Source organism: Artemia sp. Qi Xiang Cuo, chromosome 3 (assembly GCF_049724085.1).
Source record: "Artemia sp. Qi Xiang Cuo chromosome 3, ASM4972408v1, whole genome shotgun sequence".
In the NCBI taxonomy this organism is placed as follows: Eukaryota; Metazoa; Arthropoda; class Branchiopoda; order Anostraca; family Artemiidae; genus Artemia; species Artemia sp. Qi Xiang Cuo.
In genome coordinates, this window is record NC_142796.1 from 80,629,230 (window position 1) to 80,773,408 (window position 144,179).

The 144,179-nt window shown below is 35.7% G+C and overlaps 2 protein-coding genes across 2 annotated transcripts in view; both read right to left on the reverse strand.

Moving 5' to 3' along the window:
• Window positions 1-4,361: 4,361 nt before the first annotated feature.
• Window positions 4,362-102,101, reverse strand: LOC148954604 (uncharacterized). Its single transcript, XM_089086642.1, has 18 exons — window positions 102,003-102,101; window positions 89,427-89,530; window positions 85,015-85,048; window positions 76,362-76,531; window positions 63,908-64,069; window positions 57,350-57,532; window positions 37,026-37,199; window positions 36,310-36,475; window positions 32,264-32,399; window positions 29,608-29,905; window positions 28,384-28,637; window positions 26,747-26,968; window positions 25,447-25,696; window positions 16,239-17,408; window positions 15,429-15,580; window positions 10,495-10,682; window positions 6,776-7,016; window positions 4,362-4,746 (listed from the first exon to the last, which is right to left on the reverse strand). The coding sequence occupies exons 2-18, from the start codon at window positions 89,511-89,513 to the stop codon at window positions 4,626-4,628; spliced, it is 4,008 nt and encodes a 1,335-aa protein (XP_088942768.1). The 5' UTR covers window positions 89,514-89,530; window positions 102,003-102,101; the 3' UTR covers window positions 4,362-4,625.
• Window positions 102,102-109,919: 7,818 nt separating this feature from the next.
• The window catches only part of Pex12 (peroxisomal biogenesis factor 12), a 47,164-nt gene continuing 12,904 nt past the window's right edge, over window positions 109,920-144,179 (reverse strand). The window contains exons 3-6 of the mRNA XM_089086644.1: window positions 131,401-131,600; window positions 124,020-124,228; window positions 113,166-113,402; window positions 109,920-110,089 (exon numbers count right to left, since the gene is read on the reverse strand). Of these exons, the coding sequence (XP_088942770.1) occupies window positions 109,975-110,089; window positions 113,166-113,402; window positions 124,020-124,228; window positions 131,401-131,600 (761 nt within the window). The 3' untranslated portion in view covers window positions 109,920-109,974. The remainder of the gene's footprint in view (window positions 110,090-113,165; window positions 113,403-124,019; window positions 124,229-131,400; window positions 131,601-144,179) is intronic.

Genomic DNA, 144,179 nt, shown 5'->3' on the forward strand with positions numbered 1-144,179 from the left:
AACATTTTCCAGTTAGGCTTTTTTTTTTTTTAAGCAAAAGTTCAAAAAACTACTTGAGTCTTTCACAGTAAGTTTGGTGTGCGAACTTGAGAAAATATTCCTTATGGGGAACATTCTTTCAGAAAATTATCTGTCATATAATAGAGTCCCAGAAAAAGAACAACTTCAATATTTTTTCAAAAATCGCAAGCAAGAAATGGTGCAAAAACGCAGCAACAAAATTTGACCAATAGTAACAAAAACTGATCAATATAACAAAACACAATTATTTTTTTTTGTCAAGGAAAAAAATAATAATAAAACGATTTTGGACATTGATTTTTAAGCAGAGAATACACTTTTGTTAAGAAAATCATTATCGTATGAATACAAAATTATTCACTTAGAACTATTCCGGAGATACGGCAGTTTTAATATTTTGCTGAAAATCATAATTGATAGGTGAGTTCTGAAGAGTAATTTTTGCAGCCCATATTTGAGAGCAGGATTTTTATTTTTACAACAAAAAAAATCTAAATTTAGTAGGATCTGAGACCAGACAGGCTTGATTTTTTTTTTCCTGAATGTTTAGTATATTATTTTATTCAAAAACGCACGAGCAATATTATTGTATGTGACGTCGTCCTATAAAAATAATCTATTTGGGATAAGAAATAAACAAGCTCACTCAAAGGGTCCTTACTCTGGCACAATCTAGTATCCTCATAAAAATTCGATTCTAAATTAAGGATGGACCTCGCCCGATCTCGAAGGTACAATTATACAGTCAGAGTACTTCTATTTCCTATACTTTCTGAGATGCGACCTTATCTTTAGAGGGGGTAAGACAGATTTCACCAATTTCGCATAGCAGAAACCCAGTAGACATATTATTATATGAAATCCAATACCCATTTTCTATACCCAGCACAGAATGGTTGGCAAAGACGGGAAGAAAACGGAAATCAAACAGTTCGTGGTAACGGACTGTAAGGAGTGACACGGCTCAATATTAATTGAAACTCTAAAAAATGGAATTGTGATATCAACAGATATATCAAAAGAATCGGCTTATTATACTGATTCCAAATATATAATATTCATTAAATTTGTTGTTACCCTTCAAACGCTACGAGCTTGAGAAAATTAAGAATCGTAATGAAAATCTCACCGTCAGATTCAGTATATCAGAGATCCTATCTTCAACGGTTGCAAGCTCCTATTATTTATGAAATGGTCTGTCTTCATCTATTTCTCCTGTTCCAATATGTCTTCATCTCCTTCATCTCCTGTTCCATCTATTTCTCCTGTTCCAATATGTCTTCATCTCCTTCTTCTCCTGTTCCATCTATTTCTACTGTTCCAATATGTCTTCATCTCCTTCATCTCCTGTTCCATCTATTTCTACTGTTCCAATATGTCTTCATCTCCTTCATCTCCTGTTCCATCTATTTCTACTGTTCCAATATGTCTTCATCTCCATCATCTCCTGTTCCATCTATTTCTCCTGTTCCAATAAGGAAAAAAGCCACTATTTTGCAATTTTCTTGAAAACTCACAAAATACTGATATTAGGTTTTAGAAGGACATTCGAATACATTGCCTGTCCAAAATCACAATACATATTGCAAATTTTTCAGGATTTGAAGCGTAGGATAATAGTAGAGTGGTATAAATTTACCCCATTCCACTTTTGCGATGCCATACAGGGAAATGCCTATTTGCTCATCCACTTTACCTCTCAATCACGACTCTTGCATAACTTTCGTTGCTGATTCAGGTAACCGAGCAACAATCTTATGCTTAAAGCTTTTAAAATCCATTTTTTGTTTATGATAAATTAACTCTTTCTTCATTTTTATCTTAAAAGTAAGATTTTGTTTTAAGGTGCTACATTTTTTTTCTTTCTTTTGTGATGAAGAAGATTTAGGGGAGCTGCAAGTGCCGCTCATCTTGTCTTTGATCAATTCAAATATTCTGTGCATATAACAACGCATCATCTATTTCACTTCCAAGATTAAAAAGCGGTAGTTCTTGAAAAGCGAGAATTACTGCCATTTAATTCATTTTTGCTAGACGAAGTACTCCGGGTATGTAATTCAATTTGATGTCAATATGGAATTTCGGTGCTTAAAATTTCTTATGAGAAACTTTTATTTCAGAAAGTTTTTAATTGTAATTTTCCTACCCTAAGTCGGAAGATTACAGACTTGTAACATATTAATTTATGATTGTTTTTACCACGTCAAAAAAAAAAAAATAAATTATCCAGGAATAATCAAGGTATAACCCTTTCAGAAGCTAAGCTGACCAACTCCCCTCTTTTATATTTATTACGGTTTTACTGCACTAACTGGCTCTGAACTTTGTAGATTCACAATGATGGTCCCATAACAAATAAGGACTATTTTAACAAATTGCAATCATTTCTTTGATTTTTAAAACCAAACAATACTCTTAGCCATTTGACCAATCGTATTTTAAAGACAATAAAATTCTTCACAAAGTAAATGCAAAAAAAAAATCTTGGACATTTTCTCCATTCGAGGATTAAAGCATTAAGATCAGACCAGTAATGTCCTTCTTTTATGAATGAATTCGACCCCAGATTTGTATATTCAGGTCTCAAATTTAGATCTAAATAGTTGATGGATAATACTGCAAAAACCTGATGTATGCTATCACATACAAGATTCTACAATATCCTTATGATAATATTGGCAGAAAACCACCTTGAAAGGGTAAGACTTGAGAGAAGTTAGTTAGCCTTAGAAAGTGGTAATTCGATTTGCTCCAGATCGAAGTTTTGAACTGATCAGAAGATACTCGAATCGACATAACAATCAACCTTCCGTTCTTCTAAATAGTTTTTTTTGAGGGGGGGGGGAGTCTTTTTTAGTTGCAAATACGATTACTACATTGGTGTTCAGATTCGTAATCAGAGCCATACTTATGTACATTTTTTGCTTTATTTTTGTGTTTCCTCTGAAAAAGCGAGTGATTAACTGTAAATTGCACTGAAAGGAAAGACATTTTATTAATTAGTTTCGGATCTATCCATTCACTGAGCCAGAATTGTGATATCACTAAGACCTTTCAGAGAATGATATAAATTTGCTTCAAAAATAGTAAATTTTTCGCATGTTTGTCACACCTTTTAACGCATTTTTTAATGTAAAAAAAAACTACTTTAGAAACTGCATTTTCTGAAAGTTTTTTCTTTCGGCACCATCAGAATCATCAAGTTTTTAAGGCAGTATCACGTTTCGTGAGTCAACTTGGCAACGGTTTACGTCCATAGAAATTCCTGCCGATTTCCAAAGAAAGCTACACCTCCTTTCGCTGCTTTGAGCCATGTCTTTTTAGCTTAACATATTTACTGATTTTAACCCGTTTTTCTTTTTTTTTTTTTTATTTGGTGCTACTTCTAAAAGCTGCATAAGTGTGTTTCATTAAAAATTAAACTTCCAGGTTTTCCTAAAAAAAAAATTTAGATCTGTTTGGTTGTATAAGATTCCACTTACTAGTTCAAATTCTCAGGTTTTATTACCTTTTCCTCTGTTCTTTAATAATTTGTGATAGTTTTAGTACAGTGATCACCCCTGGGGAAAAATAAATAAATAAACACGCGTCCGTGATCTTTCTTCTGGCAAAAAATACCAAATTCAACGTTTTTGCAGATAGGAGGTCGAAACCTCTACATTTCGGTTACTTTTGAGACGAGTCGCTCTTACTATACAGCTCGTTACCACGAACTGTTTGATAGTTTTGCGCAGCTGCCCCCCCCCCTTGCTCGGGCCTAGAACCGCCACTGCTAACGACTGCACTTACAGTTAGAACAATATCTTATTTCCTAGCCTTTCCTTGATCGTGAAGATATTTCTATACTCCAGCAACATAATAATCTCAAAATTTAACAGAACATTCCTTAAGTGGAAAATATCTTAAAAAAGATGTGATCGGCGTTAACGGAAAGTTACAAGTCACCGTCCGAATTAGGCAGCATAAAAATGAATGTAAGTTCCTCAGATTCGGTTCACCCTTCTGAAAATTTGCTTACTGGAGATTCATGTATAGACATTTTAAATTTCATAAAAAAAACTTATTTCATTTAATGCTCTTTTTCTTTCTGATTTGCTGATTTTAACCTCGTTTTTTTTCTATAGCCTTTTCTAAGGCTGAGTAAGTATATAAGCTAGAACACTTAATTGAACGTCAAACTTGCTACAGAATTTTGTAACGCTAATATTGACAACATACGGTTTAAGCTTATTTTCATATTGTATAAAATTTTCAGCTTCTGTTAGTAAAAAAAAAAGAAAAAATAGTAAGAAATATAATTCAAAAAATTTTTACCCTGTAGAATTACGAGGATTTATATCTAAATTTTATATTTATATAATTGCATAATTTTATATTCATAAAAATTGAGTAGATCTAAAAAGCCGAAAATTGAAGTTTAAAACACAAGGCAACAAAGACTACACCAATCATCAGTGGAATTAAAATGGCCTTGATAGCACTCACTAAATGCCCCCTGGGATTAACCTTCGGAGCCGGGTTCAACTGCAAGTCATATAAGTTTTGTATTAGTCTCTGAAACTTTCATTACTCTTATTACTGGCACTATTTTTAGCTGCATTACATCAATAACGTCTTCCGTCACCACTACGCAGCTGAATTATTACACCACCGGATTCTCTTGGTCGAACTTCGACGTAGCTATAATCGTTCCCATGGGATCTCTTTCCGTCTCTCTCTTTGTAGCTAAAAATAAAAAATGAATGAACATGCCCAAACAGTATAACAAGAATTAACAGATTTTTTTGTCCTTCTTAGCTTACATTTTGAGAAGAGATAAAACTAGGCTCTTTGAACCTTGGTTTTTATTTTGGGTTTTAAATTTAGTTTTATTGGCTTCCTTGGTTTAGTTTTTCCTATAGCCGAATATTCGCTAAGATGTTATTTTAGTCACTGTCATAATAGAAAGTTCTCATTCCTTATAAATTCTGGTTTTTCGCAAAAATTAGAAATCTTTCAGCAGTTAAGCCAGGTAACATTCATTGTAATTTTTGTATGAATAAAAATCATACACCTGATTTATAAATATTGAGTACTTGTCAATTAGCTGGAACCCAAACAATATATTGTATACGGAAGATGCTTAAGAAACTAGTCAAACGGGTTTCTTACAAAAGAGAATTGTTTTTTTGGGGAGGGGGGGTGTGGATTAGGTTACGTATTTAATATATGCTATGCTTTAGCCCCTAGTATGCAAATATATAGCCCAAATTTTTTTTTAAACTATTATGTTTTCATCATATTTTTTTTTATTTCATTAACATTAACCAAACTTGGCTTCTTGCGTGGGTTCCAGCTAATTGACAACTACCAAATACTAATAATAAAATTGTATTTGCGGAAGGATTTTCAAAAAAATAAAAGCTAAAAAAATAGACCAGTTGAACGAAAAATAGAATAATAACCAATTTAAGACCACGGTAGTTCTAATGCAAATTATTTCCGGGTAAACAAACAAAAGAACCCCGAAACGATTCAGCACCTGTGCTAGTCTTTTGTGGTTTCTCTAGAGCTTAAGTTTGAAGCTGATCAACCGCTCGTTCAAACTAAAGTCCATTTTTTTTTATTAAAAATCCCTTGGTGTTCTAAAAATGTGCAAGTTTCTTTTGTAAACAGTCAACAAAATCCATTTGGCTTTGTTTTGGTTTATTGTCCTCAGCTTTTAAACTTGCACATTGTTCTCCGTCCAATACGTGAGATACAAATTAAACCTGTTCTCACAAAAGCTGAAAATCTGGTTTTGCTCTGATTTACACTTAAAGCTTTAATTGACGAAAAATAGGGGGGAGGAGTGAATTTTTTCAGAACATAAGGCGGGGGGCAGTTTTGCTGTTTTTCTTTATTTCTTTTTTAATAAGAATACCGAAAAGAGAAATCGTTCAGTCAAAAATTTTCAGCTAAGGGGAAGAGGAGGTCAAAAATTCAGGGTGGGGGGGGGGCACTGCCCCCCTGAAATCGACACAACTGTGTAAATATTTTAAAATGTGATGCATGTTTTTCAGCTTTGGAAACGACGCTACAATGCACGTAACATACTGTGGAACTTGACGTTTACTTATAGCCACATAATGAAATCAGGCCCCCATCCTCCCCATATTTTCTATATTTACCCATATCAACAAATTTACACTTACAGAATGAACAAAAAAAATGGGCAACAGCTTAGCAAAAATACCAAAAATCATAAAAGCATAAGCTATCATAAAAGGTATAATTTTAGAAGCAGATTAGATGATACAAAAGAAAGTTCCGAAAATAGTATAAATTATCATATAAATGATTTATTCAGGGAGTGTTTGGGAGCCCATTGGACCTATAATTTCGGCATAATTACAATTGGACCTAAAATTAAAATTTACCTCATGCTGGATGCACATTTTTACCCTTCGGTTCATAAGGCTTGGCCAAAAGCCCTTCCGATACGCCCTTTCTTCCAAAATGGTATAGGGTTGAAATATTGGTATCTCTCTTGTTGAAATACTGATATTACCCAAGCCCTTAAGCCGTTCTGTGCCCAAGGATTGGCTCCAGCCTATCCCTGATGTCTTCCTCTTTTTGAGATACCGATATTATTTATGCCTTAAAATTATTATGTGCTGAGCCCTTAGCCCCAGGCTTCCTTTGTCCAAAAAAAAGCAAAAAATTCCTTTTTATGAAAATAATCAAATTATTTTAAACTAGAGAGAATAAAAGAAGTTAGGAGTAGCGTAAATACCTAGATCGACTATGAGTAGTATTCTCAGAGCTTTCAACGACCTCCATTGTGTATCCATCCTTTGTTGGTACTGTCTTTTTAGAATAGCGTTGGACATAGTCGGTTTCAGCATCGCCAAAAGTCTGAGGTTTGTTTGACTTCACACGGATAGTTTCACTAAAATTTTCAGGTGGAGGAGAGCGAAGAGGTGCTATCAGATCACGCCGGGAGTTGAAGGAGCTGGCAGGAACTGGTGTACTTCCTATTAAACAATAACATAAACTTAGAAAAAATATATATACTGCATTTTTTATTGAAACACTGAAGATTTGTATCATTATTTATGATGCCTGGCCACAAGGTCGTATCCAGGGGGAGGTTATTGGGTTAGAACCCCTTCCGCTTAAAATGTCTGTCCAACTCGTAAAAACATGACAAAAATGCATACAATTTTTTGTGTGCCCTTTTTAAAGTTCTTTTTGCGCCCCCCGCCCGAAAAGCTTTTTATTGCTTAAAAAAAAATAGAGTTGTGAGAAAGAGTCAAACTTTAGCGTAAAGAGCGAGGCGTTGAGGAGGGGACAGCCCCTTTCATATACGGAATAATTTCTGTTCGTTTTAACTTTAATGTCGCTCCTTACTTTCAGTTAAAAAAAACTTGTTTTTTTTTTAATTTAATTTTTGATCGTTTTTTAATGTATGCAGGTTTTGATTTTGGTTCACCGTATATGAATAATTAAAGCAAAATTTGTATATTAATTGTACTTTAATTTGGTTGAATGGCTTTCTCGAAAGTTGTTTAATTTTATTTATGAAGGTTTTTATTAGTAACAAATAAGCGTAACCTACGAAATAACTTACGTTACGAACTTCTGTATTCATATATTTTTAATACGTATATCAGGGGGTTCGCCTCCTAGTCAGATACCTCGGTCTTTACGCTATAATTCGAATTGTGTTCCAATTCTTTAAAAATGACCCCTTAATCACAGCCGTTAATTAGAATTTCAGATCGTTTTTTTAAATAATGCTGGGAAACCCAGTGCCCCCTTCATAGCAATGTCCCTTCCCCCATGGAAAGATCCTCCTATGTAATCCCCGACACCCCCCCCCCCACACACACACACTACCAGAAAAAATCCTCCCTGAAAACGTCTGTATACTTCCCAATAACCAATACTATATGTAAACATTGGGTAAAGTTCATGACTTTCAGCCGTTCCCCCGGGGACTTTGGGGGATTAAGTCATTCTAAAAGATATAGTTACTATATTTTCGACCATGCTGAAGAAAATGGATATCTCAAAATTTTGATCGGGTGAATTAGGGGGAAAAAACGAGCGTGGGAGGGGGACTATCTGCCCTCAATTTTTTGGTCACTTAAAAAGGGCACTAGAACTTAAAATTTCAGTTCGAATGAGCCCTGTCATGATATTCTAGGATCACTGGATCGATACGATCACCCCTGGGAAAAAAAAATAAACACGCATCCCTGATCTTTCTTCTGGCAAAAAATACAAAATTCCGCATTTTTGCAGGTAGAAGCTTGAAACCACAAAAATAGAGTTCTCTAATACGCTGAACAGATTCAGCGTATCTGATGGTGTGGTTTTCATCAAGACTCTATAGTTTTTAGTGAGTGTTTCCCCTTTTTTCGAAAACCAGGATAATATTCTAAGACGCGTAGTTTTTGATGGGTACGACTAAACTTGATGAAACTTATATCTTTGAAATCAGCATAAAAATCTGATTTTTTTTATGTGTCTATTGGTATCAAAATTCCGTTACTATTGAGCCGGGTCGCTCTTTACTTACAGTTTGTTACCACGAGCTGTTTTATAAGTGAGGTCGAACGAACAATAATTTGAAAACATTTTATCCCTAATACTTCAATACTTCACAAGCAATTGAACTTCTCTTAGTTTTTCACAGTGTGAATATTTTTCATTGAAAATAATGCTACGACTCGACTAAGAATCATAGCTATCTCGTTGGTTTCTTCTTTATCCTTTGGCCAATTCTCTCTATCGTTTTCTATTCTGTTGGTTCCTTCTTTATCTTTTGGCTTATCTTATTTATCGTTTTTTATATCTTTGGTTTCCTCTATATCCCGTTTATTCTTTGCCGTATCCTCTTTTTCCTTTTCTATCACGCTGGTTCCCTCTTTATCCTCTTTATTCTTTGGCTTATCGTCTTTATTATTTTCTATCTCTTTGGTTTTTTCTTTATCCTTTGGCTCATCCTATGTATCCTTTTCTGTGTCATCGGTTCCCTCTGTACTGTTTATCCTTTGGCTTATCCTTTCAGTTGGTTTCCTCTTTTTCTTTCCACCTATCCTCTTTATCGTTTTCTATCTTGTTGGTTTTTTCTTTTTAGTAGTTGGGTATTGATGTTAATAAAACTCTAAGATCCATCCCGACTTTATTGATTGCAATAATTTATTCTTAAACTGTTGCAAATTCAGCCAGATATAATAGAAAGTCTTTCGCTGTATTTTGCTCGGTTTCGCAGATTATTCGGCTTGGTTTCTTTCTGGAATTCATCCTCTTCTTCATAATAAAGATATCCGTTCTAGCCGATCGTATTATTTCCAGCTTTTCAATCTTTTATCGCTTATGCCGCTACGCTATAAACGTCAGAACTTTATATTTGTATATGGACTCTCAGCTATCGTAGATATCGGTTTGAAACTTACTGGGCTTGATGATAAACTAATCCAGTGCAAATCCAAGAATTTGGTACCCAATGTGCCCTTACGTCTCTGATTTAGCTTTTAGGGTTCGTTCTCTTTTGAAGCGTTTATTCCTTTCTTTTTACTGCTACGTTGCTACTGCGTTGTTTTACTGCTTTGTTGTTGTTGGGGATTGAAAGTAAATAAATATTATTATATTCAAATAACGTTCGGTCCTTTTTCACATTACGAAAGATTATCAATAATAGCCACGTATTATGTTATGAACTTATATTTGTCACGAAATGTGGTTTATAATAAATAAAAGTTGATCGTGGTTGCAGCGCTAGCTGGAACCTAGTAAAGAAAGAATCTCGGCAAATATTAACACAATATTAATCATTTTGAAACTAAATGGGATCGAGATAAAAAGTACACCAATGGAAACGCCATAGCAGAAAACTCTGTACATGGAACTTACTTTCCCCTGGCTTGAACAACAAGAAGAATCACTTTTTTGCATAGGAAGCACTTGTGTAATCTCTTTTTTCCTTTTTTTCCTTCGATGCTAGCGGGGCACTGGAACATCATAGAGAGCTGTTTAAAGGCTGATAAGATTCAAGCTCAAACTATCCTACCACAAACCAATGAGAATTTGGTTTATTACTTAATTCTATTCATGTTTGTTTAATGGTTTACGTTAAGTTCTTCCCAATAAACTCCTACCAATTCTTTCTTATCCACAAGTCCTTTATTCCAAATAATTGTAGTTCTTTTTTTAAGAATTTCCGGGCTCATCTTACTTCGTTTCAATAACTTTTTTTTTAATAATTCTTGTACGTTAAACCCCTTTATTGTCTGCTTCTTTATAGTTTTTAATTTAGTTCTTTCTTTTTGGTTTGCTTCATTGACTTACAGAGACATTAATAAAGATCGGATTTTCCTCTAAAAATTTCTTTACATAAAGTTTAAGATCTCCTTCCTCTGCCTCACTCTCGCACATTCACTCTCATTCACTTCTTTTCTCTCTTTAGAATAAACTATTATTATTTCAGACAATCTAGTAACTTACCAGAGCTGTAAGGGGATTTCGCTCTTTCAAGCGTTTTCGAAGAGACAGGTGAATACAGATTATTACGTGAGCCAGTACCATATCCAGAACTTTGATTTGGACCAAGAGACTGATACGATTTTGCATTTGTTGAGTAGCTAAGTGCTGTCACTGGTGCATAGTATTGACCTCGAGTGCCCTCAGGTGTCCTAAAAGAAACGCTGGTAAAAAAAATATGCCAGAAGAGAAATTGTGGAGAAAAAAAACCTGGAAAACTGTAAATCTTGGGGACAGAAAAAGTTTCTGGTCCTACTAATATTAAAACCTGCTTTGCAATCAAGACAACTTTTAATTTAGGAAGTAGAAATATAAACTAACAAAAACGAAATTAAACACTAAAAAATAAACAGTGTAAAACGATAAAGCACATAAGGCATAGACTTGCCCAAAGGTGTTGTAATAAATACTTTCAAATCTTTGCTTAAATATTAAGCCAACAATATCATCTCGATTCCAACAACCTACCTAAACGGGTTACTTTTTTTTCACCCAAAACATAGAATTAAAATCCATAGATAACTAAGAGTATGCACATGCTGTAAAAATAAATTCATTTTTGCCCACTTTCAAATTCGTACAGAAGGATGCGGAGCATAAAAGATCTGAAAAAATGTGAACCCTTTATATTTAACGATTTAACAATTTGAACGCTTATTTTCAGATGCTTTAGCGGGTATAAAACATTATTCAGTCATACCCACGTAAAATCCGAATAGAGTAGGGGGAGTATATCAATGTCAATCATCAGGTACGTCGACAAAATATACAGATCACATACTAAACTTGATGACGCACATAATTGATCACTGGCGGTTCTAATATTATTCAGATGGGCTTTAAAATGAAGTTATTTGGTATACCTTTCCAAATGGGAATAAGATTTCTCTATTCAAAACCTTGATATCGAAAAAATTTTTGATGGAATGGTATCAATTTTAAATTGACTTACTTATGACTTATGTCCCATCCGTCCTTGAAGGTCGTTTTGGGGCCTCTTCTTTAACCAGTTCACTGATGTGCCTCCTGTAGGTGCTTCTGTTGTCGGCCAGCCGGCAGAGTTGTGGCAGGTTGTAAGGTGAGAAGTTTTTTTTCCATCTCTTCGGAGGCCGACCTCTGAGTCGAGAACCGTGTACTCGTCCATCGAAGGTTATCTTCGGGAGACGAGTGCTAGCCATGCGTAGGGTATGTCCAAGCCATTTGAGTTGTTGTAGTTTTATTTTGTCCAGTATTGTAAATTCAGAATTTCAGATTATGGAGAAGCTTGGAGTTGGAGATTCTGTCGTGGAAGATGATACCAGCGATGCGTCATTGGGATTTGGTTTCAAATGCAGCTAGGCGGCGTTGATCGTCTGTTTAAGTGTCCAGCATTCACAGGTATAGATGGCGATCGGACTAATGATGGAGTAGAAAAGTCTCATTTTGAGAATTGTTTTTAAGTTTTTATTCCTCCGGATGGGCATCGGAGCTTTAAAACTAGGGTTCGCAAGTGTCAGACGTCTCTTGACGTCTTTGAGTTGGTTGTTATCAGAAGTAAGTGAGCTCCCAAGGTAGGCGAAGCCTTCCACCCACTCAATGGTACCTTCACCAAGCTGGTTGCTGAGATTTACCTGTGAATTAAATTTGCATGAACAGCGCATGGCTTTCGTTTTTGAGGTATTGATTGCCATCCCGAAGAGGTTGGTGGACGAGTGAACGCTGCTAGCCTGAGATTGTAGATCTTGAAGGGACTCGGCTATTAGGACTATGTCATCAGCATATGCTAGTTTGTCTATCACCGCTCCTCCGACAAGGGCGCCGGGTGGGTTGTCTGTGAGTGAAAGGGCTGCAGTTAGGAAGAGATTGAACAGCTCCGGTGATTTAGGCAACCTTGAAGTACTCCGCTAGAGGTTTCGAAGCTCTTGGTAAGTCCTTTCCCAGTCATGACGCGGCTACTGAACTTCTTATACATGTCTTTGATCAGCGAGGTCAGGTTGGATGGGATGTCAAAGTGAAGAAGGATGTGCCATAGACCTTTTTTCCATATCCGATCGAAAGCTTGTTTAAAGTTTAGGAAAAGGTGATAGATGCTGCGGCCAAGTTCGCTCTACTTTTCCATGATCTGCCAAACAGTGAATATCTGATCAATTGTTGATCTATTAGGTCGGAAGTCGGCTTGGTATTCTGGAATGACCATTGAGGAAATGGATCGCATACGCCCGAGCATGACTCTTGTGAGGATTTTTGCTGCGTGGCTGGTAAGACTTATTGTGCGGTAGTTGTCGCAGACAGCTTTAGAGCCTTTCTTATGAAGGAGGATTATCGTGGCTTCGCACGAAGGTGAGGGGAAGTGACATTTTACCCAAACAGCTGCGGCAATTTTGTGGTAAAGGTCAAGGAGTGGTTTGCAGTTTACTTTCAGTAGTTCGGGCTGGATTCCATCGGGGCCGGCAGCTTTGTTTGTTCTCAAGTCTCTGATAGCTCCTTCTATTTCAGAGTGAAGAGGGGGAGGACTTGGATCTGTAGGGGTTATAGGGAAAGTGTCGATAATTGTTGGGTCTGGGTGGAAGTCCAGATTCAGTTTATTTTTAAAATGGTTTTTCCATCCAGAGCGGATTCCGTCTGTGGATTGTATTTGGTTTCCATGTTCGCCGAGAAGGGAGAACGCTTTGATGTACTTCTTTTTAGCCAATTCCCGCACTCTTCTATACATGTAGTGGGGGTCTCCTTTCTTGAAGGCCGATTCACATTGATCACCGTTTCTTTAATAAAAGCACGATGAGCACGTCTGATGGTTTTCTCAACAGCTCGTTTGAGTTGCTTGTATCGGTCCCTGCTTTCTTTATCTTGCTTGTTCGTGAGTTGGCGCTTTTCGTCGCAGAGTGAGATGATCTCGTCTGTTATCCAAGGTTTCTGAATGTTTTTTCGGGTACCCAGTGTGGAATGAGCGACATCACATGATTTTTGTGCTGCTGGCCACCAGGTTGTCGATGTCTTCCTTAGACAGGGTAAGTGGGGATTTGGACGTGAGTTCCGAATTTTTTTCAAATAGACTGGTGATAGATGTCAAATGGGTGTGTTCGTCGTTCAGTAGATCTGCTCGATAGTGGGAGGTTTTCTGAGATAACTTTGATACTGTTTCAAGTCTTGTTTTGAACCTAGACAGGACAAGCGACTGGTTGCTGTCAAAATCGCCACCAGCTAGCTTGACTGTGTCTAGGACGGACGTTTTCCAACGTCTAGACACGAGGATGTAGTCTATTAGGTTTTCCATCCGGTGAGGTCCAGGATGTTTTACGACGAGGTATGTGCTTGAACAGTGTGTTTGTAATGACTAAATCGCTGTCTCTGCAGAATTCGATAAGGCGTTCTCCTCTTCTGTTCATTCTTCCATGGCCAAATTTGCCCATTACATCTTCGTGTCCTGTGTGGTTTTTTCCGATGATGGCATTGAAGTCACCAATGACAAAGATTATGTCCTTTTTAGGAACAGAATCGACCAGACTTTGAAGCTGGAGATAGAAGTTTTCAGACTCTTCGTCGTCTCTGCTGGAATCCGGAGCGTCTACTTGGATAATTGTGAGGTTGGTGGGTGGACCTTTCAGGCGGATCATGATGATCCGTTCCGTGAGGGGGATTACGGAGATGAAGGATTTTCTGGTTTTATTAGACAGTACGAAACCTACACCTTGTCGATGTTTCTCATCATTACGTCTTGAAAGCCGAAGGGTGACATCTTCGAGTTTCTCTTCACCAATGACTGGAACATAGGTGTTGGCAAGACCAAGAACATGCCAGTTGTACCGTGGTATCTTTCATAGGAGTTGGTCTATTTTCCCTTGTTTAGCAAGGATTCTAGTGTTGAAGGTACCTATTGACATAGTTATTTTTGGAGAAACAGTAGCCTCCAGGGTTGGAGTTGTCAACGTAGATATATTCGCGCGATTCACGATTGTCGAGTCGTCGGCTGCCCCGGACGCGGTATCTCTTAACGCAATATCGTCGGTTACCCCGGACGCGGTAGCACTGGTTCTCATATTTGAGAACCAGATACATATAAGAACTAGATACACTATAAGAATCTAATTGACGCCTATGATGCACCTATCTAATTGATGCACCTATGTTAATGAAAAGATAACTGTGTCTATAGTATTTGCCAAACTTAAAAAAAAACGCTGTCACGCTTTAAAGTGAAGTCAAATGTTTTTTTTTTGTAAATAGCTACATAAATCTTTTTTAATAAATAAAAGAAGCGTAAACTAATCAAACCTTGTAGTCAATACTTCATTCACTTCCAAAGGTCCTAGTGAGCTGAATTGCAAGCTCACTGACGTCAAATAAAATATACTTAACAGATCCAGAACCCTTATAATGACCCCCCCCCCAACCCAGCTAAATTAATGTCCGAAGCTCTTATACAAAAAAAGCGATTTAAAGTCGAAAACTTATTCTTGTCGGAGCTTATACACAGCTAATCTGTTTTGAAGGAGAGAAGGGGTGGTCAGTTCAAGAAGCATTAGCTTTATAGCAAGCAATAGCTTTTTAGTCTGGAAAAAGCTTTATAGCTTCTTGGTTCGTAAAGATTTACTACAGAAAAAGAAAGTATTCTAAAATAGAAACAAAAGGATTTTATATCAAAACTGAAAACTGTCTGAATTACTTTTTTTTCATAATTTTTCATAATATAGCTTTCACTCAAATTTTCAACGATTAACAACTATTTAAAGATAACTTGCATCTCTTGACCGAGCAACATTTTCTTTTATAGTTTCAAAATTTTCCTGTTAGCAGGAATTTTTTTGTAAATTTGGAGATAAACACTTAAACTTACCGTTGTGCTTCCCGTAAGCCATTCCCGTAAGTTGATGAAAATATGAGAAGTTGAAATTTTATTTTTCTATCACAGTATCTCTTACCTATTCAATGCTGGAGTACTTGTATATACATGATCGAAACGATCTTTTCGAGCGTAGTCTCGTTTAGCATCTGGAGAAGAAGGAGGACTCTCAGCCTTAACTAAAGGAGGAGGTGGAGAGTCAGGTACTTTATTCATTCTAGTAGAATCAACCTAAAAAAAACGCGTTTTAACTCAATGTTTTACCATCTCTACTAGAAGCCCCAAGAAGGAGCCTCTCAGATGGAGAATAAAAGGGAAGAAGAAGGGCTCTTAGCTTTAGCTAATGGAGAAACTGGAGAATCGGGTGCTTTATTCTTTCTGGTAGAATCAATCTGAAAACGATGATTATTTAATTCAATGTACATAAAAAGGGAATTACAGATTAGGTATCGAATAAGACCCAGCAGACCCTCAATATATTTCGTAAAGTATTTTTTAATAAGATGAAACTGACATCACTGGCTTTGCTTAACATAATGAAAATCATCCAATACCCTGATTTTTAGGTAAAAATGAAAAGCAGGCAAGGCTTAAAATGACGAAAGAAAAATAAAACCTGTTATAAAGAAGTTTGCAACAATCGTTTCTATTACTAAACTACCGGCACAACCAGTCGGAAGATAAAAAAAATATAGCGTACTCTATTGTGAGAGTACAATAGATATACAATAGAATAATAGCGGACGGCACTATTTAGTCTTACCACATGTAGCAAGATACATTTAAGACTGCTTGAAATCAGACTAAGCAGCCTGGTTAAGACTGTTTAATCTTACCACCTGTAGCAAGATACGTTTTACCCATTTTCTCTTCAAGCCTAAATTCTTACCTGATTTCCAGATTCTTCATTTCCATGAAGCGTCATGTATAGTTCTGGAGCAGTTCTTAGCAAGCTCTGTAAATACTTCTGTCTTTTTTCGTCAGTAGAAGAGGTTGGCGACAATGTCTGCTTTCTTGATAGCGGATGAGACTGTTTAATCTTACCGCCAATCACGCGTGGCAAAGTCGAAGAATCTTTTGGAAGAGATTGTTCAAAAAGCTGCTTTTTCTGTTGGACTCCTGCGCTTAAGCGAATTTCCCCAACTGTTTTCTCCCTTCTTAAAGGGGGCTGGGGGCTATTTTCCTTTCTTTCTGTTTGGGAGCGGTAAGAATTTTCTGGATTTAGGGAGAGCCTTTTAAAACTGTTGTCGCGTTCTAGTGTTCTAAAGGGTTGCGAAAGGTTAACAGTGCTTTTGCTTATAGTCTTAGCTGGGTTATTTGTTGGTCCATTCAGATCAATTTGCTTTTCAGTATGATAATATACATTTTTTATTTCTTTATTTTCGGCACGTTTCCTTGGGAGTGTATAAAGTGCGGCATTCTCATATTTTCTCTCTAGTTCGTTATCACCTTTCGTCAGGTCAACTTGACTCTTGCTTATACTAGAAATTATTCCCGGACTTTTAAGAAGTTCATCATTTGAATTGAACGTAACTTTAAACGGTTCAAATCGGGGTAGTGGACGAACTTTATGCTGCTTCTGCTGAAAGCTCTGACTTCGAGAAACTCTTGGAGGAGGTTTCATTTCTCTTGTTTCAAATTTTAAATCATTCTTCCTTTCACCATATACAAATTTCTCTTTTGGGCTTTCTGGTGGCGTAAAGTGCTTTTTCGGTGATCTTGGAAGAGTCTGTGACCTCAAGACATAATCACTATCAACAGCAGCATTAACCTTATTATTATATTCTTCAATTCTTCTTTGAGCTGTGGCGGAAGATTTGACCTTGTTATTGTCCTCTACTTTTATCTTTCTGTTGTCGTTGACTTCATTTCTAAAGTCGTTTCCGAGCTCTCCAAGGTAATAACTTTTCGAAGGGCGTTTCCTATCCAAAGTTTGGGTTTCAAATGAGTTGGTCTGCGTTCCAGAGTCAGCTTTCTGCTTGTGCTTTCTTCGCATTGGCCGGACAGGAGGTGACTTCTCTTCTTCAATGGAATGTTTTATCGTTGTCTCTGGTAGTGGCTGAAAAAAAAAGTATTTAGAAAAATGTACTAACAGCTGATAGAGATAATAAATTTTAGTGAATATGTTTCAGGAAAATAGTGCTTGTGTGTCGAGTTATTATTCTCAAACTCTTAAGAAGTTAAAAGAACCAAAAAAACAAAATTATTCCCTTTGGAGGAAAAGCCCTTTCCAACTCAACTCCTTCTCCTCAACAGTTCTAAAAATAAGCTATTAAGCAGCCTCCCTGTCAACATTGGTGTTAACCAATCTTGGTCAACATCATGCAGGGTTTAGTCCAATGCTGTGGAATAAACCCTGTGAGTATCTCTTGTGTTTGCACCTGCCTGTTGCATCTACGTTAAAGGGCAGATGATCAGCTCTAATTCCTCGCGTTTGCTCCCGTCTTCGGAAGTCTTACGGATTATTCGTTTCTAACATGAGCCATTTTAAGCCTTTCTTGCTTATTCGGCTATGTAACTGTTCTATAGCCCCTCATTCAATCAGACTGGGCTCCCTTTGTAAAATACTCACGACAGTCTATACGTAGTTCATTCCACCGATATGTCAAATTGTTTTTGGGTCACCTGAGCAATGTTTCCACTTCATATTTTTGAAATCCCTAAATCAATGGTGAAAAATCCCTAGAAGTCCCCTATTTTCAACACCAAAATCCTTACAGATTTCCCCATTTTCTGGCATCTTTCAGAATCCTAATAAAGCCTTGTTATGTCGACTCTTCATAGCATTTGCTCAAGGCGACTTATTTTGCAACTCAAGAACATTTAATTGTGCCAAATTTCTTCTTTAGATGTTTAAGACAATTATTTTAGTATTGCTAAGTCTGATTTTGATTGATGGATTCCTGAGCCAAATTCCGGGTCCTGGAGACTTTTTTTTCTTTGCCATTATTTTTTTTCTTCTCTATTACTTTTTTTGCAAGATACTCGTTTTTATTTGAATCGGTAAAATGGATTGGCATGAATGATATCCAACCGGTCGCTTTTCTAAGCATAAAGAAATGTTATCAATATGTCTTTTCCAGGCAAAGTCCCTCATGTTTTTAACTTCATCAAGAAGTCCTAATCTTCATTGATACTTTTTGAAGACTCAAAAAGCCAGATCAGGTGCATTGGAATTTTCTTTTTAAGAAAAGTCTGTTTTTTGATGAACAAAAAGCTGTTTTTACTCGGCCGACTTTGTCTGCAAAAAAACTATAATAAAGACAGGGTTTTATTTTTAATTTGACTTATTTTCATATTGAGCGTATGTTAATAAAAATATTAAAACAAAGAAAAATTTGTGTGTCGACAGATCTGTAAAAATTTTACTTAAAATATAAACTTTAAGGAAAGAAAGTTGCCTAAGGTGTTTTTTGAGTAATGTAGTAGTATGCAATTTTTCATATAGGATGTAGTAAGACGACTAAGAGAGATAGATTTCAATTATGTTTTCTGTTACGCATCAGGATAAACGAATGCTCGTTCAGGTGCTCAATTGGTTGTGTCATCACGTCAGAGGATATGGTTGTCAAAATAAAATAATATTTATTTTTTATGGTAATTTTTGGCAATTTTGCTTATAAGGTCACACTACTTATTACACCAATATGAACAATCCATTAGTTGCCTCAGAATCCAGCTATATTGATAAAATGAATTAATTGTAGTCAGAATCAGATTTGACACTTTCATTCTTTTTTCTGATGATAGCTAAAGCCTGACTATTCTCATGACTATTTATATGGCCTGTATATATAGCCTGACTATAGCCTGACTATTTTCATGTGGAGCTTGTCCCACAAATTAGCTGCTTGTCCCACAAATTCATTTGGCCCTTTCTTGGGCCCGCAACAGACCATATTTTTTTTTCAGAGTTCCAATAAACGTTTCTGTTTTTAGCTTGTACTCAGTGGACCGAGAAGCTCTTTGGCGGATTCTAGAATCGGCAGGCCTCCCTGAGAAATACTGCAGACTCTTCAAAGCTCTATACCATGGGACGGAGAGCTATGTTCAATTGAACGGCCGGCGCAGCCCGTTCTTCCAAATCACGACAGGAACGCGGCGAGGATGTGCAGTGGCGCCAGAGCTCTTCTACTTCATCATAGACTGCGTTATGACAAGGACTACTTCACGTCTCAGCTTTGGACTCAAGTTTAGAGATCGTGTCATTACAGATGCTGATTTTGCCGATGACTTGGCCATTCTGGCGGACTCCATGGAGCAGTTGTTGGAAGGGCTTCGAATCCTACAAGAAGAGGCTGCAAAAGTAGGACTGCAGATAAACTGGACTAAAACAAAAATTATGGCCATAGACCCCTCCTTCCCAGCTGCCAATCCTTCAGTTAGCCTAGATAGCACAACAAGCATTGGACCACAATCTGTCCAAAGTTTCACTTACTTGGGCTACATAACTTCTTCCGATGACTCGCTTCTTTCTGAACTACAAACGAGAATGTCCAAAGCGTTTTCTGCCAAGAGCAGACTGAAACGTTACCTCTGGCGAAAAGCAAATATCAGTCGCACAACAAAGCTGCGGATTTTCAACACCCTCATTGGCTCTGGGTTGCTTTATGGAGCTGAAATATAGCAAGCTTTAGCCCCTACCCTCAAGGCAATTGATGTCTTTCAGTCGAAGAGCCTGAGGAGGATCGAAGGTCTACGATGGCTCGACTTCGTCAGCAATGAGAAGCTGCTGCAGCTCACCAAGCAGTCTCGGTTTTCGACCATAGCGGCCGAGCGATCACTACGATGGTTCGGACACCTACTTCGAATGCCTCCACACATACCTGCGAAAACAATCCACGACTTCGACCCTGTCAAAGCCGGTTGGAAGCGACCTCGCGGCCGACCGAAAAAACGATGGTCTGACAGCCTGTCCGAGTTCCTGACGATGGCAAATATCAGGTTGAGCAATGTGCAAACGCTTGCCATGGACTGAAGTGGATGGAGGAGGCAAACGTCACTCTCTACGCCGAGCAGCGCCCGGCAGGAGACATAAGTCAAAGTAAGTCAAGTCAAGTCTGTCCGTCTTTGTGATTTTTACTGCACTAAAAACCTTTTGATGACAAGGATGAAGAAAGGAAGAGCAAGCACAAATATTACTGCAAATTTTAGATTTGTGTATAGCTCAGTTCTGGCGGAATGAAGAAATGAAAATCGTCATAAATAGAACACATGTTTATGTTTCTGCAGCAGATAATTGAAATGAGTTTCTAACATCATAATATTAAAATGTGTTTCCAATATAATGGTAATCATGCAGATCATTTTATGTGAATAAATTATTTCTGATATAAACATAATTTTTTTTTCTATTTATGGTTACTTATGATTATTGGCCATCCTCTTAAATTAAGCTAAGTCTATTTTCAATAACAAATAAACTATGATCATGTCAACACTGCATAGTATCTCAGCCTTTTGCTTGACAGGCAGGCAGATTAAACAAGCAAGGCTGTCTCATTATAAAAACAGGTAAATACAACGAAACATGACTGTATCTCTTCGGTGTTATAGAAACATCTATAAGAAAAGAACTTCTGAGGAACAAAAGAGACCGAAATTTTCGGTAGCTGCTTACATATAGTAGCTGTTTTTGTCTTCTTTTCTGGAATTCATTTTTTTTTTTAGCAAAGTAACGTAACCTAGTTTAATTTGGCAATTTAACAGGTATATAGTACAGCAGGCAGTGGGCTATCAATGAGTATTGACTGGCTTTCAATCACCTTAAACTAATCATCTTGAAAATGAGAATATTCGGTACTGGTGCGTTATATGGACACTTTTATATGTACAAGGAAACCAGTCATGAAAAACCAGTCAAATAGGCTACTCTCAAGAGACCGCTAAACCCGCCAGACTGGTTATTTTCAAGAGACTGCTATTGAGAAATGGAATGTAAAGAGTAGTTTTCATTGCGTTTACGATATTTAAACTGTTGTTTTTTGGGGTTCAAGGGGGAAAAAGATACTAAGGTTAGGTTAGGTTACGTATTTAATATATGCTCTGCTTTACCCCCCTATTCCCCCCCCCCCTAATGTGCAAATATATAGCCCAAATTTGTTTATAAACTATTATATATTCATCATATTTTATTTCATTAGCATTAACCAAACTTGACTTTTTATAAGTGTCCATATAATGCACCAGTAGCGAATATTCTTTATTGACAAGAAACTCATGATCCTTTGAAAAGAATGACCCTTAAAAGGTCAATGATCACATGCTATTCCAATTTTTTTTGCAATTTTTGGTGTCATTAGTGGGTAGCTACTGATTGCCAAAAATCAGAAACAGGGACAGGGAGGCTGTGGAAACAAGAGAGGGCAAAGAAGTTTTAATGAGAACAATACAATAATCGTTCTTATCTGAATAACTAACCAAGTTTTTGGTAAAGATGTAGATAAGGGGAGGAAAAGGGATTCCTGATAAAAACATTTTATTGCTTACTATATATTATTCAGACTATTGGGTTCTAAAGATGTAGATAGAAATAATTAGAAATAGCATTAGTAGCAGTATGCATATATCACCTTTGCTTTTATACAACATCCCTTTCCCCTGAATATATAACTCATCTTTTCCCCTGAAAATTTTGTGAATATAGCTTGCCTTTTGGGAGTGTTTATCCCCTTTTTTTAATTCGATGAGTTTGCTCGGGCTCGTAACTTTCGAAGATGAAAGTTAAAGAAATCGAAATTTTTGGAATCAGCATAACCAAACAATTATTTTATTGGTAATTTTTTTTAATGCCCCTTGTAATGTTCTTAAGGCATCTGTCACAACCCCCTCCTGCTTGAACATTGCCTGACTGCCTCCAGCTTCTTCGTAACGGTGGATCTGAAAATAGCTAGTTACAAAGAAACCGTTTGATATTTATTTTCTTAATTTTTTATCTACCAAAAAAATAACATTACTTTCTACGCTTAGTGAAACCAAAAGACGTAAACTAGCCTACAATAAGAATATGCATCTTGCTAATATGTTACACTTGCTTTGTTGTATATGTCCTGTGTTATTGGTGCTAAAACTATGATATGAGCTATGAATGAAACTCTTCTCAACGAGTAAATTGTTATTTAGTTTCAAGAATAGTTGGAAACAAATGAGTGTTCCAATCTTGTCTGACAAGTTTCTTGCCATCTTAGGTTTCTGTTTCTGAAATACGAGTTTGACACTAAAAAAAAAATCAAGAAAAAACACATATCATTCGCAAGGGCGTGTCCAGAATTGTTTTTTGGGGCGGGAGTTTTTTTTTTGGGGGGGGGGGGGGTACAAGAAAACTTAAAAAACGAGTTTATTACATTTTTGTTGCGTTTTTACGATTAAGACGAAAATTTCGGGGAGGGGGAGGGGTCAAACCCGGCAACTCCTCCCACTTCGATACGCTTTAGTCATTCATAAAGTTTGTTTTTTTGTCGACAAGCGTGACTTTTATGCGACTCTGGCATAAAATGTCGCAATATCGTCTATGCTTGGCTCCTTACGAAGTAAACCAGTTTTTACGGTAAGAAGGTGATTTTGCCTTTTCAAAATGATTTGAAATTTGAAAAAAAAAAATATGCCTCTGAAGTGCCTACAGTCAACCTCTCTTTACCACATTGTTTGAGGCCTGTACTTCTAAATCTGTATATTTTTTAAAAGAAATGTTCAGGCTCTGGCGGTCTGGTACGAATGTATATGAAATTTTTTATTTTACAACAAATGTTTTTTTTGTAAAATTACAAACTTAACCGACAGGGAAAACAACATAGAGATTATTGACTTTAAAACTAGCATTTAAAATTTAAAATCCTTTTGTTATGGTACAAATATGAATCACGTCTTTCACGTTACAAAAGAAAACAATTTTCGAATTGCAGAAAAATACTTTCTTTTGTAAAAAATTAAAGAGAGAAAAACGGGTTTAATTTAAATAAAGCAGTGGAAGAAGCTTAATTCAAATAAAACCCGACTTTTCTCTCTTTATTTTTTTTGTAAATGGAAAAGCAATGTGAAATTATAGAAATTATTTTCTTTTGCAACGTTTTTCGATCACCTTAAAGATGGCTAGCCAAGAACCCGAGTCAACTATATTGTGCAAGCATCCTTGAAGGAGAAAGCCTGGTAATTTGACTATAAAACAAGCCTTTCAGATTTACAGCTAAACCTGAAAAAAATACTAGGTGCCAAAAACTCCTCAACCGTTATTTCTTTCTTTTTTCAATCTCACTTCAATATTTTGAAATTAATATTTTGAAGATAATATTTTATCAGAAAGCCGTCGGCTCAATACATCGCAGTAAAATCTCCATATACCGTAGTTGTCAAAACTACATGCTAAACAAGAATGAATTATAACGGCTGGCTTTGGTCCGCCCTATAGTTTACTTTTGACCAATAAACCACTCCGATTGAAACCTATAGTGAAATGATAAAGTTGCAAAAAGCGCCACAATAGCGGAATAATTTGGATGGAGCCGATCGAAATGAATCTCAACGTAAACGTTAATTAACCATAATGAAATTAAGCACATCTAAACATAAATGATTATGTTTAAACATTAAACATAGTAAAATGTTTTTTTTTATTCATACTGTGCTTCAATTAATGAGATCAGACTTGGTCAAAATAATTTTTGACCAAGTATGAAAATGGAATTATTCGAAAATGGAAAAATGCAGTTGAATCCATGTTCATTTTTCAGAATTTTGTTTAAAAAAAATTGAATAACAGTGGAAGTTAAGATAAAAGTTCTTCCCCTGCAAAATATTGTTTTTTAAAAATAAACAAAAGTTTCCAGTTAGAAGCAGGATATAAACAATTAATTCTTTACTAAAAGTCCTGGTTGAATTGAGCAGTACCTCTGTACATCTCCTAGAAGGTTCTACACAGCATAGGCAAACATTCATAAAAAACAAACGCGCTTCAGAATCGAATGTGCAAAAGATCCTTAAGAGCCTTTCAGACCAAAATTTGGCTTACATTTCCCCTTCAGGCTGGCCATCTTACGGATTACTAATGAGCTTATGGTCAAACTTAAGAAAATTACGTGCTCCGTATTAGTTCCCTTTATAGCAGATCCAGACTATCCAATTTCTGAAGAATGAGGCAGGAAACTACTTCTGTCCTTTTTTCCTTTTGGATCGGAAGAGGATGTTCTAGGGCCGACACCCTAGAAATTCCTTACAAAATTCAGAAGACTTCTAAAAATCCCTAAATCCTGAGCTAGAGGGATTTTACAGTATTTTCCGAAATTTGAATTCATTTTTTTTTTAACATACTTTGTCTACGATACTTTGTCTCATATGTCTTTTTAATTTGACAAGAAACAAATCGAAAATCAGAAAAAAAATGCTCAAAAATAAAAATGACAGAATGAAAGAACTCTTGGAACTTGTCTAAATGTTCCAAATGTTCTAAATGTTATATTGGCACAATTATGACTAGGAATACTTTTTGCTTAGATATTTTGTCTCATAATTGGGCCAAGCTTTTTGGTTTTCAATTCAAAATCTCCGCCAGAATTTTTCATTTTCTTTCGAGATTTTACAAGGGCACGTCACAGAGGTTGATGACTTTTACATGTTATAGCTAAATAAGATATACAAAAAACAAATCTAGGTCAGAAAATAAACTAAATTGAACGGGTTAACAGTGTAAAACATTAAAGGACAAGCAAAAAAATAAAGCCACTTCAAGCAAGGCCGGAGGGGGAAACAGCTAATTAAGGAATGGGACTAAGCTCAGCAGATTGGAAATCTATTAGTGATATGAAAGAAAGTATTATATCGTTGATAGGAAAATTTTCAAATTAAGTTTTGCTTTTTATGTTTTGTATTTTTCCTTTTTTCCACGGCTTCAATTTATCCCTGGGTAAAAATGATTTTTCTTAATTAAGAAAATACTTTTTCTAAAGGATTTCTAATTAGGGAATATTCTCCCTGTCCAGAGTGAGTTCACCGCAGAAGGGTTCAAACTTACGGTTCAATATTAAGAAAACTATTCAAACAGTTTCACTAGAGAATTTACTGATATTTTTTTTCTCGTTCCTATCCTTAAGATCAGAAATACATACTGTAACTTTAGCTATAATCCTTGGTGGAGCTGGGCGAGGTGGCACTTGCATGGTTTGGTTAGATGGCGTTCTTCGTTCATCTTTTTGCTTGTAAGTTGGTGGAGAGCGGCGTCTCGGTGTTAACTGTGGCTCCTCCATTGGCTTGACAGCATCTGGATCAGTGTATGCATATTTTGGTTTTATCTCTCTCATTCCACTTGGCGATTTATAAACCTGTTCGTACTCAAAGTCTGGACTAATCCGACGTATCCTAGAAAATACTGGGCACTTTGTTGAAAAAAAAAAATCAAGCGACTTTACGATGCTTTTGTCCTGACCCTTTGGCTTTTAAAACCAATAAAATTTGCTGCAAAAGGCTGGGCTAATTCAAAGCGTGTTGTTTGAATAAAAAAATTGCTTGGACTTTAATCGGATGAAAAAGTGTGTAAAACACTATATGTGTATAAAACTCCATTTCGGAGAAAGGACAAATCCACTTCACCAGTTGGTTTGGTATGAAAACTTTACCCTGCAAATAACCATGAATAAATTTGATGTTTTTGGCCATTTGTGTTACTAGAAAATGATAGAAAAAAGAGGGCTCCACCGAGGAAGTGGTGGAATTTAAAGTAAAGAGATCACGGAGCCCTGAGTAAAATGGACTTTGTATGATTGTTTTCAAGTAGCTGTACGTGTCTCGTGAAATTGTATTACTTTAAAAAAATAATTGTTCAAATGAACACAACTTTTATGTTATCAATTTCTTAGCTCGATTTCTTATTTTGAAATCAAAATCTAATCAGAATTTTTCCATCAATCATAGTTTTGTCACCATTCAGTTTTCGATCAGTTCAGTAAGCAGAGAACACACGTGAACAACTGGAACGTCATTTATGGACCTTTTGTGCAACTGCATTAACCTATTGTATCAACTAAGTATTTGAAGAGCTGCATCCATCATTTATGTTTTGCATTACCAAGAGTTTGGTGCGACTAAAGACCTAATTCTATACATTTAGTTCACCCTCACACGCACAAAAACCTGAATTACAAAGAATAATATTATTTTATTTAACTAGTTCCATAATTTTAACTATTTAAAACTATTAACAAAATTAATTTTAACTAGTTCCATAATAAAACTAACAAAAGTACAATGTTAATAACAATAATCTACTTTTTATATAAATATGTTAAAATAGTAAAAAAGGAAAAAAAGATATGAAAAGAAAACAATTGAACAAAAGCGTTAATCATTCAAATACTAATAACAATAATGATAGTTACAATAAGATTTATAATAATGGCGAAAGCCTTATACCTTTGTTGACTAGGGGTAGAGTCACCATCAGATTTAAGTGGCTCACGACCTGTAGATGAAGAGTTAATCCTTGTGGCTTTCGTCCTCTGGGTTTTAACAGGTGTTGCATAAAGATCCGTTTCAGTTTTGCTTCTCTCCATAAAACTGTCTGACGAGTTTAGTTGCTGCTCACTAGGGAATCGGATGCTTGTTTTGGCCTGTCTTTCAGGACTGAACTTATCCCTAGAAATGATAGGAGTTCATTTAAAAACGGAGATGAATATAAACCAGCGCTTCCGACACGTTCCACTTTATCATTTCACAAAAGCCACATCTTCACACCATATCCCTCTCTTAACCAAAATCATCTCAATGCAAAACTGATATGTTATTCAATGAGGAAGTTTCCGTATTACAACAATTAGTTTTAGTACGCATAGGGATCTCCCAGTCATCTTAGTGCCTTCTCCCCAAGCCTCCATATTTTTATGATTTCCTACATTTTTCTTTTTTTTCCGTGTAATGCATATATTTTTTAGGATTTTATCAAAACTCCCCCCCCCCCCAAGAAAAAAGATTTTCTTACGTTCCAGCCAACAGCTGAGAGTTGAATGCTAGAACTTAATAAAAACTTATCGTAAGAAAAACTATATATAAAAATGTATAGAGGTTGTGGTTCGATTATTTTATACCTTAATTTTCACTTCGATTGAAAAAAATATTCATTTTTAAAATGACTTTGATTATTATTATTTTTTTTAGAGTCAGAGAAATTTATTATAAAAGACAAACAACAACTATAGAATTTTATTCCTTTTTTTTCTAGAAGCGAACAATCAGCCTATGTTTTGTACAGCGTAAATTACATGAGTACAGTCACATAGAATGGAAAAATTGGCAACCAGAAAATCATGAATAAAATTTCTAGAAAAGTTGAACATACAAAACGATTCTTCTCTAAAAAATATTAGTCTTGAAAAAATCGAATAAGAACTATTCCGCTAGAAAATGACAAATATCTTGTACCTAGAAGTGAGTTCTTTCTTCTTCGGACTTCTAGTTACATTTGTAACATTTGATATTTGACATCTTGCAAACTTTTGCAAAACCGTCTTGGAATTTATACCAGATTTGATCAACTAACACAATTGAAGCAAAGTTTGCATTTTTTTTTACATTTCTATTACGACGGAGAGTGTTTAAGGAAGAATTAATCCCCTTCAAGCATATGCTTATGGAGGAGGGTCTTCAGGCCCGTGGCCAGTTCTTTCTCCAAAGTCTACAATGTGCAAATTCTCCCACATTTTTTTCATTGTTGTATAATTCACACATTAATTTTGAATTTCAGCTATATCCCTTTCCCCCTTTCCTATCCCAAAAAAGAAACTCCTAAAACGCACCTAATCTGCCTACATTTTGAGTGCCATAGCGTTAACAGTAACATAAATAACTCCTAATTTCTACCCAGTTTGCCTAAGATATGCAGTTTATATGACATAGCAAGTTTATCACCTCAATTGCCTTGTATAAATAGCTCAAAACATGCTTTTAGTGACGTTTCCAAAATATTTATTTTATATTCATTATACAATTGGTTTTAAATAATCACATGAATGGCATTATTATTATTACTAAAACAAATAAACAGAACATAATACCTTAAATGAGTCATGCTTTGATACCGTTCTGCTGGTCTTGAGTCAAATTTGAACGAATTTCGGCTCCTATAAGATTTTGACGGAACCGGGGGCGGAGACTTTATAAGATCTTCCTTCTTCCATTGGCTGTTTTGACCACGAGGCATAACATTGAATGAATGCGAGCGTTTGACTGTACTCCCACTGAACGGAGCTGAAATTTGAGTGCTTGGTGTTGGAGGGATGACATTTACAACAGGATTTTTTGGGGGAGTCTGGAACAGAAGTAAGTTTTGAATATATGAATATACAGAATACTAGCAAAAACTGGCTTTAACGATTCGAGGCTAAAAGAACTCTCAGCTTCTGGGATACTTAAACACTTTTTCTGGTGAATAACAATTCTAGCAGGAAATAGCCCTACTTAGCACGATAAATCTACAAAATTTCAAGCGCACCTGTCTATTCAATGTAAGCACAAACAAACAATTTTTTTATATACAACTGGGGAGTAAATTTGAAGCTGTATTAGATCAGTGGAATTAACACAAATAGCTTGGGTACCAGAAGAATTAAGGACTGTACTTGTTATTATATTTATGTTGAACATTATACGCATATTCTATGACTTCAACGTCCTTGATCTACATGTATAATTGCCCATACCAAAGGTCGAATAGAAAAACAGTAACATTGTTTTAAAGTTTGTGAATGAACGACAAATTTTTCGACAAATTTTAAAAATAATAATCATGTTTTTGGAATACGACAAAGTAGTGCCCCGTACCAAAAAAAAAATCCTCAAAATCAAGATTGAAACTTAGTTTTGACGTAATATCCACCTATAGCTGGCCAGTTGTCTGTTATGAGAAAAAATCCTAGCTACGCTCATGGCTACAATGTATACGCAGATATGAGAGAAGTATATATAAGTTTTTTTAGTTAAACTATTTTTGTATAATATGCAAAAATTCCCTATTTTCAGTTTTAATAATGAAAGTAAACCCTAATCTTCATCTGAAAAAATTTAATTTAATTTTTCTCTTTTTTTTCTGAAAATAGTTGAAACAGCAACAGACGTTTTGAAACAAATACTGTTTCTTCCCGTCTCTGAAGAAAATGGGATTTCTGAGGTGTCGTTATAAAGAGAAAAAAAGAGAAGTTCAAGGTCTCAAGAGACCAGGAAAAAAAAAATTAAGATCAAAATTAGTAAAACCTACCTTTATGAAATTGTAAAATATGTACCTTATTCTTTCTTGGACTTTTTCTGGAGGGAGATAACTCCCTTGGAAAAAATTTATTTCCTGGACCAACGGGTAAAACCTGAATTCTATCCCCAATTTTCCATGGGCTCATTAGCCTTGGAACATCATCATTTCCATCCTTACTTGTTGTATGCACTGTGGATGGTATCTTCTGGCCATATAGTGGAGTAGGGGGAGGAGATGGTATACGTGGTGGCTCAGGCGCCTCCTCCTCTTTCTTTGACTTCATTGTGATATTAATACCTGGACTGTCAGAGTCTCTTCTCTCGGCAGGTTCACTAGAAGCAAAGCATATTTACAAGGGGTATCCTCGCCACTCCCATGTAGACTAATTTTTTTAATCACATTTAGATCACTATTATTACTGCTTAACAGGACTAACAATTTTGAAACAAAGGCTATTTTCTAGTCAATTTTGAAAACAAAGGCTATATATATATATATATATATATATATATATCATATAGCACCTCTCGCCACTGGTAAAGTATTATATAAGAGTTTAAGGTTATAATCTCAGAGATATAGTGCGTAAAACTACTAACTACTACTTACTACTTAACTGCTACTAGCAATTTACTGCACCACCAAGCAGCCTGGGGCTAAAAGAGCTACGTACACTCCGTCTCCATCCCAATTTATTCAAAGCACCCCTCTTTACACTCTCCCAAGAAGTTTCCATTTTCTTGAAATTTTTCCTAAAGACATCCTCTCACCCCATTCGGGGACGACCTGTTTTTCATACTGGTAAATACTAAACATTTACTAAGGTTTTTAGATAAATATTTGTTTGTAAAAAATAGGCATAAAATGACATAAGGGACGAAATTTTGTAACAAGAATCGCTGATGATTTTAAGGAAAAGTGGAGGTAACTTATTTTCATCCACATGGTAAAGCTAGACTAGAAACGCAATGCGGAGACATGAAAAAAATGAAATAAGATACTCACTAAACATAAAAAAGATCAATTATTAAAGCCAGCTTTGATTTTGATAGCTGTAGCATAATTAATCTAAAGAAAATTTATATAGAAGATGGATAATTTTCAAAGTAAAATTCGAGAAAGCTATCTAAAGACTAACAGATCCTTTTCTTAGTATTACAATTGAGCAATTCAGAAATGAGCTAATTCTATTCTATATTCTTTTCATGATAAGGATCGAAGCCCAAGATAAAGGGTAAATTCAGGTACGATGGAAATTTGCCCCATAACCTGTAAAAACAGCGGCCTGGCCTCAAGGCCGTATCCGAGGGGGGGTTGAACCCTCCCGTCCAAAAGGTTTGTCCAAATCGTAAAAACGTAACAAAAAATGCATATAAACAAATTTTTCATACTTTTTTAAAGCTCTTTTAGTAAATCCCTCCCCCGAAAAAAAATAACCCTCCCCGAACAAAAATCCTGGATATTGCCCTGCCTGGCCTACAAAGAGATTTGAAAATTTTTTGTTAGCCTTTGTTGACCATTCAATGTTGACCATTGACAATGCTGTGCACTATTTCAAATCAAAAAGGAGCCAACCAGCTTGGTTTTCTTTTCTACATTTGAATTCTTTTAAACCATTATTTGAGTGTTACAAATCCTTTATAAAATGCAGAATACACCTGTCTCTGTTACAATTGACATTGCCATCCACATTTAGAATATCCAAACGTAAATATGATACAAAATAAACATATTTTCTCTCTATTTGATTGCTACTTTATAAGAGAAATATAATTTAATGGTTTAATTTAACTTTATTAGAAAATGGGGATTTTTTTTTGAAGATCAACAGCGGTACTCCATTAAAAGAATATATACATGAATGTTAATTTTGAGATATAAAGCTGTGCACGCTTCTCCTCCAAGCCAATCTGTTCAAGGTTTCACTATTCACTCCCTCTAATAAAGTTCCGATTCTCTTTAAATCCTTTCTTATGACCTAGGCCTATAACATTCGAGAACGTCCTCTTTTTTTTGGCCCCAGATGGATAGTCAAAAGCATAGTTTTTAGCACCCATTCATCAAACTTAAAAAAAAAAAACATACAGTCAAATACATGCTAGATGGGGTTGAGACAATAAATTAGGTCAATTTCAGATATTACCACTGGATAAAGCCAAGCAAAAACACCGTAACCTATAACTTAGCAACGCCGTAACTTATCTTCAAAAAAAGCGTCATGTAGGCCCTACATTTTGCGTAGGGCACAACAATAAACGCATCATTAAGTTATGTATTAAACAATAAAAGGGAAAATATTAAGATTCATCCAGATCCCCCCCACCCCCACCCCCGGAATTTTTACCCGACTCGCAAAAACGTAATAAAAATGTATATAAACAAATATTTGATGCGTTTTTAAAGTTGTTTTTTGGAAATTCTCCCGAGAAAGAAATACACCCCCCCCCCCAAAAAAAAAAAAATCTGGATAAGCATTGCTGAAAATATTACCTCTCAATATACAATATAAAAGCGGCGATGACACGGAGCACTATATTTTAATATATTATAAGCTTTAACAAATTGTGAAAAAAACGAAAAAAAAAAACAAACGCAAGTCTTTGGATAGACGGGTAATTAATTATGATATAGAAATCCTCTTGATGGGAATAATGAAAATGTTTCTTGTTAAATAGGGAAAGGAAACTTACTGTGAAGATTCGCTTCCAAAGTGACTTTCAAGCCACTTAGATGTCTCTAGTTTCCTCGTTTCTTCTTCCTCGTCCAAATCAAGCGGTTTTTGGGTTAGAGCATCTTTCCTCTCAGGAGTTGGCTCCCTCTGTCCACCTATAATCATTCAAATATCTATTAGGTTGTTTTATTATTGCTTATTATGTTTAGTTCTTACTATGTATATTATTAAAACTATCCCTATTATTTATACTATACATTTATATTTATGCATTATTTTCAAGATTTACACATTGTTTATTATTTATGTTGTTTCTATATTATATGTTTGTATATTAGTATTTTTATTATACAATCTATTATATATATTATACATTTCTCATTACTATGTTTATTATATTTTTTTACTGTTATGTTTTTTATTGCTTAATTAATCGGGAAAAGAAGTTAAACAGCACCGACATAAATTCAATCGGGTTTATTTAACACAGTTGAAATGTTGAATAACCTACATCCAAAATAATCCAATCATAAAAATGGGAATAATGCAAAATAAAATTTCTCATTGCTGCTGAGTTGAAAAAAAATAAAGGAGAATATTTTATTTTAAATAACTCAAAATTTACACAGTATGAGGTAAAAAAAAAACAATATTGCCTTGAAATATTTCTTTAATGACAAAGCGACTGGTTCTCAAAAGATTCTCAAAATTTTAATATGGGATAAAAAATTAACCAAAAATACTTTTTTATTCCCTATTGAAGCAGCCAAAATTGAAAAAAAGGGAGTAAAATCCCATTTCCGAAACTGACACCGCACTCAAAATGTACTTTTCTTGGGAGTACATTCTCACATAGTTAAAGTAAGAAAAAAATGCTGTAGGGTTTTTAAGAGAATAGCTAAGTGTAGATAAAACTCAAATTTATACAATACACCAGCAAACCTAGTTTTTTATTTTCATTTAATAAAAATTGAATAAAAATAATTTGGAAACAAAATAAATCCTCAAATATAATTAAAATAGTTTTATTAAAGAGATTCCAACAACGTAGGTGGATATCATTTCACGTCATATTTTGTCTTCTTCTTCTTCTTTGGTTAATGTCTGATTACAGGTACAAAAAAATCAAGCAATAGAGATCAATAGGATTAAATGGTAAACTGTTTAAATATTAAATAATTTCTGAGACCACAATGGCTAATCATGATAAACAAAAAATCGCGAAGAAAGGAAACGAGGACAATTAACTAGGATTCACCGTTACTAGGAAAGGGTCGTCCAATTTTAGTTTGGTGTTTTTATTTTAAGGTTTGGTTTTTATATTTTTATCAGTTTTATTCTGCACTGAGGACGGTCAAGCGGAGGTCTTGACCGAAATATTTGCATAATTTTTCAATCTTTTCACTGGCTGTTAATTGTCCTCGTTTCCTTTCTTCGCGATTTTTTGTTTATTGTTTAAATATTTGTCTCTTTTATATTCAAACTAATGAATATCACCTTTCTTATTTTTAAAATGAATATAACAACATAAGAATGAACTGAATGTGTATGCATTCGCAACACAAGAATGCAGTGAATGTGTTTGAGCGAAATTTTCTGAAAAACAAAATATATTAGAATAAACTTGCATTGACTATAAATCTCACCTGTAAATACAGCAAATGTGCAGTATTAAGAGGAGCTTCACTATCACAGTCGAGGAAGAGCAGCTGGTGTTGCCGGGTAATGTTTTAAGGAAGCAACTTGAGCACCTATTGCGCCACATCCATCTAGTTAAGCCTCTCACTATTAGCAGAGACGCGAATTAAGACTAAATAAAAATGGCTGAGCCTAGTGAAATGAGAACTCAAGCCTATTGGGGGTTCTCGAAAATCGATCTATTTGCCCTATAGGGGGCAAATGTTCAACCCAGTGGGCTCATTAATGGAGTGACTGTTAGATAGCATGAATCAAACAAATTTCAGCTATTTTCAATCCTGAGCGAGTGCAAACGCCCAATTCCCGTCAAAAATACAAAAGCAGGTTGGAGCTCGTTGAGTGTACAGGGAGCCAAACTGACCTTTAAGAATATTTCACAGTTAAAGCTATTAAACAGCGTGCAAGGAGAAAGTTAAAATCAGAATACTCTAGATCCGGCTAGAATGTGATTATGAGAAATGGCCAATATTTTTTGGGGCACAGGGTTTGCTAAGAAAATTGTGATCAATATTGGGAAAATATTATCCTGCCCTGTCCTGGCAAATCACGAATTCAGCCCTACCTACATTGCTTTATTTTCATTTTTTACTAACAAAAACAAATTAGTAAACTCCTCAGCTTATCTCCGTACAGATAAAATAATAGATACGGTGTTGTCTATAAAAAAAAGTTCTCATCTTACCTACGCGACAAACACAAGTACTTCACCTACTCAAAGAAATGAGCTTTGTAAGATTCCGAGAGCGGAGTTTAAATACTAGTTATGGTATAAAGAAGGATAATAGAAGATCAAGGAGGCACACTTGTGCCTCTATAAAGTGGCGACCCACCGCAATGTTAGGCGATTTCCGGTCCTAGCGGTCGCAGAGAGACAACGGTGATCGCATTTTGTAGCCCAAGCTCCAACTAAGAAACGTGCAAAATTTTACCCCCCTCCGACTTTATCTTCATGGGTAAAAGTGGGTCGGAAGTTTCGATCCTCCGACCACAGCGTCCCTTTAACGTTGTCCGATTGGGCTGAAATTTAGAGGTTAAGCTTTCCTAGGGCCCAGGAGCTTATCCTCGAAATTTCAGCTCAATCCGATCACTCCGTCCCTGTTTTCCAAAAAACAAACATAGCCACTTAAAGTTCATTTCTCTTTTTTTTTTATCAGCCACACCTACAGGCCACAGTTGGCAACGGATCCGGGTGAATGAGGACTCATTTGAAGCGGAATTCGACCTGTTAGGGCCTTTTGATATTTTCAGACCGAAAAAATTATCCCCCGAATTTATATTTACGAAAAACCTAGTTTTCCTATAAGAGCCCATGTTAATTTCTCCCCCCCCAGCCCCCCGTTAACGTTGTCCAATCGGACTGGAATTTCGAGGATAAGCTTTACTGGGGGCGGGGAGCTTATCCTCAAAATTTCAGCTAATCCGATCACTCCTTCCCTGTTTTACGAAAACCAAATATCAACTTTTGTGGGTATTTGCTTGCGTCAAAAATAGATTCCAGAGACTAAAACTAAAGTAAAGAGTGTCTCTGTGGTACAGTGGTGGCTCTTCCTGACTGTCAGGCGGAAGATCCAGGTTCGATTCCCTATCAGATAAGAATTTTTATATATTGAATTTAAAGTTTAAAAAAGAAACTCAGTTTCTTTTTTGAATCTAATCTATTAAATCCTTCGGCTCAAGGAGCGTCTCCATAAGAATATCAGAGTTGGCCCTCAGGTTACAGGTAAGTCTCCACTGCTTTGATAGAATGTCGTAAAACTGCATGCTTGAAGAAAAGTTGAAAAAAGAAAATCTTGCTGTGTATTTGATTTGATTATTCAGGAATTAAAACCCTTAACACAAGTATCTTCAAGAGCGGGGGGTTTGGGGACGGCAGCCCCCCAACTTTAACTCCTGAAACGATCAGCTAACAGTTAGTCAAGCAATAATAAGTAATAAACTGTATAAAAAACGTGCAGAAATTATTTGAAAAAAACTACTTTTTCTAAAGAGTTAAAGAGGCTGAGTCACAAGTTCGAACCTTAAAACGTACAGGGATTATGAGCTACAGTTGGGGGGATGCCGCCCCCCCCCCAAACCCCACTTCCGTATATAAAAGGGGCTGTGCCTTCCTCAACGCCTCGCTCTTTAGGCTAAAGTTTGACTTTCTCACAACTCTTTTTTTTTAACAATAAAAACTTAGCGTAAAGAGCAAGGCGTTGAGGAGGGCACAACCCCTTTTATATACGGAAGCGGGGGTTTGGGGGGCGACAGCCCCACAACTGTACCTCCTAATCCCTGTACGTTTTAAGGTTCGAACTTGTGACTCAGCCTCTTTAACTCTTTAGAAAACGTAGTTTTTTCAAATAATTCATAGATAATAAAATTTACCTCCAATTGGACTTTTTGCTTTGTCTTGAATTTGCCTATTTCGACGAATTCTGTCGGACAGAGATTCCCATTGACCATCGTCTGCAACTTTATCACGATTATTCAACAGGACATTGTTATGAACATGAGCACCATCTACTTTGGCTGCTTTTGCCACATAATCAATCTAAAAAACAAAACCTTAAAGCTATTTTAAAATAGACATAACACAATAATTGTTATATATTCATCAAATATTTTAATTTTTAGATACTTTTTTTTACCTTTTAACACCACGTTTAGGTACCCTATAAATTAGCATGATTTATAAGTTAAAGAACAGGTTAGATTGAAATAAAACAAATTAAAAATTATTGTTTATAAGAAAAACATAAATTTCCTGAAAACCAGATAGCTAGTGCATTATTTAATTAAGTGATGGGGAAGTATACGAGTGGTGGAGTATTTTGAATGAAGAGTTGTGTGGACAGCGAGTTATGTGAGTAGTGAAATGTGTAGTGGTTTCTTGCGAGGTGACAAGTTGTGTTGTGGGGGAGTGGGTGGTTACCACATGACCTATGATCGAGATTTGAAAACGTGAAAAAACAAAAACAAACTGTACTATGGACTACCTAAAGAGAAAATATTAAACCTGACCACAACCTTCCAAGAATCTCTTCCCTCTTCTCACAAGATATTACACACTTTATTGCATTGGAATAAGGTAAAATGATCACCTGTTCATCTTGCTTCCTATTGCTGTAATTATTTTTGGTTTCCTTTGTAACTTCATGAACCGAGGAATGACTCCGATCACTACCATTAGGCACCTCTTCCGTGTCCACCTCTTCATGGTGTTCATTCTTTGTGATTTCAGTAACGACCTTTCCATCCTTTTCCTCCGAATGCTCCTGCAATTTAATTTAGCTTACAGAACATGCCTTAAAGGACAAAAACTAGAGAAAAAGGAGTAAACTTGCTTCTGGGAAGAAACAAAATAATCTTAGTTATATACTGGACATCTTTGCCGGATCCAGGGTTGGGGTGCCATGTTTTGAATCCCCCCCCCACCCCACCCCACCCGAAATCATTGTCCGACTCGTAAAATCGTAACAAAATGCATATAAACAAATTTTTGCTGCTTTTTCAAGTTTTTGGTAACCCCATCCCCTCGCTAGACATGCACACGTTAAGCACAAAGATTGAAATTGAATCGCTCAAACACCTTTAACAAGTTGCTGTGTAAGAGAAAATAAAGACCCCAAATTAGCCTTGAATGAAAGCATTGCCATTGACCAACAATTCTTGGAGATTTCGAGGAGAGCAGCTAAATTGTAAGCTTTAGGTAAGATAAGAGGGAGAAAGAGGGAGTCTATTTAAGTTTTTCCATCTTAGACGACTTAAAGTTAGACACGATGTCCTTAGATTATATGAGGGTTTAGACAAAGATGTTTGTCTAAATCTATAAGTATTTTTGACTGAAATATTTCCATTATAAAACATTCCTCATCAGTGTTTTATGCTCTTAAACCAAAATTGGGGTTAAACAGTAAACTCAACGTTCTCTTCAAGAGGAATTTAATGATGAAAAGAAAACTTCATTAACTTGGATTCTGAACAGCCTATATAATACTACGCATCTGTCTAGTTGACAGTTGCTGAATACAAATAAAATAAAATAAAATAAGAAAGTAAATTAAACTCAGAAAGATTATAGCATACCTTAAACAATTTTTACGGCTCGTTTACTATTTCAGGATTTCAGATAACCCTTTAGATATCTGAAACATGATACTTTTGAAAAATGATAGCTTATTTAAACACGTTAAAAACTAGTTTTTAAAATACTCGACAAAAACAAGGGAAACGAAGCGAAGAACCTCATAACGTTAAAAATAGATTATTTTCGTAAGGGTTAATAAATCACATCATGGTCATAGCAAATCCCAATAATCCATAAATAATTATCTTATTATAATAAATAACTATAATCTATAATTTATTGCTTTTTTTTATGTATTGTACTGAACCTATCACGTTATTTCTTATGCGTATTTTAGAAAGGGAAGCCAAACGACCCATCTTTTTTTTCTCTTTTTTTTTTAACTCGTTCTTGTTTTCACAATGAGTATTTATATACATAATTTTGAGTTAGCAAAACAAAAACATGATTGGTTCTTTTGTGGAATATATTCATCCATTGAAAAGAACAAAAAGCTTTGAAGTTATAACTTCTTTTTACAGTTAAATTCTCCCTTTCGTTATGGCTAAACTTATCCAATTGCAACACCTATAGCACTAAAACAAGTTTATAAGTTTCTATCTTAAAAGTTGAATAGCACTAATGATATTATATAAAAATCAAAAACACGATAAACGAAAGGGAATTATTTTAGTAAGACAGTGGAAATTTTTGAATGAATATTTCGGCCCTATATCCAAGGGCCGTCCTCAGCAAAACATAAATATATAAAAGAAGAAGAATCTACAACAACATACGACATATAAACTAAAATAATATTTTTTTTTTTAAACAGTCCCAGCATCCTTACTTCAGCGAAGTTCAACCAGGACTCTTTAATCTAGCAACCTGACTAAAATCAACAGAGGACAGATTTTCAAATAAGAATTTTTTTTTTAAGATTTTCTTTCAAAGGAAATAATCTGTTTTTGTTTTTTGTCTTTAATAATATGTATTAATGTTTTTAATTGTAATGTATGAGCAAATTGCTCTTCTTTCCGGGTATTTAAGTGTAATTTCAATCTTAAAGACTTAGGAAATGAGATTTTCAAATTTGTAAGATTCCAAGAATTTTTGTTGGTTAATAATATTAGCGTGTTTTTTGCCAAAACTAACAAAAAAAAATGTCATTGGTCAACTGCTCCCCATAAGCAAGACGTAAATAAGGACGAAGACATTTATATTTCGACGACTAAGTCGCTATTTATATCATACAAATGGAAGAAAATGTGGAATGTGATTAATGGAGAGATAAAAAAAGAAAAAAGGATAGTGATTATGATATATGAATCATATCCACATAAAAAAGGACCTCCAATTTATTTCCATTTTCAGAACCGGTTCACTGATTACAAAAGAAACTTTTGCATGAATCCAAGGTCTTTTTTTTGCTACAATCTGCAATTTAGTTCTTGGGTAGAGGACTCGAGAAAAAAAGTTAAATGATATTGTTCCTTCTGAAACGTATTAAAAATGAAAGAAAAATTGACATTTTTTGTTTTAAGGTGAAGTATCCCTTTTCGAACAGATAGGTAATGACGTCTATAATGTCAAATAATAGGACCTTCATACAAATACCGTTACGAAATATGAATACCAAATGCTTTTATCCTTCAACTATCTAGTAAAAAGGACTTTGTCTTCTCATAATTCTATTTCACGCAAATATTTCATTCATAAGCTTCCTTACTACTACTACTACTAACAATTCACTGCAGCACCAAGCCGGCTGAGCCCAACACAGCTACGCACGCTCCTCCTCCATCCAAATCTATTCAAAGTCTCCCTCTTTACACACCCCCAAGAAATTCCCATTTCCCTTAAATCTTTCCTTACAACATCCTCTCACCCCATTGGAAGACGACCTGCTTTTCCTTTAGTTTGGCCAACAGGGTCTATGTTTGGCAATCTGTCATCCTTCATCCGCAGGACGTGACCTAGCTATCTCGTCAGTTTTCTCATTATAGCCCTAGAAAGTGGAAATTACCCCATTTCCAGGGTGAACCGCACTTCCCTCCTAGTATTTAACAGCAACACCAGAACTAAAACAATTTTCTGAGCAGATGCTAAGACGAGGTGCCCATGGCAGACACAAATGACTAATATCCTGGAAAATGAATCTATTATGGCACAGAAAGTAGAAAGCAAAAGAAAAATTATCATGTATATTTTATCATCAAAAGATTATCATGTGTATTTTTACAGATAAGCAAGCAGGGTCTTTGAAGCCATGCTCAAACCCGAAAATCTACAATTGTTTCTATAATTTCTTACATTTTCTATATAATTTATCTATTTTCTGTTAGGCGAAAAGTTAATAATTCTGAGTCGATTAAAAGTGATGTACCAAGTAGTGATTGTCTTCCTGCATCTGCTTGGTATGGCCATTACTCGTCGATTTTTTCTAATGTTAATTACCGTGTGCATTCTTTGCATTCTCATTCTCTTTCTATTATTTTTAGTACCCCCCTATCTCAGCGTCTTTGTATCCCCATTTCTCTTTCATCCGTAGATGAAGCAATTAAGAAACTTAAATCAGATACTGTTGAAAATGATGGTATATCTAGATTTCACCTTTTATTAGATTGCTCCCCCCTTATTAACCATCTGCAAATACTTTTCCAGATGTGTATTTGTACTTCTAGTGTATCTGAAAGTTTTTGTGTGGTGCTGTTTCTTCAATTTTAAAGAGGGGAAATTCTCCTTTAATTTGCTCTTCTTACCGACCTATTACTGTCTCTTGCACTTTTAGTAAAGTTCTTGAGCATGTATTACTACCTTTTGTGACTAATAATATGCTTGAGAGAGATAACCAGTTTGGATTTAAGCCCGGAGTAGGTTGTCAGCATGCACATCGTGTATTATCTTCTTTGCTCCTTGAGAATTCTTTTAAGGGAAAGATTATATATCTTTGTGCTTTAGATCTATCAAAAGCTTTCGATAGTGTATGTCATAGTCAGCTTTTGTCTGCTCTTCATGGTTGCGGTGTCAATCTATCGGTTATAATGCTTCTTCTTTACTAGTACTCTAATTCTTTTCTTCGGCTGAAATTGGCACCAGCTTCTATTATTAAAGTGAAAAGAGGTTTGAGAGAACGTTGAGTTTTGTCTCCAACTCTGTTTAATGAATGAATCTTATGGGTTCTGGCAAAGATGTCAGTTCTCTATCTCTCTGGTTTTTCTGATATTTCATATCTTGCCTATGGTGATGACCTGCTTCTTATAAGCCGTACTAAAACTCGTCTATCTAACATGGTTTCTCGTGTTGCTACTTCTATTTCAGATATAGGCTTTTCTCTTAATGTAGATAAATTTGAATTTCTTTCTTTTAATACAAATTCTAGTACTCCCCTTCGTTGTAGTGGCTTTACTATCCCTCTCGTAGATTCTCTTCAATGGCTCGTTATTTCTATTACTAATAGTCTTCCAAGCTAGCGCCAGCACAAAGCCTCCGATATTAATATAAAAATTCAATTAGGATATGCTAATATTGTTGCCAATAGAGATAAATATAATAAACTCGCGTTGGCCAAGCTCTACTCAACTTTTTGTGACAATTCACGCCTACTTGCTTCTAGAACTTTCCCCCTTCTTAAGAAAAAAGAGTTAAAAACAAAGGAGATCAATTATTTCATATTTTGCAGATCATTATTATTTCTTCCGCCTTGGACTAAAAACCCAATATATATTAACACATCTCCTATTTCTGACATCAATTTAAAACTGGAAATACTACACAGAAAACTTTTAAATACCGCTTGTATCCGTTTTTCTCCGCACTATCACCTTATCAGGTTTATTCAGTCGTAAGTTATTTTTCCTTAATTTGTTTGTTTGTTTTACTCTATTTGGTCACATCAAATAATGATAACAATAATGACAGCTTGCGTCCATATTTATGTATATTACTGCTTATTAGATTCTGCAAGTTGTGAGTTTTTTTTTCTTTTCTTCTTTCTCCCCTCCCTCCATATTACCAATTTCCCTTCCGTTGTAGTTTTTTTTTAATTCTTTGGGTTACTCTGTAACGGGTATTCTTCGGTTTCTATATTTATTTTCTGTGCATTTTTATGTGTTTTTCTTTATAATACTTCACGCATTATGCCTTTGTTTTGTCTGGGTTGGAAATAAATAATAATAATATTGTAAACATATTATTCAAACTTATGCAACTGACTTTCTGACATTTAAAAAATGTATCAAAGAAGAAAATGAAAAATAATCCATTTAAATTCTGATAAGAACAAAACTTCTGAAGTATCGGTTTAGCAATTCCACTCTCCAGAAGTAAAGACTATGAAATTCTGGATATTACTTTAAAGCAGTAAAGTATTTAATTATATCATTCCGAAATGTGGACTCCTTTGCTTCACCCAATATCCCCCCTCCCCTAATTGAAAAATATAAAGCCCAAATTATGTATATATATATATATATATATATATATATATATATATATATATATATATATATATATATATATATATATATATAATCATGGCATCGGCAAACGGTAAACAAGCAGCGGAAAGAAGAGTCGCCCCATTGAAAATCAATGTAAAAATGCAATTTTCCTTGTTGTTCAAGATGGGGGACTTTAAATTCAAGCCACTGCAATATCAATGGTGTGCCTTTTTTTTCGATACGGCAGCGTTTCTAGGGGGTTTCAGGCTATTTTTCGAGTTCTCATAAATATTTTTTTTTCGAAATAGCATTTCACTATTAAAAATAATCAAACTAATAGTTAACAGTAATAGTTAATAGTTAACACAACTGAATCACCTACAAAAGACAATTTTTTCCCACTAGCCAGTTTTGTTTAACGTTTAGTTTTTAATTTTGATAACTCTGGGCCGTGGCTCGTTCTTTACTATGTTGCAGTTACTGCTGCAACCGATACAAAGAGAATATATAACTTGAGCTATGCATTCCTCCATTAGAGGGGGAGGGGGAGGTGGAGGCGGTAAAACAGTGCAGATTTAAGAATGGTATAAGTAAATATTTAGGGATGTTTTAAAATAGGTCCCAAAACTTTATGGTGTTTCCTTCTGAGGAAATATGCAGACAGCCTGTTGTTGATGATTACAATTTTTTTAATTTTTTTAGTGATAGTTACGCTTAAAATACCAAGGATAATGAAGATTAAATCTAGTTGTTTGAATTCGTTACATAGAAAACTTACACAACCTTCTACATTTTAATAAAGTAGGAAAAATCGGGAATTCCATTTACAGTAAAAAAGACCTCTGTATAAAGTTCTGGAGTTGATGCTGGTAAGCATTGGCGGATCCAGGGGAGGGGCGAGGGGGCGCGCGCCCCCCAACATAGTCTAAAGTAGTGTAATTTAATTAATTAACGCAAGTTTGCTTTAATTAAACTTGCTCCTAACGCAAGTTCATCGGATAAACTATTTTGCCCCCCCCCTAAAAAATCCTGGATCCGCCACTGCTGGTAAGCGTCAGATTGGTACTGGTACCAATCTGAAATTAGATTGGTGCTGGTTTCCAGAGCTTTGGTACATGTGTCAGCTAAAAACATGTAGCTTTCCTTTGAAGATATAGTTGTCTTTGGGAACCAATAGGTTGTTAATACTTGAATTTTTATGCAGGAAAAGTGTTGTCAAATTTAACTAATTAGTTTTGGGTATTTATTTTTGCGTCTCAACGTGGCAACACTGAAGAATATGTGGCACTACTCTAAAAAATTTGTAGTTTTGAAACAACCGAAAGAAAATTCTTAAAAAATTATTTGGTGATTGAAAGTTTCAATCTCCAAAGAATCAGTTTTAAAGAATCAACGTAGGAAGTGTTGTCAAATTCATCTAATTAGTTTTGCTGATTCATTTTTGCGTCTCAACGTGGCAACACTGAAGAATGTGACACTACGCTAAAAATTTTGTAGTTTTAAATACAACCGAAAGAAAAGTCTTAAAGAATCATGGTTTCCAGAAATGAATAGATTTAAGATGGATTCAGGGGAATGTACAATCTATGTGTCTTTTTTTCTTTTTCTTATGCGTCCAGAAAAATTTCCAGACTAAAGCCCAAAACGGATGGAGGAACATAAAGAATCCATTCACGTAAAAAGAATTTTGTCAAGAGAAGCTCGAAGACACCTTAAAAAAAATAAATCTTATTAACGAACAAAGGCTTTTTTTCAATTTCCAGTGTAATTTTAATGCCACAGGATTTAAGAACTTCCATGGCTACGCAAAGGCGAAAAAACATGACATACCCTATAATGGTATATTCTAATTTTTAGCACAAACACTTGAACTTTCATATCATCGGAAGACTGGTGCACACTGATTTATTTACGAGTATATAAATGCAAAGGCGAAAACATTAAAAATAACCTTAGGACCTGCCAAGCTATTCCGGAAGTTTAGTGTATGATAAGTGGAATTAACCAAAAGTTTTCACTCATACCCGCAAAACATTTAATTTTGAAGTAACTGGAAGATACGAATGTCAACCAAAGATCAATAAATGAATCAAAGAGAAAATCAAACAACTCTTACAAGTGTTTTGTCTTTGGGCTATCAAAAAAAAGAAAGTGAAAAGCACAATTATAAATTAAAAGGAGTAGGAATTGACTTCTTATAATAAAAGAGAATGCCATCCTTTTCAATGTCTGCGGTACAAATTACCGTGAAATTCTGACAATTGAAGACAAATACCGATTTTATTATTATTGCACGCCCTTCAACAACAGTCAAATAAAAAAAAAAAAAAAAGTAGTTTCGATTAACATTCTTTCTTAGCTGCTGTTTATTATTTTTCTTTCTCTTTTTTTACCTATTGAGCGAAGGAGTCCTAAACTCCTTCGTCAAAATTGTCTTTCTTCTTTACTATCCTTTTTATTATTACTATTACCGTGATTTATTATGCGTCATAAAAAAAAAATATGAAACCCAGAGTAGATATATTAAAAATGTGAAAAAAATAATAGAATATAATTCAGCAAGTCACATAAAATAGTATTGTTTTATGAGTTTATACTTTAATGACATTAACTCTGAATATTTCAATTTCTCCTTCAAGAGCAGGGTAAGGATCCATGATTTTGTACCTCCTGGTACATCACTGTTTTTGTACCACAAGGGGAGGCACAAAAGACACTTGGGGTATCTATAGAAGGAACTTCGCCTGACATTTTCGGTACTGTTGCATTATGCGGGCACCGCTATATATTGTATCAAGGAAACGAGAGACGAAACCCGCCAAATGGGTTATTTGCAAGGGACCGCTATAGAGAAATGGAATGCAAAGCGTGGTTTTCATTGCGTTTACGATATTTAAACTGTTGTTTTTTGGGGATTTAGGGGGGGGGCGTAAAGGTACTTAGGTTAGGTTACGTATTTAATATATGCTATGCCTTACCCCCACACCCCTAATGTGCAAATATATAGCCCGAATTTGTTTCTAAACTTATATTTTCATCGTATTTTGTTTTATTTCATTAGCATTACCCAACCTTCACTTCTCGCGTGGTGTTCCAGCTAACCGATAAGTACATAAGCTCCTTCTCCGTCCCACTCTTTTCAGCGCTTCACTCCTTATCCCCCCTTATAAAGTTCCTACCTCCAATAGATCTTTTCTTATGGCCTCTATTTATTCTATTCGAAAATGTTCAAGGAAAACATATCGAGAAAAACACCCAAAATCCAAGACAATGTCAACAGATTACCAAATAATGAATAGCCCGTCCATATATATATATATATGAATAGCCCGTCTGAATAGCCCTATATGAATAGCCCGTTCGGCCTGCCAGAGGCAAGCCAGGGTGTGATTCAAAAGTGTAAATATCAATTAAAACAAAATCAAGTAATATAAACAATAGACGAGAAAATGTTCCATTGAATCAATATAAATAGATGAAATAAGGCTAGACTCTAAAAGAAAATTGTAAATCCTCCCCTTAGCTAGTCAACTGCCCCCCCCCCCCCCAAAAAAAAGAACCCAAAACTGTACCTATACAAAAAGTTGGGACAAACAGTCAAATTTTAGCGTAGAGAGCAAGATATTGAGGAGGGGGCAACCCCTTCATATACGGAATAATTTCTGTTCATTTTGAATTTTAATGTTGCTCTTTACTGTCAGTAAAAAAACTCATTTTTTATATTTAATTTCTGATCGTTTTTCAAAGAATGATGGTAAATATGGTTCACGCTCCATGAAACACCCCTCCCCCCTCTCATGGGAAACTCCTCTGTGGAAAATTTCTCCCACGTAAAATACACCCTCCCCCCCCCCGTAAAATTTCTCCGGACAGTTCCATCCTCGCTAAAAATCCTCCTATAAAATCTCTTGCGGACGAATTAGCCTGAAAAATTTTCCTTGGCATACTTTTATTTGAAAAAGGCTTTAATCTCTAATCGGTTTGTCGATCACCCCAGAAATGCCCCCTTCCGTAGAACTTTTTTCCCGGAAATCCGAACATATTGAAAATAACCCTGGATAATTCATGAAGAACATCTCCACATGCAAACTTGAGTTGGCAAACATACATATAAAAGGAATGTCGTATAATATAAACAATAGACGAGACAATGTTCCATTGAATCAATATAATTAGATGAAAAAGAAATAAAAAATAGGTAGGCAAATGCTATCCATTAAAGCTTAGCAAAAGGACATTATTATCCGACAAAGGTTTCAGTACTTTCCATTTCAGCCAACAGATTTGTTGAATTTAAAGTTTGCTTTGACTTTCAATTACGTTTAGTTTTTTCTGTAGATTCCAAACTGATAGATGAATTGATATGCGTGAGAAAACCATCTCTGTTTTTTGCTTTGTCAGTCTAAATGCAGCAAAGATAAATACAATTCTTGTTTATACTGAAATATGTTCATACATTTTGTTTTAAAAAGAATGACGCAAAATGTACAATTTCACATGCATGTGCATGGTTATGAGGAGGACAAGTGTAAAGCTCTTTTCCTTAGGGGAATCATTATGCAACTAGAAAACCCGTGAAGAGTAAGTATAAGGCTAGACTCTAAAAGAAAATGGTAAATCCTTCCTTTAGCTAGTCAACTGCCCCCCCCCCCAAAAAAAAATAAAAGAACCCAAAACTGTACCTAAGCAACAATACTGGCCATAAGAGACCTTCCTTTATAAATTAAATATAAAAAAACAAGTTTTTTTTATCTTAAAGTAAGAAGCAACATTAAAACTCAAAACGAACAGAAATTATTCCATAAAAAAGGTTCCTATTCTAATTAAACGGCCCTCCTGTTTTAGGATCCGTTCTTAAAAAGTTGGGACAAACAGTCAAATTTTAGCGTAGAGAGCAAGATATTGAGGAGGGGGCAACCCCTTCATATACGGAATAATTTCTGTTCATTTTGAATTTTAATGTTGCTCTTTACTGTCAGTAAAAAAACTCATTTTTTATATTTAATTTCTGATCGTTTTTCAAAGAATGATGGTAAATATGGTTCAAGCTCCATGAAACACCCCTCCCCCCTCTCATGGGAAACTCCTCTGTGGAAACTTTCTCCCACGTAAAATAAACCCTCCCCCCGTAAAATTTCTCCGGACAGTTCCATCCTCGCTAAAATCCTCCTGTAAAATTTCTTGCGGACGAATCAGCCTGAAAAATTTTCCTTGGCATACTTTTATTTGAAAAATGCTTTAATTTCTAATTGGTTTCTCAATCACTCCGGAAATCCCCCCTTCCGTAGAAGTGTTTTCCCGGAAATCCGAACATATTGAAAATAATCCTGGATAATTCACGAAGAACATCTCCACATGCTAACTTGAGTTGGCAAACATATAAAAGGAATTTCGTATAGGAATTCTGTCAAATCCCGCCAGTGTAGAATTTCCTCTGGAAAGCTCACCCCCTGGAAATTTCCCTCCAAGGGAGAATTATCCCTATGGAAATCCACCCCAAACCCTCCCCCCCCCCAAAAAAAGTGTCTATATACGTCTCCTATAACAAGTACTATGCGACAACAATGGGCAAATTTCACAACTTAAAAACCTCTTCCCACGGACCGTGGGGGTCATGTTACCGCTAAAGACATAGTTGTTGGTTTTTTCGACTATGCTGAACAAAACGACTATCTCAAATAGTGATTGGACCACTTTGGGCGGAAAGGGGCGTGGGAGGGGCCTAGTTGTCCTCCAGTCTTTTAGGTCACTTAGAAAGGGCCTTAGAACTTTAAATTTCCGTTAAAATACACCCTCTCCCGATCTTCTAGGACCACTTATTCGATACCATCACACATGGAAAAAAAAAAAAAACACACATCCGTGATCTTTAGTGTCCATTGATACGCCGAAACTGATGGTATGCTTTTCATTAAGATTCATTGACTTTTAGAGGGTGTTTCCCCCTTTTTCAAAAATTAGATAAAATTTCTCAGGCTCGTAACGTTTGATGGGTAACATTAAACTTGATAAATCTTATGTATTTGGAATCGGCATAATAAGTTGATGCTTTTGATGTATTTTCTCGTTTTTAGAGTTTCGGTTACTATTGAGCCGAGTCGCTCCTTACTTACAGCTCGTTACCACGAATTGTTTGACTATAGTCCACACTGTTTCAGAGCATTTAAGAAAACAGAAGAAACCACTCCAGAGCAATATCTGAAAAACTAAGCAAAGGCCTTGGGGTAATTGAGAAAATAAGGAATATAGCCGCTAAAAAAAAGTTTTAATGATTTTGTTATATAATTTTCTAAATATTAGCCTGGGAAGCTCATTTTCAGCAAGTAATTTTATAATGTTTTTTTTTATTAAATTTTATAGTATAATATGACTTAAAAGAGCATAAAACTTTAGAGTAAGGGTGTGAAATCATCATTTGTGTTTGATGAAATCCCTGTTTGTGAGCATTAAAAAAAAAAATAACTTGATGGATGTATCCCGAACTCACGACTACCAAATTGCAAGTTTCTCACATAAATATTTGGATCAAGTAATACCCCTCCCCTGCTTTTGAAAATCTTTGTACTTAGCCTAAGACAGAGACTGTGACGATCTTAATAAAATTGTTTTAGATAATTTAACTAGTGTTATTAGAAGCACTGCTCCAACACCTCTTATTATTTGCTATTATACGTTCAATATTTACCTACACGTTTCAAATATACAGCCTATTAACGTGAAAGATGCTCATAGCCTTCCTACTTTCATCACTAAAGAATTCTGACATGAATTCAATTCCTCATTCCTATTTATCCTTAACAGGTACTAAAATAACACGTTCCTTATTCCATCTTATGTTCCCAAATTATTATCTAAATTACCTAAAAGAATAATTATTGTGTTATTCTTTATGTTTAAGCCATATTTTCGTTCGTAAATCAAATTTATTTTTGCTGTTTCTTGTATTCTGCCTTTTTCTTCAGCTGCTTGGAGTCATTTGTCCTCTTGTGTAACTTAGCACAAAAAGGGGTAACCAAATTTGACCTACTTTATAGAGAGGAATATAATGCAACACTGCCATGTGAAACAGAACCTCTAATATCTACTTAGCCAGTAAAGCTGAGGGGTTGGGAAAATTTGTCACATAGAGTTCGTTAAGTTATATGCATTCCAATTGCCTATAAGTAATTTTCTCTCCGAATACAGTTAGAAACGTGTTATGGAAACTATTCTTAACAGAATAATTATTAATTTTCTCATAAATCTTGATGGATTAAGTTAAATGAAATAAATTAAAGATATTCAAAATTGGCATTAAAAGACAATTCGTTTGATATGTATATTGAAAAAATTACAGCACCCCAATCAAACATAAGAAACAATGATATGGAAATAAATATAGGCTGTTCATATTGACAAAATTGATATCCTATGTCGGGGAAAAAAACTAATGATAATTTAGCATGAAAATATATATAATTAAAAATTAATTATATTTCAACCTTCTTTATAAGCTTTATCCTGTAATATCTTAATAACATACTACTACTACTACTACTAACAACTCATCGCAGCACCAAGCCGCCTGAGGCCAACACAGCTACGCACGCTCCTCCTCCACCCCAATCTATTCAATGCCTCCCATTTTACACCCGCCCACGAAGTTCCCATTTACTTTAAATCTTTCTTTATGAAGTCCTCCCCCCCCAAACGGGGACGACCTGCTTTCCGTTTAGCCCTAGATGGTTGGCCGAAAAGAACAATCTTCGGCAATCTGTTATCCTTCATCCGCACAACATGCCCTAACCACCTCAACCTTTCTTTCATTATAGACCTAGAAAGCGGTATTGAACCTCATTTTTCGTAAAGCCTATTGTTTGAATTACGGTCAGTCCGCCGGGTACCCAGAACAATCCTTAAGTAATTTTTCTGGAAAACCCATAGCAAATATTCATCTGCTTTTTGGAGTGCCTATGCTACACTGTCAGATCTAACCACTGCCGTTATCGTAGCTTCTAAGGTTCTAATATTGGTTTACAGATTTTTATTCCGGACTTTTCAAACTTTTTTTAGCTGCGTACGAAACACCCTGAACCTTGGACATTATACTTTTAACTGCTTCGATTTCCCCATATCTGCCAACAATATTACCGATCCACTCGGGGAGACAAGCCACGTCATTCCTCTCATTGCTCAGCGTCACGTTTTCTACTTTACTTACTTTTAGTTACAATGACGTATTATTCCTAACATTAATTTTCAAACCAATACTAGTACCCTGAACTATCAAAACCTCTTAAACCTCATTCATTTTGCTCACACTTTCATCTAGGATGATTAAATCATCAGCATAATCCAAGTCCAGGAGACTTTTTCCTCCCTATTTGATTCCGTGGTCTCCCATTGCCTTTCCTGTGCTCCATAAAACACAGTCCATCAAAATAATCCATATAAAGGGGGATAGAGCACAACCCTGCTTAATTCCAGATTTAATGTAAAATCAGCTACTAACCTCATTTCCTACCTTAATAGCAGCAGTATTATTCTCGTAAATAGCACTAATCACTTTAATGTATTTGTCTGGTATACCATACAAGGATAAAACCTTTACTAAAGCTCCTCTATCAACAGAATCGAACGCTTGCTCATAATCTATAACCAAAGGTGTTTGAAAACTTAGGCACTTCTCAATTATTAGCCTAAGAGTGAAAATTTGGTCAACACATCCTCTACCTTTTCTAAAACCGCACTGCTCTTCTCTTAAAACTTTGTCTACGGCATCTCTCCGTCTAAAAAGTATCATATTACTAAACCATTTGCTACCTACAGAGACCAGACTAATGCCTCGATAATTACCACACTCACTTTTATCCCCTTTCTTATAAAGTGGCTTAATTAAAGTTTTCCTAAAATCGTTAGGTACTTCCCCTTTTTCAAAAATCATATTCATAATCTTCAGTAACTTATTTCTAACCTCAGAGCCACCATATTTAAGAAACTCATTTACCACCCTATCAGCACCTGGAGCCTTATTATTCTTTAATCCTTTTAGTACTGTTGCTAATTCCTCCTCACAAAACAAATCTTCCTTCACATCCAAGGTATTACAAACTTTTTCATTTTCCTCTATATTTTTTCCTGCAACTCTATCTCGGTTAAGCAAGTTCTCAAAATGTTCGGCCCATCTCGCTTTAGCTTTAGCTTCTTAAAACACTAAAATAAAATTAATAAAGTCGAATATGTTTTTAAGCAATGTTATGGGGGTACGATAAGGGATATGATACAAGTCACAGACTTTTTTTTACTTCTTCAGAAGTGTATAACTGATTCAAAAGTGCTTAACTGGTTTATTTTGAATCCTGAAAAGTTACAGTAGATAAAGGTCTTAGTTCAAGGATACCGTTTGACAGATGAAGATAAATTTTTCTGAAAACTGAAATAAGCTTCTTAAGACTTTCTAATGAAATTAATCAAGTCGAATAAATTTTAAGCAATGTTACGGTGCTATTATGAGGGAAATGATACAAGTTCCAAACATTTTTTTAACTGTTTCAGAAGTGCATAACTGATTCAAAAGTGCTTAACTGGCGTATTTTGAACTCTGAGAAACTACTGTAAATATAGGTTTTAGCTCTAGGATACCGTTTGAAATATGAACATACATTTTTCTGAAAACTGAAATAAGCTTCTTAAAACATTGCTGCCCTTATTGGTCTAGTATCACAAAATTACAAACAGGAAAAGCCTATGGCTTTTTCTTAAATTGTTTTTAAGATACGGCCTGGCTACAACCTACGATTATGACATCATTGATCAATCTTGTGCGTAAGAAATACAGTTTTTCGCGAAAAACTGATTTCTATTTAAAAATTAATTTTGTTAATTACAGAAGATTTTTAACCACATTAATTTCCTTTAAAATGAGCCATTAAACAGCTCTCTACGATGCTCTAGTGTCAAGCTATCCGATGAGGAAAAGAGATGTATGTAAAATATCGTAGTTAAAGCAACTTATCTTGTTTTTCAAACCAATTGATTTTCCTCGTTATTGAATCCAAGGGACGGTAAATTTCCTATATAGGGGTTTCAGAAAAGTCGATTCTAATAGTGTACTTCTTGTTTGATCCGACACTATTTTCAGGAGTTATGGGCTATTACATTTCTTAGTATTGGACGTGATCGCTTCTTAATAGGTTACAGCTAGCTACCGCTGCAACCTGGATATCCGATAAAATGATAAAACTACGATCCAACAGGAAAAAACCTATGGCTTTTTCTTAGTTGGAATAGTAAGAGACGATCCTCAGTATGGCACCATATTCCAGAAAAGCAACTTTTCAAAAGATGCTTGTATTATCTTAACTTTTAGTTACCATGTGCCGTGGTTTGTCCTTTACTAAGTATCAGCTGTTTCCGATGAAACTTACTTAGTCCTCATTTATAATGAACTATTTTGATCCTTTATGCAAATCTTTTAATTACAAAAGGCACTAGATGTAGCAATTTTCTTTAAAATAAGCCATTAAACAGCTTTCTATGATTTCCCAGTGCCCAGCAAGCCGAGGAGGAAAAAAAAATACCGTCGATGCAGAATATCGTAGATCAAGCCACTTTTCTTGTTTTTCAAGCCAACATATTTTCTTCGTTGTTCAAGATAAGAGACTGTAAGTTTCCTATGTAGAGACTGTGAGTTTTGAACAAGGTGGTTTTAATGGTGTACTTTACGTTTCGATCTGACACTAGTTTTTAGGAGTTACGGGTTATTGTATTTCTCAGTATGTGACGTGATCGTCTCTTACTAGGATGCTGGCTACCGCTACAACCACGATTACTAGGTTGCTAACTACCGCTGCAACCCGGATTACAAACAGAAAAAACACTATGGCTTTTTCTTAGTTGGAATAGTAAGAGACGATCCTGAGTATAGCACCATACCCCAGATAACTTAGATACAAGCACCTTCAAAAGATGCTTGTATTATCTTAACTTTAGTTACTATGTGCCGTGGTTTGTTCTTTACTAGGTTTGAGCTATATCCAATGAAACTTACACAGTCCCCAATTATAATGAATTATATCGATCCATTATGTATTTCTTATATTATCTTGTCGAAAGATAAACGTATATAAATATTGTATTTACTTATTAAGTCATATATGGTTAGTCTGGTTACAATCTACGATTATGACGTCATTCCTCAAGCTTGTACATAAAAATGCTAGTTTTTTGTAAAAATAATTTATTTTAAAACTATTTTCTTTTTAATTACAAAAGGCACTAGATGTAACAATTTCCTTTAAAATGAGCCATTTAACAGCTATCTATGGTTTTCCAGTGCCCAACCAGCTAAGGACAAAAAAAAACAGAAAAAAAGATGCCGTCGATGCAGAATGTTGTAGTTCAAGCCAATTTTGTTGCTTTTCAATCCAACATATTTTCTTTGTTGTTTAAGCCAAGAGACTGTACGTTTCCTATATAAGAGTTTCAGACAAGGTGGTTCTAATAGTGTACTTTGTGTTTCGTTCAGACACTTTTTTTTTAGGAGTTATAGGTTATTGTATTCCTTAGTAAGGGACGTGGTCGTCTCTTACTAAGTTGCTAGCTACCGCTGCAACCCGGATATTTAATACCTCCATCTTTACCTCCTCCCAAGAAGCTCCAACTTCCTTTAAATACTTCCTTACAACCTCCACCCACCCATCTTGGACAATCTTTGGTATTCTGTCATCCGTCATCCACAAAACATGTCCTACAGAAAACACCACTACATTAAAAAAGACAAAGGATTCAAGAAAATGTGAAAAATATAATCAAAAGAGATAAAAAGGCCGCTGAAAGCAACAGTGCTCGAGTATACATAAGGATGGTTATTGGGTTGTTTTATGCTCTAGATCTTAAAAAAATGAAATAAGGCCGAAAAAAGTAAAGGTATTCAACATACCAGGGCTAATGAAAAGCAAAAATTGAGAGGGTTGAGCAAAAGATCAAGGAGCGTTATCATGATGATGATAATTACTAAATCAGAGATAGGCAAAATATCAAAGAGCGTTTTTATAATGATGATGACTATTCAAACAGATATAGGCAAATAGTCGCTAGCAAAACAATGAGTAAACACTGGAGTGATGAAAGCTATAAAAAAAAACTTATGGCATCAGCGATGCTGCATTAAAGAACCCATTGATATAAAATTAAAAAATAGATCGAGGAGTTAAAAAAGATGGCAAAATTGCATCCTGATCTTGATAGACTGAAGAATATTTTACGAATTTATTATCGGGAGCATAGAAAGTATACAAAATTACAGATTAAAATTCTCTTCGATAGAGGTAATGCTGGTGTAAAGTTGGCTAGAAATGCTCTGGCAAAACTCATTGTAATATTCAAAAGAAATGTTGCACGTTTAATGGAAAGCTTCCAAGTTCTTGACTGGCGACTGTGGAATACTTTACAGATGCAATGCTTAGACAGCACTGCGAAAACACGGAGGTATAATTTTTAGAAATGACATACGTGAATTTTGGGAGGAACAATTGTAGTTACCCTAGGAGTAATAGCAATATACATATGCAACCATACAAATGAATAACGAAGGAAAAGTTATGTTTTTTATCAGCAAAAAAAAAACGTTGGTGTTATTGCCAAATACTTTTGTAAGACAGATGGTGTTTTTGATATCATTGTTGCAGCAGTAGCTGTAACCTAGAAAAGAATTAACACGGCCCATAGAAACCGAAAGAAAGGTCTGAAAGCCCTAAGAGAGGCATCGGATCAAAACAAAAAGTACACCATTGGAAACTTACAGTCACTTTACTTGAACAACAAGGAAAACACATTGGCTTGAAAACAAGAAAAACTACTTTTTTGGCATGGAAAACTTTCTTTCCTTTTTTTCTTCTCCACAGCTAGCGGGACATTTTAACATCATACGGAGCTGTATGACGAAGCTACCTCTTTCATAGAAAATGACCAAAGAAAAAAAAGTATATTAAGATGTTGAAGGACTATGGCTCTCTACTTGGGCAGCAGTACTACACTGCCTCTGACTTATAAAATTCTTGTGCACAAAATTTAAGAAGCTACTACACCAAATGTAGATCCAGCCCTGATGTCAAAAAGCCGATTTTAGTATTACCGTATTTATATTGTGTTAATCGTTTTTTTTTGTACAAAATAGTTTGAAAATTATTTATGTGGTTCGTTCATATTTTGTTGTGCAAATTCAAATATATTAGGTCTATCTACGAGAACAAACTGATTTTCGTTCAGATTAAATATATGTCCACTGGGAAGCTATGGTTAGGAAATAGATAACAGCGCACCCTCTCGCTTGCAAATGAATTTTCAAATAAAAAAATGAGTTAAAAAATAACAACCAACGGGAGATATCAAATATTATCATAGCATGATGACATTATAAGAAAAAAAACATCCTTAATGACGTTGATGAAGGTTTGGGAGAAGAAATTTTCAACTTTTGTCCAAAGTAATTTCAACAGTTAACAATGGTTGTGTTATAACTTCAAAATAGCAAAATTTTCTCTTCTAAGAAAGAACGATGGCAAATTTAGAATTTTCCTAAAGGGCTAATAATTTCTGTTTTGTCCCGAAAATGATTATCAATGAAACTTTCAAGCCACAACCTTGTTGAGAAAGTTCATAATGAGAATAATTAGTTATGTTTGGTTTTAAGGTTAAAAGTGAAATGCTAGTTCTTCTTATTTCCTTCGTAGGACTGGACTTAGTACTTATGAATAGCAGTGGATTTTTAAATGGTTTAGTATTTGTTATTCTTATGGCTCAGTATAGCTATCTTTACATGGTGCAGGCAACAATGAGGACTGAAGAAACCTTAGCTTGTTCTATGATCGACATTAAAGATTTTTTTACAAAACTCAGTCAGGAAATGAAGAGTAACAGAAAAACTGCTATCAAATTGATATTCGACAAAGTCAAAGACGTTGCTCACAAGGTTAGAATTTCTGTGTTTACTTTTGAAGAGAACCTGCATATCAAATCGTTATATACACATTTTGTAGTCTGGAGTTGCGCACTGCTTTCCTCGAATTGGTGCATAAAACTTGTTGCGTTTGCATGTTTAAGTTCCTTGTACATGATAACGTTCTATCCCTATCTAGGCACTGTCTCAGTCGAAGGTGAAAATCAGCCCAAGGTAACGGAAGAATTGATCAAAGAAGCATCAGGTCTAAAATTGAACCACGAAAATACGATTCAGGCAGCTGAACAAAAGGAATGAAGAGAAGAAGCGAAAATGTTCTAGGGACTGATTAAGCAGGGGCTGTACTAGATATTTTGAGATTTAATGGTTGGAGGGATAATCGGAAGCTGCTGCGAGCATAAACATCAACAAAATACGGATAATACGATACGGATAATAGAAATGTTGTGCCTAATTCACGAAGTAGCGTAAACTTAGTAAAGAGAAACCTCATACTTTTCTTCGGGATTTACCCTTATATAACAGAAAGTTTGTAAAATTAGGATGACTCTTTTCAATCACAAATTATAAAACTGCAAAAACTATTTTCTAGCCACGATTTCAATCAGAATAATCAGTTCCTCTTGATATTTATGAAGCTAAATTCATCAACTGACCATTTTCTTAGCAGTAAATAATGCTCAATGTTAACACCATCTAGAGCATTCCCGTTCACCTTCATTTTTAACATTTCTCTTCAGAGACTATGGATGCAGCTGTAGCTGCAACCAAATAAAGAGAGAACCACGACCAACAGTAAACGGTAGTTGGAAAAGGACTGTTGAAAAAAAAATTTCAAGTGAAGAAAAATTATTATTTGAAGCTTTTTCAGAAATGGTAGCAGTTATTTTGGTTAATCTTTATTTTATTAAGATTAATCTTAATCTTGATAGTAAATTTTATTAAGATTACAATAAAGAAGTTTGAAAGAAAAGCAACCTTAATATCCTCTTCATCGATTACTCTTCTGTGTTTCTTAGACTGATGGAGAATTCGACGATGACCAGAGGGCACAAGTGCAGAGTCTGTTTCATCAATTGTGTTCAAAGTGTTGCACGATCCATGTCTCCTTGTAACAGCTGTTTTCAGATCTGTATTTTCTCTTAAAGCACGAACAATATCCTGTAACACACATTAAGTTTAACGTTGCTAGAGATATCAAACAACATTCAAAACTGCATTTTTCATTCTAGAATCGGTATTTGTATGATATCCTCCGTATCTAATTATTTTTATAATATGTTTCTCTGAGGCTCAATCCTAATGAAATATAACAAAGTAAGAAAATAATATAATACTTTACAAATAAATTTTGAGGTATATATTTGCATATTAGGGGGGGGGGGGTAAAGTATCGTGGGTCTGCACGCCTAATGTGTTGGGTACGATTATTCTGCAAATTATGTTGTAAGAATTATTTTTAACCCTACACTGTCAAAATAATTTACCCTCCCCCCCCCCTAATATGCAAATATAGTCCAAATTATATATTTTCCATCTATTCTGTCACTTCTCTTTGTCTTGTCTCACTCTAAGCTCAAAGAAACTAACGAAAAACAAACAAACGGTTCTATAATGCGTCAATGAATTAACAACTTGAGCGGTAGGGGGTTTATCATACAAGTACCCTAGAATCATAAATCAAGCTAATCATTGATTTGAACACTAAAATAAAATAATTACAATAAAGGAGAATAGAAAAAATTAAAAATAATGTCAAGAACCAATGAAAGAGGAGAACCAATGAATGAACCAGGCCAAAAATGCTATGTGTATTTTGCCTTTGGTGACTGAACTGCCTGCGGCGGAAATCCAAACACATTAGAACAAATTTTTCAAAGGAATGAAAGAAAAAACAGAAGCAGCTCACAAACCACGATTATGTAGTTTATTATGAGTTAACAAGTATATAGCTCTAATCCTCCATTTAATTGCCTCAATTTGTCCTTGTGCCTGGTTATCATTAAGTGGAGACAAGTTCAAAATATTTATTTTTTTGCGTTCAATATGGCTGGCATACATGGACACATTTGGGTCTTTATTCTATTATTATTATGTATATAGTTCTTACCCGCCATCTATGTGTCTGTCCTAATTCATCTTATGCTTAATTTAGAAATATAACATCAACTTCATTTGTTATCTGTATGGATTAAATAAAAAAAACAGTTAGTTTTCTAACTGAAAAGTAAGGAGCAACATCAAAACCTAAAACGAACAGAAACTATTACGTATACGAGGGGAGTTATCCCCTCCTCAATACCTCGCTTTTACGCTTACTTTTTGTCCCAATTTTTTAAGAACAACCCCTGAAACACAAGGGCCGTTTAATTAGAATAATAAGCCTTTTTAAAAGTTATAAAAGAAACTTTAGCTTAAAGATCGATATATTGAGGAGGGGGCAACACCCCTCATATACCTAATAATTTATGTTCGTTTTAAGTTTTGATGTTGCTCCTTGCTTTCGGTTAAAGAAACTTATTTTTTTATTTAATTTCTGATCGTTTTCAAATAATGCCGGGATATCTACCCCCCCCCCCACAAAATTCCTTCCCCTAACGGCAAATACATCCACATGAATTTTCTTCCCACGTAAAATACCCCCCCCCCTCCCACCACCAGAAAAATTCCCCCCATACAATTTTATTCCCCCGGAAAAAATTTTGGTGACTGAAGTTCCTGCTGAAAAATGTTTCTTAGCACACTTTCATTAGAAAAATCCCCTCCCCACCGTGAAAAATTTCTGCCGAAAATACTCCCCCTTGTAAAGTTCAGTCTGAAGAATTTATCCCGTGGAAAAACTTCCCCAAGGAGAATTTCTCATGTGGACCCCCCCCCACCCTACGGAAAGACACTCTAGAAAATTCCAGCCCGGTAAAAATTTCCCCCTGACAATTCCCCTTAACATCTCTACATGTAAAATTCTGTCGACAATTAGAAAGTAAGACAAATAAAAATAATTTCGTAAAAGAATTCGGGTAAATTCCCCAGTGTAAGATCTCCCTTGGAAAGTTCACCCCCCGGAAACTCACCTCCTCACAGAAAATAATCCGAGTGGAAAATTCTCTCTAGGAGTAAATTCACCTCCCCCGCCTCCGGGAAAATATCTGTATACTTCCCAATAACAAATACTGTACATAAACAACGAGCGAATTTCACGACTTTACAAACCTTTCCTCAGGGCTATGAGGGATGAAGTTACTCCCAAAGGCCTAGTTACTGGGCTTTTCAATTATGCTAAATAAAATGACAATCTCAAATTTTTTCAGACGACTGAGGAAAAAGGGGAATGGGAAGGGGGCTAATTGCCATCCAATCTTTTTAAGTCGCTTAAAAAGAGCGCTAGAATTTAAAATTTCTTTTAGAATAAGTCCTTTCCCAATATTCTAGGACTTGATTCGATGCGATCACCCCTGGGGTAAACATGCAAGAAAAAAAACACGCATCCGTGATCTTTCTTCAGGCAAAAAAATACAAAATTCCACACTTTTTCAGATCGGAATTTGAAACTTCAACAATAAAGTTTCTTGATGCGCTGAACCTGATGGTGTGATTTTCATGAAGATTCCTTGACTTTTAGGAAGTGTTTCCCCCCCTTTTTTGAAAATCAGGCATATTTTATCAAGTTCCTAGCTTTTGATGGGTAACAGTAAACTTAATGAATCTTTCATATTTGGAATCAGCATAATAAAATGATTCTTTTGATATATCTATTGATATCAAAATTTTGTTTTTTATAATTTCGGTTACTATTGATCCGCGTCACTCCTTACTTACAGTTTATTACCACGAGCTGTTTGAATATCAAGTTGACAATAGCATCCGAGTAGTTTGGCATCCTTCAAGGCTGTAGCGAGGTTATTTTTTATTCCAAAAAAAAGAAGAATGATGTTTTCGATGCTGCTTATGTTTCAGTTTTGTTTAAGAATTTTATATAATGTCTTTTCTGCAACTGGAATGTTTAGCGACGTCATTTCACGAGAGCTTAGAGGGGACAAAATATACTTTTCAAAATATAAGGAGGGGGAAAAATGGGCTTTTCAAAATCTAAGGAGGGGGCACATTTGTTGTTTTCCAACTTTCCCAAAGAAAATATCGAAAAAGGTATTTTTAAATGAAAATAACCCAAAATAAGTATTTTGAAAATCTAAGGAGAGAAAAAATATTCAGGGGGCACATTCCCTCCCCTGTACCCCCACCCCCTCCAATTAACGCTACTAGAAATGTTTGTTTTTTGGGGTGAATCGAGGAGGAATGGCAAGTAAGATAACCTAACAGTTTTATTAGCGGTATATGTAGAGCAAAGAAGACTGGGACCTGGTGCCAACTTAGTAGATGCTACATAATGCTTTGTATATTTGTGTAAAATAGACTTATCTAATAATTATCGTTCAATGAAGAGATATCCAAAGTCTTTGCTTGTATTTTCCTTTGCGTTTAATATGGCGTATCTTTAAACACCCGAAATTTGTTTTGCAAGTCGATTGCGATGAAATTTGAAAAAAAAATCAACTTTGATTGCATGAGGAAATTCCCAGCACCGTAATAAAATTTGGCTGATTTTCGTGGCTCTTTCGAGCCACTTTCGTGGCTCATTTTGAAAATTGTTGGCACAAAAGCTAGCATAAGCATGTCAGAACAATTACAATAATAAAACAGATGTTAGTTGATGAACATAAACAAAAAATTAAATCAATGATTAAAGTAGGAATCAAAATGCGCTAAAATAGCACAAAAGCTACCATAAGCACGTCAGAACAAATACAATAATAAAACAGATGTTAGGGGATAAACATAAACAAAAAATTAAATCAATTATTAAAATGGGAATCAAAATGTGCTAAAATAGCACAAAAGCTACCATAAGCACGTCAGAACAAATACAATAATAGAACAGATGTTAGGGGATAAACATAAACAAAAAATTAAATCAATTATTAAAATGGGAATCAAAATGTGCTAAAATAGCACAAAAGCTACCATAAGCACGTCAGAACAAATACAATAATAGAACAGATGTTGGGGGATAGACATAAACAAAAAATTAAATCAATGATTACAATATGAATCAAAATGCGCTAAAAAAGCACACAAACGACCACAAGTATATTAGAATAATTACAATAGTAGAAAAATGTTAGGGGATAAACATAAAACAAAAAATCAAATCGATTATTAAAATGGGAAACAAAATAGGGGACACGAGAGTTTTTGCACCTCATGGTCAACATTTGGGGACACAGGTCCAGTTGGGTATTTGGAGCTCTACGAGCATTGAGTCTTGTAGTAGGAGATATTTGGGGATTTTCTTTAAAGGGAGGGAGAAAAGGTCGATGATAGTCAGAACTAAGGCACTTGTGACCAAATTTCATGGTAAGAATGTGACGTCGTGATTCCAATGTAGTAAGTTCAAATCTAGCCAAACCTTCATCGTATGAAGTATAGGACGTCCCCAGTAAATTTTTACTGCTCTTTTTGAATACTTTCAATTTTAGAGCATTTTTTTTTGGTCAACCCATGGTGCCAGACAGGGCAAGCAAATTCCAGACAGGGTCTTATGCAAGAACAATAAATTATTTAAAGTTCTGGATTGATATGGAGAACTGTTTGAGAAGGGAAAAAGGCTTAAGGAGAAAACTACCAGATTTAGATAAGTGGGAAATGTGGGAGTTCCATTTAAGGTTGTTGTCCAACTGCACACCAAGCAGTTTAACCGTGTTTAAATTTGGTATGCAAAGGTAATTATTGATAGGGGGTAAATTTTTAAAAAAAGAGAATAGCATGAAACTGCTTTAGGATATGCTTAAGTTGAGTTTGATATTGTCGAGATCATTCTTTAAGTTGTTAATGAGTGAATCGAGTGTAACGTCCAAAGTATTAGATTTTGACAAAGGTTCGGCAATGTCAAATCATCAGCAAATTTAAAAGAGTTTGCCAAAACTTGGTAAAACATTATTAAAAACAATAAAAAATGCTACAGGACCTAATTTAGTCTCTTGAGGTGCTCCACAAGAAATCGAGGAAATACCTGATGAATCCCAGTTAGGGAGGCCTACAAATTGTTCACGACCAGACAAAAAACTAGCAACCATGCGTAAAAAAAATCTCTTGCACCTAAAGCTCTTGCATTATCAATAACTGTCTGATGATCCAAGTTGTCGAAGGCTTTGCTTATATCAGCAAAAACAGCCTCAACGTAGGAACTATTCAACTCAAGATGTTTGAAAATGGTTTCAAGTATATACAATAAGCAATGCATGGTGCTATGATTCAGCCTAAAGCCAAACTGATTTGGGTTGATTGTATCATGATTATCGTCAAAAAGGAAATTGTAAATAAAACTTTCAAAGATTTTAGAGAAAATGGAGGTTTTTGATATTGGTCTTAAGTCAGAGGGATCTTTTAAGGTCTTAGTTTTAGGTATAGGAGATATAATAGCTCGCTTAAAACACACTGGAAAAATACTATCTACAAAACATTGGTTAAAAATAGCAGTTAGAGGTACACTTGAATACTGGGCAGATTCCACAATCAATTTGGTAGGGATATCACCTGGGTATACTGACTTATTTGAGTCAAGAGTTTCGAGTTTAAGTTGGGTCTGATGAATTTCAATCAAAGGAATGTCACTCAATGCACCGTTGGCCGGAATATGTTGGAGTGGCGGGTAAATTTTACGAATTGAAGCAAAATGATCATTTATGACATCCGCACCCACTGGGTCTTATTACTGTCCAGTAAGAAACATTTCTCCTGTCTTTGTAAATGGGGCTCGGACAGTGAACTTGTCACCAGCACAAAAATGTTTTTCGCGCCAACACGACTTTAATTACATCTTATTAAATTCACAAGGATGTGAAATAATCACTTTCAGTTTTTAAATTCAATATGACATGCTTTGAAAAGAAAGGAAAACTCTTAATTTTATAGGCCAATTCCAACTTACGTGTTTGGTGACTGTATTTCACAAGTATGCTTAAATATACCAAGTTTATCTAAAAAATTCTATTTACAGTCCGTACTTTAGGAAAGACAAGCAAAATCAACTATTCTAACTAAATTAAATCAGAATTAAGTTCATTTTACGGTCCATGATCACTCTCTCGTAAGAAATTCTAACAAATCTGAAATATCATGAATTTTCAGCCTTTGGACCAACTTAAATGACTGCATGATTTTTACTACCCCGTGATGGATGTCTCAGGGCCCAGTTGTAGATGTATGTTGCTAGGGTTGTGTTTTTTCTTTAGGTTGTGAGTGATGAACATCGATTCTTCATTTTTTAATGATTGTGGGAGCCACGGAGTCTTGCGGGGTTACATGATGACGCGTATGTCTTTTGTTTGTTTAAATTTATTATGTAGATAATCATTAAATAGATCTATCTATCCATCTATCGAATTTTTTCTGAAAATTCCCCCTGTGCTTCAATAGGAAGACAGAACATGTAAACGAATCTACTCACTTTCACTCCTACCCCAATAATATGAAACTTACGTCATTTGTAAAGTTTTTCAGATGCTTTGTTTCCTCGGTTTCAAGTCGTTCTTCTTTTTCATCATGAATATTTTTATTATTCTCGGTCTTGTCTCTTACTACAACTGAACCAGGGACTGCAACCCAATTTTCAGGGAGAGGATCATCTCCTCGAGTTGTATGCTGAAAAGAAAGATGCAATAATCAGAGAAGATCAGCAGAAATGTTTATAATTACTACTTTATCAGTATGATGCTTTATTTAACACCTAAACTTCGTTTACAGGTTCAATTAGCATCATTGCTGCTGCTGTGTCTTTTGTTCCTTTTGCTGTGCCATTTTCCAAGTGATTAAAGCCGATCTCCGCTTGGTATTTTATGCAACTTTGCAAAAATACATTTCCTGGAAATAATCAATCATCATTATTCCATTTTATATAATGTTGCAGAATTAGCGAATCTGGTAAATTTTTACCAAATCATATTATTGACTTACAAATAAAGTGAATATACCACTCGATGCCTTTTTTTATGCTATTTCCAAATATAATAGCCTAATAATTTTTGTCGGAAATGAATATTACCCCCCCCCCCCCCTATATATACCAATTTAGGATATATATTTGCACATTAGGGGGGGGGGACAAATTTTATTTCTGATGTAAATGGGAGGTAAGTTTAAAATTTACCCCCCCCCCCCTATTGTGCAAATATATAACCTGAATTGGTATATATAGAGGTGGGGGTAAAATTCATTTCCGACAAAAAAGATTATTACATTTGGAAAGAGCATAAAAAAGGCATCGAGTGGTATATTCACTTTATTCGTAAGTTAATAATATGATTTGGTAAAAATTTACCGCAAATCTTTGGTTGCTTTTTATGGCAGTCCAAAAAATTAAAGGGCTTATACGTGTATTGGTCTCTATCATGGTTGCAGCAGTAGCTGCAAAAGTATTTAAACATAGTTATAATAACTGAAGTATTCTATTTGTTGACTCTTTTTATATACCATTTAGTGTAACTTTAAAATTGATGTAAAAATATTTTACTCACTTCTCGGGGCTGACAACTTAAAAAGTAACTACTTTCTAATTATCTTAGAAACAGTTGAAAAAAGGGGCCAAACTTAAGCAAACGGCTATAAAAATGATTCTTTCCCAAACCGACCAGAAAATATGTGCCAATTCCGAATCCGAGAGGTTTGTCACTTTAGCTCTTTCAAAAAAATTGAGGTTTTTTTTAGGTTGAGGTAGAAAAATGTTGATTGAATAAATACCAGCACATGTGATCAGGTGTGCCATTTCTAAGCTTTTGGCTGATGAACACGAAACTAAATATTATAAGTCAATAGAATTTTTGGGGCTTAATCTCACAAAAGAATAGGCATTTTCTGTTCCGTATTGCAATGGTGCAAAAATAGCGGCAGAGAGCAAGAATGAGTGTGTAAGAGAGAGAGAGAGCGAGAGCGAGAGCGAGAGAGCGAGAGAGAGAGAGAGAGAGAGAGAGAGAGAGAGAGAGAGAGAGAGAGAGAGAGAGAGAGAGAGAGGGAGAGAGAGATTATTCCAAAGTAGTTCACTTTTTTAATTTATTGATTTAATTTATTAGCTTAATTTATTTATAATTAATTATTTATTATTCATATTTTTATTTATATTATATTTTTAATTATTATTTACATTTATTATTCATTTATTTATTATTACATTAATTTAATTTATTCACTTTTTTAGTTTAGCCGTTTATTTAATGCATGGAAAGACAGAAGTAGCATAATTTATAGTTTCTAATTTCATCAATTAGCCAGCCTAAATTGACAACCTTCATGTGGAGCTGTTCCAAACTGATTCAAGAGAAAGTAACAATCCAATCATTTTATGTACTCTATCATGCACCTTCATCAGCCTTAAACATGATAGACATTAGAGGAGAATTTTTTTGGTGATGATTGATGCGTACCACCTGAAATTACTACATTGTATAATACATTTTACACCTACAGCAACGTTACTATGTAACACTACCACGTTAAGCAAGGTCCTTTCAAGAGCTTCTCCATCTTGAAATACTTCAAGTGAAGTTGAATTGTCATGTCATTAAGCAGTGGCCTGTCCTATGGGTATTAAATAGACAAAACCCCCGCGCCTACTGAACTCAATTTTAAAACGGAGTAAAATGCCTATAATAAAGGCAGAGTGGCAACATATGCTATATATTTATGGGAAGAACCTTGAACACAAAATCCATCTAAAAAAATGATGCTCCCCTTCCACATAATCAAAGAAAACGCTAAAATATGACAATGAGACTAGTGATGACTTCGTAAATTGTCCATTGATAAATTTTCGATTTGGAAAGAAACAAGTAAGAAATCAGTAAGTCTCAAAAGTACGCTACGTCTTCTCGAAAAAGACGGCCTTTTCTGGATTATCTGAGGAAATAGTTAAATTCATTATTTGAAAAAAAAAATCTTTGTTTTACCGTTTCACGTTGCATTTATTCTTTTTTCTAAGCTTGAATCCAGTATCAAATTATTTTTAATATTTAAAAGTTCCATTACCTTCCAATTAGGAGGTAAGTATAAGAAAAGAGTAACAGTAACAATTCGGACAACAGACCTTCAATGAAAAAAAAGTTTTGCTAATAACTATTTAAAAAGTTTACAATTTAGTAATGCTTCAATTTCATTTCTTACTCAAAAAATATGATTATATTATCGTTTTTTCTTTTTAAAAGTGTATTGATTGATTATTTTTTCTAGTTGGTTATATATAAAAGATAATGGTTTAAAAATGTCTGATGTCTGATTTTCATTAGCTTAATTTTAATCTGTAATTTGTTTAATGTACATCCTTTATACCTATACATATGCATATGCATATACATATATATATATATATATATATATATATATATATATATATATATATATATATATATATATATATATATATATATATATATATATATATGTTTCGTCTGTTCTTCGAAGTCCAGCATCACTTATTTTCAGTTGTAGGTTTTCTCGTATTTAAATGAGCTCTCTTTCCTTGTGTCTCTTCTTTTTTTTTCCTTTTTTCTCTACTTTTATGAGTAAACGTTTTAAATATTATGTTTTAAATGATTAATAGTTTAATATTTAAAAGTTTTGCTCCATGATCCCCCTTCTTTGCAGGCTATTGAGCCTTTGTGAGGATATTTGATTAAAATATTGACTGATTTTTGTAATTTTTTGCTTGAAAATATATCTTATCTTATCACAAATAATTGTTTAAAACAATAAATAAGAAATCTAACCACCCTCAACCAAATTATTCTTTCACATTTACTCATACTTTTAGCAATATAACACACGAAATCTTTTCAGTTTGAATTATCTAGATCAGGGGGTGGCCAACCCAAATTATCTTGCGGGCCACTTTGGAAATGCATCATATCTCCGCGGGCCGCATATAAAATTATATATACTCATATTAGATTTGAACCTATTATAGGTATTTTTTGGAGTGACAAACTGAAAAATAATGAATTTTTATTAATTATGTTTACTGTTATTTTTACATATAAACACAGAGATTATAATAATAATAATGATACCAAATACACATTGTAAAAAATATATAATAGTAAAAAAAAAAATAAAAAAAATAAAAGCATAAAAAATATTTATTTCAATAGTGCAATATTTGTTTCTCCCCTTTTCACTTAGTTTTTGCAAGTCGATCTCAGTTTAACCATCTGACTCGACTGAAGTACACAACGTCACCGTATTCAGAATCTAATTCTTTCAGAAAATCCTTAAATTGTCGATGCGCAAGTGCATGTGATCATGGGCGTAGGTAGCATATTGTCTAGGGGGGGGGGGGCAGTCGATAGTGTGATGGAGGGCCTTTTATCAACTGCTTTGCCAACCATCTGCTTTTTCAGCCATATCTAATGTAAATTTGAAGGTCTAGGGGGGGGGGCTGCTGCCCCCTGCCCCCCTCAATACGCCCATGCATGTGATCAAACGTAATTCAATGTTTTAATAACTCTACTTGCATAATATGAAACATCGATAATACTTGAGCTAGATAACATAATGATATAATACTTGGGCTATATACATCGATAAACAACATTGTTAAGAGAGAAACATCTAATCTGTGATGTTCCAAGAAGTGCGCGCATCATGAGGGCGCAGAATATAAAAGTGTGATAAACCTCGCGGGCCGCAAAAATGTTTACGGCGGGCCGCATGCGACCCACGGGTTGGCCACCCCTGATCTAGATCATCTACATCTAGGTAACTTTTAGGCATTGCTTATACGGCCGGCTTAAGTCTAAACTTTGACCGGCTGCTAATAAAATGGGAAACTGTTTCCGAAAGCCTATTTTCAAGGATTAGTGCTAAAGATGAATGTTGAAATAGGACAGCCACAAACGTTGTTGTCCAAATATAATTCGTTTAAATACATGGAGGGTTCTATATAAATAATCCACAGATTCCATTCAGTATGTATTAACCTTTGTCTTTATGCTAAAAAGGCTGAAAGAGTATGTCATAACCTATAAATATGACGTTAATAACATGGTAAAACTGGTCCAGTAAGACTTTTTTCAAGGATTAATGCTGAAGATGCAGTTCGTAGCTTCGTAGTCATAGTAATGGACGTCCAAGAAGCCTATATTAGAGCTCTCAAAATAGTGCATACAAAAACAAAGGCTTAGGCATTTTTAATTAGAAAATTCGTCACGGATCCGTGTTTATTTGTGTATTAATATAAAAAAAACTTTTCTGATGGAAGTAAAGAGCAAAGTTGAAACAATGAAAATATTGTTTAGCAATTTCGCAACATATATTTGCAAAACTAGCGAAAATAGACTCGTGATATTTCCCTGTATTAACAGAATTCTAAAAACTACCACTTCATTGCAAAAACAAAACCGACACAAAACCAGGATGTTCTCTAAGGAGCAGTAAAGTCCTTAAGTAGCCTACAAAAATAAATGACTAATTTTATAGGGTTCTCGATAGTCTTTCAAATGCCATGATATCGATAACTTTAGTGACCCAAGCTATTCTGCTTTAAAAGCATGGGCTAGAAGCATAGAACCAAAAAGCAAAAAAGACTAGCTTCCCCAAATACAAGAGGGAGCTCTAATATTAAAAAGGTATTTGTTTTCTGAGATTACATAATTTATGGTATTTAAGCGTGTTTTGAAACCAGAATGTCTGAAAAAAAGTAAAGAGAGGCATTAGCCCTATCCTCCTTCTGTGTATGTTTAAACTACACATATACTTTTATATTTATTCCTTTTTGACGGTTCAACGTACGGTACTTGTTTATTATCCCGACCACACTCAATAAGTGAAGTTAGATAAATCCTAATTAAATATACCAATCTCTTATGAAAATATAATACTTTAGTAACAAAATTATGAAGTTACAACAAAAAATTATGGAAAGCCGACTGCCCAGATCGCGTTATATGAAAAATCTAACCTGACCAACTATATATATTAAATATTGAATTAAAATATAACTATATAGTAGTTTATCTCAATGAGGCTAAGCTAATTATAACCGAATACAGACTGAGAAACTGGTTTTAATCAGATCAAGAACTTGAGTGAGGTCGGGATAATAGGCAAGTGCCCAACGTACTGTTCTTCTAGCCCGGAATTCAGTTTAAGGCCAGCCCAAAGAGTATAGGTAACTGATATCAGTTATGAATACTCTTTGGGCCAGCCCTAAGGTCGGCCGTCCGAATCATCGGTGCACTTGAAGGAACTAGTATACAGCCTTTTCATAACAGCAAAGATTACGCGATATAAGCAAACATTGCGCAGGAACCAAAATCCCAAAGAAGTACGCAGTTAACACATTAAGTTGGCGCCAATGCAAAATCGCTATAATAATTGGCTATTAAAATGTAGCATTTCAATTTCTTTGGAAATTTTGCTAAACAGGGGAATGTATATACAGTCGACTCTCGCTAACTCGAAATTTAAGGAGCCATGATTTTTCTTCGAGTTACGTGCAGTTCGAGCTGTAGAGGTAATTCTGCATTAAATTCGACTTATGCATAGTTCGATTTATAGAGGTAAGCCAAATGAAAATTCAAGTTACAGAGGTACAACTAAACTTTGACTTGTAGAGGTAAAGTGAAAACTAAATGACGACTTATCTACTGAATTTCTAGCTATAGAGGTAATCTTCGGGTCACTTCGACTTACAGAGGTAAAACAACCGTAAAATTATTTCGAGTTATGCACAGTTTTTCTCTTCGACTTAGACAGGTTTTTCCAAGGGGACTGAAAATAATTCGAGATATCGAGGATTTTGAAGTTAACGAGGTTCGAGCTATCGACAGTCTACTGTGTTGTTTTAAATAGCTCTAATTACAGAAGTAATTCAAATTATAAGAATAGTTGCTATATACAGTCAAATTCCATAAGAAACTAACGAAGTGGTAGAAAGAACAGGGTTTGGATTTTTTACTCGTCAAAAGCAGAAGAAAGAAAAAACCTAAATTCAAAAGAACATAATGGCTGTTCTTTGATCAATTATACGATTTAGTGATCAATTATTAAATTTTTGAGGGTGAAATAGTTAATAGAATGATTAAACCCTTCATACAGGGGGTAAATTGCAATCGGACAGGGCCAGCTGCCTCCCTACCCAATCCCTTTTCACTTGACTTGGGAAAATCGACTCCAAACTCCCCTCCCCCAGGATTTTGACCCCACCTTCATAGTCAATCGTTCTGCCTTATTTTAGTCAATTTTCCGGCGCTGTTTTGTATTCCGCATTTAGTCCAAATGATATCAAAACAGGTCCTTTCCTAGACAGAAGACTTCAGGATTCTAAACAACTAAATTTTTTCTAAAATTGTAACAAAGTGCATAGTGATCTCATAAGCTAAGTCCTTGGATGGACTTGGCTCGACCTCCCCCCCCCCCCGGGCAAAAAAAAGTCTAGTAGGACAATCTTTTTTACAGAAGCAACACAAAATTTTAAACTATCTTGGTAGCAAACCAAAATAAATAGTTTTTTTTTACATATTTCTGAGAATTAAAATCAGGAAAAGAAGCTGTAGATTGGCCAGCAGATAGTTACCAATAGCTATTTCTTTGTCTCTTTGCTTAGTCGCTTAATCGTTGTGCCAATGGTGATTACGAAGACACGCGAGTAGATTTTCATGTGCGGTATTAGACAAATTAAGACCAACCTTGACTGGGTGCCAAGTGTTTAGCAGATTTTAGAGTCGTTGGCTTTTTAATAGCAAAAAAAATTGCAATTGTAATTGATTCGCGGATTTGGAGAAAAATACCCAAGTCAATATTTCTAAGATATCACGAAGATAAAGAAAAATTATATTCTGCGACATACCGACATAAAAGCATTGGATACGCACCAGCATGGAAGGGGAAATACACAGGCTAATTACCCCCCCCCCCCCCCCCTTTCCCCACAGGGAGGGCAAAAAAAAATGCTAAGTTGAAGCATATTGTTATATTCGACAAAATATTCGATACTCTTTTTTGGGGGGGGGAATTCAACGTTTTTGACACCTTAGTTTTCCCAGAAACGTTTCTGTTGTAACTCTTAGTACTGACTTAAAGAATAAATCTGATATTACTGGATTAAAAACAATATCATTTTTTCTAGTATAATCTTTGTGCATTAGAGTACTTAAATCATCTTTAGTTTACTAAAAATATCTTTAAGATGGTGTCATCAAGCCGAATCTTTATTCCTCCAAAGAAAACTAAATTCAGGAATAGCAAAGGAGTTGCATCTGCTCAGAGACATCTAGCATTATCATTATAACCGCTTAGGTGCCGGAAGTACGCTTGAATCTTTTTTGGGGAGGAGAGGAGGAAATTTTGAATGGAGAGGAGAGGAAATTTGGGGAGGAGAGGAGGAAATTTGAACCAAGAACGCATGAATTACATGGAAAATAAAAAATAAATCATCTATAGACCTTGGGACTGCGGGGAGGGCTGAGACCCGAGGCACAAGAAGGTCAAATTCTAGTTTAGCTACTTTTCGCTATCTTGAAAAGGGGTTAGGTTAGGAAAATGAAACTTTCAGTACTGAATTCAAGGCCAAAATCATACTCTGGGAAGGTATTGCCAAGCTTCTATGCTAACCCTCCTCTGATTCGCAAGTCTTAGAAATTTGCCTACTTGACAAGTCTATCTATTGAAGCTTTGACATGGCAACATTTTACCTTAATTCTCAGTTTCAAATCAGTTTCTTTTTCTCTGGTTTTAGTTCTTAAAATACAATTCCTGTCACTTGAGTAGAATTTTAAGCCATATCAATTAGTTTTTTCTAAATTTAGGAAATGCATTTGCAGATCTTTGAAACCTCATAATTTGGGATTGGGCAAAGTTATGAAGCTGATAATAGTTGTCTTGGACTTCATTTAAGCAGAAGATCTATTTTGCAAGGTTTCACTTTATAACAGAAAGATTTTTAAAGGTCATCAAAAGTCACAGCCCTCTAGAGGGAGGAGGAGTGGAGGTAGGTACTTCAAAATGTCTTCCTAGGACATAAATTAAGGTAAAATGTTGTTTTGTCAAAATTTCAATAGGTCATGTAGGCAAACCTCAGGGCCCTCTTGAGGGAGGAGTGGAAGTAGACTCTTCAAAATATCTTCCCGGGACAAACTTCAGTCTGTAGATCCATCCCCGAAAGTTTCATTTTCCTAACATAACCCCTTTCCATAATAGCGAAAAGTAGCTAAACTAGAATTTTACCCATAAGAAAATCAAAAGACATAACATCATAGATATTTGGAGGATAGAGGGCATCGTGTGGTTGTTTTTCAAAGCGTCGGGTCTGAACTCAACAAGAAGATAATTTGTGTCCAGACTTCTTCCACGATGTGTTTATCTTTACACAGTCGACATATCATTTCTTCTGTATTTCATAAATCAAAGCTTGAAATAAGAACATTACCGTATTTCTAGCTCTTTTAACAAAAATCCGAGATAACCTTACAATAATGCCATTTCAGAAGCAGTGTCTTCCAAATAGCGTGCACTAATAACTGAAATTTTACGCAATAATGTCCTTCACCAAATTCTGGACATTTTTAGCCAATTCTCACCAAACCAAAGATAATTACGATAAGCTACAGTAACTTAAATAGATAATTGTCCACTTTTTTTTCAGATGGTTGAGAAACGCTTAACAATCTATAGAAATATTTGTACTGCGAGGGTATTCTATGTCAATAGCGGAGATCTAACCCTCGTATCAAAAGTGCCTAAAATAGTGTCAAAACATTCAAATCTTTCTACATTCTGGGGACGATTGACATCAGCTTGACAAATTATTCCGTGCAATGGTGACAAAATTTTATATATATATATATATATTTTTATCTATTTATTTTTTATTTTTTAATCTGGGTATTTTAGTGCTAAATTCAAAAAGATAAGGTCAGATTAGAGTTTCGTTCAAAATTCAAAGTCCTAAATAAGTTCTAGGACCCCCGATTCCTATTCGACAATTTTTTTGTTGACGCCTGAAACTCATGAGTTTATAACACAAAAACAGTGAATGGTAGACAAAATCTAATAAAATTGCTTATTCAGTGTAAATCATATTATTAAGGAAAGTATCCTAAACCACTGTTTTAGAGAAAAAAATAAAAACATCCAGATTAAAAAAGATAAACTTTAAGAAATGATTACACAATAAACAATTGGATAGCTAACAAATTATCATAGAATATCCAAACCCAGAGCCCTTTTCTTTATGTCAGGTTTTGATCTAGGAATTTGTCTAGGTATCGAAAAACCCATTACCAAAGGGCATACCTCATATTATCTTTTAAGGGGAACACTCCTCTGTCCCCAAATATTTTAATATAGAAAGTTTCTCTTTTCAGAGATCTAATCCGCTGTTAAGAGATTGGTGTAAGAAACCTAGTCAGAAATGCGAAAATGCACCGAAAATACCATTTTTCAAGCGGAAATGCATTGTATGCAGAATTCCTGAAGAAGTTTTTATTGAAAAATACACTGATTCAGGGTCATATCCGAGATTTTTGTTTAGGGCAAAGGGTAGTCAAAATAATGGAGAAGAAGGAGTTTGCCTCCACCTCCCATGGACTTTATATAGTGATCTTAAATAACGGTAAGCCGGAGCTCATTGATTGAGACTGTCAGTCCGCCCCTGCGAATGAAGACGCATCCACTAAGCATGCTGTTAAATCCTAAAAGGGCTTTTTTGAAGATCAAGCATTGCACAGGGGATAAAGAGGTTTTGTCAAATTTATTACAGTCACTATCTACAGAAGAAAGATAAAACAATGATTTTTCATCCCTGCAAAAACGTCTATTACCTTCCCCAGGCAAATATAAATGCTTATGTAGATAGCGAGCAAGGCTAAACTACCCAACATTTCTTGTCGTGTTGAACTTACTAGCGGTTTTTTTTTAGCCTTATGAGTGTGGAGAGGCTTCTTTCTGGGGTAGCAGTAGCTACTGACAACTGGCAACATCACAAGAACAGCAAAAAGTAATCTGATATTTAGGAAAAAAGTAGAGTCGCAGTCCCGAAGAGAAGATAGCTCGATATTTTCAGTCCGCCCCTGCGAATGAAGACGCATCCACTGAGCATTCTGTTAAATCTTTAAAGGTTTTTTTTTTTGAAGATCAAGCATTGCATAGTGGATAAAGAGGTTTTGTCAAGTTTATTACAGTCACTATCTACAGAATTAAGATAAAACAATGATTTTTCATCCCTGCAAAATCGTCTATTACCTTCCCTAGGCAAATATAAATGCTTATGTAGACAGCGAGCAAGGCTAAACTACCCAACATTTCTTGTCGTGTTGAACTTACTAGAGGGGTTTTTAGCCTTATGAGTGTGGAGAGGCTTCTTTCTGGGGTAGCAGTAGCTACTGGAAACTGGCAACATCACAAGGACAGCAAAAAAAATCTGATTTTTGGGAAAAAAGTGGAGTCGCAGTCCCGAAGAGAAGATAGCTCGATATTTTTTCTCATTTGCTGCGCCTAAGCTCAACATCTTGCATCAAGTAGTCTGCCTCGGCTAGAATGTCGTCGTATGACCCAAGAAAAGATTCAAATTTCATGGTCCTGGGATCTACAAAAACAATCTTATTTGGGACAATATATAAATATGACAAAACATTCTGGTTAGGTTTATCGTAAACAGCTTGAACGTCATTTACATTTCATTGACGATACGTCATTGCATTGACGAACGTCATTGCATACGAAATTGACGTCATTTGCATTGCATGAAGACGATAAGCAAATTGAACAGTGTGGATTTCATCTGTCAAAACGCCAACAGCAGAAAACAAAATGAGATCGCCATACTAGTCAAGATTGCTGGAAACAACGAACAAAAAGTGAGAACTCTAGCTATAAATCGTGGTTATACCATTGTTTCATTTGTGTTTCGCCAGCCTATTCAATGGAAATAATTTCTACTGATTCTGATTACTATTCTTATCATACAAGGAATGCGTATAAACTGGTATATGAGAAGAAACATACAGAAAGGTCAGGCTATGTGTTTGGTAAAGTGGCTGTAACCCTTTGGACCGGAACAGACTCGCGCGGACAAGATTAGGAAGTCTGAATCCGTTTATTCATGTAGATTGCAAGTCAAAAAGTTCCTCCTTAGTTGAGATGCAGGGTCAGAGCAGGTTCCTTGTTAAGATCATGGTTTTGTTGTTACTGTTTTTTCTTCTTCTTCTTTTTGTTGCCTTTATTTTTGTATTGTTAATGATGCGATTTATTTCACTAGCTGAGTCCCTGGCCACAGTCATTTGACCTTCAAGTAAAGGCTGTGTTTATTAAATTGATTTGTCTTTTGTAAAATGATGAAAATAAAGGTCTATTCTAATTCAAAGGAGGTAGATGAGACCGGTCATGGTTAATAATAATAATAATTTATTATTATTATAATAGAAATAATAATTCACCATCTCTAGCTCAGAAACAATTTGAACAATGTGTTGCAATATCAGCTATACAATTATGACACAAAACTCCCATGTGCTCATCAACTAATCCACTGAAAGAATATATGATACTGTCACCTTTAGAAAGTTTCATATCCAGAAAGACAGGGATCCAGAGACTACAATGACAAAGAAGGGATGTAGATTAAAATTCAACCAATGAACGGCAAAGGACTTATTTAAAATTTTCAGAAAAGAATTAAAATTACATATATTTAAGTCGTAACTAATTGTAACTAACAAACGGTGACTAAAACCATGCAAACATATCTTTGGTTACACACAAAAATTGAATAGAAATGAAAAAAAAGCGAGACATGTAGACAATAAGAAAACGAAAACCAAATATAGGCTATATACTTTTTTTCTGGGTTATTTAAGATCAATTACAAGTTCAGTGAAGTGACAAAATAGGAAATAAATAAGGAGAGAAAGAAAATGAGAGACAAAGGGAGAAGTAATAACAAAGATATTACCTCGCTCTGCTGATTTTCTTGTATTTCAACGTTTTCAGTGGTGTTATTCGTAACTTTTGGTCCACTATCTTCAATAATACGTCCGTTTTCGAGGAGAACTTGTCGCTGTACTCTAGTCTCTGTTTGCCGTGTTGTCTTTTCTTCTCGACGCTTTTTTACAACTATTTCCTCTAGAAATAAAAGGGAGGATGCTACTGAAGATTTTGAACATGTAGCTCAAAGACATTAATTGAAAAGACGGAACAGTTAGTTAGCGAAATGCTAGATTTTAGTGGGGGATGCTGCTTTCATAAAATTTTATGAACAACCTCGTTGTACAAATCAATATAAACATTCTATAGTTTGAAAAATGGAAGAAGTTTTGAGACCCTACCCTAGATTCTCTCCAAAATGACAGCCTTGTCCAAGCTATAATGTCTTCCCCCCCTCCAAGCCAATAGCACGACCAGAAACGGATCCTCCCAGATTAAGATATCTACAGCTTCATTCACGTCTCGTGCCACTTATTCAATTCAAATCCATACAGTCCAACCTTTTTTTCAACTTAAACCCTCCTGCAAATTTAATACCCTAAAAAAAAAAAAAAAAAAAAAAATTCAGGTAGAGTCAATATTGAGATACCAAGGGTGAAAAAATTCCATCTCCCTATCCCTACCCTACTAAGTTCTCTCCTAAATTTGTATGAAGTTATCAAATGATTTTTTTTTCAATGGGTTAGGATTATTATATATATATATATATATATATATATATATATATATATATATATATATATATATATATATATATATATATATATATATATATATATATATATATATATATATATATATATATATATATATATATATATATATATATATATATATATATATATATATATATATATATATATATATATATATATATATATATATATATATATATATATATATATATATATATATATATATATATATATATATATATATATATATATATATATATATATATATATATATATATATATAGTCGTCGGTATTAGGTTAACCAAGGTAGTACTATAAATTCAAATCTGGGGAATAGACAAAATTCTAGTTCAATTTTGAATTTCAATTTTGTGCTCTCTTTTGTGGTAACCACAGTTGCAAAATGTAAATACTAGCAAGAGCAGTTTCATAATGAGGAACGAGATCCTTCTTTTGTGACAAGTAAGCTGCGTTTCAATCGCCGTCTTCTTTTGAAACTTTTTACCTTAGCTGCTCTACCACACTGTAAAGGTTGTTGCTAGGCCTATGCAAGTTAGAGATAAGTGCATTTATCGTATTTAGTGTTTTATTACTTTAAGGGTATATTTTTGGTATGTAATGTTTTAGTGCCTGTTTCTGCCTCCCTTTCTCTTCAAGGTAGTAGTTTACGATGACCAAAACCTGCCAGCCAATGAGAGGCTACCTTGGGGGTCATGGAACTGGAATTCTATACTTAGGACCTGGAAGAGAAGAGGGGGCTAAAGACACAACTGGTGGACAGTTCAGCTTTGGAACCAGCAGTGACTGGAGCCAAAAGTGGTTCGAGGAACACCGCTAGGAGAGCTTGAGCAACCTCCACCTTTCTATAATATACGGTGAGCTGGAAGAGTTTAACAATAACCTCCACATCCACTGGAGAGTTCTAGTAACCTCCACTAGCCAACTATAGACAGAAAGCTTGGAGAGTGCAGCAGCCAACTCCATGTCGACTGTACCAGCCGGTGCAAGTTGACTATAGCTCGGATTCTCAACAGCTTCAAGAAGACTGTTCACGAGTGCGCATTAGCATTGTATTTCGTTTATTTGTTTATTAAAGTAGTTTTAGCAACATCTTGAGTAGATACGAACTCTGCCTACCACTCCACCCAACGTTTTGTCCTCGTGAGGCTTGATCAACCCCCACTGGGGACTGATAATACGGTATTTTCTGTGAGAAATACCCCACACTTCACAACATCATTTATACATAGCACCGTTTTGGAAAATGTTTACTAAAACAGACAAGTCAAAACTTCGTACAGTTTTCTATCGCTTTGTAAAATATCATCTACTTTGCTCCCCATGGGTTCGCAACTCTTATCTTGTTAGAAAGTTCAGCTTAGCTTACCCTGTTATAGCTGTAAAAAAGCCTCTGTATACAATACGTATCTCTCGAAGCTGAACTATCCTTGGTTTTCGGTACTATCACAGTAATTTATCGAAGTATTTGATGTGTTTTGTATTCGTTTGTGTTTAATTGTGTTTTTCTTCTTCTTCTTTCTTTTGTTTATGCTCCGTCTTTCTTTTTTTGTATGTCAGGTTTTCAAATAAATTATTATTATTATATATCAACGTCCTTCATAAGTCTAACAAATGTATTTTCAGGAAATTTCACCAATAGCAATGGGTAACAGCCGAAAAATCGCCAGGTGTTCCTCAACTGTTTTAGACTAATTTTGGTGTTCTGAGTCTGAATATTATATTCATTTTGCTCTATTAGGTCAACTTTTTTATATACAGCCATAGGCCTTCCTGACGAGCTAAATATATGCTAATATCAGGGTTTTGAGTTCAATCATATTTTTCTTTGAATCTATTGGGTTTTGAGTTCAAGAATCTATCAGATCACAACACTATTTTATTTCTCTGAAGTAGCTGCATACGTGTATGCGTGATTGCAAGGTTATTTGATTAACCCTTAGCCAATCAAATTGATTCTAAATTTCACTGCCTGACATTAACCTGCATCTTTCTATTTCTTTCACTTGATTGATATGGCTTCCACGCGACGGTCATGCAGAAAAGATCCTGACATTTTTTGCTACATCTGCAAAGATTACACGTGGTCAGTGGACAGGAGGGACATCACAGTTTGTGTAAAGCGTGCCTATGAGGCTTAGTTTGAAGTCAAACTGGGTGACCAAAATAAGTCTTAGGCACCGAACACGGTGTGCAAGACTGTCATGGAATACCTCCGGCAGTGAACCAAGGGCGCAGAAACTTCACTGATGTCTGGGATCCCGATGGATTGGAGGGATTTGTTAGACGATACATCGGATTGTTACTTCTGCGCCATCAATGCTACTGGCATTAACCAGAAGAATCGACACAGCCTCCGGTACCCCGATCTTCTATCTGACCATCGTCCAGTTGTTCACTGCGAAGAAATTTCTGTACCAGCGTCCACACAGCTTCCCGACAGCAACGACAGTGTCATTGGTGAAGAAGAGGGGAGATATACAGAAAAGGAGCATAAACCCCAAGATTATCTGCAACCATTTTCACAATGTGAGGTTAATGATCTGGTTCTGGATCTCAGCTTGTCAAAGACTTCCTCCGAGCTGTTGGCCTCCAGACTCAAAGAGAAAAACCTAATTGGTGAGGACGCGGGTATCACTTTATTTCATAAAAGGGATGGTGACTATACGTGCTATTTCTGCCAGGAGGAAGAGCTCGTGTACTGCTGAGATGTCGCCAATTTTCTTGGTAAAGTCGGCGCTGCTCAACACCATCCGAGGGATTGGCGACTCTTAATTAACAGCAAAAAGCGCTCTTTGGTGTATGTGCTTCTCCACAATGGGAACCAGTTAGCCTCAATCCCTTTTGCGCACTTTATAACTCCCAAGGAAAAATATAAGACAAAATCCAATATGAGCAGCACCAATGGATCATCTGCATCAACTTTAAGACGGTGAACTTTCTACTTGGTCATTAGTCCAGGTTCACGAAGTACCCATACTTTATATGTATGTGGGACAGTCGAGACAAAGCCCAGCACTATGTAAAGAAAGAGTGGCCGGTGCCACAGCAGTTAGTACCTGAGGCGAGAAACATCATAAACGAACCTCTTATTGACTTGACTTACTGACTTAAGGCTCCTGCCACGTTGGGGGTGGCGTAGAGAGCGTCGCAACTCTGCTCCTCCAGGCTGACCGGTCTACTGCTATTAGTGGGGCCTCTTCGACAGCGATGTTAGATATCTCAAGGAATTTGTTGAGGCTATCCTTCCACCTTGTCTGAGGTCCGCCCCTCGTGAGGCTTGATCAACCCCCACTGGGGACTGATAATACGGTATTTTCTGTGAGAAATACCCCACACTTCACAACATCATTTATACATAGCACCGTTTTGGAAAATGTTTACTAAAACAGACAAGTCAAAACTTCGTACAGTTTTCTATCGCTTTGTAAAATATCATCTACTTTGCTCCCCATGGGTTCGCAACTCTTATCTTGTTAGAAAGTTCAGCTTAGCTTACCCTGTTATAGCTGTAAAAAAGCCTCTGTATACAATACGTATCTCTCGAAGCTGAACTATCCTTGGTTTTCGGTACTATCACAGTAATTTATCGAAGTATTTGATGTGTTTTGTATTCGTTTGTGTTTAATTGTGTTTTTCTTCTTCTTCTTTCTTTTTTTTATGCTCCGTCTTTCTTTTTTTGTATGTCAGGTTTTCAAATAAATTATTATTATTATATATCAACGTCTTTCATAAGTCTAACAAATGTATTTTCAGGAAATTTCACCAATAGCAATGGGTAACAGCCAAAAAATCGCCAGGTGTTCCTCAACTGTTTTAGACTAATTTTGGTGTTCTGAGTCTGAATATTATATTCATTTTGCTCTATTAGGTTAACTTTTTTATATACAGCCATAGGCCTTCCTGACGAGCTAAATATATGCTAATATCAGGGTTTTGAGTTCAATCATATTTTTCTTTGAATCTATTGGGTTTTGAGTTCAAGAATCTATCAGATCACAACATTATTTTATTTTTCTAAATAGCTGCATACGTGTATGCGTGATTGCAAGGTTATTTGATTAACCCTTAGCCAATCAAATTGATTCTAAATTTCACTGCCTGACATTAACCTGCATTTTCTGTTTCTTTCACTTGATTGATATGGCTTCCACGCGACGGTCATGCAGAAAAGATCCTGACATTTTTTGCTACATCTGCAAAGATTACACGTGGTCAGTGGACAGGAGGGACATCACAGTTTGTGTAAAGCGTGCCTATGAGGCTTAGTTTGAAGTCAAACTGGGTGACCAAAATAAGTCTTAGGCACCGAACACGGTGTGCAACACTGTCATGGAATACCTCCGGCAGTGAACCAAGGGCGCAGAAACTTCACTGATGTCTGGGATCCCGATGGATTGGAGGGATTTGTTAGACGATACATCGGATTGTTACTTCTGCGCCATCAATGCTACTGGCATTAACCAGAAGAATTGACAAAGCCTCCAGTACCCCGATCTTCTATCTGACCATCGTCCAGTTGTTCACTGCGAAGAAATTTCTGTACCAGCGTCCACACAGCTTCCCGACAGCAACGACAGTGTCATTGGTGAAGAAGAGGGGAGATATACAGAAAAGGAGCATAAACCCCAAGATTATCTGCAACCATTTTCACAATGTGAGGTTAATGATCTGGTTCTGGATCTCAGCTTGTCAAAGACTTCCTCCGAGCTGTTGGCCTCCAGACTCAAAGAGAAAAACCTAATTGGTGAGGAAGCGGGTATCACTTTATTTCATAAAAGGGATGGTGACTATATGTGCTATTTCTGCCAGGAGGAAGAGCTCGTGTACTGATGAGATGTCGCCAATTTTCTTGGTAAAGTCGGCGCTGCTCAACACCATCCGAGGGATTGGCGACTCTTAATTAACAGCAAAAAGCGCTCTTTGGTGTATGTGCTTCTCCACAATGGGAACCAGTTAGCCTCAATCCCTCTTGCGCACTTTATAACTCCCAAGGAAAAATATAAGACAAAATCCAATATGAGCAGCACCAATGGATCATCTGCATCAACTTTAAGACGGTGAACTTTCTACTTGGTCATTAGTCCAGGTTCACGAAGTACCCATACTTTATATGTATGTGGGACAGTCGAGACAAAGCCCAGCACTATGTAAAGAAAGAGTGGCCGGTGCCACAGCAGTTAGTACCTGAGGCGAGAAACATCATAAACGAACCTCTTATTGACTTGACTTACTTGACTTAAGGCTCCTGCCACGTTGGGGGTGGCGTAGAGAGCGTCGCAACTCTGCTCCTCCAGGCTGACCGGTCTACTGCTATTAGTGGGGCCTCTTCGACAGCGATGTTAGCTATCTCAAGGAATTTGTTGAGGCTATCCTTCCACCTTGTCTGAGGTCTGCCCCTCGGGCGAGACCAGCCATGAGCTTTAGCGTCAATATCGTAAACTATTTGGGCTGGGGTTGTCGTCGGCATACGCAGGAGGTGTCCGAACCATCTGAGAGTACGCTGCGCTGTTTGGACGGAGAATGGTACTTGGGAGGTGAGTGCGAGCAACCTTGCGTTGCTTACAAAATCGTCCCATCGGAGTCCCTGAATCCGACGGAGCTGTTTCATCTGGCAGACGTCTATCATGCTGAGGATTGTTGATTTGAGAGGCCAGGTTTCCGCTGCATAGAGGAGGACCGAGCCTACGAATGCATTATAAATTGGCATCTTCGTGCGCCTAGATCTATGCGGCATTCTCTTATTGACCAGGAGAAGATATTGATCCCACCGCTACACATGAAGCTTCGATTAATAAAGTTGTTCATGCGCGCTCTAGAAAAGTATGGGAGGTGCTTCAATTACCTTTGCCAAATCTTTCCTTGAATGACCATTGAAAAGCTGAAGGCCATTATTTTCGATGGCCCACAGATACGGCAGCTCATAAAAGACCCATAATTCGAAACTCAATGAACACGCTAGAGTGCGCCGCGTGAAATTTGGTCGTTCAGGTGGTGAACAACCACCTGGGGAAAGGCAACAAAATACGTCATACTCGCCAGCGGCATGATAGAGGCTTTCCAAAAACTCGGATGTTTGATGAGTATAAAGGTACGCTTCCTGTTCTCACACATGGAGAAGTTTCCTGAAAACCTTGGGGCAATGAGTGATGAGCATGGAGAAAGGTTCCATCAGGACATGTGCCAAATGAAGGAGATATACCAGGGAAGATGGGACGTAGTCATGATCGCAGACTACTGATGGTTGCTGAAGAGAGACAACCCAGCAGCTGCTCACACACGGGAATCGAAAAAAAAACACGGATTTATCGCGTGAATTCTGAAATTATGTGTCAAGTAACGCTCATTCATTTACAAATATTATGAATGATGCTTATCAAATTTGACGGAGTAAATAAAACAGAATTTGGATACGTTGACTGTTACTTCTTAAGGGTAACGGAAAAAATCGTCAGGGGTTTCTCAGCTGATGATCAGCAAAAACTGTTTTTTTTTTACGCAAAATAGATTTTTTAAATTTCTGTAGCAAAAAATCTTGACCTGATTGAACAAAATCAAGGTCATTTTCAAATTCAGAGTATCAAAATTAGTCTAATTCAGCTGGAAAACCCTGGACGATTTTCAAAGAATATTTTTTTGTTACCCAGTGTAATCATTCTAACGGCGTCATTTACTATATCAAAGCACCTACTTGAAATGGAGGGGGTCTTAGGATTAATTTCTGTAGCAAAAAATCTTGACCTGATTGAACAAAATCAAGGTCATTTTCAGACTCAGAGTATCAAAATTAGTCTAATTCAGCTGGAAAACCCTGGACGATTTCCAAAGAATATTTTTTTGTTACCCAGTGTAATCATTCTAACGGCGTCATTTACTATATCAAAGCACCTACTTGGAAGGGAGGGGGTCTTAGGATTAATTACCTTGGACGTTATTGCTAGTGTCATGGTAGTTTTTTATGTTTTTAATATAATTCTCAGATTTTTTGCGCATTTTTAGGTTCCACCGCAGTAAATTAATGCGCACGTCCCTGACCGAACCCGTTTAAAATAATACACTGTACTTTGCTGGTAATCTTAGGAACTGGTAGGCTAATTTCAGCAACTATTTTCGCTTTTCAGAGGGTAGGGTCGCAAGTTTGTCAGAACCTCGAGCAACGGTCAGATGATACGGAACAAGGTAGATTTATCTGGTAACAAAGTAATTATATAGAAAAAAGGAAATATAAAATTTAATTACCTATTCAATGCTCTTTCCAAGCATAATTATCACTAATATCATAATTGGTCCCAGTCCCTTTCTTAGTGCCTAGATATTGCCCTATTTCTTATCATCAATTGGTTCACAATGCCAAATAATGCTAGTTGGATAAAAAAAAAAAAAAAAAAAAAAAAAAAAAAAAAAAAAAAAACTATGACAAAAGCAACACCAGCAACTTTTGAATTTAGCCAAGCTCATATCCAGGCTTTAAAGGTGAGGAAAGGTAGTATGCAATTGCATTGGTAGTGATTACTATGTTTGGAAATAGCATTGAACAGGAAAAGAGATTGTATTTTCTTTTGATTTTCTTTTTTTTTTGCTATCTGATTTTAACGTTACAAGATAAATTTATCCAAACATATAGGAACATGTGGTAAAAATCCATCTGAAAGCTTCAGGAGAGAAGCCGTTATAAGCCCAGAATTGGGGCTGTTGAGAAGGAGACATGGTAAGAAAATACTTCTTACTTCATTATATGCAGAAAAACTGTAGCTAACACGTTCTGACTACATAACTTTATCCCTTCTCAACAGCCCCAATTATAGGCTTATACCGAGAACCCCCCCCCCACTTCTTATTACTATCCATTAGAATAGTTATTTCATCAGCAAATCCAGAAAGAGATAATTAACTTGAAAACAACTTACCCTCTCTAGTAATAGCAATAGAGTCCCCATCATCCTGAAAAAAGAGAATGTATATAGCAGTATTTTTCTTCTTCTTTCGAATAACTATAACCATTCTACTACCAATTAGTAACTGATAAAAGCTACACGCTTAAAATCTACTTCGAGGTCTTAAAACAAACGATGTGAAACGAATCGGAACAAATGACTTCAGTCATGCTCTTTATAGACTTTGAAATTTTAACCTTATGAAAAATCTTTTGACATTTATTATGCTGATAAATTATGATGTGACTACTAAGCCACATCTCGATTTTGAGAGCGGTATTTGTGTCAATTCCGATAAAATGATAGGAAACTGAAATTTATAAGTAATTTTGACGTCTGGAAAAGATTTTTTTTTTTTACTCTGATCCGAAACAGAAGCAAATCACATACTCTCCAGTGGGGAATTTCTTTTTTTTTGTCAGGGGACATGAATTCCGGCTGTTAAAGCTATATTCATCTCTTGCCGGAACCTACATCTGCAATATGCCTCTCTTGGGCGCCTACTTTGTTGGCTACAGTTTGCACCTTGCTTGAGCCTCCAGCCAACTTTCTGTCACCCCTTTCCTTTCTTACTTGAAATCCTGTGCCCGTAAGGGCTAGGGTTCGCATCCTGGTGTCGCCGATTATTTGGTTTGGAGCGAGGGTCAGCGGTGTACCTGAAGATATCTGGAGGAAAAACACGGGAAATGTCGGATGATTTGTCCTCAGCTACACATTGTGCTCCTTCCGGCCGAATGCTGAGAATCAAGATATCGATATATGCACTGCCCAGACCATTGATTAGCATGCAAAAAGATGAGCAGGGCTGACCCCCCCCCCATTCCTTCTGAAGACGAGAATATAATTTGCACTTTACTGAAAAAAATCCATATTTCAAGCTGAATGTTTCTATTTCTCATAATGTCGAAAAAAAAGGCACCGTCATAACCAAGATTACTAAAAAAAACGAATGGACGTGGATTGACACTTTAATGTGCATATACTAATATTTATTCCTTAAAGTCTTAATAATTTTGGATTTAACAAACTTAAAACATTTAAAATGTAATTTGTTTTCAGTAAAATGCAAATTATGTTCTGGTTTTTGGAAGGCATGGTGGGCTTCATCCCCACTCATCTTAGTTTCAGCTGGTTTTTTTTTTTAGTTTGAATCGATTATTTACTGTAATTTCTGTTCGTTTTGGGTTCCAATTATTTGGTGATGGTGGTTTGTGGTAGTTTTACGCTTGGACAATTAATTTACTTTATTTCTGCTGATCTTTGGTTTACTGTAGCTCTTTACTTCCCTTTGAAAAACTTATTTTGTCAAAAGGGCTTTTAGATTAATTTTATTATAGATTAAGATCACAATATGTAGAGACATCCCAAACCGAGACTGGCAGTGACATCTTGTTATACTCCGTGCATCTCTGGTATTTATTTTGCCAAGGCCTCGATGAACTGAATCCTCGATAACTTGATTTTTAATTTCCTTATATACATAGAGACTTATAGCAGTAATTCAACCCTAGAGTAGTATAACTATTAGATAAATAGAAGTTGTGGTTCCCTTTACTTGTTGAGATGCTATTTTGTCTTTATATTAGAAAGGCCTTACTATTTTTTGCTCCCTTTTAAATTTTATTAATTGGTTTGTTTGCCCTCCAATCAATTTTGACTGTTAAAAAGGGTACTGGAACTTTTAATTCCCAATCGAATGAGCTCCTTTAAAAGTTTCTATGATAGCGCTGCACTGCCTATTATATTACTTATATGCCTTTTTGAAAACCTGCATGCATACATTTTTTTAGTTTAATTAAAACTCTCCCAAAATACTCCCTAAAAGTTTCACCTTATTATCTTTAGCCTCATTAGCCACAGCAACCATAGTAGTAGCATTAGTAATATACGCATAGTGCCTCTTGAGAGTTCAAAATCCGCCACAACATTTCCCTCATGATGCCCTGTAAGTTTCAGCTTGATACGTTAAGCCGTCCCAAAGATAACGCTGATACGCCCTTTTGGCAATCTGTATGCACATAGTATGTTTTGATTTAGATCAACTTTTCCCTTGACATCTCCTCAAATTTTCATTTCAATATCCTCAGCCTTGGTAGTACTCGCTACAGAAGCAGTAGTTGTATGTAGTAGCAGTAGTAGTGGTAGTAGTATTAGTTGGAGTAATAGTGGTACTAGTAGTAGTAGCGGGAAATACTGCCTTTTTTGTCAAGTGATCGTTCCCCTCATCATTTCCTGAAAGTTCAAAATTACTACACTCAGTCATTTCCGAGTTACGCCCTTTTGACAACCTGTAGGCCTATGCACATAACGTGTGATTTAGTTCAACACTCCCCTAAACATTCTCTCAAAGGTTCACCTGAACACCCTTCGCCTTCTTGGACACTAAAGGTCAAACATACCCACCTTTCTCAATAACAAATAGTATATGTAAATATCGGATTTCTTTTGTGGATTTATTTGACTGTCCCTCTTCCACATCACGCTGTGGCATTTGGAGGGGATGTGTCTATGTTAAGTTTGTTGTTAATAATTAATATTAAATTACATAAATTAAATAATGGGCGCATTGCATAATATACAGCCCTTACCTGAGGGCTGTAGGGGGGGGTCAACATCCTCAGAGACATAGCTATTAGACCTTTTAACTATGCTAAACAAAATGGCAATATCAAAATTCTGATTGGAAGTGTCTGGAGAATCGATGGGCGTGGGAGAGAGGCTGGTTGCTCTCCAATCACTTTTGACTCTTAAAAAGTGCTCTAGAACTTGCAATTTCCAATCGAATGAGCTCCTTCCGAAGTTTCTGCGACAACTCCTTCCACACCAAGTGCCTTAGTGAAAAAAAAAAAAAAAAAAAAAAAAAAAAAAAAAAAAAAATTGTGCCCACACCGCTCTTTACTTAAGGAGCGCTATTGCGCTACTTATGATAAATTAAGACCCCCAAAAAGCTTTGATAGAAGAAGAAGAGCAAAGACAATATGCCATAACGGTTCACATACAACAGAACCCCCGTTTACAACAGCCCCCATTCAACCCCACACCATTCAACTCAACTCATATGCAACTCAATCCCCATACACCCCCACCCCTCTTAAAAAAAAAATCCTATGCAACTCAACGCTCATTCAACTCCCAACTCATTCAATCCCCGTTTAGTTCAACCATCATCAAACTCAAATTCATTTATCTCAACCCTCATACAACTCAACCCCCATTTAACTCAACCCCCATGCATTTCAACCTTCATTTAAATCAACCCTCATACAACCCATTCCCTGTTTAACCCAACATTATTTGACTCAACTCCTACTCAGATCAGCCCCATTCACCCCAACCCGTTTTGTCGGAAGTGGTAAAAGTTGACTCGAATTAAATAATTTTTATTCATTTTTATTTCATTTTGACCTTTATTTATTGAATTCAAATTTGTTTAGTGTTGAGCGTCCAAAATGTCTTAGCTATTAACCTTCTTCGCTATTAGGAGCATACAAGGTTGTGGCCTGTTTTGTTTTATAAGCAAACTACTAGATATAGGGTTTAATCTATGTTATCCCTCGTCTTTATTTATACAAGTCCCCTTATAGATAATTTTACGATAAGCTTTATCAAAAATATACATTTTGGGTGTTTGAACAGTTTTGGTTACGTACCTAAATGTTTTTTTGTGTGAAAAGATCTCATTCGTGTGATAAAATACTGGGCACTTACGTGTTATAGCGACCACACCCAAGAAAGTTAGGTTAATCCTAATGAAGTATACCAAAATACGATAAAAATATAACACTTTAGTAACAAAATTATGGAAACTAAAGCAGAGAATTATGGAGAGCAGGCCGCCCAGACCGCTAACTCTATATATTAAATATTTAATTAAAATATACCTGAGCTGCGTTTTCAGGCTCAGCGGGTTCGAACAGGGGTTGTTCTCGTCTAGTTTCAAGTTTTGTCTAGTTTCAGCAGGTTTGAAGCTTCAACCCTGTGTTTGATACGCTAGATGCACTGCTGCACAACACTTGATGCACTAGACGCAACCGACCCATGTTTAAAGACAAGTTGTTCACGGATCAGCAGGTTCGAACATGGGTTGTTCGTGTCTAGTGCATCAAGCGTTGTGTAGCAGTGCATCTAGTGTATCAAACACGGGGTTGAAGCTTTGAAACTGCTGAAACTAGACAAAACTAGACGGAAAGCTAGAAACTTGAAACTAGACGAGAACAACCCGTGTTCGAACCCGCTGAGCCTGAAAACGCGGCTCTGTATGGTAGTTGAAACCAGTTTTACTCAGATCTAGAACAACAGTGTTGCCGCTATAACACCTATACTGTGTGGCCGCTATAAGTGCCAAATACTGAAAAGTCATTAAAAAAAGAAGGAAAAAAACTCACCGCGTCGATTTTTGTAGCAGGAGGTCCGGACGTAAATCTTTCATACGATACTATATTCTGGTCGTCATGAGGTTCAGATATACTCATTGCAAGAAATATACTTTCTGTAAGAAATATATTACAATTATCACTTATAGTTTAAAGAAAAAGAAATTTATTTTGAAGATCTAGAATCTACATTACTCTCACTGACATTGCTCAAACCGGATAAGTCGAGTGTGGGCGACTTTTCTTAAAACTTGTTTGCACAAAAGAAGCATAAAAACACAAGATAATGACAATGAAGCTGAAGTTTGTTTAAAAAATGTAGATAATATGAACTACAAATATGGACATTCCATAAACTATTTTGTGAACAAACATTCTAATTGGGTTAATTATGGTGTTGGCTTTTTAACAAAGATGCAAGTGTCAAGACTCGCCCCCATGTGATCCAAATTTTGCGTCTATATACGAAAATATCTATTGCGTTCCAAAATGTGCAAAAACTAACTTTCCGGTTTTCTGTTTAAGAATTAAATCTTTGATTTTTAATTAAAATTCTGGAAAAAATTTGAATATTTAGTCTTAAGTCTTTATAATTTTGTTTTTATATTATACATACGTGTGAATATTTAGCTTTATGAACAGTATTTTTGTTGAATGTCCTTAGTTGAATTTCGTTGAAAGTCCTTATTAACATTTTTACTATAGAATTTCGGGTTTACGGAAAGGGGTATTACAGTTCATATGGATGGAAATTTTGCGTAACTTTTGATTTTCTATGCAGCTAAAAGCCATCACGACCTCACCATTGGGTTCCCTGATGTTTAAATGCGTAGTATACATATGTTTATACACACTGGAACACTATACATAAATAGGAAAAAAGAAATAATGCCAGTTAAAATTGTTGAGAAACAAAGCTCCGGGTAGCACTTCCCACCCCCTCACCCTCAAGAAATTCCCTGATGAGGCTCATAATGCCCCACCTTGGCTTTTATACCTCTATGCCAGTAGGCATGGGAATGCGATATTGTTATGCTAAAAAGAAAAAGATTGGCACTTTTATCACAAACTATTTTGTGAACAAATATTCCAATTGGGTTAATTATAGTATTGTTTTTTTTTTTACATAGATGCAAGCATTAAGACTCGCCACGATGCGATCCAAATCTTTTGCATCCCAAAATGTGCAAAAACCAACTTGGTACGTTTTACAAGAATATTTTCAAAAATAAGGATAATAAAAACAAAATTGTAAAAAATCAAAAATTGAAAATTATATAATAATTTTTTACGTAAGTTTTAGCGACTGCATGCACTCAAACAAACTACTTACACCCAAAGAAATAAACAAAGAAAAATAATCCCTGAACATTTTCCCGCAAGATACTTGTCATACAATAATAAAAACTGACAATAGCCTACACCTTTTTATAATTTTTCTTCCCTTATTTGAAACTGTTCAGGGAAGGGACTTCCCCAGCCTATAAAAAAGCCACGAAGAAATTTCAGAAACGAAATTCATTGCTGCTTTATCAATGCATTAACCATCCCGTGACACATATTTCTAGATTTTTTTTTTTTTTTGTGCGTGCGTGCGTTTGTGTGTGCGTGCGTGTGTTCTTATGCACTTTAATGTGGATAGTGCTTAGCACATTTAGGAATTTATTTTTGATCAAATTGAATTCCAGAAACAATTAGGGTTGGATGATAAAATAGTTTTCTATCTTTTTTTATTATTTTTTTTCAATCCTTATTTTTTTGGAAATATCGTTGTGACTGTATACACTCACGATTCCGCCAAGTGCTTTGGCGCTAAAACTTTCCAAGCAAATTGAAAAAAGTAAACTTGGTCAGGTTCTATCTGAAAAAAATTATGTAATCAATCTTTCCTATTGAAGCATTTGGGCCCGCATTTACTATATAAATAATATCTATAGTATCATCAAAATGGCTAATGATTAAGCTATGAGAAACTTTGATGCCGTCTTATATTGCTCGTCAATATGGCTACTGAGCAGCACAAGTAAAGTCTGCTTTAACAAGCAGCGGAACGAAGGGTTGTCCACTTTCAGAAATCGTGTACAACAGGTAGGACTAAAGGTAAAGGATGCGGCACTAGACCCTTAAGGTCCGAACCGGCGGTGGTGATCTCCGTCTCAAGGCCCTTCAGCCTGGAAGTGCAATGGGGGATGTGGGGATACACCAGGTAGGACACGCCACGCGTTGCAGAAGCGTGCCTTGCATTGCACAAAGATATATGGCAGAAGTATGCCAAGCGGGGGTAGAGCAAGTGGTACTCCGAGGTGTGCACTCGATGTCAGAGAGTAAGTAGCCCCACGAGTTAGAATGGTTGGTATAAAAGATGCGTAATTACTATTCTGTTTTTATAGAGTAATCCAGAATAGATTTCTGCATGTATGACGCCATGACACACCAACTTTACGCAGTTGGCATTTTGGTTGGCGCGATGAACCACTTGCTGATTTTTGTCCTGCCATTATTTTTGTTGAGCAAATTCGCGTATAGAAAAAGCAGTGACGTGGCCATCCGAGAAATCATTTCTACCTATTTTGTCAATGTGATTTCTGAAAAACTCACTACTCAAATTAGTAATTCACGACCTAAATAGGCAGAAATTAACCCAATATGGCACCACAGACTTTTAAGCTTAAAACTAAGAAATGACACACTCTCTGTTCTAAGTATACGTGAATTTCATCGGATCATTTATTAAAGCAGACTGAAGTTGAAAAAAAAAGAAATTTGAATTACCCTAGGTGCTATTAGCTATAGTTGTCAAGGGAAACAATCTACAAGCTCAAACAGGATAGTAACCAAGGGACTATTCAACTACAGGAAGACTTGAAAAAAATACCCTATATGCAATTTATTTACAGGTACCTTCTCCTTATTTTTTGGGGTAAGGGGACATGGGCCAAGCATTTGGAGTTTAATAATATTCCTATAGACTGCAAAAAACGAAGAAATAAAATATTGAAAGAAATCATGCAAACTTTTTTGAAGCATTATATATTTCCAGGTATTGTAATTCCGTCAATTGTTTGAAGTTTTCAAACAGTTCATAGTAACGAACTGTAAGTAAGGAGCGATCCAGCTCAGATTCAGCACACCAGAGAACCCTACTGTAGAGGTTATAAGCTCCCATCTGCAAAAATGTGGAATTTTGTATTTTTTTGCCAAAAGAAAGATCACGGATGCGTGTTTATTTGTTTTTTGGTTTTTTTTTCAACAGGGGTGATCGTATCAACCCAGTGCTCTTAGAATGCCGCGAGAGGGCTCATTCAAACGGAAATTAAAAGTTCTAGTGCCCTTTTTAAGTGACCAAAAAATGGAGGGCAACTAGGCCCCCTTCCTCGCTCATTTCTTCCTCAAAGTCACCATATCAAAATTTTCAGATAGCCATTTTGTTCAGGATAGTCGAAAGATCTAATAAATATGTCTTTGAGAACAATTTAATCCCCCACAGTCCCTGAGGGAAGGGCTGCAAATTATGAGCTTTGCCCATTGTTTACATATAGTCTTCGTTATTGGGAAGTATACATACGTTTTCAGTGGGGATTTTTTCTAATGGGAGTGGGGAAGGGTTGGTGTGAGGAGGTTAGGGGGAGGGTGTTAAGTGGGAGGATCTTTCCATGGAGGAATTTTTCATGGGGGAAGAGAATTTCTATGAAGGGGGCGCTGGATTTCCCAGCATTATTTAAAGAACAATCAGAAATTAAATAAAAAAAAAAACTAATTTTCAACTGAAAGTAAGGAGAAACATCAAAACTTAAAACGAACAGAAATTATTACGGATATGAGGGGATTCGTCCCCTCCTCAATACTTGGCTTTTTACTCAGATGTATTTTTAGCAATCTAAAAAGACTAATAAATTATACTTGAATGGCTTTTGTAATCCAAGGGTCAGTACTAAAGAATTGGAACACGATTACAACCTTAGCATAAACGGCGATACCGTAAAAAGAGGGTCAACCCCCTCATATGCGTAATAGAAATATACAAATATAGAAGTTCGTTACGTAAGTTAATTCGTGAGTTACGTATATTTATTATTAATAAAAACGTTCGTAAATAAAATTAAAAGTTTCTAGTGCCCTTATTAAGTAAAAAAAATTGGAGGGAAACTAGGCCCCCTCCCCGCCCTTTTTTCTCAAAATCGCCCGATCAAAATTTTGAGAAAGCCATTTAGCCAAGAAAAATTAAATTAATATGCAGATTTCATTTTGAATTATTCATGGACGGTAAGCCAAAACCAAAACCTGCATTGTGTCATTTTGGGACAGTTCTGCCATCTTCAAAAATTTGTACTGGTGATTGCCGTTATTATCCGTCAGTTTTTGGTTCAAAACCCTTTATTGTGTATATGTTTTTTTAAGGTTTTGATACACTAAAGTTTTGGATAGGAAATGTGGCTTGGCTCACTTAATGCTGCACTAACCCCCTGTGCAGCCCAATTTTGACTGCATGCCTCTAAACCCAAGACCCTACCAGGAGGGTTTTAGGTTTGATCCCACCCACAATGCGAAAGTTACATAAAAACAAACACTTGTTAAGCACATTCTTTCATAAGATCCCTGGCATTTCCAGTCCCCCATTTTGGCATTTCTCAACATAACAAGAAATGTCTTGATCACCCCCACACACACGTCAAAATCCAAAATATTCTAGTTAAAAGCACATTTTACTTTGTAGTTAAATAGTGTAATTATTGTAATTATTTTTGTAATTATTGTAGTTAAAAGCACGTTTTACTTTTAAAAGAAGAAAACGACAAAGAGAAAAATAGAAAAACTAAAGAATAAACTAAACAAAGAGAAAAAATATCTAAAGTGATGTATACTAGAGTTCATAAAACAAACAACTTCCTTAAAAGGATTATTGACACGGTCCCATCAAAGAGATGCATTGACAGAGCCCCGGATAGGTTAATAATATGAGAGCTACAAGAAACAATAGCTTCCATAAGCGGACATAACAACCAGAGGAAAATGAACTTTACAAAATAATAGTATTGAAGGTCGAGTTTTACTTTATTTTGTCTACCTTCCGGCAATAATACTTATATGGTATGAATAACTATGTGTGAGAACATCTGTTGATCTATCTCCGCTAATCACAAAATAACAACTGCACTTTAAATTTCAAAACAACGAATTTTTTAGCATCAATAAGATGAAAAGAGAGACGTGAAAAATTAAGGGAGGTAGGCCTATTTAAGGCAACGATTCTTCCAAATTTGTCAACACAAGCAAACATTTTTATGTTATAAATTTTAAAGTGCATAATGTTTTTAACTTGCATTCGTGGCAACACGGGTTCAAATTTAGATTTTTCGTAACAGCTGTCATTGTTGCAGACAATATCGGCCGGAGTTACAAAAAGAAAAAAAAACAAATAGAAGATAAATAAACTCAAATTAATGCACAATATGCCAAAATATATCAATAAATTGCTAGTAAACAACTTCAAAGATTTATGAGAATAATTTGAGTTTTTTGTGTGGTTTTGCTTTCTTGTCTGAGTTTTTTTTTTTTGGGGGGGGGGGGCAAATTTTATTTGCGTTTCCTTGCGCTACATCCTATTGAGCCTCTTCGTGGGAGGGGGGGGTCTTGAATCTATGCCAAAAATACGTTGTTTGTTGTCAACGTAACGCACTGTATCCACCCATCTCGGGGATAATACCATTTTCCCTATAATTTATTTGTTTTACCCTTTAATCCGCTTATTTTTGCGGGTTTATTTTCTAATGTGTTATCCCACGGATATCTCCCCCTCCCCTGGTCATAAAATCCTACATTTGTCGTAAGCACCATGCATCAAAATCGATATCCTAATTCTTCAGCTTTGAGTCTAAGCGTCTCAATTTATACTGGGATGTGGAATCTTCGGCACAGTTTTAGGTAAAATGTATACTATCTGACTGTCTACCCATAAGTATTACTTCGGCGTTTCTTTGAAACAGTGAATACATGATGTGTTATTAACAAGCATAGATTAGAATTCATCTCAAGAGTCTTTCTACGTTTAAATCGTCCCTACCACGGGTGCCCCTGGCTGACTGATGCTGCCTTATATTTTATATTTTTGTTTTGAGATTTCTATTATACAGCATTGGAAGTGCCGATTAGACCAGCTAAACCCCCCCCCCCTAAAATTCAGCTTATGGGCGCCAATGGTCCCTACTTATCTAATGACGGTCTTTTGGGAGAAAGTCAAACATCCTGACCAATCTGCATCTTTCATAATTTTTATTTCCATACCATTTTGAGGTACTATCTTAGTAATTTTAAATTTAATGAGTCTTTATGCGAAAGTGTAATCTATTACTTAAATAAAATTTTTCCTTTCGCTTTCTACATCATTTCTAAAGTTGGATTTCTCCATCCTGTCACCGCTTGAGTCATATATATGGCGCCTCTGCCCTGATGAAATTTGGCATAGATTTCTGCTGCCAGTTAAATTCTAATATTATCTTTTGACTAAAAACAATGAATTGCTACTCAGCAAAATAAAATCCGGATTTTACAAATTGCGGTTATTTGTCTTTTTTCTCTCTTTTTTTCAAGATTAATTTTAAAAAGCTTTTCCACAAAAACGAGTTTTTCAATGAAAAGTAAAAAATTACATTAAACCAAAGATGAGCAGATACAGAGTCAAATAATTTTTAAGCGTAAAACTGCCATAACCTTACCTTAGACCTTAGATCCCACTTAGAAAACTGCCATAAATCACTTAATAAAAAATCAAAACCGAAAACAAATACAAACTGCAACAAATAACTAGTTCAAACCCAAAACGAGCAGAAACGACGACAAAGAGAAGTAGGACTAACTCCCCCTGTGCCTTCTAAAGACTAGAACATAATTTGCACTTTATTGATAATAAAATATATTTTAAATGTAACTTTCGCAACTTTATAAAATACAAAATTATTAAGACTTTCAGGAATGAATGCAGTATATATTAAACTGTAAATCAACATTTATTTTTTCAATAGTTTTGGTTATGATGGTATTTTTGTTTTATGTTATGAGATATAAAAATACATAGGTCGAAAAAAAGATTGTTTTCAGTAAAGTACAAATTATGTTCTGGTAAAAAGGCACAGGGGGGTATACCCTACTCTTCTCTGTGGTAGTCTCAGCTCGTCTTGAGTTATTTATTTATTGTAATTCCTAAATAAAACAAAAAGAGTCCGCTTTAGTCAGTTAAACTCAACATCATTCTTTAATAAAATATAATCTTTCAAAAATTATCTAAGTAAGTATTTATAATTCTTTAAAGAAGTCTCCAGAACTTCATAGTGTTTCCTTCTGAAGGGGACAACCACTAAACAGGAACCGTGATTTCATTACGTTTACCATCCATGCACGTAAGGCCAACTTCGAACGGATTAGGCCAACGTAAGGCCAACTTCGAACTTCGAAGGCCAGCTTCGAACGGATAGGAAAACATGAAATGATTAAAAATCAGTTATAGGTCTTCAAACTTATGCAGTAGACTATCTTAAAAACAAATTAAGTGAACTCTGCGTCAGCGAAGGAGAAGAGTCCAAGCTTTTCAATAAGAGGTTGACTGGTTTAATCCTGCGGTTTGAATTTTTATTTTAGTATAACATTTTATTTTAATATAACATTTTAACATTTATTTTAGTATATTGAAATTACGGCACAATAAGTGATTTTTTTCCCCCTGCGACTTTAAGGATTTTTTTTTTTTTTTTTTTAGTAAAGTGCAACTTATGTTCTGGTCTTCAGAAGACACGAAGTTTGTCAGCCCAACTCCTTTTAATTTTTACTCGTTTTGAGTTTGACTAGAGTATCTTTTGTAATTTCTGCTCGTTTTCAGTGTGATTTTTCAATTTATCAATGGTGATTTGAGGTAGTTTTATACTTGGAAGATAAGAAAAATTAACTCGTAGAATTTGACAACGCTTTCGTCAGTAAAAATTTAAACAATAAGGATTTGTTGGTTCCCAAAGCCAACAATGCTTTCAAAGGAGATAAGCCTTCTTAAACTTTTTGTTGCCATATGTTTCAAGCTTAATTTTGTTTTTCCTCCATTCTTTTTCCTTAATTTTTTTTTTTTTAATTTGACGCCCGTTACTGCCAAAAATTGCAGAAGTTCATATGGAAGTCTTTTCAACAAAAATAGATTTGCGTTTTTTTTCTAAGTTTTTAACATATGGTGTGTAGATTCCTCTTTATCCCTTTCTTTAGCACTTCCTAGCGAAACTAGAAAAAAACACAACTCAAATAAAATTCCCTAATTTGGAAAACCCAATTTTCCACAAGAAAGTGTTTTCCATGGGGGAGGGGGGAGGTATTTGCCGAGTTTTTTTTCCACAGGGGTATTTTCCGCTGCGGGAGGGGGTATTTCCTGTGGAGGTGTATTTTCTGGGGGGGGGTATTTTGCACTCGTATTTCCCGGGGGTGGGGGTAAACGCTTAGAACCGTTCCTTTATTTATTTTTTCCCAGGGGTGATCGCATTGAACCGATCGTTCTAGAATATCGGGAAAGGGCTTATTTGAACAGAAATTAAAGATTCTAGTGCCCCTTTTAAATGACCTAAAAGACTAGAGGACAACTAGCCCCGCTCCTACTCACCTCTTTTCCTCAAAGCCGTTCGATAAAAATTTTGACACAGCCATTTTTGCTCAGCATAGTTCAAAAGCCCTAAAACTATGTATTTGGAGATAACATGACCCCCCACAGCCTCTGGGGAAAGGTCTTTAATAAAATTTGCTCATTGTTTACATATAGTAGCCTATTTGTTATTTGGAAGTATGCATACATTTTTCGATTGGGAGAGGGGTGAATTTTCTCCTGGTGGAATTTTCCACGGGGAAAATTGTCCATAGAGAGGAAAGTTTCTGGGGGATGAACTTTCAAGGGGAAATTTCATACTGGGGGAATTTACCGGAATTCCTATACGAATTTCTTTTTATTAGTCTTACTTTCTATTTACCAACTCAGTTTCACATGTGGAGATGTTAAAGGGAATTGTCCGGGGAAAATTTTTACCAGGTTGGAGTTGTCAAGAGCATCTTTCCGTAGGGGGCAGATTTTTCACGGGAGAAATTCGCACTGGGGGAGCTTTCCACGGCATAACTCCTCCAGGGGAATTTTCTGCGGGAGCAACTTTCTACTAGGGGGCGGGTAATTTGCAAGAAAATTTTTCCACGGAGGAGGGGATTTCCGGCATGATTTAAAAACAATTTTTTTCAAATGAGTCTTTTTCAAATAAAAGTGCGCTAAGAAAAATTTTTCACCCGGAACCATCCACAAGAAATTTTTTTGAGGGAATTTTTAGCTAGTATGGAATTGTCTGGGAGGAATTTTTCAGGCCGGGGGGGGGGGTATTTTACGTGAGACTAACTTCCTATTGAGGGATCTTCTGTGGGGAGAAGGAGTTTTCCGTGGAGGGGTAGCCGGATTTCCCGGCATTATTTAAAATGACCAGAAATTAAATAAAAAAAGCTGAAAGTAAGGAGCAACATCAAAACTTAAATTTATTACGTATATGAGGGGGGGGCTGCCCCCTCCTCAATACCTCGCTCTTTATGCTAAAGTTTGATTTTTGTTTCATTCTTTAAGAACGACTCCTCAAACACAAGGGCTGTTTAATTAGAATAATAAGCTTTTTTAAATGTTCTAAAAACAACTTTAGCGTAAAGAGCGAGGTATTAAGGAGGGGCAGTCCCCCTTATATGCGTAATAATTTCCGTTAGTTTTAAGTTTTGACGTTACTCCTTACTTTCAGTTAAAAAAAAAAAAATATCTAATGTCATTAAGAAACAGTTTGTCGAGAATACCAACCTATAGTGTCTCTAAATCAAAAGAACATTCTTTGCAGGGAATATGTTTCGATTTATGGTGAATGAAAGATTTCTTCTCATTTCCTTTATGTGTTATGGCTATGCATATTTCATGTCCTTAAATATTAGACATTGTCTTGTACTTTTGAGAAAAATTAGTCATTTCCTGTCAATGACCATGTTCAGATTTTCCAATAAACTCAGAAAGCCGAGAGCCAGGCCCACGAAAACTAATTCGTCGCGCTTTATTTAAGACTAGGCTTTACCAGGCACGTAAGGAATAACTGATTTCAAGGGAGACAGTATTTCAGGGGAGACGAAAAAAATAAGAAAAAACAAGAACAGATTAATATAAAAAAAGGTAATCTTGGCGCAAGACTGTTTTTTTCAAATTAGACACTGTTATAACAAAATTTCTACTTTATTAAATTCATAAAATTTCTACTCAATCCATTTTCGAAATCGGTTTCAGCTTAATACATCCCGATCTCCACCCTCCCCCCCTCTAATGCCTGGATATAGTCTTAGGCTATATCCATTTTGTCAAATTGGCATTATAGATCAATAGTTGATGATAAATTCGTGCAAAAAAGGCTAATAAGCACAATCACCAAAATTTAGATGTAACTTAGGGATATATCTGGGAATTGGGGAAGGAGTGCAGTAATGATGACAACAACTCTGAAATACAATAAAAATAATTTTTCTTACGTGATGAAGTAAGAATTGTGTTATTACATTGTTTTGTTCAGAAAGGATTGCATTAAGATTATCTATAAAAAAAATATAGAGTATTGTGGGACAAAATTAAAACTCTTGAAATTTGGAGGTCCGAGGTTAAGGATGGAACCCTTAGCTCTCACCCTGCATAGGCTCTTTGGCTACATCGTTGCATTCAACGACAATCAAGTAATAACATAGGTATATTACAATGACTATTTCGTACGTCCAGACTAGATACAACAATTTAGCCAAAGAAAATACTTGGTATAACGATATATATATATATATATATATATATATATATATATATATATATATATATATATATATATATATATATATATATATATATATATATATATATATATATATATATATATATATATATATATATATATATATATATATATATATATATATATATATATATATATATATATATATATTAAATATATTATATATAATTATTTACAAAAAGTAAGCATAACATATTCGAGTCCATGGAAACAGAAAACTGCGAAGTTTAAATTAATTTGGAAGTCCGATGACCCCTCTTCAGTGTTTTCAAGTACATAGATTCACTGACTTTAGACTTTTTAGAAATGGCAAAAATTTCGTGGTAGGGAAGTAAACCTTTACAGATAGATCTGCAGTTCAATTATGAGCCTAGAAAGATGTTTCCAACCTTATACCTCAACTCCTTTTCTCATTCTAACATTGACTGTAAAATATTTGGTACTCTTCTGAAACACAGGACACACGAAAGAAAGATAGCATTGAAATATCAAAGCCGGTATTGATAAACAGGTTTCCGCTGCATAGTGACATATTGCTCAGTCCGTGACAAAGATTTAAGCTTTAGTTTTTTGGGTTTTAGGGGGACTAAAAGGTAGCTAGGTTAGGTTAGATTACACATTTAATATATGCTATGCTTTCCCCCTCCCCCTAATGTGCAATTATATAGCCCAAATTTAATCATAAACTATTATATTTTCATCCTATTTTGTTTTATTTCATTAGCATTAACCAAACTTCACTTCTCGCATATGTCCTGTATTTCAGAAGAGTACCAAATTTTTCTATGAAAATAGTTCCGACCTTTCAACAAGTTAAATTTGGCTGAGAATCCAAACATAAGGAAAACTACCTTTGCCAAGAGCTAGAGTGTAATAAATACAGATGGATAAACTTTGTTTTTTTTTGTAAGTTAAGATAGGCTTGTCTTGTCTTTAGAGCAGGGACTCCCAAAGGGATCGACGAGGTCTGAAAACCGACCCCCTATGGATCTATGGATCCCAAGCTCTTATGTGACACTTTCAAGATGTTGCACAAGTTGCGTTACATGTATCAACTTGTTATAAGAATAACTAATATTTTAGTAAGAAATATAATTGTTATACTCTAAATAAATCTAACAAGTCGTTCAGCACGAAGAAGTGCGTACAAGATGAAAAACTCGACAAGTCAATAAGATGGACAAATTTGTGCAAGGGAATGAGTTCCAGCGCACACGTCTTAGACAAGTTTTGACATTCGAAATATTAAAGGTGAAAATATATGTCAAAACTGGCTTTTTACTATGTATGTAGAGACTGATACAATAGAGACCGGACTCTTCAGGCAGTGAGTTTTTTTCTCCGACAAACCGTTTCCACGGAAGAGCACTGTTTCTGTTGCGACTGAAGATATACCATCTATGACTGGTCGTCATTGTGGTTTTACAGCTTAATTAAAGTGGGGAATACCTGAGGTGCTGGTCATTCCCTGCGTGATTCACAGACAGCATTAACAAAAAATCGAGTTCTAGACTGCATCAGACTTTACTATATCCTATAAGTACTGTCAACAAGATCCAAAGCAATCCCTTGAATTCTCAGTTATTTGCTTAGGTATGCGAGGGGGGTCCATCAGAAGCATTTCCTGGTTTCTGTCAAAATGAAGATAATTAGAAAATCAAAGCCATCAGTGAATAGAGATGTTGATAATAAATCTTTTTCAGAAATGTACACTTTATTTAAAAATTACCCTTTTAGCTTCTGTTTTGTCTGTTTGTAAGTGTTTACTCCGTCGTTAAAATAGTCACGCAGGTAGGGCCTGTGGCCTAAAACTAACTTATCATTATCAACCCAAGTTGCATCCTAATTCGGGTAGTATATACCCGTCTGACGTAATTTAAGTCTACTACCTTATATGCCAAAAAAACTCTTTAAAACCAGTTTCTCGTTATCTCCAAAACGATGATTCACTCATAAATGCCTAACCATAACAGACAACCATCTCACATGACAGCTTAAAACGTATCACAATTAAAATCAAACTTTATTACAAATCAAAGGAAACGAGGATAGACAGATGTTTCTTTTACTCCTTAAAGGTTTTGACTTCAAAGAACCAACAATTTTGTTCCATTTAAATCTATTAATAAAAAACGAAGTTTTTCTTACAGAAGTAAAAAACAAATTTAAAAACTTGAAACGAACAGTTTCTCAGATTACGAAAGATATATACAGGGGCCTCGTTTGGGGGTGGCAAGGGGGGGGGCCAGTTGCCCTCCCAATAATGTGGAGAAAAAAATATTATACGTTTCATGCCCTTTGACTATCCAGATATGGACTCCCTTGCCCCCCCAATAATGCCCCCCTCGCCCCTGGATATATATACAAAATTAGTTCAGATAACCAATATCTGTAGAATTCTGCGAACTATTACTTTATTGAACACGACCCTAAAATACTGGATGTTCACTTAGAAGCAGTAAATTCCATGAATAGTCTGTAGAGAATAAAATAGTAATTACAAGGCTCTCAGTAGATTTTCAGTGGTCGTGAACTCAAGATTTCGAAAATTTTTAGCATAAAATCATAATTTCAAACAAAATACCAGCAAGCTCTATTTTCAGATGAAACGCTACCGAGATACAGGGTAGGCTTGGGTGCTTGTCTATTATAGCGACCACACTCAAGAAGTGAAGTTAGGTTAATCATATATGAAATATACCAAAATATGATGAAAATTTTACACTTTAGTAAAAAAAATTATGGAAATTACAACAGATAGTTATGGAAAGCAGGCCACCCTGGAAAAGCTTCCTTTTTTTTCAACTAATTGTTGCTCGTTTTAATGTTTAAAAAATGCACACTAAGACTTAGAAAAAGATCTCTGTATAACTTTCCCAATAAACCTAAAGAAGTCGAAATGATTTTTTGTTAAAATAGGATATTAAATATAGGCTTTACTTTATATACATTTACTTAACTTTTCCACGAGATTATAATAATTTATTTATAACCCGCTACAAGAAAAAGAGCAAGAAAGCGGAGTGACAAAAAGTAAAGAAACAAACACTTCAAAGAGAGGGTGAACTACACCAAACGAGTAAGGGCACTGTGGGCGGACCAAGGATGAGGATTTTTGTTCGGGAAGGTAGTTATTTTTTCAGGTGTTTTACACAAAAAATTTGAAAAATGAATCAACTTTTTTCATATACATTTTTATGAGTTGGACAAAAATTGGGGTGGGGGAGGGGTGTTCAAACCCTGGACACGACCTTGGGTGGACACACACTTGTAAGTACTATCGGTAGTTTACCAACAGGCTCCGTAAGTTTTAAATCAATGTCAGGGAGTGTGTAACAAACATGAGGTTTCGATTTCTAGACCACGGAGGTAGATAAAATAAACAACAGGGAAAACGGAAATAATATCATTTGATATATTTGTTATGAAAAATAGGGTTAACTCCTAAAAGAAACAAAAACCGATTTGTCAGTAAGATTTTCTATTATTTCTGGTCGGCTACAATTTTGGAATAACTACAAAGAATTTCTTTTGCAATCAGTGACGGTGAGGGTCACGTAAGATTTTAATGGTTTACTAATATTTATTCCGAACCAATGAAAAGAAGACACGACGGTATAGAGATGGATTCGTAGACCAGAAGGGTCGTGTTATTCCTAAATGAAAGATACTCGCACTTAGATAGTTTAAGACATAGTCCTATTGCTCGAAATTTGGAGGCAACGATCGAAAAAGAGAGAAAAATACCCTTACCTGCAACTCTGTCACATAGATAAAGAGCCTAGGGCTTAGGGGTATGTTTTCGCGGATGTCTTTCACCGTTTGCTCATAGAAATTCAAATATTTTCATTTTCATGAAAATTAGTAAACATTTTTTTCATTGAGCAGTTTTTTTTTTCAAAACGCGTTATTTAGTTCTGACTTAACAAGGGGGCTAGGGAGGAATTATTAAAGAGGGGGGATTTTCGTAGAACTCCCTTAAACTAGAATAGAATTTTTTCTTATCCTCACGTTTCATACTTCTGACAGACATCCCCCTCCCTGGCAGGCACAAATGTAGGAAGTTACTGCAGAAGCGAAAAAATACATTGGGAGGGGAAAAAAATACGAAAGAGTTCAAACAAAAACATAAACTTAAACATAAACATTTCGGGTACGTAAAAACTAAAAAGTTTTGTAAAAATCGTAAAAATTTCCCTACTTCTTTCTCATTTTTTGTTCTCCCTCACAATTTTCATAAGCATAATCTTCTTCAACGACTAAACTAATTAGTATTCTTGCCCTAAAGGTACTTCCAATAATACCAGGGGCGTGATTTGCTATAGACCAGGGGGAGCAACTGCCTCCCCAGAAAAAAAACAGGTTGCCCCCCTCCCCCAGATGAAATTTAGCGTCTTCAAAAATCTTGTGAAACTAAGATAGGCCTACATAATTGAAGCATCCACAGAAAAAGATCAGTTTTCGTTAGTATACCTTTTGCCTATATGGTACTATGGCTCATTTTTCACTGTCATTTTCGCTTGACTAGGGAAAATTGGCTCCAACTTTGCCCCCCCCCCTTCCTCCAGGATTTTGACAAAATTACGCCACTGGATGATACAGGAACAACTTCAAATATCTTAAGTGCCCTGAGTCTGAAGTGTTATAATCAGAAGGAAGGCGCGGGGGGGGGGTGATAATTTAGGATATACTGTTCAGCATTATATTACAGTACCTTGAAGGCGTGGGAGCAGGCCCATATCCAATCTTCAATTCTGGAAGACGTGGGGGGGGGGCGACGATTGGCATCACAAACACATGTCAATGAAAATAAGACGCAGTTTTTAACATAGTTTACACTATGAGGTAGCAATCTATTTATTTTGTGGAAGTACTGTTAGTGAGATGCAAATGTTCTAAGTTATTCTAATACTGTATACACAAGTAAAAGGGTTTTTCAAATTACCAACTTTACAAAGTAAAAGTGAACACACTTTTCACTAAATGTGAAAAACTTCATTTTTTTGCCTCTCAAGTGTTACAAGTGCCATAAAAATGGGCATAAAGCCTCTTCGTGTACAAATGAAGCTGTCTGTGGCCGATGCGCGAGTCCCAAACACGTTTCAATTAAAGGACAGCCCCTGTACAAAGCCGATGCGTTGTGTAGCTTGTGATTCGTCGTCTCACACCTGCTATCACGTAAGATGCCCTGAAAACTAAGAAGTGATTGCAGATAATCCTAACCATGGAAATTAGCGTCATTTCCTGGAATATACATGGCGATTCTCTTAATAAGTACCCTGTAATTGTAAAATTCTTGAGGAATCACGACGTGTTGTGCTTGCAAGAACATTTCCTAATTGAGTGCAATAAGGAGCTCCTTCAATTCCTTGATTCCCAAGTGTTATTTTTTTCGCCAACCAAATGTCTTCTAAGCCGAAGCAGACCCTCTGGTGGTATTGCTACTCTAATTCGAAAAGTTCTTCCCTGCGTGCTCGTGGAGACCTCAGCCAATCATATCGCTATTCAAATTTTAAAACTGACCTTTATTAACACTTACCTTCCGACAAATTACAAGTCCGAAAAATCTGAAAAATGCTTTGCTCTTACGGCCAAACCACTTGCAAAATGTGCTACCTACAATGGTATTCCCGAAAAGCCCCTGATCTCTGATTTTAATTGTGACTTATCTGACCTCATCTCAAGTCAATCAAATCTTATCCTGGAGCTTATCAGCGATCTAGAAGTTAGACTGAAAAATCGTGACGCAACTAATCTTTATCATACGGGGGCCACTACCAATATCGATCGCGTTTTAGCATCAGGCCATCTGTCTCAAAGCTAAGTGAAAGTCCTGTCTTCAAAATACATATCTGACCATTTTCCGATAGCAGTCAACGTAAGAATTTCTGCTGCTGTCCCAACAGCCAAGATTCCAGTCTGGTTTGTCAAAGAAGAGTGGGAAAAGATGGACGCATTATCTTTCTAATCGGTCTGTGTTACAATCCTTCGTAAGATTAACATCCCTTTCATTCTTTTACAAAAATATGCAGTTATTTCTCGTGACGATGTTCATGTGCTTATTGACATTTATTGTGCTTTTATTTACCATGCCATTAAATGTGGCATAAAAGCTGCTGTGCCGACAGTGAAAATCAGGCGTGGAACGCGAATTCAAGGTTGGTCCCGGAACTCCGAACTGAAGTCTGCGTGTCAGAATTCTTAGTTTTGGTTCCAAGTCTGGCTTGATTGTGACTTACCATCAACAGGCAGGGTTAACTGTGTCCAGAAACACACAAGCCGTGCATTTTCCAAAACTTTAAACGAACACAGGAGTGATTGAATAACAATTTTTTCTGAAAGTGTGAATCAAAATCCTAGTGCACTGTGGAAAGATGCCCTGCGACCCAAACGTTTTTTTACGCCGGATTCTATTCCTCGTCAAGATTTCTGGGAAGAATATTACTACCGAGAGTTTGTACCTCCTTCATTTAATCTCACTGCATAACATGCTGAAAAACTTGACAACAGCTTACTGTTCCATGCAAATAGTGATTTTTTTGTGACACAAAGCATGGTTATCTCTGCAATAATTGAGTTGAAAAATAAAGTCAGTTGGTGTACTGAAGATATCTGCGGGGCTGCTGTTGATTTCAGTAGTGATCTTCTGATTGACCACCTGAGCTTACTGTACCAAATGATATTCTCCTCTGGAATATTGCCAAAATCTTTTTGCGAAGGTAAACTGATCCCCGTGTTAAAGCGAGGTAAACCTCCCCACCTTTGCAGTTCGTATAGACCAATTACTGTGTCGAATGTTTTTTGTAAGTTATTTGAGTTGCTAACATGCGATGAAATTCGGTCAAAATGTTACGTTTCTTCAGGGCAGTTTGGCTTTCAGAAGGGACTAGGGTGTGGTCATGCCCTGCCAGTTCTATGTGCTATACTTTTGGATGCTGATGCAGCTAGTGAATCTCTAGTTCTTGGTAGCCACGATGTGCACCGTGCATTTGATTCGCTTGTCCGCGAATATATTTTGTTTTCGGCATATAAGAAGGGGGTCAACCCTTCGGTGATACGAGCGTATCGTAATTTATATGGTAATCTCGTGGTCCGTATTTATATTCCTGGTCTGAGTGATATTTATGTTGTTTTACCGGTTTATAAGGGAGTGAGACAGGTATCTATTGTTTCACCTGATTTTTTCAATAATGCAATAATAGACCCACAATCGCAAATTGAATGTTCATGGATAGTTCGCGGTTTGAATCTAAGTCTAGTTTGTTATGCCGATGACGTGTTTATGCCTTGTCGGACCATTGCGCGCCTCGAGGAGAATTCTAAAATGTTAAATGATGAATACCGGAAAATTGGCCTTAGTTTCAACTTTCAATACAGCTAAGTCTGAGATTGTTCTTTTTAATTGGAATGATTCGACTGATGTATCTGTTAGACTTGGTGATATTACCGTTAAGCCAGTGACTTAGTTAACTTATTTGGGCCTCCCTGTCGCAACTTCCGTGCGAGCTACCCGCTCGCTCATAGTTAGCCATCTGCATAAGCGAATTTCGGCGTCATATGGCAACATTGTGGCAAATAAACTCCGTTTGAATCGCATGATTTTAGCTAGGTTGTATAACGCAACTGCGCTGCCACATATTCTATATATTGCACCTTTCTGGAGAATGCTCCAGAAATCTGACATTAAGCAAATTCGGTATTACTACTTTCGTTATGTGAAGTATCTGTTGAGATTACCTTTGTGGACGCGTAACTCATATATTAGCCTTCATTATAAAGTTACAGAACCATGTCAGGCCGTTAGAAAGCAGATTGACAATTTTAACGCAAGGCTATCGCACGAGTGGTCGTCCCTCCTGCGGCAGTAGTGTCGATGTAGAGCTTTTAAGTACTTGTATTGCATTGTTTTTTATTTTTCTCTTTTTTTTGTATTATGTTGTATTCCGTCTTTTTGCTTTTTTGTAGTGAAGGGTTAAAAAAATAAATAAATAAATAATAAAATGTCCCTTGCCTGTGTCTGTAGTGAAGTTTGGGGAGCTTACGCTTAAACAAATCCCCATGAAACATCTGAATTTCAGACGCCAGGCGAGGCGGAAAAAAGGCCTGGTTTTGCTGCATGTACAAGTAGAAGGAATCTACAGAGTCGGTTCACAAAAACACAGCATTTCAACATTTTTGGCTCCGAGACTTAACCTTCGACTACTGATCTGTTGTCCAGATTTGGAAAAGGCTTTTGCTAAGATAGAGAATGTTCTGGAATGCACAGACATTCTTAAACCAGCTTTTTATAAAATTTCACAGGCCAGCTCAGATTTATCTTCCATCAAAAGAAGAGCGACTACACCTCTCGACACAAAAGGCCTACTTTACGCCAGAACACAATGACCGAAAAAGCAAGAAATTAATTTAATCTATTACGGACAAAAACACACATCGACTAAATTCTGAATACCCAGCAAAAAAGTTATATTGGCAAGGAACTGTGTATGTTCATTATTTTGGGAACACAGGGAACCTTCAGAAGTGCATTAACGGCTGCGAAAAATCTAAAATACCAACTTTTATGGAAATCTAAGATTACTTGTGAAATATTTACTAACTTCATTTAGCCTTCTAGCACTACGACTACTAGTACTAACAGCTCACCGCAGCACCAAGCCGCCTGAGGCCAGCACAAGTGCTTAAGCTCCTCCTCCATCCAGATCTATTCAAACCTCCGTTTTTTTCAACATCCCAAGAAGTTTTATTTTCCCTTAAATCCCTTCTTTACGACCCCTTCCCACCTCCTTTCCCACCCACATCCTAAAATAAAAAATCAAATAAAAAAAAAGTTTTTTTAACTGCAAGTAAGATGATGAGTAAGAAATTTAATTAATTAGAGGGGTTTAATTAAATTTTTCCTTAAATCACTTCCAGCATCTGCATATTATTTTCCAAGTGCTGATTTTTTTTTACTCCTTTTAGTATTGTATCTAATTCTTCCTCGCAAAATAAATCTTCCTTCACTTTCAAAATATCACAAAACTTTTTAATTCTTTCGTATATTATTTCCTGTAACTTTATAACGAATGTTCTGCCCATCTCTCTTTAACTTCTTCTTTATTACTGATTGTGGCACAATTCCTATCTTTAACTGAGACAAGTGCAGATTGACTATTCCCTCTCAATTTTTTAACATACCTATTATATGCCATATATTTCCTATTATTGTATTCGAAGTTGTGCCCTCGTGAAATGTATGTCCACGTAAATGTCTTATACATGCATATTATATTTACCAGTACTGCCGCATCTTGACTAGTTCTGGTACTGGACACAGGCATGCACGGAGGAATTATTTTTACGGGAGGGATGGGCAATAATAGGATTTCACGGTGTGGCCAAATAATTAAAAACACTGATAATTTAAGCAGAAAATTCAAGAAAATTGGGAATTCGGGAAGGGGGGGGGGTAAGCCCCTCTCCCCCCCCCCCTTCTGCGTACATTCCTTACTGGGTGCAACGGCTAGGGCACCCTGCCTTCGAGTATCTTACTCAATGAAGTCAACATTAATCTTTCGTGAATGTTTGGGAGCCAAACATCCATGTCCTTCGTAAGAGGGGGTCCTGTTATTGAAGAAAACACAAGGTCAAAAGTCTAACCAACCACGATAATATTTATTTATTTAGAAAAAAACCCACAAAACGAGAAAAACTATTGCTTAATCAGCGGCATAAAGTTGAATCAACGAACTTTCGGACGCTTTATGTTTTGTAATGGGGCACTGTGGATTTCGGCGTAGATAATCACGAATGCAGGTATAGCAGAAAACATACCTAAAACAGAAATTAGTCTTTTCCAAATATGTACATGTGGAGATTAATGAACTATAAGCTACTTTTTTGTCTAAATTTTACGCATTCAGCAATGCCTAGCTAAACTACGAGTTTAGAAATTCATTAGAATTTCTCATTTGAGAAATTCAGAACATCGCAGATTAACAAATAAAACTAAATATTTCAAGATGATATGACTCAAATTAACATATTAATCTAAATTTGCTATTCCGATTCTCCGAGAACTCGAAAACTCTAATAGCATAGCTCATTGGCATAACTACGGGGGGGGGAATTAAATTCCCTTTACACTTCTAATTCAACATTGTATGGCAATATCGAATTTGCAATCGTAAATTTTGCACCACCCACAACTTCTGTGTAATGAGTTTTTTGTTCTTTTCCGCAAAATTTGGGTGTTTATTATTTTTACGAATTAAGCAATTTAAATGTTCAAGAGACTTTTCCAATGTAATTTAATATACTAAAGTTGCAAAGCTTTTCTAGCACATATTCACGATTAATTCGGGTAATATCCCCCTCCCGCTCCCTGAAACTTATTTATACCATTTACTTAGTTACACCCATAAGGACAAAAGAGGAATTCCCCCATAATACTTTGAGCACACTCCTTTATTTCTCCTTCAAACAACACAATTGCACATGTGTCGGATTAACTTTAACACACTAATATACAAAGGACAAACTTATCACCTGACTGGACAATTCCGTACCAGGAGCCTCTAGAATAACCTTTCCCGAAATCCTATCTGACACATACTGGAATGGCACTTGGCCAATGGCATGCTGGAATGGCAATGGCAAGAGTTGAAACAATCAGACATTGAGTTGCATAAGAACTCAAACTCAAAGCGAAAAGAAATTGTAATGAATGAAGGAATCCAATTGGGAACGAATAGATATTTGCCAAAAATCAGAGTTTCCCTCCCCCCCAATCCCTTGACGCTTAAGTGTGATTGGCACGTACCCAAAAAGTAACTTCATCGTTGAAAATATTGCATGCAATAATTTAATTAAGCAACTGTTTTTCTGTACAACTTAATTTAAGAACAGGAAAAATGCATCTATGAAAATATTTACTGTCTTACGAAAAAAAAAAAAAAATTAAACAGCCTGCCTTTTAATCTGTGCATTATTAATCCCCCAAAAGTTTCAATAGTTTTTTGACGATTAAGATCTTTGAATAACTTATATAATATGAATAACTTAAATATATATATATATATATATATATATATATATATATATATACATATATATATATACATATAAATATATATATATATATATATATATATATATATATATATATATATATATATATATATATATATATATATATATATATATATATATATGTATATATTCCCCCGAGAATGAAAGTGCTTTTCGATTCTTGTTCATTCTCAGCGATAGACAGAAAATCCCAATCTATAAGAATTTGTTACTCGTTTCTTCCTTAACCTTTTTCTCGAATGAAAGTAAAGAGCAATATTAAGATCCAAATCAACGGAACTTATCCTGCTTATAAACAGACTACCTCCCCTCTTTGGCTCTTCAAGCTAAAGTTTTACTGAAAGAGTTTCTGAGTACATCAAATATTGCTAGTCGGAAAATGCTAATGTTCCATTTACCGATTGCCTTTCAAATGAACTTATGAACTTAAAATGCCATTTTTCATAGCAATTGCACATCGACAAGCCCATCTATTCCTAAGGTATATTGGAAAATACTTTTTGTCCCATTCCATATATATATATATATATATATATATATATATATATATATATATAGTATATATATATATATATATATATATATATATATATATATATATATATATATATATATATATATATATATATATATATATATATATATATATATATATATATATATATATATATATATATATATATATATATATATATACATATATTGGATCAGACCTATCTCTCGCAAAGGGCTCAAGGGGTAACGACCCTCGAGTTAAAAATATCCAGGAAACTGACACAGCTTCGTACTGCAGTGTCGATCTTGCGCTGCGATAAGCTGTTATTCTTTTTAGCATTTTATTTGTATACCAAAGAATATTTGTCGATAACTACTAAAAGTTTCGTTGTCCCTGTTTTGGTAGAAAACGTCCTCAGGTCTATTGTTGATGTATAACAGAAAGGAAGTGTGGTGTTCACGCTTTCTTATTTGTATATATTCTTGATAAAAAGAAAAGTTACTTGAATTTCTGGAATAACAAATTAACTCCTCATAATCCTACTTCTACTGATCAGCAAAATATTTTTTTTATTTTTAACTGAAAAAGAAGAACTGTTTTTCAATGGCTCAGACAAAATAAGTCAACGTAGTGAACGGCAATGACATAAGAACTTCAAAACAGAAACCGAGTTCAAGCCCACAACAACTTGTAATACCCTATTCAGAAAATTCTGCCACCTAAGACTTCAAACTATAACATGTGCTTCAGAAGTTTAGAAAACATCATTCTTCTTCTAGAGCACCCCCCCCCCCCATATTCTCTCTGAAAACACATTCAGTAAAGAAATTCTTGCCTGAGAAAATTTTTACTGCGACCGCTTCTTTCTGGGTAATTTCAAAATATATAATTGATGGTGGGAACTTCTGATGTCCAAATATTTACTTTTGATTATTTTTAACGAGAACGAGAAACAGCACTGCCGTCCTGCTAAAAATGTTCTCTTTCGCAATAACGTTTGTGTTACCCTTATCCCTCTAATCTCCAAACCAGAATATAGCGGTTTCGAGCCTCACACGATTTTTTTTTTTTTTAACGGCACCCAATAAGCTGTTGAGCTACTCTGATAAGAGACGGAAGTTAAGCAAGGACTAAGATAAATTATTATTTAAGTATGTAGCTTTCAAATGTTTTCAGGCACAAAATACAGTTTTCACTATCTGTTTTTTTTTTCATTCCAAAACATAATTTAATTTCTAAGTACTTCTAATGTACATACGGAATTTACCTTTGAATGGTTGTCTAGTACATATTGTTTTATTTTTTAGATTTTAGTTTACTTACCCTGAAATAGGCAACAGCGTTGGAGTTTCCTGCCGTCTTTTACATAGTGGACAAAGTTTTTCTTTGAATTCGAAATTCGGGAAGTCAGGTACTGGCAAAGCCGCAATTGCAGAAAAAGGAGCTGCTCCACTTGCCATCCACCACTCAGCAAACTGCAAGCCAAAAGCTCCAAACTCTAACGTCCACTTAGTTCCTAAGGCAAGCAACGTTGGAACCACATTTAGAATCCCAGATTTCCTATGAAAACAAAAATAATCAAGACATATATATTCAACGTGTCATCTTTTGTCATTTTGTATGTTAATAGCTAACTTAAACAAAACCGGCTTCACGCTCCTTGGTCAAGTGTTGCAGCAACCTTTGGTTGGCTTCACAGACAAATGAATTCTATATTTTTTAATAATAAAAATCAACTTTTACATTCAACTTTATAATACAATAATTTTTTGTTAATAATTATTATATAATTTTTTATATTCAACATGTCATCTTCTGTCATTTTGTCTGTTAAAAAGCTAACTTAAAAAAAACTGGCTTCACGTCCCTTGGTCAAGTGTTGCAACAACCTTTGCCGGTTTCACAAAAAAAAATAATTAGGAATAGAAAATAATACAGCTTTATAAATATAAACAAACTTTTAAAATTCCTTTCCTCCAATCTACAGAGCATCCCTTCCTTCTCTCTAGACACTATTTATTATTTAACGTGTTTCAACTTTCCCTTCATCTCGTACTTTGCCCTTAATTTTCAATGGCATTACCTCAAGTGACAGGTTCCCTAATTGTTGCATAATTGGTTGAATTAAAAACAAAACACACACGTTTGTGTTTTCAGTAAAGCGCTATTGCAGACATATATTGCACAAATTGCGAAGCAATAATATTTATTTGTTTTAAGTTTCTCCTTCGCTCTTTATTTCCATGAGCAAAATTTTGTTTTTGCTTCGGAACCTTCTCAAACTTTCCCCCAAAATCAGAAATTTAAGCGAACAAAGAGTGGAAGAGGTATATTATCCTTGATGTCCTTCAGAAGTTAAAGATAAAAACTACCACTGTTTTGAAATACTGTCATATATGACCTATATAGAATGTGTAGTTAATGTAATTTACACAAATTCATGTCCTTATTATTGCAGCTTTTGCTGCTACATTACTGCAAAATTTTAGGTATTCCATAAGAAAGTATTTCATTAGTTTTGCATCCTGAACTCATTTTAGGAGAACTCGAATCGTTTGGCAAAAAAGGGTAAAAAACGAAAAACAGAAGTGACCGAAAAAGCCAAGATCCCACACTCCTCGGTAAAATTTAGTTTCTTCAAGCATCAACAGAAACATGGTCAGTTTTCTTTAGCACATCTTTGCCTTTATGGTACTATACGGCTCATTTTTCCGTTTTCACTGTCATTTTCACTAGATTTGGGAAAATTGGCTCCAACTTTGATCCTCCCACCACCAGGGTTTTGACGAAATTACGCCACTGCTTAATGACCTTTATTCACAAGCTGGGAAGGGAATTCCAAATCACATATAAAACTTTATTATTGTACTGTATCAGATTAACGACACTTCTTGATGACTTAGGTCCCTGCGTTGGAACTTTATTATCTTTGCGCAATCAATTCAAATTTTGATTTGAACCAGAACCAGAAATGGTTGCGTTGAACAAAAAAGGAGCTAAAAAAGGAGGGATTATAAACCTCTAGTTATTGGTTTTCGTCCACGTAGTTTTGCATTGTACCCTTTTCATGTTACTCTAAAAATCGAAACAAAAATACTATTTTTGGTACCGTATGGCAATTTATGGCAGAGTTAGATTTGCAAAGAGCATATAGATTTGCAGATTTGCAAAGAGCATATAGATAGATTTGCAAAGAGCATAGATTTGCAAAGAGCATATAGATATGATCAAGAGCTTTAAAATGAACCGTTAAGCATCTCTCTACGACGTTGCATTAGCCTGTCACATCTGCTTGTCAGCCCACGATTTATGAAAATTACAAGGGGATTCAGAGGGAGAGTATACAAGATGAAAAATTTTAAAACTAAAGTCTAAGGTTTTCGACCATGAACATTATGACATCCTTTTCATGCTTACTAGCATTTCCAATCCAGATACGGTACCAAAAATTTTCTTTTGGGTAGAACCGTTTTCATTCTTCTCAGACTTTCAATTCCAGAAATGGAACCCAAACCCAAAGGTACACTTTTTGGGTATCATAAGACGCTTTATAATGGCATTGTCAAGTCAAATTTATAAAAAGAATTAGCCAATTCCATGCCTGGAATAAACAAATTGAAAATCATTGCACTTTCTCAGTTCAAAAGTTGCGGCATGACAACCTTTCCTTCTAAAAGTTGAAGGTGGAAGAGGTAGTGGTATTGAAGCGAGAATTGCCACAAACTAGTTCTCAATATCACGAAGATTGAAAATCCTTATGTTATTCCTTTTTAAAAAGCATGCCAAATGGCTTCCGATCGTCTTAGAAATCTGGATTGCAGGGGGCAACACAAATGGTTTTGAAGGATCAAGATCCCAATTTATGCCACCATTCACAGGGATTGGCAATTCTTACGTGATTCTGCACTAAATAAGGTGAATCACATCTAACTTTCTGTTAAAAAGTTGTCGAGGAGACTGTTGGGGGGCCAATGGCCTTTTCTATGCCTCAAATCATACAGATTGAAAATAATTGCATGTTCTCCACGAAAAAAAAAACATACTTGAAGTTGGAGATAGAAGGGGCAGGGAGTGCGAAGGGGCATGGGTCGGTCCTCTATTCGTACAAATTAATAATTTAGGCATGATAATCGTTCAAAAAAAGGTGCAGCATGTTCTACGACTTCTTTGTGCATTGCGTCAGTCTTAGCTCGTTCTTTCTGACTTTTCTCCGACTTAGCAGTATTTCTGAATTTGTTTGGCACTCTTTCCGACTTTCCAACTTTTCTACGGTATGTACCAAAAAAAGAAGATATCAGCCCTTCGAAATTTTCAAAATAGGGTATCTCATGGACGAATTCCCGTACAAAAACTAATGTAATAAACATTCATCAGCTGCTCAAGAGTATCAACCAGCATTAAAAGAAAATTGTGTCTCTCTTAATTCAAAAATAGATTTTCTTTTGGTTGGACGACTATCTAATATCGTTACAAAATAAAAAACAAGCGACAGGAAACCCTCAATCTGTTTATAAACGAAAGTTATTCAGCTTTAGGAGGCAAATCTGATATATTTTCTCTGTCTTTGTCCAAACGAAGGAGATGAAACCACAAACCGAACATAATCACAAACCAAATGGCTTGTAAAAGATGACAGCACTGTCGAACCAATGGGAAAAGGCTCCTTTCGAACATCTAAGCCTTTCTTTTTATTATTCTATGAAAAACATTTTTTCAACGGGACAGGGAACCGTTGCAGATTTTTAAGAGTTTTAGATTTTAATCCAACTTCGTTTTTACAAAGCGTGCTGCTACCTTGAATGGATCTTTCCATTCAAAAGCAGAAACACGGCTGGACGAATCAAAAATTCTTGGCAGAATAACTTCAGATAGTTCTCTCCAACGCTGGCTACAAGACCCTTCAGATCACACACTATTGGCTACGCCTCAAAGACAGGCAAAACTATTCTTTTTGGCCCAGGCCAGAATAGTATGCAGTTTTCCAACATGTATTATAATCATCAATCCGGCCGGAGGTCACACTTTTCGGAAAATCACAGAGGTTAGACCTTTGTCACTTTCTCGCAATAAACTGAAATCAAAGACTGAATCAGAATGAGAACGGAATCAGAAGTGAAATAAAAAAAAAACAAAACGAACAAAAACGAGGTGTTTTTAATTTTTAAAACCTTGGCCGCAGTTCTGTCGTCTTCGGCAATTCATGATGTGTTATGGGACCTTTCTTTATAATAGTTAAACCAAAACAAAGCCAAATCTATCGAGTTGTTCAATCCATTTCCTTTTCTTCTATCTTAAATTGTTCCCAAGATTTCCTAAATGCACGACATTCTATTTTATTGCTTAGAGGAATAGTTGGAAATTGCAGCTTTGGCATCAAAATTCGTATTGTCACATATTCGATGCTTAAGAAAAGCTTCCCGTTACAAGAAATTTCTCCCCAATTATAATAGCACAAAAATATATAAATATATATATATATAAAGCACGTTTTGATACAAGAAAAAATTTTTCCTTAAAATATTATTAGACTTTTTTTTGGTATGTTGGGGGGATCACTGACAGGTAAGAGCATAAAGCCCTTAAATACTCAAACGACAAAATAATAGGGTTGCAGGTTTAAAGGAGACCCGAGACGGTCAATCATTTTGATCAAAAGCTACCGTCAATCGATTAATTCAAGCATGATTGACCGTCTAGAAATGTGCTGGGCGCTTGAGTCACGCGTTGACGGTGATTGATAGAAAGTTTGAATGACTCAAGCGGTTGATGAGGGTGATTGACCATCTAGACTAGTATATCTACCCAAGAAGGCTGTTTTCCCAGCCCTATAGAAACAAGCTTACCGCCTGGCAGTTCGTTCATGGAACCAACTGGCAATTAAAATCAAAGAAAAAAACATGACCAATCATTCTCAACAATGATTAGGAGATTTATTCGTATTTAAAACCTAAAACGTCACGATATCTTGAACGGCAATTTCGAAATAGTGTCTAATAGCATAATTTACATTGAGATAAAAGATCCTTTGAAAATTAAGTTTTCTTTCAATTCATGCAAATCACAAACAGTAATATTTTCTAATCAGTTTATAGTTTTTTTTCTTTTCTCTTTACTTCTTCGAAGGTTATGCTATGGTACTTCACAAGCACGGAAAGGATAGTTGGAATTCCGCCAGGATGTTGGTACGAAAAACGTCCCTCAGGAAACTTTAGGGAAAGGGCTTCATGTTAGTGACTACAATATTCTAACAACAAGCCAGATTGAAATAATCTTACATATGTTACTTGAGAAACACTCTTTCTAACTCAGAGTCCAGACAACCCGAGGAGAAACAGGAAATAGTCAACTTTCATGCAACTTTTTTTTTGTAAATTTCAGAGTGGGTCCAGTGATGTCGACCGCGTCCTGATAAAAAGACGTTTTGAAGGAAAATGCCGTTTCATTTATGCCGGATTATGTTTATTGAAATGCCAATAAAAATCCAGCAACAGTGAGATAAGAAATGTAAACAAGCTTTTATAGGACTAAAGTTCAAGCCATTAATTCTGATATTCTGACTCTTATATTCTGAACTCTTTTAGTTTTTAATTACATTCTCTATAGAATCATCACCTCATTTTACGACATAAATTTTATACTTCTTTGGGATAGGTGCCCTGTACCGTACATGCAAGACACCAAAAACTGGTGACTTGAACTAGCATGGAAACAACGCATTTAGGTTTAGAGAAATACCACCATACAAACAATTCAAAGATAAACTATTGAAATTGCCTTTAAGCTAATTTGGCCGAATTATTATAGTCAACCATTTGGAAATTTGTCATCAGAATTATAAATGACAATGAGAAAGCAAAATTCCAGTACACTTTTTGCCGAATACAAATTGGAGAGACTGCGACCCGCACGCAGAACAATATTTTATATAAGAGGTTTTACTGTATAAAAAAGAGTTCAAACAAACCTTTGTCATGACTCCAAATGAGTCCACCTTTGCATATTCTAATAGTGGAATACCTGGATTTTAGGATCTTAAGCCATCTTTCCGTTTATCTTCGCGTTATGAACTTTCAAAATTTCAAAGAACTTTCAATGCCACTACTAGAACAACAGTTTAACAAGTAAAAAAATGAATAGTATTAGCAAGGAAAGTATTGGCAACAGGAAAGTGTTTTGCACTTCTGACTCGACAGTTGGACTAATATCGAATGCATCGCGAACTGCCCCGAGCAAACGAAAATAATATACACAGGAGAAGAGAGGCATACTCGAAGGTATATTGCTGATGAGGTCATTGCAGCCGTTCATGATATTGGCGAACATGAAGTGTTAGGTATTGTAACATACAATGCTTCAAATAAGAAAGCAGCTAGGCAGCTTATTACTAATGCATTCAGCTATATCAAAACAGTTATGGCAACTCATTCGTTGACAGTATCATTTATCAGAATTTAGAAGGACAAAGAAGGGAAGGTGATGCAACTGAAGTTAGCAGGAGAGACAAGGTAGGGATCAGTCGTTCAGTATTTAATCAGTATACTGTTTACTAATTTTGTACTCCAGATTAAGGCTCTTGATTCCGACCACCCCTATATCCCACAATCAAGCATGCTCTGTTGGAAAGCGACGTCTTCTTGAAGAAGGGACAAATGATTCCAGACCTACTTACCACGTTTGTTTGTTTCGTTATCAAGCTTGAGTATAATACTCTTAGAATTGATGAAGTGGCCCAAGCTTTTATAAACATAAAGAATCATTTTCAAGACACCATGAGCTATTTGCATCTATTACGCATTGAAGAAGTGACTGCCAAATAAATTATAATAAGCAAAAAAGAATTCTGCGTCAAACCTGTTTACTTAGCTACCTATGTAGTCAATCCTCTACGCTTAAACAGAAAAAGTGATGTCAGTATCACCAAGCAAACCGCTGTCAAAGAGTAGACACAAGGGCGTATCCAGGATTTTTATTCCAAGGGGGGGGGGCAAAAAGAACTAAAAAAAGCATCCAAAATGTATTTACATGCATTTTTGTTACGTTTTTACGAGTCGAACAAACAATAATTTTTGAAGGGGAAGGGTCAAACCCCGTAATCCATGCCCCCTGGATACAGCCTTGATTAGACATCCTCATTTGCAGAGGTACAGAATCGAAAAAGAAGCAAGCATTAGGAAGTTAGTAAAATTACCAGGCAAAGGAAGAAGAACATTTATCAAGGCACTTTCTTTGAAAATAATAGAAAAAACAAGTACCCATGTATAGCGGACTGGTGTGGACAATAGTAGTATTTTGGTAAAGACTGCTAGTTGTATTCTGAGTCTTCTAACCTCTTTCACTGCAACAGAAATATCGTTCAAGGTTTAATATTATGTCCACTCTAAGAAGAAGCACATACAACAGCTCGTGTGGGACCTGCCATTCACAACGCACAATCACAAGCTACTTGACCAAAAAAGAGCTTCTGCAAGTTGTGGCAAATCAACTGCTTTTGAGGCTACTGCAACGACTAGTGACATCCCAGGTGCTGACTCTTCGACCTGAACTGAATCGACAGAAGAAGAAGTTTTTGAGCGTAATAATGGCCATGATGCCACTACTGATGTGTAATTTTTTTCCTGCTTCTTTTTTTTTGTAGCAGACCTTAATAAAACCAAAATTTTGGCTGGTATTTATTCATGCAATTAATACAACATAATTGCTCTTCAGGAACAACCCCTGAATAAACTAAGCTTTCCTTATATTTTGTTACATGATTGTCTTTGCGGATAACTGAAAAAAAAGCAGCCCTCTCTTTCTGCTACTGATTGCAAATTTTTGTTCCATTCATGCTAGAAAGGTAAAACTGGGATTAAAATGCACATTCTTTAATAGTAGAAGGCTGGAAGTGTTCTTAATATAAAGCCTGAATGGAGTTGTTCATGGTCAGTGGTTTGGGGAAGACAGAAGCAGAATTATGATCTTTACCAAGCTCCTAAGTTGTTGTCTGACACAACAGGAAGTTTATATAAACAGTAAACTCTACCTAAGTATCTTATTTTTCAAACCTCCCCCCCCCCTCCGCTTATTGATTTTTTTTCTATTGTTTAGCGAATATTCGCAATCTACGCAGTATAAAATCAAGGTATTGACCAAGGGTGGATATGAATGGAGGACCAGAGAAGGCTCAAGATCACTCCAATACCCCGCCCCTTCAACGTCCAAACTTTTAGTAGAAGGACCCTTGCTTCACTTTTTTTTAAATAAAAAAGGTGCGATTACTGTCAATCAATATGGTTTGAGGTGCAGAATGAGTCTTTGACCCATCCAAGATTCCCCCTTCCACATTTCCCCAAAAGATTTTTTGTAGAAACTTAGGCGCCTTTCCTGAAATAATACAAGAATTTTTAATTTTTGTGATTGAAAGTTCTGTAATAAAGTGCTCAATCCCACTTGAAACTTATTGGGTCAAGTAGTTTGGGCTAAAAGGATACAGCAAAGCGGTTTTAAGTTGCCTTCCGGGTTAAAGCAGTTTGGGCTAAAAGGATACAGCAAAGCGGTTTTAAGTTGCCTTCCGGGTTAAAGCAGTTTGGGCTAAAAGGATACAGCAAAGCGGTTTTAAGTTGCCTTCCGGGTTAAAGCAGTTTGGGCTAAAAGGATACAGCAAAGAGGTTTTAAGTTGCCTTCCGGGTTAAAGCAGTTTGGGCTAAAAGGATACAGCAAAGCGGTTTTAAATTGCCTTCCGGGTTAAAGCAGTTTGGGCTAAAAGGATACAGCAAAGCGGTTTTAAGTTGCCTTCCGGGTTAAAGCAGTTTGGGCTAAAAGGATACAGCAAAGCGGTTTTAAGTTGCCTTCCGGGTTAAAGCAGTTTGGGCTAAAAGGATACAGCAAAGCGGTTTTAAGTTGCCTTCCGGGTTAAAGCAGTTTGGGCTAAAAGGATACAGCAAAGCGGTTTTAAGTTGCCTTCCGGGTTAAAGCAGTTTGGGCTAAAAGGATACAGCAAAGCGGTTTTAAGTTGCCTTCCGGGTTAAAGCAGTTTGGGCTAAAAGGATACAGCAAAGCGGTTTTAAGTTGCCTTCCGGGTTAAAGTGTCTAGATTCACTTGCAGTTTTCTAATTAGGTACCTAAGACCATTGATACTAAAAACATGGCATTTTATGCCGTTGACATTTAAAGCCCAGGCGGTAAATTTTGTTGTTCAGGACTTGCTTCTCTATCAGAGAGTGACTTGCAATTAAAATTCCGAAGTCTTTTCATATTCAGGGGCAAATGGTTACATAACGGTCCTAGCAGATCTACGACTAATTCGTTTCCGGTACATTTGACTCCCCCTCTAGAAAAACAAACTTTCGTCCGAAGCGTAAAAACGTAATAAACATGCATATAAACAAACTTTTTGTGTTCTTCAAATATTGTTTTTGTTCCCATCCCCCGAAAAAAAAAATCCTGGATACGCCCTTAATCAGGTGTTTATGAGGCAATGACACAGGCAAAACATAATCAAACTATTCTTACCATCAGACACATCAAAAGCAAATAATATATGTTGTATCTTGAGGCAGACTAACTTAGCTGTAGCTCATACATGCTTCAATTTCTAAATAAACAATACAGATTGGGTTAGCTTTTATATCTTGGGACAATGCAAAAGAGCATTAACTTATAAACACGATACATTTTAGAAGTAACAACATTGACTTGGTGCGACGCAAGAGAGAATAAATTATGTCTTAAGTAGAAACAGTGCATTTGGGGACCAACTTTGAGCACTGTGCCATCGTTTTTTTAAGACAAATTCTTCTTGAGACATAACAAGAAGTACTGAGGGTTCAAAAACGTTTAGTAAATCGTATAACTGAAGACGAAGAAACAAAACCAAAGCGTAATTCCCGAAATACCTTTGTTGCTGATGCCAACCAAAGACTACTGCAACTCTTCAAGTTGTTTAAACAACGGAAATCTATTTAGTTTTAAGATTGGATGGGAGCGTGATAACATTTACATAGACAAATCATACATACATCATGACTCAGCTCGACACACCAATTTATTGTTTTCAGGACTAGCAACCTTGAGAATATCATAAATTTTATTATATTACAGTTAAACCTATTGAAGTTGTTTTTTTTTATAAACAATAACTCTCATGTCGAAAGTGCTACATCAAATATATGCAAGATTAATGACGGGGAAAACCACATAGACGTTTAATTATTTTTCTAGGAGAGAGCATGGGCGCCCCTAAGGGAACCAGCGGGGCAGGGGGGCACCAGCCCCCCCCCCTGGCTGAACGACGCTGCCTTATATTTGTATTAATTTAAAAAACACTTTTCCAACAAAATAAGTTTTTCAAAGAAAAGTAGAGCTCGATTAAGCCAAAAATGGGATAGAATAATGTCAAATAATCTTCCAAGCGTAAAACTACCATAAATCACTATTAACAAATAAATGAAACTCAAAACGAACAGAAATTAGAGTAAATAGCCGAGTCAAACTAAAAAACGAACAGAAATTAGAGTAAATAGCCGAGTCAAACTCAAAACGAGCAAAAATTAACATTACTAGGGCTGACAACCCCCATGCCTTCTCAAGACCAGAACATAATTTAGGCTTTACTAAAAAAAACAAAAAACAAATGACCCTGGATTGTCAGTTTAATATATCTATACTGATATATATTCCTTAAAGTCTTGAATTTTTTGTATTTATTTAAGCAAAAATGTGAAAAAATTTAAATGTATTTTGTTTTCAGTAAAGCACAAATTATGTTCTGGCCTTGAGAAGGCATGGGGGTTATCAGCACAACTAATAGCTGCAAATTCCAATACTACAAACTGCCTAATTTAGTGCTCAGTTTAAGACAAAGCAAGTCCATTTCCGTAATTTTCCAAATACGAACGCAAAGCCCCTGGATAGGTAAGACTCAACATTTTCGAATGAATTTTTAATTTATTTAGTACCGTAGTCGCGATACTGCAAAAGTACTCCGCTTTTAAGAGTAAGAGCTAACCAATTTGGCTCGACTTTGGTTTAACCAATACTTGACAAACACCCCTCTACGAACTCGCATGACAATTGGAGCATGCGTACCTGCACTGGCCTCAGGCGGCTTGGTTCTGCATTGAGTTATTAGTAGTAGCAGTTTATTTTTATACTGGCCCATCTAATTTACTGTTTGAAAAAAAAGAAACCTAAAACTACCAATTGATCTGTTTTTTCATTTCCCACTCGGCCATTGATTCACCAGATGCTCGGACCAAATGAACCCCAGATAGGAGAAGCGACAGCGATGGATATTTTGAGCGACTAACTGAGTACTTAAGGAGCAGGATTAATGACAAAAGCGTTGAAATGAAGTAAATCCAGGGATATAATCTGACAAGCATGACTTTGAACTTATCCTTCCAGTTCTGAAAAAAATAATAATCGTTTATTATTGTTTTATACAAAAATGTACTATATCAAATTCGTCTAATTCAGAATTTTGAAGCTAAAAGTTATCAATGCACAATGTGACTGTCAAACAAAGACGTCCTTAAAATGGTTTGTTTTTCATAATAGGGAACTAAACCGGACTAGACCCCCCCTACTTCGGCCAACTGACAAAGTGTGTCAGTAGTATATTAGTGCATAGTTGGGCAGAATAATTTATACTCCCCGGTCCCCCTTCATTCATTAGAGTATACTAAGGCTAAGTCACAGTATGGGCAAAAAGGAATGCCAGTGCACTCTTAATACGGGAATATTTTGAGTTTATCATTCAAAATTACGTTCACTACGTTCACAAGTTTACCTGCATAGAAAGTGAGAGAAAGGGGGGTAGCCCTGAAGAACAATATTTGTCCAAAGAAATTCCCTTGAAAAACGAAAAAATATTCTTTATCTTTTGATCTCAGATCCCTCTTCCTCCCTCCTCCACCTCCCTGAAATATATCTAGGAGATCCACTTTTTCCAGAGTCATTGTTTGTTCCTGGATAATTTGTTGAGACTTTAGCTTGAACGTCAGCAAATGAGTTGAAGGGGAAAGGGAGGGACTCTCGCTCATATTTAATAGAAACCTTGATACAACGTTAAATATAAACATAAATAGATTAAAAATAACAACTTTTTCTAAATCCTATCATATCATTTCCGTTTTATTGAAAACTATGTATCTTGAACAGTGTCCTGTTGTTTTTCAAAACGTTAACGACAAATAAAAAATAAACCACTATATAATTGATATGACTGGAAAGATCTAATGAAAACGGACTGAATATTTGATGTATAATGCTATCAATTGCTGAAAATTCAGCACTTCAAAATTTTATTTCATTTATATATAAATTTTATGTATTTCATTTATATATACATTTTTATTTTCATTTTTCAATATTATAAATATAAAATCACATATTTGTGATATAGTTTTTATTTTTTCAGTAAAGAGCAAATGACACAATACACTTTAGATTTTTAAGTTTAACTTGAATACTCAATCTAATTTTTACTCCATTTAAGATTAATTTATTCATTTACATTAGTACCTATTATCTGTATGTTTGATATGATTGTTTATTTAATTTCTGCTCGTTTTGGGTTTTATTTATTCTTTAATAGTAATTTCTGGTCGTTAAATTTGAATTTTCACAGAAATTTACTTCTGGTGGTCTTAAGTTTAATATGGCTCTTTACTTTTCTTTGAAAAATTCTTTTTCGGAATGTTTCTTACTTAATTTCAGCTCATTTTTATTGTCAAAGTTTTGTTATTGGTTAACATAATCAACATATCTCCAGTTTTTCACGTCTCCTGCATAAAAATTGAAATATCTGATTCTAATTTATATGTTCTAATTAGTGTCTTTTAATTTATTTCAACACTTCTTTCAAAATTCCCTAAAAGTTCCAACCAAGTGCCATTAACGGTTCCTCGAATATTGCAGATACCCTCTTCTGAAAACCGAGATGTATATAGCATCTTTTGATTTAGTTAAAAATCCCCTGAAAGATTAAACTAAATACCATAAGGCAGTCAATCCCCAGATATTGCACATGCGCACTTTTGACAACCAGGATGCAGATGCTTGTATTTTTATTAGGCTTACTACTCCCCTCAACTCTGAAAGTTTCAACTTAATACCCTTACCTATACTGGGATGCACATAGTTGCATTTGACTAAGTTATTGATTCCCCTAAAAATTCTTTGAAAGTTTCAACTTAGTACCCTTACCTCTTCCTGGAACATTAGACACACCATTTTGACAACCAGAATTCCTATGGTGTCTCTTGATTTAGTTCAACATCCCATTCGACATTTCCTGAAATCTTCAAATTAATAATTGCAACTACGGACAGTAACAACTGGGATGCACATAGAGTACTTAAGTTCAACATCCCCTTTAATAGTTTCTGAATGTTTCAACTTGATTTCCTTCCCTGACTGCTCTTCGCATATTGACGATATGCTATTTGGACAACCTGGATGCATATGCTCTCTGATCGAAGGGAAACATACTTACATGGGATTTTTTTTGTGCTTTCTGGTATTTTACAAAGAAGTAATCGAACCACAATGTTTCGTGTTGGCGTGTACACATAGAAAAGCTTAGAAAGAAGGAAAAGTTTATACAATTTTAATTAGTAATTATTTTATAGAATTACAATTATTTTCTCTCTAAATTACCGTTATGTATTTTTTCGCTATGTATTATGTTTCTGTGAGCTTTGTAAATTGTTGTGTTGGTGATTTCGTTATTTTTCGTAAATTATTGTGTGTATATGGGCCTGGGCTTTTGAAATACACGATCTATCTATCTATCGATAGTGTCTTTTTCATTTGGTTCAATCCCCCTTTGCATTCCATCAAAGTTTCAATTTATTATCCGTAACCGTTCCTGAAGTCAATACAGATACGCTCAGGCACTCCCTTTAGACAGATTGGATGCACCTGGAGTCTTTAGATTAAGTACAACATTACCCTCAATATTCAATAAAATTTACAATTTAACAACCTTAGTCATTCGTGAGATGTTGCAGATAAGACCTTTTGACAACCTGGACGCACACTGCTATTTTGACAAGCATGATGCAATTACAATCTTTTGCTTTAATTTAATAGTTCTAATCGCAGTGGTAGAAGTTTTAGCAGCATTTACAGTCAAAATCGCAGCAGCAGTACAAATGGTAGTAGTTACAGTCGCAAGCAGTTGCAGTCACGAGTTTTCGCAAGCTGTCGCACTTGTAGTTGCAAGTAGTCACGGTCGCAGGCATAAGTTGTTGGAACCGCAAATAATTTTGGTCACAAGTATTCGTAGGGTTAAGTACTCGCGGTTACAAGTAGTCATGGTCGAAAACGATCACGGTCGCAAGTTATGACGGTTGTAAATAGTATCAGTCGTCAGCAGTCGGTCACAGTCACAACAACAAGTAGTCTTAGTCACAATCACAAGTAATCGCACTCGCTAGTATTCGCAGTCAAGAGTAGTTACAGACAGAAATAGTCAAAGTTGCAAATAGTCGCATTAGCAGATACAAATAGTCACACCCGCAGCCATAAGTAGTCGCAATTGCAAGTAGTCCCAAATAGTCATAGTCACAGCTACAAATAGTTGTAGTTACAGCCACAATATTATTAGCAATAGTGGTCCTGAAAATGTAAAAGTTAATACCCTTAGCCACTCCTAAAACAAAATAGATATACCCGTTAGATAGCATCGATTCACGTAGTGTTTTTTTATTTAGTATAGCATCCCTTAAGCCTTTCCTGGAGTTTTATCTTAATACTCTTAGCCTTTTCTGACACACTAAGGATCAAACATTCCCCCTCTTTCCCAGCGATAAATCCTGCGTATAAAAGACGGACATACTGCATAATTTACAACCTTTTCGCCAGGGGCTATGGATGGCATGACACTTCCAGAGGCAGTTATTAGACCTATTGACTAACTTGAACAAAGTGACTATTTCATAATTTTGACCCGTCTTAAGGGGCCCTAAAAAAGAACAAAGGGGACCCTTTGCCCTCCGCACACTGTTCAACATGCCCTGAATGTTTCAACTTAATGCCCCCAGTCGTTCCTGAGGTAGCCGCAATAGTAGTAGTAGTAGTGGCCCAAAAAGTTTCAAGTTAATAAACTTACCCGTTCCTAAGATATTGCAAATACACATTTTTGATAACTTGGAGGCAGATAGTTTCTTTTGATTTAGATCAACATACCCATCAAAATTTCGCAAAATGTTACCTTAAATACCTTAACCTTTTCAGACACGCCCAGGATCAAACGTTACCCCATTTCCAAATGATAAATCCAGTAGGTAAAAAATTGACAAATTGCATAATTTACAATCCCTACCCCAAAGGCTGTGGGGATACGGCATCCCCGGAGGTATGTCTATTAGAAGTTTGGACTATTTTGAATAAAATTGATTTTTAAGATTTCTATCAGTGTTAAGGGGGGCATCAAAAGGGCAAGGGGGACTGGTTTACCTCTGATAGCTCTTCAATATCCCCCTCAACATCCCTGAGTCTCAACTTAACACCCTACTTCGTTCTTTAGATATTACTGATAAGGCCTTCTTGACAACCAGCACGCAAACAGTATGTTTTATTATGTTCGGCATCCCTCTCAAAAGCTGCGGGGGCTATGTCATCCCCATAGGTATAGTTATTTGAACTTTGGACTACTTTGAACAAGATGGTTATTCCATATTTTGATAAATTTTTTGGAGGAAGGCAACTAAACAGGGCATAGGAGGAGGATTTGCAGTCCCCTAACCAGTTTCAACATCCCCCTCAACATGTCCTAAAAGTTTCAAGTTAATACCCTCAGCCGTTGTTAAAATATGCAGATCCTTTTTTTTGGAAAAGTTGGATGCACATGGTGCCTTTTGATTTAGTTTGACATACCCCTCAACATTTTCCAAAGTTTCACCTCAATTCTCTTAGCCTTTTCGGATAAACCCAGACTCAAACATTTCCCCTTTTCCTAATGATAAATCTTGAATGTAATTTACATGCAGGATTATCATTGTCAGTTACGCCAGTTCACGAAAATATAGGGCGGAGGTTAGGACCCCCCCCCCCTCCATTTTTTAAATTAAGATTCAATAAAAAAAACAGAAACAAGATCGAGCAAACATAATTAAAACTTCTCTGCTTGGACAAGTAGCGGCGACTTCTTTGCTTGGACAAACCGTCCACTAATCCATCAAAATCAAGTGTCCTAACTTCCTCTTTTTCGACTGCCATGGTCATGAGATTACTGCGTATGTCATTTCCCATCGTCTATCACAGATAACCCTTCAAACGCCCTAATACCAAAAATAATCGTCCATTACTCGCAATGGTCACAGGCAAAGCAGCAACTAGCTTCATTAGTTTTGGTACTTCAGAATAGGCAATTGGGAGGTCGGACTTCCACTCGAACGAGTCCCCTCCGAAGATTATACAACCATCCCTTCCATATGAATTACCTCTGGTAAAAGGAAAATAAATAATAATACATTGAAGCTATATGACCCTTTACTATAGGCAACTCTACTGCGTTGCCTCTGATATAAGGGGATCTTCCTTAACTCTCATGCTCTTTGCATTAAAATTTGACTGGTGGTTTTTTGAGAACATGTTGAAATGAAGGCAGTTAGAAGTACAAGTAAAATTGTTTATTGATTGGTTTTTAAAACAATTGGAATAAATTCAAAAAATTAGAAAATTAGAAAATTTGGAAAACTAGAAGCAGTGATAATTAAAAAATAACGCTCTTTGTAATGTTTTTATTGTGTTATAAACTTCATTTTCGAAGCATTGAGATAAAAGGCAGCAGTCCCTTCATATATAATGTCACTCTTTTCCGTTTTAATTCTTAACGTTGCTTTTTAGTTTAAAAAAAAACAAAAATCTTGTTTCTTTTACAGTAAGCAAAGATCCACTCGGACCCCCCCCCCCCCCCCCAAAAAAAAAACATAACGAAAGAGAGACATAAATTAGACCAAAATAGAAGTACAATCTTCATTAAAATTATAGGATCAAATGTGTCCAAAAATACTAGAAAAGTGATTTCAGTTCTCTAAATACAAGAATCCAAAACTTCATTTTCAAATAAATTTTTTTTGAAAGTTAATAAATAAATTTTGAAAGTTGCCATTTTCAAAATTTATAATTCAAAATTTTTCAATGCTAATTTAAATCAAAACACCCGAAGTGCAAACAGGTTGTCAAAGTGAGGTATTAGCAATATCCAAGGAACTGCTTAGGTTACTAAGTTGAAGATTCAGGGCACTTTAAGGAGGAAATTGAACTAGCCAAACGGCAGGACGTGTATACTACTAAAGGTCTTTTTTTATTATATATGGATGTTAAAGGGCGAATCTGTAATGTACCTAGAATTGCTAAGGGCATTAAAGTGAAACTCTCAGGGGATGTTGGAGCGAATGTTGAACAAAATCAAAACGCACTATATGCATGCAGGTTGTCAAAAAGCATCAACCATATCTCCAACCTTGCAGGCCTACTAAAAATAGTACTACTACTTCTACTTTTCCACAGAATACTTATGCTACTAATTCTGCTGTGACTTTATATATTTATAAATTTTATTTATTTACTATCATTTATTTACTAATAGTAATTTAAGTGTACTTTTATGCTTGCGAAAGGATTTGACTTCATTTCCACTCATTTTTATTTTAATGTAGCTCTTTACTTTTCTTTGAAAACTTTATTTGTGGAAAAAACCTTTTTAAAGTTAATTTTGAAAAAATAGAAAGAAAAAAGGTCTACTTTTGAAAAAAAATCCTACTTTTGTTATGCTAGTAACAATTCTTTATTTTCAGTCAAAATTGATATCAGAACTTGGCTGGTAGCAGAAATCTATACCAAATTTCATCAGGGCAGAGGCGTCAATGTATGACTCGACCGGTGACAGGATGGAGAAATCCAGCTTTAGAAATGATATAGAAAGCGAAAGGAAAAACATTAATTAAGTAATAAATTTCACTTTCGTATTAAGATAATTTATTTAAAAATTACCAAGATAGTATCTCAAAATGGTATGGAGATAAAAATTATGAAAGATGCAGATTGGCCAGAACGTTTGACTTTCTCCCAAAAGACTGTTATTAGATAAGTAAGGACGATTTAGACATAGGAGCACTCTTAAGATGAAATTTCAAACTATGCTTGTTAATGACACATTATGTATTCACTTTGTTTCACTGAAGTCATGTTTGAGCCTCAATTCTGTATTAAGCAGTTTTTTTTAAGCCTAATTAAGCTTGCATATTCTCCTGGATACTTATGGGTAGACAAAAGGTTTGGCTAAAAGCCATATTTTATCTTCCTTACAATAAAAATAAATATTCTTGTTGAATCCTTTGTTCCTTGGATATTAACACTTTACAGTGAGTTTACAGTTTGATAATAACTTTATACCTACTTTCCAAAACTCTTTAGTAGTCCTTGATCCTACCGACTACAGCAGCCCAAGAATCCAGAAATTACAGAAAAGCAAGTACAAGGATAAATGTAAAAGAGTAAAGAATAAAATAATATGAGCAAATAGTGAAGAATAAATATTTAAAGTATATGAATAAACAAATCTTACACCTTCTCTTAAGATCCCATCAGCATAAAGAAGTCTCCACTCACGGAAGTAAGTCTCTACTTTTCTTCTAATATATGGTACCATGACTAGAAAAAAAATGGACCAGTATCTATCTGTTGTTTTCAGGAACTTTCTTCCCTTTTCTTCGCAGTTGGCTGAAACTCTTTCTAACCCATAAAAATTCTCTGCCAGAGACCCACCTGGAGAAAAGATTGAATTACAAAAAAAATATAACCTAGAAGTGTTTATCCTATACAACCTATATAACCTAGAAGTGTCTAACTAAATATTTATTTCCGGAAATTTAAGAAGATAAAATTAAAGAGCTAAGAAATATCAAGGAGTTGAAACCTCCCATCCCTTCAAAAGAGCAATCCTAGCAGAATCAATGGCATACTGAGCTTGCAACTCTATATTCTTCAGGATGCAGGTTCAAATCCTAACGTTGCCAAGACCTAAGTTCTGGCTTGGGATGGAGTTTAGTGGTGTGACTATGCAAGTTCAGCCACAAGGAGTTTAGAGGTAATGGGTCTTTGAGGCGTGAGCCTCCATCCAGTTGGGTCTGCCCCACCACAAATCACAATTACATTCCCTTCAAAACCACTCTGTTCCAGATATTTCGATTTTTCCTGAAAAGGTGCACCACACCCATCTTAGAATGGATGCATGCCGTCTACCCACTAAAGTATAAACAAATAAACTAATCCATCCATGAAACATTGTAGACTGCACTTTTTGTTGCAAGACATGCACGTTTATTGTGATATTTCCTCAGTAAGAACATTGATTAACGTTAGTCTGGAGAATTTGGCAATACCTATAAACATAAAAAGACTGCAATGAAAGAAACAGGAAAATAACAAAGGGTATGCTACTACTATTACACTTAAATCCCTACCACAAAACAAGCTTGCTCTAGAAGATACAGGACAATTTCATACCTCCGTTTGGATGTGAGGATGTCCCTCCAAGAGCATGATTCAGATTTGCATAGTACTATAAGAAACTCAATGCAGCCATTAAATACAAACTATTCTTACATTACGTTCAACGATTCAGGGAGTGAGTATACAAGCCAGTTGAGAGGGTAAGAGACAGAATCCAGCGCTGGCCAAACGTCTGGTATGCAAGCATTCAGTCTTTTAGCAGTGTTTCTAAGTTTTGAAAAACAGTAATAGGAATGATTGCTTTTAATACAAGTTAATTAAAAAAACTTTTTCCTAGAAATAAGTTTTTCTAAGACAAGTAAAGAACTCCATTAAACAAAAAATAAGCAGAAATCAAATCAAATAATCTACGAAGCGTGAAACTATTATAATTCGTCATCGGTAAGTAAATTAAACCCAAAACAAACAGAAATTAAAATAAATAACCGAGTCAAACTCAAAGCGAGCAGAAATTAACATAAGTTGGGCGCAAAACCCCTATGCCTTCCCAAGGCCAGAACAAAATTTGCACGTTTTTAAACATTGTTGGCCAATGTGAGGGTGGGACTGGAAGGGGGATTAGTTGCCCTCCAATCACTTTCGACTGTTAAAGAGGGTACCAACACTTTCTATTTTCAATCGAATGAGCCCCTTTCGAAGTTCCCACGATAACTCCTTCGATACGAAGTGCCCTGGTCTAAACAACAAAACAGCAACAAATATGACTAATCACTTTCGACTGTTAAAAAGGGCACTAGCCTTTGAATTTCGAATCGAATTAGCCTTTTTTGAAGTTTCTACGGCAAAAGCTTCTATAAAAACTTTATATACACGCAGAGCATAACTTAAAACCCTTGTCCTGCGGGTTCTGGGGGAGCGTCATTTTCGAAAACGTATTTTATATGTGGAAATCAACTAGCTTATGCTAAACAAAATGGCTATCTCAAAATTTTGATTGGATACGTTTAGGTGAATAATGGACGTGGGGGGGGGGGGCTAGTTGCCCTCCAATCAGTTTTGACTATCAAAAAGAGCACTAGCCCTTTGAATTTCCAATCAGATGAGCCCCTTTTGAAGTTTCTATGACAACACCTTCTATAAAAACCTCATATACCCCAGGACATAACTTCTTTGCCTTGAGGGTTGTTGGGGAGTGTCCTCCTCAAAAACATATTTTCTATCTGGAAATCAACTACACTGAACAAAATTCTGATTGAATGTTTTTGGGGGAATGATGGGCGTGGGGTAGGGGATAGTTCCCCTCCAATCACTTTCGACTATTAAGAAGGGAACTAGTCCTTTGAATTTCCAATCGAATGAGGCTGTTTTGAAGTTTCTACGACATCACCTTCTTATAAATCCTTATATGCCCTCGGGGCATAACTTAAAACCCTTGCCGAGAGGGTTGTGGGGGACTTTCCTCCTAAAAACATATTTTCTATCCGGAAATCAACCAGCCTACGCTGAACAAAATGGCTATCTCAAAATTCTGATTGGATGTGTTTGGGGGAATGATGGCCGTGGGGGGATAGTTGCCCACCAATCACTTTCAACTATTAAAAAGGGCACTAGCCCTTTGAAATCTCAATCGAATGAACCTGTTCTGAAGTTTCTACGACAACGCCTTCTACACAAACCTTATATACCCCCAGGGCACAACTTAAAACCTTTGCCCTGAGGGCTGTGGGGGAGTGTCCTCCTCAAAAATATATTTTCTATCAGAAAATCAACTACGCTGAACAAATGACTATCTCAAAATTTTGATAGGATGTGTTTGGGGGAATGATGGGCGTGGGGGGGGGGGCTAGTTGCCCTCCAATCCCTTTTGACTTTTAAAAAGGGTACCAGCCCTTTGAATTTCCTATTGACTGACCCTGTTTTGAAGTTTCTACGACAACGCCTTCTATTAAAACCTTATATGCCCCCAGGGCGTAACTTAAAACCTTTTAATACACATTCGAGAATCTTACTGCTATAAGGCTCAAAATATTTGGGTCGATATTACGGATCCGCCATTTAAAATATCTAAAAAATTTCGAACACTGGAATGTCTTATTAAAATTACACTGATTGTAACGTGTTTTATTTAAATTATTTTAGAAGTAAACGTGCCCCTTAAATTTACTTCATATGGGAAAACTTGGGCTCTGGGAAACTTAGCGGAAGATACTCAATACTTTTTCAAAATGTATACATATTAAAATTGAGTAAATATAATTAATAAAAATCAAAGAGGATTTGTGGCTATAGTAGACAACTAGTAAGTTGGCTACTAGTTTCTCACTTGCTTGCACTATTTACAAGTAATATTTGACTAATCAACGAGTAAAAGAAACTGCCGAAACCTATAAAAAAAAAAAAACGTACCTAGATCTCTACCTCTTGGATGGTATAGAAAAGAAGTTTTTTTTTTAAATATAATACACAATATATGTGAATTTGATGAATGTAAACCACGGTATCTAAAGGAGGCGCAGTGGACCATACTAAATATTTTTTTTAAAATAATCCGTAATTAAGTTTAGCAAAGTCGGGGCTTGTTTTATTTTAATATGCATTAAAAACAAAGATTTTAATTGTCAATAATCGTTTTTAATGAAAGTTAAGCTATGAATTAGGAGTTAATTGTGATATATCAAAAAAAAAACGCGCCTTGACCTCTACCTCCTGGGTGGTGTGGAAAAGAGGTCGTGTAAAAAAATGATTTTCTTTGATTTTTTTTTTAGGTAGAAGCAGCATTGCCAAAAAAAGAAGGCTGAAGGAGAGAATAAGAAGGTTGTATAGAAAAGGGACGCTAATCAGGAAGAGCTGATACTGATCAGAAATCAAGATGTACTGTGCTTTGTCCTTTTAAAGACATAGGAAGAAACTAAAGACGACGGTAACGGCAACGTTCTTCTGGTCCGAAGACACAATCGTGATGAAATTTCCTACGTTGCCGCACTTGCCAGCAAGTTATTGTCTATTCCTGCGACTAGTGTGACCGCAGAAAGACTATTTTTGGTGGTAGACCTGATAGTGACTTAGAAAAGAAATGGCCTCAGTCCACACAGAGTGGATAAGTTAATTTTCATTCACGATAACTATAGCCACATCCTGCAGTTCTAACATACTTCTGAAGTTTGCCTGAAAGTTTTTTTTCGACGCACTAGTATTCAAAGATGAATGATGAATTCTGTGATACAGTATTCAAAGTTTTGTATACAGTAATTTTTAATTTTCGAGGAATAAAAATAATACTAATTTTGATTATTAATTCTGTAAGAAAAACATAGTTCTTAGAAATTTCGACTATCCTGCAAAGATTCCGAAATGCCACAGCCATTTCGTTTTTACCACATTTCTACGTCCTTTGATGAATAATGAAGAAGACCAGCGTCCAGCCAGTAACTCGCAAAGTTTCTACCTCATGAACAGGTAGAATATCTTGTAAATAAAAACTGGATTTGAGGAAGACTAAAATCTATTCTATAAATCATATACAACAACTTTCTATATAAACCTTATATGCCCCCAGGGTATAACTTACAACCCTTGCACTGAGGGCTCTGAGAGGGTTATCATCCTAAACGACCAATTTCCAGAACTTTCAACTACGTTGAACAAAATGGATATCTCAAAATTTTGATTGGATGGGAAAATGGTGGGCGTGAGAGGGGCATTAGTCGCTCTCCAATCGCTTTCTACTGTTAAAAAAGGCACTAGCCCTTTCAATTTCCAATTGATTGATCCCTTTTTAAGTTTCTACGAAAACACTTTTTATAAAAACTTTATATGCCCTCAGGGTATAGCTTAAAACCCGTGCACTGAAGGCTCTGAGGGGGTTATCATCCTAAAAGACAAAATTTCCAGAACTTTCAACAACGTCTAACAAAATGGATATCTCAAAATTTTAATTCGATGTGTTTGGGAAAATGGTGGGCGTGAGAGGGGTGTTAGTCGCCATCCAATCACTTTCAACTATTAAAAAAGGCACTAGCCCTTTCAATTTCCAATTGAATGAGCCCTTTTCAAGTTTCTACGACAACGCTTTCAATTAAAACTTAATATACCCCCAGGGCATAACTACATCCCGGGCCTTAAAAGCAGTGAGGGGTTATGTTACCATGCTTAAAGACCTAATTTCCAGAACAGCCAGTTGCATTAATTAAAGAGACTGTCTAAAAATTTTGAGTGACAGTAACATAAGAGTACTTAAGCAGCAGAGGAGGACTAGTTGCCCTCCAATCACTTTCGACTCTTAAAAAGAGCACTAGTCTTTTGAATCTCAAATCGAATGAGTCCTTTTTCAAGTTTCCACAACAAAGATTTCAATAAAAACCTAGTATGCTCTCAGGGCATAAGTTTTAATCCTTGCCCTGAGGGTTTGAAGTGAGTATCGTTCTGAAAATGATTTTTTCTATCTGGAAATCAACTACCCTGAACAATATGGCTATTTCAAAATTTTTATTGGATGTCTTTGGGGTAATGATGGGTGTGGGGGGGGCGCTAGTTGCCCTCAAATCACTTTTGACTATTAAAAAGGGTAGTAGCCCATTGAATTTCCAATCGAATGAGCCTTTTTTGAAGGTTCTACGACAACTCTTTCTATAAAAACCTTATATGCCCCCAGGGCATAACTTAAAACCCTTGCCATGAGGGCTGTGGGGGAGTATCCTCCTCAAAAACATTTTTTCTAGCTGAAAATAAACTACGCTGAACAAAATGGCTATCTCAAAATTTTGATTGGATGTGTTTGGGGGAATGATGGTAGTGGGGGGGGGGCTAGGTGCCATCAAATCACTTTTGACTATTAAAAAGGGTACTACCCCTTTGAATTTCCCATCGAATGAGCCAGTTTTGAAGTTTCTACGACAACGCCTTCTATAAAAACCTTATATGCCTCTAGGGCATAACTTAAAACCCTTGCCCTGATGGTTGTGGGGGAGTGCCCTCCTCAAAAACACATTTTCTATCTGGAATTCAACTACGCTGAAGAAAATGGCTATCTCAAAATTTTGATTGGATGTGTCTGGGGGAATGATAGGCGTGGGGGGGGGGGGCTAGTTGCCCTCCAATCACGTTCGACTATTAAAAAGGGTACTATCCCTATGAATTTCGAATCGAATGAGCCTGTTTTGAAGTTTCTACGACAGCACCTTCTATAAAAACCTTATATGCCCCCAGGGCATAACTTAAAACCCTTTTCCTGAGGGTTGTGGGGGAGTGTCCTCCTCAAAAATATATTTTCTATCTGGAAAGAAACTACGCTGAACAAAATGGCTATCTCAAAAATTTTGTTTGGATGTGTTTGGGGGAATGTGGGGCGTGGGGTGGGGGGGACTAGTTGCCCTCCAATTACTTTCGACTATTAAAAAGGGCACTAGCCACTCCAATTTCCAATCGAACCTCGACTACGACTATTTGCAGCTGTGATAGATGGGGTGGGGGGGGGCTAGTTGCCCTCCAATCACTTTCGACTATTAAAAAGGGTAGCCACTCCAATTTCCAATCAAACCTCGACTACGACTATTTGCAGCTGTGATAGATGGGTGTGGGGGGGGGGGGCTAGTTGGCCTCCAATCACTTTCGACTATTAAAAAGGGTACTAGCCCTTTGAATTTCCAACCGAATGAGCCTGTTTTGAAGTTTCTATGACAACACCCTCTATAAAAACCTTATATGCCCCCAGGGCATAACTTAAAACCCTTGCCCTGAGGGTTGTGGGGGAATGTCCTCCTCAAAAACATATTTTCTATCTGGTAATAAACTACGCTGAACAAAATGGCTATCTCATAATTTTGATTGGATGTGTTTGGGGGAATGATGGGCGTGGGGGGAGGAGGGTAGTTGCCCTCCAACCACTTTCGACTATTAAAAACGGTACTAGCTCTTTGAATTTCCAATCGAATGAGCCTGTTTTGAAGTTTCTACGACAACGCCTTCTATAAAAACCTTATATGATCCCAGGGCATAACTTAAAACCCTTGCCCTGAGGGGTGTGGGAGAGTGTCCTCCTAAAAAACATAATTTCTATTTGGAAATCAACTACGCTGAACAAAATGGCTATCTCAAAATTTTGATTGGTTTTGTGGGAGAATGATGGGCGTGGGGGAGGGGGCTAGTTGCCCTACAATCACTTTCGAATATTAAAAAGGGCAATAGCCACTCCCATTTCGAATAGAACCTCGACTACGACTATGACTATTTGCAGCTGTGATAAATGGGGTGAATCTGAGAACTTTTAAAGCTGTTTTAACGTATATACTACCATGTATTCTCCACGTTATCAACTTATCTATAGAAACGGGGACCTTTCCAGAAGCATTGAAGCAAGCTAAAGTTATCCCGCTTTACAAAGGGGGTGCCAGGTCAGATGCAGGAAACTGGAGACCAATATCAATACTGCCTTTATTGTCAAAAATTTTGGAAGAAGTGATTCATCGCCGTCTATATGACCATCTCATGAAACATAGCCTACTCAGTGACACTCAATTCGGGTTTCGAAAAGGTCATTCCACTATTCATGCTGCCATTCATCTTGCTGATTTTGTAAACAAATGTTTAGAAAATTGTGAAATAACCCTAACAGTATTTTTTGATTTTAGGAAAGCATTTGACACGGTAGACTTTAAAATTTTATTCCAAAAATTAGAATGCTTAGGTATTAAAGGAGTGAATTTGAAGTGGTTTGAAAGTTATTTGTGTGGAAGGTCTATTAAAGTGATGATTGATGATGTTTTTTCTTCTCCTTATCAAGTGTCGTGTGATGTGCCACAGGGATCGGTCCTTGGCCCACTTCTGTATCTGGTTTATGTGGATAGTATGAGGTTTTTTCTTCCAGATTGTTCCTTGACGTCATTTGCTGATGACACTGCTATTACTTTTTCTAGTCGTTGTTTGGATAGTCTTGTGTTGAAAGTGAATTGTGTTCTGAGAAATTTCCATCTGTTTATTAGTTTGAGTTTGTTATGAGTAAATGTTACTAAGACTAATTTTATTGTATATTCTAGAGTAGGCGAGCCCAGTAATATTGATGGTAGAATTCTGTTTAATAATAAGCCTGTAGTTCAAGTTCAGGAAATTCTGTTCTTAGGTTTTTATATTGATGGTAATTTTTCGTGGAAACACAACAGTGATGTTGTCGCAACAAAGATTGCACGTGGCCTTGGAGTGATTCGTCATTTTGAAAATTTTTTACCCCAAAGAGTTTTAGTGCTTTTTTACCATCCTTTGATTCATCCATACGCTTTGTGTGGCTTTATGTTATGGCCAAGTAATTTTTAGGTGAATTTTAAACGTGTTCAGACTCTTAAAAATAAAGCAATGCGTCTCATTAGTGGGTATATTGAAGGTATCCATAACACTTCAGCTTGCTTCAATAAGTTGCAAGTGTTGAATGTAGGACAGCTACAGGACTGCCAAATAGAAATCTTTGCCTATCAATGCTGGAATAATATTAGTCCAGAGGTTTTTAGGGTTTATTTTAGTGACAATAGGTCTTTGCACCATTATGAAACTCGTTATGCTAGTGCCTTCATTGTTCCGAATAGAAGTGGCACCAGGGCCAGCTTCCATACTATATTTTCCGGACCTAATGTGTAGAACTCAGTTCCTGAGAGCATTCGGGTGGCTGAACACCTTGGTTTATTTAAAAATAATTAAAAAAATTATTTGTTATGTTTTCAGAGTTTTTTTTTTTTTTTTATAGTTTATTATTAGTTAGTAGATGAGTTGTATGTACCCGCCCAGTCGCAAGTACTTTTTTGTATCTTTCTTGGGGCAGGTATTGGAATATTAGTTAAATGTATTTTTGATGTTAAATAAAACGAACTAAACTGAACTGTGACTGCAATTACTTGCAACAACTACTGTGACTCCTTGCATCTTCAACTGCAACTACTTGTGACTTTGACTACTTGCCCACTGCAATTACTAGTGACTGCGACTGCTGATGAACACGACTTCTCTCAACTAAGACTACTTGCGACTGCAATAACTTGTGACTGTGACTAATTGCGACTACGACTACTTGCAACTTTGCAACTAACATTTTACTGCAACTACTTGCAACTGTCACTACAGATAAGGTACAACTTTCAATAAATTTTGAGGGGGATTTCAAAATCAAGACACAACCAGCGGAAGCTGGTTATCAAAGGGCGTATCAGCAATATCTTAGGAACAACTGAGGGTATTTAGTTGAAACTCTCTCAAAAAAATTGTTTCAATAATTACAATTCATTGTTCTGTTGAATCTGAATCAGTTTATTGTTTATAAGTCAGAGTTCAGTGGAACATGTTTTACTAGGGAGTTTCTTAGAAAATGCACCTTAAAACTTAAGGTAACTTTTGTCCGTGGTTTGCTTCTTACTAAGTTGCAGCTACTGCTGCAACCATTATTCAGAAAGTGGGTTGGCCTATTTGCTAGGGGGTGCCAATCATTTTCTTCAATCTTCAAGGTGGGTGATTCGACGTCAAGACATATATGAGTGGTTTCAGACAGGGGCGTCGTTTTTTTTTTTGGGGGGGGGAAGTTACCCCCAATAATCTGGAGAAAAAAACTATTATATAGCCTATATCCTTTGACTATGCGGGTATGGACCCTTTTGGCCCTCCCCCCAATAAAAATGCTTGAGCTACTCAACTGGTTTCAGGCACGGCAACTTAATCAAATCCGTAATTTCAAAACATGTTAATTTTGCTGTTCTATATAAAATAAATTTATGTTTTATAAGCAATAAAAAAAACAAATAAATACTTTAATTAAAAAATATTCCGAATATTCTAAATTATAAATAATTAATTATTCATTAAATCCTTCAGTCTACTAATCTTTGCATAAATGCAAGAAAAAGATCAGTTTTTTGTATGTCATAAAATTTTTATAGGGATGTAAGAAAACTGAATAACACAATGTTTTTCAGATGCATACTATATATAATTTAAACACATTCGTGTTTCTAGTACAATATTTTTGTTTGCCGTGATGCTGAAAAGAACTTTTAAATTCTCATATTTTTGTTTTTATATTCAATATTTTAGGAAAACTTATCATTAAAGTTATATTTTTATGAACAATACAAGGGTAAAATAGGAAAATTCTTCAAAATCAGAAAAATCCAGGCCCTCCTCATGCCTCCAAATGACAGGTCTCTGTGAGATCCAATGTAGCCTGTGATTAATTTGTGCACACCTTGACAGGGAGAATGAAGTAGAACCGTAACTGCAAATAATTAGCTTGGTGACACATCAGGCTTTCAATCCAGTTTTCGAATTTCCCAAAAAGTATTTTTTGTAAAATAGCTTTTACTGACAAAATAAAGGGAAAAATCATTTACCATCCTGAATTAGCTTTGAATTTGAGTAAACAAAAATTCACTATACAGTTTTTATTTGAAAACTCGTTTTTGTGTATTTTCACTAACTGAGGGGACTGGGTGAGGGAGCATTCAAAATGAGAATTATAAGCATCTACTTTAGAATTTTCAACCATTTCAACTGTATAACCATTTCAAAAGTTCCATTTTTGGTGCCGAATATCTCTTCAAGATTATATTGCCAAGACACATTCACACAAAGAACTTATATTAAATCATTAGATTTCAAATGAGCTATTAAACATCTCTCTGAGACATGCAGCCCCTGCTAGAAATTGGAGAAAAAAAATTAAAAAAATTAAACACATTAGCTTTTAGAGCTTATTTTTTATATTCCCAAAGAATTATTCTTCCAACTAACTTTTACAGCTAAGGCACATAAATAGCATTTTTTCCCTAAACTAAATAAAAAAAAAAAAATTCACATGCCATTTTTCTTTTTTAAGTAGACCTTTATAGTTTTTGTTTGCTTGATGAGGCTGTGCAGGGAAATGTCAAAAGAGGGGGAATTATAAACCACTTATTATCAGTTTTGACTATGTGGGTTACAGTGATACCTTTGTTATTTCGATTGCACTGATAGATAGGGACTTTCTGCTTTGACAAACTATGCTCAATACTTGACCTGAATGATGAAGTTCATCAGTTTAATTATCCCTTATTAGACTGGTTTTGACTTTTTTGCCAAAAAAAGTTCTAGCAATGAGCAAGTCTGGCAATCCGTCTATCACAAGCAATCTTGAACAAATGATTAAGACGAGGTGCAATTTGTAAAACTCCCAAAAATTAGCAGCAGTAGTATCAAAGCTTAGAGACCTGAATCATCACCCTTGGTCATGTTAAACAGAGAAATTACATTTGGGAAAGGACAGGTCAATCAACAGTGAAATGAAAGTATCTGAGACTGACAGGTTTCTTACAAGTACTTCAGATGTGAATCTGTTCTTTGCTGACATTTGCACTACTTGTCTCTAAGTTACTAAAGCTGAACTGGACCAAACACCAAGTTGACTGTGAAACTGATGAAATAACTTGTTTATGGAGTTCTTTGTTTTTGGAACTATAAATTATAATATTATAACTATATAAACTATAATATTATAAAACTAAAAGCTTGTGTTTTGTTTTTAGCCAAGCACTTGGCATCAACAGTCAATCAGTATTTCAGTGAATAAGACACTACACTGGCTGCTCTGTTTTTCTTGCTGCTATGAATTACATCATTTCTTGTTTCAACCATCAGGTCAAATACTTCCATGCTTTGTCATCATTTCTTAAATATCTTAGTAAGGCTTCAAATATTAATTTCAAAACTCAGTGCACGGCACATAGCATTCAAGTCAATGAAAGTAAATAAAAAATTTTGAGGTTCTACAAACTAAAACATGATTTCCCCTCTGCAACACCATTAAACCCTTCTTTTTTGTCTGCGGCCATCTTAGGGATTAGATTCAGTGTTGGGTGTTCATTCACTATTCATTTCCAAAAGCTGGCAAAGAAAGACAACTGTGCTTTACAGACATTTATGGCAATGTTTTGCTTAGGTTTTTCCAGTTTGTTAACAGAAGACAGCATACCTTACATATATTTGACCCCTCCTAGAATAGGCATATCCTGTTTGGGGATCCTATCATTTATTCAAAAATGTTGAATACCTGAGAGATAGTTTGAAGGTAATTGAGAAACAAGCTCAGAGGGGCATTCTTGTTGAAAAACTTTAATGACTAAAACTTGACTTTGAAATCATTAAATTTACCTAGTCTTTATGAGCACTGATTTCAGTAGATGATCTACTTTAGCCAATTTATGGTTTCAAGTTACTGAACACCACACATTAACACCACCTGCTATGCCAGCCCCTGCAAATCCTTGTACAAGAAACAAACTGAAGCCAGTTGTATCCCACATAAAACAGATTCAGCAATTCTTTTGTTTATTTTTTACAAGTGTCAATGCATCAATTTTACAAGTGTTTATTTTTTTTTATGTTCTAGTGTGTAATTAAAAAAAAAATAAAACTTAGGAAATTTTTTAAGTGTCTATGACAACTATTTAGATTAAATGATTCTAGTTATGCTTCTCAGTCTTTCCACTCCAGAAATGGCACCAAAGTACTATTTTTGATACCACATGACACTTTACAACAGTGTAATCAAAATAAACTAATAAAAAGCATGTAAATAAAAGCAATACCTTTTAAATGAGCCATAATCATTTCTCTGTGATCTCGCAGTATCCTGTTAGCCCTGGCAAACAGGATACTGCCAACCTCAGTACAGGGTCTTTGACCACAATGACTCCAACAGTGAACTTTCATTTCAATCTACCACAATTTTTGAAGGATTTTGGGCTATTTTCAATATAACCAAAAATGTGTTTTGCAGTCAACTTTTACCATTGAGATAAACTAATACAAGTTACCATTCCCAAATGGTCATTAACAAAAATTTTTTTCACTAGATTTTTCTTGATTTATCACTAGATTATCACAAAA

Excerpts from the sequence above, each read along its gene's own strand:
- LOC148954604 (XM_089086642.1), bottom strand. The coding sequence starts at position 89,513 with ATGAGTATATCTGAACCTCATGACGACCAGAATATAGTATCGTATGAA. Across the intron at positions 25,697-26,746 it reads TCTACCCCTAGTCAACAAAG|GATACGTCGGATTAGTCCAG; the intron begins GTATAAGGCTTT and ends AGTATTTTCTAG. Across the intron at positions 10,683-15,428 it reads AGTACTCCAGCATTGAATAG|GACACCTGAGGGCACTCGAG; the intron begins GTAAGAGATACT and ends CGTTTCTTTTAG.